At 47.9% G+C, this 144,179-nt stretch overlaps 1 long non-coding RNA gene and 1 other non-coding gene across 2 annotated transcripts; both read right to left on the minus strand.

The window, feature by feature from the left end:
• Nucleotides 1–9,134: 9,134 nt before the first annotated feature.
• LOC149128546 (uncharacterized) lies at nucleotides 9,135–79,468 on the minus strand. Its single transcript, XR_016213218.1, has 3 exons — nucleotides 79,263–79,468; nucleotides 21,273–21,383; nucleotides 9,135–9,220 (listed from the first exon to the last, which is right to left on the minus strand). It is a non-coding gene; the product is annotated as an uncharacterized LOC149128546 (long non-coding RNA).
• Nucleotides 79,469–109,184: 29,716 nt separating this feature from the next.
• Nucleotides 109,185–109,319, minus strand: LOC127485144 (small nucleolar RNA SNORA68). The gene has a single exon (XR_007912321.3). It is a non-coding gene; the product is annotated as a small nucleolar RNA SNORA68 (small nucleolar RNA).
• Between the last annotated feature and the right edge of the window lie 34,860 nt (nucleotides 109,320–144,179).

Here is a 144,179-nt window from a genome sequence, read left to right on the forward strand (position 1 = left end):
AACATTCTTCTGAGGCCGCTGTCTGACTAATAGGATCTATTGATGGGTTCCATGTGGTCCACAAATGCCCGGAAGTTAAATACTCGCCAAACTGTCTAGCTATGTATGGATGTGTATTTTGAGGGAAAGGATGGTCTGTGGCTTTTAATAGATTTTTTAAGAGGATTGGGACCCAATAGAGATTGAGATTTGAGAACCCCTGATATAAAGATACTGACTGACGTCTCCCCACCTCTGTGCAGTTGGGAACTAGAGTCTTTTGTTTACTGTAACTGAAGACTTAATCAGTCACTGCAAGATGAAGCATCAAAGTCATGCAGGAAAGATGTAAACTCTTGGTGTTTAGACTCAGGAATAGTCTGGAAGGAGGGGAGTGGTCTTAATGGCTTCTTGACCATTATTGCCAACCATTCTCCTAGGTCTCTGAGCTGCCCAAGTCCACAAAACTATGCTCAGTTTGGTGTAATCAGAGTCCTTCGGAGCACACTGTGAGACTCGCTCTTCAATTGCCGTATGTGCTGATCCCTAGAGATGGGCAAAGAGGAAGCTCTGCCTCCATCTTACATCTCTCCTTACTCTCTTTCCAACTTTCCATCCTGATGGCTAAAGGAGCCAGAGATTCTCAGATAGCCTCTTGCCCTCTCTGGGACCTCAGTGGCTTCCATCTTCGGACATGCTGGGAGAATCCTGCCCAGGAATGGGGAGGGCATCTAGAGGCTTAGGGACCAGGTGGCACCACATCGCTGCTTCTAACCCAGATACCTGCTGGACAGCTCCTCCAAGGGCAGAGCCCTCATGGATGGGACCAGGCCCTAATAAAATGGAGGGAGTGGGTTAGCCCCTTTTCCACCCCTTGTGAGGGCAGGGTGCTTGCCTTCTTAGGGACACATTAGCAAGACACTGTCATGGCAGGAGAGAGACCAGGTCCTCAATAGACAAACTGGCCAGGCCCTTGATCATGAGAAATCAGCTTCTCTTGTTTTTTAATGACCCAGTCAGTGGTATTTTGTGAGAGCAGCACAAGTGGATGGAGACAGGAGCTTAGATGATGACCTCAAATTGCAAGGAAATGAGGCGGTCATTTGTTCTTGAACTGCCTCTGAGAACCCCATCTCTCTCTTTCCCTAACAGGCTCCCAGGGTGGTTATTTTACAAACTCCCCATGTCAAGAGCCCAAGACCTTCCTCCCAGTGTCTAACCCAAGTCCCATTACATGGTGTTTATGTGAAGTAGGGCAAATGATCCCTCCTCTCCAGGCTCGGTCACTTCCAGCTCTACCTTTCTGGCATGCCTAGGTCCCCACTAACTACTCAGAGTGTCTCCTCTTCCTCTGGGATGTATATATCATATTCTGGGAAACTGCCAAGCATTTGGGGAGGCAGAGTGGGCAGAAATGACCACAAAGCTAGAGGGAATGCTTACAGACTCCAACAACTATTCAACACAGATTTATTGAACATCTGTCATGTTCCAGGAACCCTGCAGGGCACACAGGAGAGATAGGCTCTGGCTGGCGAGTCACTTCTGAGAGCATAGGAGCCACCCATAAATCAGTTCCACCAACTTTTCCTACCTTTGTGGGATTTATTCCAATCTATCTAATAGATAGCATGGCAATTTGTGTAAAGGACCTAGCTCCCTTCTGGACTGCAAATGCCTTAAGGGCAAGGAGGGTTCACACAAGTGTTCTGCTGCACTTGTTTGTTGAATTAACAACAGAGTTCACCCCCCCCCGCCCCGCCCCGCCCCGTTATTATTTCTTGAGGTTCTGGAGAGCAAAGCTGCATAGGAAGAGAGCACTGAATATACACAAAGCTCTTCAAGATTTCTCCTCTCTTAAGCACACACACACATTCAGGCACACACGTGCAAACACGTGCATATGCAGGCATGCACACACACACACACTCAGGAGACTCTCCGCTCCCTGCTGCTTCCTTGAAAAAGCAGGCTTCAAGAGACAATTAAATATTGATATCTTTACATCTTAGTATTTTCTTTTCAAATCTAAACAGCCCCAACAGGAGCCATTGCTGGTACTTATTTAACTCCTTAAAAACATCCTCCAGGGGTTTTATCATTTTAAAATTAAGTTGTTAAGAGCAGAGAAGATGCAACAGGCTGTGGGGTGGGAATGGCTAATTTCCCTGAAATAGGCCTGGGGGAAGCTCCAGTCACTCTCTCAGATTCCACCCAGGAGGGCTAGCTCAACCAACTCCCCCTAGATCCTGGATCTAGGGCCCAGCCTCCCAGACTGCTCCCCTCCATGGCCTGGAAGAACAAAGGATGTGCATTTGTCAGCTTTCCCCAAGAGGCTCTTGAGTGCCCTACGAAGCTATACAAATTGTCATTACATAATGGTATCATCGCTGAGGACATTAACCCAGTGGGGTTATGGGACGGAAGCAAGCAGGTGCTGGCTGCTGGGCCCTCAGCTCTGCCCCAGCACCAAGAGCAGGCACAGTGCTTCCGGATCGGGCTGCAAACAGCCTCTCACTACGCTAGACAACTTCCCACCCATACAGGTCTCTGTCACCCACACACTCTTGCCTCTTCTCCCACAGTGAGTTCCAAGGTCAGGGCTAGAAGGAAAAGGGACAAAACTCTTTCCCAGCAAAGGGTTTGAGCTACAAGCAAGTAAAGAAGCTTTCAAATGGCTAAACCTTAACCCCCACTCCATTATTAAAATACGCTTTCACATCTCACACCCCAAATGGGCAGGACTCATACCCTTGTGTTCTCCATCAGCCACAACCTAGGGCCTTTGACACAATCAATGTGGATGGAATTGAATTCCAAAATTATAGAACTGGGGCAGATGTTGTGGCACAGTATAGGCTATGGATGCCAGTCCATGTCCCGGCTGCTCCTCTTCCAATCCAGCTCTCAGCTTATGGCCTGGGAAAGCAGTAGAAGATGGCCCAAGTCCTTGGGCTCCTGCACCTTTGATTTGGCTTTGATTTGGCTCAGCTCCATTTGTTGCAGCCATTTGGAGAGTGAACCAGAGAATGGAAGACTTTTCTCTCCGTCTCTACCTCTCTCTGTCTATAGCTCTGCCTCTCAAATGAATAAATATTTACAAAAAACCCTTTGCAAAAAAAATATAGAACAGAAAAGCATTTTAAAGTCATTCGAGTACTCAGCAGATAAGTTCTGATGGTAGTTCCTGTGCTAGGCACTGGGTAAACTCTGCCAGGCGCTAAGTAAACTCTAGCCCAGCTGAGTTCCTAGAAATTATAAGTAAATTATATCTTTAGGTAGCTTTTTTATGGGAATAAGGTCCATAGCTTTCACCAGCTTCTTCACAGGGTCATGCTCTCCCTAAAAAAAAGTTAACTGCTAATTGAATGGGAAGAACAGACATGAAAACCAACAACCCACACAGTGTGATGTGCCTCGAACAGAGACAAGCTTAAGATGCCTTGAGGACATAGAGGAGGGTCCAACTTGCAGCAGGCAGAGCCCTGAAATTAGGATCGCTGCTTTCTAGGCCAGATGTTACCAGTCTCATTTCACTAATAAGGAAAATGCAGCCCAGAGAGGTGAGGCCACTTGCCCAAGGCCACACATCAGTAGAGCTAACCTTGAAATCTATGTCTCCAATCCCAAGCTTGGCGCTCTCTTGGCCCCTACCCACCTGCAGCTGCCTCGGCACTTGAGGGCCTGGCCTGTACACCCCACCTGTTCTCCCAGACAGGGGGACCCCTGCAATGGCCATCTGAATTCTGAACAGCGCTGGAGTGGGCTTTGCAGCGAGGCCTCCCTGTCCCTGGCGTGCACATCTTTGCGTGCTCAGCGGACTTTCTGGAGTCTATTTACCACATCTAAGACCAATTTCCTTCCCTTCAGTTGCTTTGAAGATAATTGAAGGTACTTGCATTGTGTGCCTGGGAATGTAAAAAGCCAGCTAATGCTGCAATCGATGCTTCCTGCTTAATGCTGCACCTCCGCCCGAGCCCGCCATGAGCAGCAGCTCACACAGCCTTCAAGGATGGCTTCGGCAGATCTTCTTGGCCAGCTGCTTTGTTAATCAAAAAGGGGCTGGGGGCTGCGGGGGCCCTCAGGATAATGGCAGGAGATTGAGTTGTTAAGCCTCAATGAAATATTTAGTAGCACCATTTCCAGGATTCGGTTGGTGCCTGGGGCTGGGGGAGGGGAGAGTACCTGCCTTGAGCTCCCCAGGCAGGGGCCCAGTTTAGCCTGTTCCAGCAGTCAGCACCCACCCCTGCTGAGAAAGTTGAGGTAGGGACTGCCAAGGGGTGGTCTCCTAACTGGAACTGTTTCCAGGGCAGGCCAGGACTGCCTCAGGAGTGCAGGAGGCCAAGCTCTGCAAAGCCTGCACTTGCAGCCTCGGAGAGGGCATGAAACAAGGGTGCCCACCACCGTGGAGAAAAGTCCCAGTGTGTCCATCCAGACACACCTCTCCCAGGCCCTTTGGATCTGCATTGGAGCGCAGCTTCTCATGGAAGTTTAACAAAGATTTGCAGGGATGTAAGAGAAGGGATGAAAGAGATGGCATTTTCCCTGTTCCTCCCTCTAAACGATTCTGAGAACAGAGCATCCAGGCCAGGGTACTTTATACCATACCATAGTGACTTCCTCGCTCTTAAAAAATCATGGAATCCCAGGCCGGCACCGCGGCTCACTAGGCTAATCCTCCACCTTGCGGCGCCAGCACACCAGGTTCTAGTCCCGGTCGGGGTGCCAGATTCTGTCCCGGTTGCCCCTCTTCCAGGCCAGCTCTCTGCTGTGGCCAGGGAGTGCAGTGGAGGATGGCCCAGGTCCTTGGGCCCTGCACCCCATGGGAGACCAGGAGAAGCACCTGGCTCCTGCCATCAGATCAGCGCTGTACGCCGGCCGCGACGGCCATTGGAGGGTGAACCAACGCAAAGGAAGATCTTTCTCTCTGTCTCTCTCACTGTCCACTCTGCCTGTCAAAAAAAAAAAAAAAAAAATCATGGAATCCCAGCACCTATGGGACACTGTAGACCACATGTTCACTAACATTGTTTGAACTCCTAAAACCTACTATGATCAAGTACGTAGCAGGTCTTTTGTTCCATTCCACATTCAGTGTTTCTATCTCCACCTTGATTGACCGATGTTTAAACGTCTTCATGGGTGAGGAATGCATTATTTCCGACAAGTGCCCAGCAGCCTTGGTTAGAGACACCTCCCTTTCATCAAGCCCAAATCTCTTCCTTTTAGTTTCTATTTATAACCTTGCCCCTGGCCCCTGTACTCCCTGTTGGGATATAGTTGGGACATCCTCCAAAGTCCCATGTATTGGGAGTTGGCCCCAAAGTCTTAGGTTAATAGCTAACTGATAGAAGCTGGAGCCTTGATCTAACTATGGCATCTGGGAGGTAGGTTCAGCAGGGGGTCTTTGGGTCATTAGGGGCTTGTCCTCAGAAGGCAGTTCCATGAGGGGGTTGGTTATGTAAGCTGCGTTGGGGCTAGCTTCTCCCTCTGCTTCCTGGCCCACCAAATGATCCTCTCTCCACACATGTTCTCCCATGCTCCGGCCTCATCTAATAGGTAAACCACAGGGGCCCACCCCATCTAGGACTATGAACCTTCAAGCCCAAATAAACCCTCTTCCTTCCTAAGAGACTTCTCTCAGATATTTCAGTTGAAGCAATGGAAGTTGACTGATACACGCATCATTGCCAAAGCCACAGTAGGGTCTTTCAGGTATCTGAAAAAGGCTTCCAGTTTCCTTCTAAGCCAGCAGAAAGACCAAAATGTAATTAGTAATCTGAGCAGCACGGCAACTGAGCACTGCTAAACCTTTCTGATGTGAAGTAACCTAATCTTTTCTTCACTCTGCTCCTTCATATTTATTTGATTCCTTTTCTCCTGAATCTCTAATGCAGAGCAGTGATCACCAAACTCCCTTATGAAAGCGGGCTACAAGATTTTCATTCTTGTCTCTGGGAAACTGATTCGTATCTCTCAGACAGATTCTCCTGCTAATAAAAACTTTTTTTTTTTTAAGTCTCAAAAATTATCATAAAGGTACCAAAGCAGCCAGGACTTGTGAGTCAAAAATCTCAAAAAAATGAGCTACCCTTGTGGCATAGTGGGTAAAGCTACCACCTGTGACTGGCATCCCACATGGGTGCTGGTTGGTATCCCAGCTGCTCTACTTATTTTTTTTTTAAGATTTTTATTTATTTATTTGAGAGGCAGAGTTAGACAGTGAAAATCAGAAGAAACAGAGAGAAAGGTCTTTCCTCTACCAGTTCACTCCCCAAATGGCCACAACTGCCAGTGCTGAGCCGATCTGAGGCCAGGAGCCAGGAGCTTCTTCCTGGTCTCCCACATGGGTGCAGGGGCCCAAGCACTTGGGCCATCTTCCACTACTTTCCCAGGCCATAGCAGAGAGCTCAATCAGAAGAGGAGCAGCCAGGACAAGAACTGATGCCCATATGGGGTGCTGGCACCACAGGCAGAGGATCAACCTACTGCATCACAGCACCAGTCCCCCCCACTGCTCTACTTCTGATCCAGCTCCTAGCTAGTGGCCTGGGAAAAGCAGCAGAAGATGGCCCAAGTCCTTGGGCCCCTGCATCCACATGAGAGACCCAGATGAAGCTCCCAGCTCCTGAGTTTAGCCTGATCAAGCCCTGGCTATTGTAGCCATCTGGGGGAGTAAACCAGTAGTTGGAAGATTTTCTCTCTCTTTCTCTCTCCCCCCCCACCCTCCATCTCTCTCTTTCTCTCTCTGCCCCCCTCCCTCCCACCCTCCATCTCTCTCTTTCTCTCTCTTCCACTCTCTCTGTAACTCTTTCAAATAAATAAATACATATTTTTAAAAATTTTCAAAATTTTTCAAAAAGAAGGGAAACTAAGAAAACACTCAACATTCCTGACTGTTTTTCCCTTGGATTACTCAGAGTCAAATGCAGCAGCTCAGAGGTTGAGAAGGCAAGCATGAGACAGTAGCTAAGGGGCCAATATTGCAGAGTAGTGGATAAAAGCTGCTGCCTGCAACTCTGGCATCCCGTGTGGACACAGGTTTGAGACCTGGCTGCTGCACTTCCAATACAGCTCCATGCTACTGTGCCTGGGAAAGCAGTGGAAGACGGCCCAAGTGCTTGGGCCCCTGACCCATGTGGGAGATCCAGAAGAAGCGCCTACTCCTGGCTTAAGTCTGGCCCAGACTCAGCCATCACAGCCATTTGGGGAGTGAACCAGTGGATAGGTTTTCCTTCCTTCCTTCCTTCCTTCCTTCCTTCCTTCCTTCCTTCCTTCCTTTCTCTCTCTCTCTCTCTCTCTCTCTTTTCCTCTCTCTGTGTAACTCTTTCAAATAAATAGATAAATCTTAAAAAAAAAAAAAAAGTAGCTAAGACACTATGAAGCTGAGTAGAGCTGTCCACAGTCCCATGAGGTTGAATGGACATGAAGAGGGGTTCAATACTTCCAAGGTATCCAGTGCATAGGGGTTGAAATCCTGGAGAGAAAAGGTCAAAGATGCGGACCCCATAATCAATGCCGATTTTTCTGAAAGCATTTGTGCTTTATAATCAGCAGCCAAGGACCCAAGAAGCCTAACTATAAGTTGGCATTGAGACTGAGGGGTTCAAAAAGAACACAGCAGTCTTACAGTGCTAGTGAGACAAAAATCAGAGACCTCCAAGAAGACCAATAAATATTTTAGGCTTTCATTTGGGACTCATGAAGCACTAAAGCCAAAAAGTAAACGAGAGTAGGGAATATACTCACTTCCACAGGCTGGAGTGTGGTTCCAAACCAGGTGACCTGCCTCCACCCTAATTGGCTAAATAAATCTTAACTAGAAAAATCATTCAGTGGGTACAACTTTTCATAACAAAATTACTAGGAACTAGGGACACAAAATCAAATCAGAACCAAAAATAAGGGCAGTTCCTAGAAGCAGATTAGAGCTGAACCAAACATTGGTGTTTGCAGATAGAGGCTTTAAAATAATTACACTGAATATCTTCAAGAAAATAGGTCAAGAGTGGGAAATTTCAGCAAAAAGAAACTCAACCTGGAATCCATAAAAAGAACCAAAATTTAGCTCTAGAACTAAAGATATATAATAACTAAGATCAGTCATTTCAGTTTAATAAGAAATTACATGCTGCAGAAGGGGAGGAAGAGGCTTGATGATAGGTTGACAGACAACAATCAGACTGAAAACGAGAGTATTTTTTAAAAGATGGAAATATAGAAAAGACTATATGAGACATATAGGACATGGTAACAACATGTAATATATGTGTAACCAGAGTCCCAGAAGAAAAGGAAAGGAAAATATGTGGCATAAAGAATATCTGAAGACAAAGTAGCTGAAAATCTTTAAAAGACATCAAGCCGTGGATCTTCAGACTATGAAGAAGAACAGGTGTATATCACAGCAAAACTATCGAAAATACAAAACCACTTAGAGTGGCCAGAGGAAAAAACCCACATTACTTTCCTTGAGTAACAATAAAACATTGATAATTTCTCAATAGAAACAGCAAAAGTGGTGAATGTTAATAATCTTCTATTTGTTATAATATATAGAAAATGCATGTTGCTGCTAAGAGACTGACCAAAGCCTATATAATTAACACAATAATAGAAACAATAAGACATACTTTATTGATTTAAGGAAAAGAAAGGACAAAAGGGGAATAAAGGAGAATTTAGTAAGAAATACACCATATAGAAACAGGAGTACAAATAGGAAATATAACATATATTCAAACACAAATATATCAGCATTACATAAAACATTAAATTCTACTGAAAATTATTAGACTATTGATAATTTTTGGATACCTATATTTATTTGTGTTATCCCTAAAATAAGCATAAGGTTTCTAACTTGGAGCAGACTTATTGTAACAATAACTGCATCCATTTGCCACACCCAGTTCTTCCCCTTAAGAGTGAGGCAATGACATCCACATGATTAGTCCTCTGCAAGAAAAACTTGTTTCTGGCAACACAGGAGAGGAATCCAAGAATTATGAGTCTGGATGCTTTTGTAAGAACTTCTATACAGCTGCCTTCTGTTATCTTTCTAATGCATACAAATTTTCTCAGGGAAGAGAAAGGAGAAAGTCCCCATACTCTGAAATGCAAGTATCTGGCTCTGGGCAAGGTAAGTTTACTTACCCTTTGAATGGGAGCAGATGGCTTCATTATGAAGGAGAAAGTGGTTTCAGGTCTATCATCTCAGGAATGTGAGCAGCAAATGTGTCTGGGTGAAAGACATTCTCCATTATTACAGCATGTCAATTTCCTGTGCTCAGAGAGCTCTAACCATGCAGAAACATGAAAATATTCATATTGCTTTCCAACAACTATGATGAAAGAAAACAACTATGTGCTGCTTAAAAGTGATGCATCTCGAATGTAAGACCACAGAAAGGGTTAGAGGAAAAAAAAAGATATACTGTGCAAACATTAACCAATGAAAGGTAGTGTGGCTACACTTATGTGGAAGTAGACTTCGAGGCAAGGAGAATCAGACAAAAAAGATGTTTTAGAATGACAAAAGAATCAGTCCACTGGGAAGATGTAAAAATTCTAAATTTGTATATACTTCATAACATGACCTCAAAATGCAAAAAACAAAATTTGAAACAAAGACAAACAAGTAATTTCACACATTTTCCTCAGTAACTGGTAGAAAGAGCACACAAAAATATAAAGAATATAAAAGATTTGAGGAAATATTTTAAAAACCTTAGCTAATTAAAATATGTTAAAACACCACACTTAATATCCATTTGGAGCCAACACAGAGTAACTGGTACCAGATATACCCTCCAATATAAAACAACCATTTTATGAAAATTTCATTTGCTTACTTATAAAATAATGGTCATTAAAACTGTACAACAGGCAACAGAGAACAATGACTCCCGAGAGATGGGAAATAAAAGGGAATGAGCTCTGTGATGGTTTATCACCTAAATGAAGTTTCCAGGCTGTGGTGCAAAGAGGAGAAACCCAGTGGTTTCCCTGAACTGAGAAGGTTGATCTAAGAGTCTGGGGAAGCCAATGTGCTTGGCATTCCCTCATACCCCAGTTCACTGTATCTTGCTTACTATTTTTTCAGTCTATTTTTATCTTTGTGGTTCATTTTGAATAGTTTCTACTGCAATGTCATCAGCACCACTAATCCTTTCTTGTACAATATCTATACATCCCATCCAGTGTATTTTTCATATCAAACATTGTAGTTTTCAACTCTGGAAATTTAAATGGCACCTTTTTCTACATCTTTTATGTCTCTACTTATACATAATACAGTTCAATCCTTTCCCAAGCTTTTTGAAAATGTGGATTACAATTATAACAAGTGTATTCAACTGTATAACTGTCCTTTTCTACTAATTCTACCATCTGGATCAGTTTTGATTGATTTTTCTCCTCATTATGGGTACAGTTGTATTGTTTTTTACATACTTGATGATGTTTTATGGAATGCCAATAATTATAAATTTTATCCTATTGAGAACTGGATATTTTTAAATTTCTATAAATATTCTTTGGCTTTGTTCTGGTGTGAAGAGTCAGACAGGTTGATAGGCAGTCAGGTTGGTTCCAATGGAAATACCGGGTGAAAAATGCTTTCTTCCCCCTTAAAGTTATCTTTGACAAGGTCAAAAGCCTCTGCCCCACTCCGTGGGAGCTTCCACTCTTATCTTGGGAATAGCAAGGGAGTGGTGACTCCACCCTACTGAGCTCCCAGTTTACTGTAAAACAAACTAGCTATTCCACCATCCGATGGCTCCTTTGTTTTATCATGAGCAAGCCAGACAGGGTAAAAGATTGCAAACCAGGTCTTTTGATGGATTTTGTCTCTGCCTTGTAACTGAATGTTAACCTGATTGCCAAGTTGTTTTCCTCCACAATTGTGCTTAAAAACCCCACTACCACCAGCCCCTTCAGGTTTTGCCTTTCTTAGAGCCTCCTTACATGCTACTTTGGCTGGAGGTCTCAGACTCAAACACATCTTGTTTTTAAATCTTGCTTGTCCACTTGGAAGTTCTTCTTCCATGTGAGACAAAAAACGGAGATAAAATTTTCTCTGCTGCCATTTCACTGTAACACTGGGATACAGTTACATCATTTGGAAACAAATTTTTCCTTCTGAAGCTTACTCTTTCTTTTTTTTTTTTTTTTTTTACAGGCAGAGTTAGAGAGAAAGATAGAGAGAAAGGCCTTCCTTCCGTTGGTTCACCCCCCAAATGGCCGCTATGGCCAGCGTGCTGCTAGGTAAAGGTAGGGCATCATTTTTACCAGAGTTAATATTTCTCACTAAGGCAAAAATCCACAGGGTTGTATCCTTGATAATTCCAGAATTATGGTTTATATTCTATATAATAGGCGAATTCTTAGTCATATATGAGTGCCAAAGATTGTTTCACATCTAATAAGTCAACAAAAGTAATAAAGTGGAATTATATAAAAATATTCCATGCAAATAATTGTAGTCATCTTAGGCAAGTCTAATACAACAATATGTTTTTAAAAAATGCATAATGACTAAGAATGCAAGGTTGGTTTAACATTCAAAAAAAAAATCAATGTAATTCACCAAATTAACAGATCAAAGAAGACAAGCCATTGAATCACTTCAATAGATGCAAAAAAGCATTTAGTAAAATTCAGTGTGCATTCCTTATAAAACTCCCAGAAAGCTAGGAATCACAAAAACATCAACATAAACTTGCATATAATATTAATCGAAAAAAATTCAAGGAGGTGGGCAATTCACCTAGCAATTAAGATGCTGGTTCAGGGGTCAGTACTGTGGCACAGAGGGTTAAAACCCCAGCCTGTAGTGCCGGCATCCCATATGGGTGCCGGTTTGAGTCATGGCTGTTCCACTTCCAATCCAGCTCATCACTAATGCATCTGAGAAAGTGGTGGAGGATGGCTCAATTCCTTGGGCCCCTGCATCCACATGGGAGACCCAGAGGAAGCTCCTGGCTCCTGGCTTCAGATTGGCTCAGCTCCAGCTGTTTGGGAGTGAACCTGAGGATGGAGAATCTCTCTCTCTTTCTGTGTCTACTTCTCTTTCTAACTAGGTCTTTCAAATAAACAAAATAAATCTTTAAAAACAACAACAACAAAAAGATGCTGATGCTGGTTCAGATGCTTGTGTCACATAACAGAGTTCCTGAGTTCCCTTCCAAGTTCTGGCTCCTAAATAAACCCAGAAGGCAGCCATTATGGCTTGAGTGATTCAGTTACTGCCACCCTTGTAGGAGATCTAGATTGAGTTCCTGGCTTCTAGCTTCAATTCCATCCAGTCCCAGTCTTTGCAGACATATGGGGAGTGAGCCAGTGGGTGGGAGCTCTGAACTGCCATTCTTATTCTCGCTGTGTTTGTGTATGTGTGTGTGTGTGTATCTACCTCCCAAGTTAATTAATTAATTAAAAACTCAGGTACAGATGGTTTCATCAGTAATTTCTTCTATAACTTTACAAACAAATAATACCAATCCTATACAAATTCTTCCAGAAAATTAAAAATAAAGATTATACTTCTGACCTTATTTATGAAGTCAATATAGTCTTGATGACAAAACCTGCTAAGGACGTTACATCAGAAAAACTACAGATCAATCTCTCTCACGGACATATATGCAAAAATCCTAAAAAAATTATTAGTAAATTGATTCCAGCAATACATAAAAATAATGTAACATAGTCAACTTGGACTTATTACAGAAAGGCAAAGGTTCGTTTACTATTTGAAAACAAATCAATGTAATTGATTACAGTTCATCGATTACTAGAATAAAGGAGAAAAATATATGATCATCTCAACAGAAGTAAAAACCATTTGTTAAAATTCAACACCTATTTGTATTTAAAATTAGAAAGAAAAGAAGTTTAACACATTAATGAGAGAACGAAATTTCCTTAATTTTATAAAGGGTAGCTACAAAACACTGGCAGCAAATACTATTCTCAATGACAAATGTTGAAAGACTACCCCTGTCCCAGGAATGAGTCAATGATGTCCCCATCACCTCCTTTATTCAACATTGTGTCACAGATTCCGTACAGTGCAAGAAGTGGGGGATACAATGGTTGAAAAAAAATCCAATCATTACTTCACAAAGGATGCGATTGTGTATCTGAAAATCCAAAAGAATGTGCAGATAGACCGACAGAATTAAGGAATCAGTTTAACCAAGTCAGGAAAGGTCACAACTCAACATGTGATTTAATCGTACCTCTATATACAACCAACAAATACAATTTTTTTCAATAGCATCAAAACATAAAATATAAATACTCAAGAACAAACTCAATAAAAATATACAAGAATTCTAGAAAAATCTATGTACATTATTAAGGTGAATAAAGTTGAAACAAGTGGAGTGATATGTTTATGGACTGGAAGAATGAACACTGTAAAGTTGTCAGTTCTTAGATTGACATAAAATCCAACACCATGCTGACCAAAATCTCAACTTGTTTTCTATTTTGTAGAAATTTATATATTGATCTTTTTTTAAAAAAAAGATTTATTTATTTATTTATTTGAAATTCAGAGTTACACAGAGAGAGGAGAGGCAGAGAGAGAGAGACAGAGGTCTTCCATCCGACGGTTCACTCCCCAGTTAGCTGCAACAGCTGGAGCTGCACTGATCCGAAGCCAGGAGCCAGGAGCTTCTTCAAGGTCTCCCATGTGGGTGCAGGTGCCCAAGGACTTGGGCCAATTTCTACTGCTTTCCCAGGCCATAGCAGAGAGCTGGATTGGAAGTGGAGCAGCCAGGTCTTGAACCTGCTCCCATATGGGATGCCGGCACTTTAGGCCAGGGCGTTAGCCCTCTGTACCATAGCGCCAGCCCTATAAATTGATCTTAAAACTTACATATAAATGCAAATATTGAAACAGTCAAGATAACCTTAAAGAAGAATAACAAATGTTGTGTCAGCATTGTGGTGCAGTGGGTTTGGCTACCACCTGCAATGCCATCATCCTATATGACCACCAGTCTGAGTCCCAGCTGCTCCACTCTGATCCACCTCCCTGCTAATGCAACTGGGAAAGCATGAGAAGATGGCCTGAGTACTGGTCCCCTGCAACCCACCTGGGAGACTCACATGGGGTTCCAGCCTCCTGCATTAGGCCTGGCCCAGCTTTGGCCATTGCAGCCATCTGGGGAGTGAACCAGGGGATGAGAGATCTTATCTCTGTGTCTCTCCCTCTCTACACAACTCTGCCTTTCAAATAAGTAAAATAAATCTTTTTTAAAATTAATTTATGTATTCGAAAGTCAGAGTTATACAGAGAAAGGAGAGACAGAGAGAGAGAGAGAGAGAGGTCTTCCATCTGATGGTTCACTCCCCAATTGGCCACAACAGCTAGAGCTGCACCGATCCGAAGCCAGGAGCCCTGAACCTCTTCCAGGTGTCCCATGTGGGTGCAGGGACCCAAGGATTTAGGCCATCTTCCACTGCTTTCCCAGGCCACAGCAGAGACCTGGATCGGAAGTAGAGCAGCCGGGTCATGAACCGGTGCCCATATGGGATGCCGGTGCTTCAGGTCAGGGCATTAACCTACTGCGCCACAGCACCAGTGCCTAAAATAAATCTTTTTGCAAAAAAGAAATTTGGAGGACTTAGTCTACTAGAGATTCTCATGTATTATATAGTTCCAGTGTGGAATTGGCGCAAAGTTAGTCAATGCAAAGAACTGAAATCACAAAACAGATCACATATGCTGTAATCTGACTTGTTCCAAAGGTGATATGGACAGAACAGTGGGGAATGGACACTCTTTTAGACAAATGGAGCTCAATCAATTGTATATCTGTATGGGGAAAAAAACTTTGTTTCCCCACCTCACACCACACACAAAAATCAATTTCAGATATACTGTAAACCAAAGGAATAAAAGATAAAACAATAAAGTTCTAGAACATAGGAGACTGTATTAATCTTGGAATAGGCAAATATTTCTTAAATAGGACACAAAATGCACTCATCTAAAGGAAAATATTGATAATGGGACTTTCTCAAAATTTAAAACTTCTGTTTATCAAATGATAACTTTAAAAAAATGAAAAGGTAGTCCACACAGTTATATAAGTTATTTACAATATAAATATTTAACAAAAACCTCATGCCCAGAAAAAAAAAAAGTATATATATATATAAAGGACTCCTACAACTGATAAGATAAAGCACAGAAAATCCAACAGAAAAACAGGGAAAAAAATGAATAAGTACTACACAGATGATATCCAAGTGTCCAATAAGCACATCAAAGGGCACTCAATTTCATTAGTCATTAGGAAAAAGCAAATTAAAACTACAATGAACTACCACTGTCTGCTCACCAGAGTAGAAAATATTTAAAACAGTGATAATAATTAAGTGTTGGAGGCGATGCAGAACAAATTAAACTTTTACAGATTGCCAGTACAAGATTAAGTTGGTAAAACCCTAAGTCTACTTCCAAGTAGAGTCATGTGCCACCTTACAACACTGTGGTCAACAGTGGACCACACATTCCTATGTGGCCCCATTAGACTACATCACCTAGTGACACTGTAGCCAGGATCTGCTGTACATACAATGCTCACACAATGAGGAAATCACCTAACAACACATTTCTCTCAACGTATCACCATTAAGTGACATATGACTTTTTTTTTTCTCTTTTTAAAGATTTATCAATTTATTTGAAAGTCAAAGCTACAGAGAAAAAAAGGAGAAACAGAGAAATCTTCCATCCGCTGGTTCACTCTCCAAATAGCCGCAACGACCAGGGCTGGGCCAGGCCAAAGCCAGGAGCCAGGAGCTTCTTCCAAGTCTTCTATGTGGGTGGCAGGGACTTGGGCCATCCTCCGCTGCTTTCCCAGGCACATAAGCAGGGAACTAAATTGGAAGTGGAGCAGCCAGCACTTAAATAAGCACCCATATGGGATGCCTGTGCTGCAGGCAGTGGCTTAACCTGCTGCACCACAGTGCCAGCCCCCATAACATATGACTTTATAACAGAACATGTCATGTAGAAATGCATATAGAAATGCATGTGTATATGAATCAGAAAACATGCCTCATGGCATCACACCAGGAGGGGGGAATAGGGATGCATTGATAGAAAAATAGATAAAGTGTGATGTTCCCATACAGTGGAACACTACACAACAAAGAAAATCAATGAACTGATGCTGCATACAACAATATAGATGTACCTTACAAGTACAACATGGAATAAAAGAAGTCACCAGAGGAAAGCATATTCTGTATGGTTCTTTTTACACATATGTCAGTTCTAAAGCAGGCAAACCTAATCTACAGTGACAGAAGTCAGAATCCTATCTATCGTTGCCAGGGGTAGTAAAAGAAAAGCATAAAAAAGGTTTTGGAGTTCAGATAATACTGTTTCTTTTTTAAATGTTTATTATTTATTTTAAAGTCAGAGCAAGAGAGAGAGACAGCCAGGATGTCCCCAAGTAGGTGGCTGGGACCCAAGTACTTGAGCTATCAACTGCTGTATCCCGGGATGGGCGTTATCAGGAAGTGGGATCACAAGCAGAGGTGGACCTCGATCTCAGGCATTCCGATAGGAGATACAGGGTGCCAAGTAGTCCTCCACCTGCTGCACCATCACACCCAGCCCTCAATACTGCTTCTTGGTCTGGACGATGGGTGATTACATGACAATGAAAAATCATTCATCTGTATACTTATGATTTATCCACTTCTGTATGCATTTTATACTTTAATTTTTAAAGTGCTCACAGAAATAATAAAACAAGATTACAAACATCTGTAGCATGATTTTATATATGTAAACTTGTATAAAGAATATATATTAAACATTACATGTAACTATATATGTCAAAACGCTAATGTTATTCTCTCTGAATATCGGTTTATGAGTAATTTTCACTTTCTTCTTTATACCTCTTTTGTATTGTCTGCATATTTCCAATGAGAAAGTATTGCTTTCATTAAAGCTAAAAATAATAAAGCTTTAAATAAAGATCTCATTTTTAGATGGTAAAATAGTATTGTGATTATGTTTAAAGAAGAAAAGAGTCCTTATCTCTTAGAAATACCTAACTGAACCATTTACAGATGAAATAATATGATGTCAAGCAGGAGGTAGAGAGAAGTAGAGAATATAGATTTTTTTTTAAATGACCGTATGTTGGTAATGGTTGAGCCTGAATACAGTCTATGGAATTCATGATACTCTTCCCTCCACCTATGTGTGTTTGAATAATAAGAAATACAAAAACAAACATTCTTTCATGAACACAGAACTTATGCATGGCAGATATTACCTATAGCAAAATCTATACATAATCTGTATTCAGCCAGAAAGGGGACCGCATTCTTAGGGAACATTTTATCGGTGCTGGAGTGAATGCAGCTGGACACCACCAAAGCCGCGTTACAAGTCCTGGGGATCCAAGCCTTGAGCAGCAGTCCAGCTCATAGAACCGAGGCCCCAAGGAAGGAAATGACTCACATACTCATGGGACCCCTACACCCGAGTCAACCTAGAGAGGCCACATGCCCAACAGAGAGTGCATCTGCTCAGAAGAGAGAACACCCACGCATGACCCTTCTCTGAGAGGAGACAAGGGGACAATGTCTTCCATGGGGAATCAGGACCTACTGTAGGAGCCCTAGAGTGATTTATCAGGGACAAGAATGTGTGCGGAGATGGGGGAGTGGGATCCTAGCTCTTACATGGAAAGGCCAATAGGCTAATCCTCCACCTGCGGTGCCGGCACACCGGGTTCTAGTCCCAGTTGGGGCGCCGGTTCTGTCCCGGTTGTCCCTCTTCCAGGCCAGCTCTCTGCTGTGGCCTGGGAAGGCAGTGGAGGATGGCTCAAGTCCTTGGGCCCTGCACCCCATGGGAGACCAGGAGAAGCACCTGGCTCCTGCCATCGGATCAGTGCGGTGAGCCAGCCGCAGCGGCCATTATGGGGTGAAACAATGGAAAAGGAAGACCTTTCTCCTGTCTCTCTCACTGTCCACTCTGCCTGTCAAAAAAAAAAAAAAAAAAAAAAAAAAAAAGGCAGTAGCTGCTGTGAGTTCTGGCCAGAGCCAGCGCCCTTTGAGCTGCTACAGCGGTCCTCAGATCCTAGCTCACACCTCATCTGCTCCTCGTCTAAGCCTGAGCAGCCTTCTTGATCAGAGTAAGACCATGCCTTCAACAGTCTTTTTGACCAAACTGGCCTCGGCACTCTCAGATCCTGTAGTCTTTTTTATAACTTCTTTTGACTAATGGATAAAACTGCCTCTAGCTGAATAATCAACAAAATTCAAATACAGGTCAAAGATACGAATTTCTTTTGAAGAGGGATGCTGGTAAGAGGAGTCAGTGAGAGAGCTGAGAGACCTTGCAAATAATGAAAGACACTGTGCTTCCTCACAACAATCAGAATCATTAGCCTGCTACCTAAAATGTATGTTTCACTTTGGTTTTTAATCTGAGGGCAACCTAGAACTTGAGATTGATCCAGGAAGATAAACTAAAGCATTCTCTAGAAATTATATTATATTATATTATTGAAATATAATGTAAGCCACAACTGTGGATCACAAATGTAATTTTAAATTTTCTGATAGTCATTTTTTAAAAGTGAAGTTGTGGGGCCACTGTTGTAGAGTAGCAGGTAAAGCTACCACCTGTGATGCCAGCGTCCCATATGGGTGCCAGTTTGTTGCCCCACTTCTAATCCAGCTCACTGCTAATGGTCTGGGAAAAACAACACAAGATGGTCTAAGTATTTGGGTCCCCGCCATCCACATGGGAGACCTGGAAGAGGCTCCTGGCTCCTGGCTTCTATCTGGCCCAGCCCTGGTCACTGTAGGCATCTGGAGAATGAACCAGCAGATAGAAAATCTCTCTTTCCTCTCCCTCTCCTTCTCCCTCTCCCTCTCTCTCTCCCTCTCTCTGTAACTCTGACTTTAAATAAATAAATAAATAAATCTTTTAAAAGACATTAGAGTTGTACTATATATAATTTAATGCAAAATATTATTTTAACATGTAATAAATATAAAAACATTGATAAGATATTTTACATCTTTTTGTACTGTATCTTCAAACCCAATGTATATTCTATGCTTAGGGCACATTTTAATTCAGAGTATACATATTTCAAGAACTCAACAGAGGCAAGCATTTGTGGCAGCAATGAAGTCACCACTTGGGATGCCCTCATCCCATATTGGGAATCTCTGGCTCGAGCCTCAGCTATTCCACTTCCAACATAGTTTCCTGCTAATGCACAGTTTTGGAGTCAGCTGGCGATAGCTCTAGCACTTCCGTCCCTGTCAACTACATGAGAGACCTGGATTGAATTCTGGGCTCCTGACTTTGACCTGGCCCAACCCTGGCTACTGCAGGCATTTGGGGAGTGAACCAGCAGATGGAAGATCTCTTTCCATCTATCATTCTGTCTGTCTCTCCTTTTCAAATAAAAATTAAAATAAATAAATCTTTAAAAATAGAAAGCTCAATAGCTACATGTACCTATCTTATTAGACAGGGGCAGATTTGGAAGCCAAGGATGAGATCGTCCCCTTCTGACTGCGGAACATTGCTACAGCTGAGGAACTGGCCTGCCCTGCATAAGCTGTCCTCCTAATGCCCTCAACGTTGCAGCCGTGTACTATCCCTGGAGAAATCATCACTGAGCGTGTCCTACTCAAGTCCTGAGATAAGACTGGATCTACATCAAGCAGTAACTCACAATGATTATGGAGCTGGAAGAAGAAAAAAACTTATCCAACTGTTCCCAAGATCTATTTTATTCATCCTGCATGATCATGCCTGGCTATTCCAATAAAGCTAAGTAATTTGTACATTTAAGGTACAACTGAAATATGCTAATATCTCTTAAAGGTCACTGGAAACCTGGTGATTCCAACCATATGACCCTCTGATGGTGACGCGCTAAGTGCTCAGAGGAAAATATAATCACACTCCCACATGCAGAACTCGCAGAGCTAATTCTGGAAAGTGAAAAGAGCTAAGTGAAATTCTGGAAAGATACATCTGGGGAAAAAATATAACATGATGCAAATTAATTGCAGTTTCAAAGTAAAGCGTAAGCAGCAGGATAGGGGACAAAGAAGCACTAGCTATGGAGCCCTGCTGTTGACCTTGAAATGTCTCCATTCTCTCATCTCTAAAATGGAAAGATGACCTCTGCTTGTCAGGTGCTGTCAGGTTTAAAAGTGATGAAGCATAACATCTAGCAGGGCCTTATCCAGATTAGGTACAAAAAATCATTATTTCATTGTTGTGGTCAATAAATATTTGTTCAATAGCCAATAGATAGTGGGCACTGAAAAGAATGAAAGCATACTAAGAGGTATTGGTGAACACGGAGCAGTGAACGTCACTCAGAGGGTCCCTCCACCCCAAGAAAGGCTTCCACTCAGCCCAGTGGTCCAAGACTTGGTGTTTGTTGTTTATGGAGTCTCCAGAGCCATGTTAGCCTCAGAAGCTCAGCCCTGTTCAACCTGCCCACCATTATTCTGGCTTTTGGCAGGCATTGATGGGAACATTTCTTGAAAATATAGAAGTCAGGGGCTTGCGCCATGGCACAACAGGTTAAGCTGCCAGCTGCAGCGCTGGCTCAAGTCCCTGCTGCTCCACTTTGATCCAGCTCCTTCTTAATGCTCTTAGGAAAGCAGCAGAAGATGGCCCAAGTCTCTGGACCCCTGCACCCATGTGGGAGACCCAGAAGAAGCTCCTGGCTCCTGGCTTTGGATCAGCCCAGCTCCAGCCATTGTGGCCATTTGGAGAGTGAACTAGCAGATGGAAGACCTCTCTCTCTCTGTCTGTCTCTCTCTCTAACTCTGACTTTCAAACAAATAAATAAATCTTTATTTAAAAAAAAAAAAACAGAAAGAAGGGAAACTATAGAGAGCAGATGAGGGCGTGTCCACATCACCCAGAGGTGCAGAGTCTAGGGAAGCACAGTACTACAGGGGTGAAAGGGTGGCTGGAGAAGGACAGCCACCCAAAATCTCTGTGACGTCTGGATCACCTCTCTGTCCCTCATCCCCTCCATCACTGCTTCCAAATGCCCACTGTTTTCCAGGCTATCCAGTGCTGAGCACAGGGCCACCATGCTGTGATGAGCCGGAGACAGGTGGAGAGCTACAGCTCAACATCTTCTCGCCTGCTGCATAGGTCTAAAGCAGGGGAGCATGTTCTCAGCCCACAGGTTTGAGCCTAGGAATTCGAGGCTTAAATGCTGCCTAGGAATGGTAATTATTGATGGGCATCTTACGTTTTGTTCTTGTTCCAGCCGCTCGGCATCACAGCAGGAGCTTCTGCCTGCTCCCGTCCCTTCCCTCTCCCAGCATCTGGATTTCTCCTCCGCAATCACCCTGTGACAGATCTGCAAAGAATAAACCATACTTAAGCTTTGGGTATGTCCCCCTTCCAACAAGTCATAAGTCAGCAACAGCTCGCACAAGGTCAGACCACCGGCTGGTCAGACCACCATCAAGGATGCAGTAAATACCAGGTCCCATGCTGGACACCAGGGATATCACTGTAAATGACCCTGAGTGGAGCACAACCAAGAGACAATGAGGGAGATGATGAGAAAACCGGGGCCCTAGGAAGTGGGGGGGGGCACTCCCTCTTTTTGAGTCCTATCAAATCTAAATATGGTGCCTTATAGGCACGGCCCAATTTAGCCTTCAGCACAATTGTGTGAGCTTTGTGAGAAATTACTATCCCCATTTCACAGATGAAAAAATGAACAAAACTCATAAAGTGAAAGTAATTGGTCAGAGTTCCTCTTGCCAGATTTGTTAGAGCTGATTTCATTTTTTTTTTTCACTACAGATAGACTCTGAAATGTATATAAACATTGCTATGACTTTTTCTAATACGATGAAATTTGATTTCCAATGTAAAGCTGTTGAGAGGTGGTGGGACCTTTATGATCCATCACTGAAAAGATCCAAACCTTTCTGGAGGGAGTGGATTCCTTCTGGTGATAGTGGTTGGTCTTCTGCACCTGCCCGCTTGCCTTCCACTTTCCACCTTGAGTTGAAGCAGCACGAGACTCCCCCAGAAGCTAAGCAGATGCCAGTGCTGTGCTCTTGGACTTCCCAACCTCTAGAACTGTGATCCCAAATAAACTGTTTCCTTCACAGATTACCCAGATTAAGTATTTTGTTATAGCAACAGAAAGTGGACTAAGATAAACATCTACCTGTTTTCCAGATCACAACAAGTGGATATACTGGAATAACTCGTACAGTTGTGTTGGAGGGTAGTTCTGGTAGAACGCTTTCATTCCTGATGGGAAACCTCACTCACTTAAATCCCTCATCGATGGTGATTCTGCACCTGGTATTCTGCCTCACACATGAGAAACCTTCATCCCCATGAGACTTTCACTCTGTGTCTGCCCAAGAACCCTTGGGATCTGCCGCCCCTTTCACATATGCAGCAGCCCCAGAGACAGTTGGAATGAGTCCCAGGATGGCCTGGAAGCGGAGCCTCCCCTGACCCAAGTCTCCTGGAATCTTAGCTGCTGACAACTGGAAACAGCCTTCAAGGTCATCTTCTCCAACTCTCCTCTCAACAAGCTCCCCAGACGTCGCTTGACAGCCCACAGCCAGTGGCCAGGAACTTTCCGCCTCCCCACGAGCTCAAGGCCACCCTTGGTCAGTTCCAGCTGGAGAGAGCTCTTCCTTGCCTGGAGTTCAAGAATTTCTTCTTTATGGCTTTTACACATGTCCTCTGTCTACCTTTTAGGGATGTACAGAACAAGTCTGTTCTCTCTTGTCCACAACAGCTCTTGGGAGGCAGTTATAACTCCCCTGTAGTCTTTTGGCCTCCAGACTGGAAACCTCCAACCATTTCTCACAAGACAAGGCATTTACCTCTCACTCTGTCCCAGTCCCTCCTCATTGAATGTGCTCCAGTTGCCAGGTCTCGCAGGCAGCACACTGTACAAGAGGACCATTAATTTTGCTGCAATCCTCTCCTCCCTCCCCTCTCTGTCTCTCTTTCTCCAAGGTTCATCAAGTGAAAGAGTTAGGTATGGCCCAGGAACCTCATCATTTGTCACTCCATAGGTTCCAGCAGCTGATTAGGAGTACATCTGGGTCCTCCCCCTCCAGGGAGAAGTCCCCACCCCCACCCCACAGAGACTTTGGCTTTCAATTCTTGCTAGAGGAGATGGGCACATACAAACTGAATAAGTTACACATCCAGAACTCAGCATGGGCTCAGAAAACCTTCATAACCTAGGGGGACAACCGGCCTCTTTGATCCGACACTGTCACCTTCATCCACACACGATGGAAGAGTCTAGAGCAAATAAGAACTTCCATGCCAACTGCCCCTGGTGCCAGGAATGGCATCATGTGTGGAGCGGCAGAAGTTGGGGCAGGTGATGAGGCAAAGTCCTGGACTACAAACTGGGATTCTGAGTCCCTGAGCACAGTCATCAGAGGACACATGTGGAAGCTATCCTCTGCCTAGAGTTCCAGGGTGGCAGGAAACCCCACCAAGCACACATCTTGGAAAAGCCCCTGTGACCTAGAGGGTACCTTCTGAAATCCAGCCTGAATCCACCACATGGGTCATTCCTAATTCCTGGTTACATGGTCAGCATGAGAGGCTGGGAAGTGCACAAAAGAGCAAACTTTGTTTTTCCCAGACCAGGCGATGTCACACCCAGTTCTAACTCTGCAGAGGAAACATGCAGGATACCACAGGGGCCTCTTAATGCCTGCCTTAGAATCAGTTAGGGGACCCATCATATCCCGGCTGGCAATGGAAAACTCAATGCCACAGCAGGAAGCAGACAGTGGAGTCTAAGAAAGGCTGGGGAAGGGAACCTGAAGAGTGAGCTATTCAAGGACAGAGAGGGAGTCCAGTCCGTCTCTGACACCCACACTTGCTCCAGGGATTCCTCCACTGATGGTGGCCCCAACTGGGCTGTAATGGCAAACACTGCCCTGGATGGTACCCTCAGGTCCAGACACCTACCTCCCCTGCACCTCCCACCCAGCTGGCTCGGTGGCCCAGGGAACATTGTAAAGTGAGCACCAGCCCTCTTCACCTGCCTCAGTCTCCCTCTACATACCTTTCTGTGTTCCCAGGCTTTCCTTTCTCTCTACTCTCCTGCTTGTCCCCACCTAGAAGCACCAGGAGAAGCTCATTCACACCTATGTGTTGCCTTTTAAAGAACATATGCATTCAACTAAAGGAATGACATTCAAATGGTGGGACCTTGGGCATGGAGACAGAGGTGGGGAGGTATTTCTGGTTCAGAAGTGGGAGGAGATGCTTCCAAGATCCTACGTCCCTCTGCAGGTGGCTGCCTCCTCAGATTCCTGGGAGGCTGTGGCTGCCTCCAGGACTGGAAATCTCACAGAATAACAGTAGAAGGAGACACTCTGTTCCCTTTTCCCTATTCCCAATGTGACTTGAGAGCAAGGATCCACACTCAAGCATGGGTAGATCCAGCCAGATCCCAGACCAGTAGAATCAGAGGTTCAGGGTGTGACCCTGGGAAGGCCTCTTCCCCACCTGGCCTGGTTTTCTCATCTGAAAGACAAGGGACTTGAATGGAATGGGCCCTAAACCCACTTCCTCTCTGGCATTCTGGTCCCATGAGTCTCTGTGCCGCAGCTGATACCACCTCTTGGTAGGAAAGGTGTCCTCACTTTTCCCACACCCTCTCTCCCAGGTGGCAAGAAAAGAAGACTGAGAAATATGCGCTGAAAGGAACCTCTTTGTTCCTGCCCATTCTGTGCAAGAACTCAGGAAATGCCTGAAGGGACAAGAAACTGGGACAGAATCTCTAACTTCACTAGTAGAGGACCCAGTTTTCGTCTCCTGGTATGGATGAGACAAGATGGGCAAGGATGTGCTAGAGGTTGGACCTGATGCCCCAACCCAGTTAGGTCCTACTCTAGACAGACTTCCAGTCCTGAGTCCACCCCCGAGCAGGACACACAGACAAAGAGAGGGTAATGTCATACCTCTTTCCTCATCAGAGGCTGTACCAGTCTCTGGTAAAGGCTGAAGATGGCCTAGCAGCAGGGTGTACAAAGGGATTAAAGCTTCAGACAGGGGAATGGGGTCACTGACCGCCAAGGCTCCTTCCAGTTTTGGCATCTGAGAAGCAATGCCCAAAGGAGGTAGCTGCAAAGCCCACCTTGACTGCCCTGCTCAGAGCCTTCTGTCAGCTGAGGACCCATTTCCAAGGCTGGATGCCCATATGGGTCGCCATCAGCACCACCACCACCCCCCGCCCCTCTGTGCACACACTTGCAGATTCCTCTTTATGGACGAAAAAGAGCTAAGCAGGTCAGGGAAACAGCCATTTCTATGCTAAGTGCCCACATGTGGCCCAAGGCTTGGAAAATGAACCTTGATACTGGTCAGAAATCAAGGGAGCCAGAGTCCCTGAACCCTGAAAGCTGAGAAGAGCCCAGCCCACCTAGGTTCTGACCTGGATTTGAGCTCTGGTCCTGGATGCTGAGGACCAATGTGGGGTGGGAGAGCAAAGGGCAGCTGGCCTGGAAACCAGCAACTCCACTTCGGGCACTGCTGTGCCCAAGTGTGGGAAAAGCACTTAACTCCATTAGCATACTCTCGGCCGCGCACAGCCAGCGGGCTCTTGCCATCTCCTAGCTAAACGATTGTCAATAAAGTGTAGGATGCCCAAAGGAAGAAGCACTATCAGGACTCCAAAAGCTATGCAACTGGATTTCCTAGATTATGCCTCTCTCTGGACTTCAATTTCACCACAAGGGGATTGGCTCCCATGACCCCAAAGGCTGTCTCAACTCAGCGTCCCACCTGGCAAACATCCGGGACACCCTGACAGCAGAGAACACATAAATGATAAGGCTGACGTACTTCTCCTAGCTCACTTACCTGGTAACATGGAGAGAAACCTCCACGAGACGCATGAAGGAACAGTGACAGAAGTTCAGATGAAAGATAACCAACCCAGCTGGTGTGCCCTAGATGTCCTCTGACAGGGGCAAAATGTTTGACCTAGAGTACAACACTTCAGCCTCACTATTTGGCTGATTCTCTCCCAAAGTAGGCAGGAAGAAGGAAGTGGTCATTAGCATAGGCCCCAACACTCTCGCGGACGCCCCCAGGAATGGACAAAGCCAGTGTCCTCAGACACCTTGCACTGTCCAGGAACATCAGCACTGCTGCCTGACGATCTACTGGGGGCAAAGGGATCAGCTCCTTCCATCCTGCCAATGCTCTGCCCTTTGAGGGTGGGGAGATGTCCTACAAGTCACATTTTGTAAACAAAGAACATTGGATTAGAATCAATACCAAGGTAGCATTCCAGGAAAGAAGTTTAAAAAACAGTGCATGCAACCCAGGAGGAGGAGTGGCTTAACTGGGGTGGGTGGGGGTGGAAACCCACACCTTTGCTTTAGTGGTGGAGGAAAAAGGAACACGGGCTAATTGTGTGTGGCATATGAACATTTGGTCTTTTTAGTACTTCTGGCTGAACCACCTGGTGGCTGTGCCCAGCACCTCGTAAACAGAACACAGACTTTCCCCTCGCCACCTCCTCCTTGCCTCATATAATAATGTCCAGCATTAATTATTGCATCTTACAATGATAGAGACCAAATCTCATCCATGTACATTATCTTGTTTAAATTTTGCTCCATTCTACTAACAAGAAAACTGAGGTTCACAACGATGGAGAGCTTTCACTAGGATCAGATATTCCGTAATTGAACTTGAACCCAGATCTCCAGGCTCTACCCCAGAACTCTTCCTCTTGTATCAAAGCCGCTGGGCTGTGATGAGGGGAGCCAGGCATTAGCCAACTCCCCTCACTGCGGCAGGAGGGCAGCAGGGCCAGCACTGATGGAGGCCCAGGAGCTCATGGCGTGGCGGGAGAGTTTCCTGCAAAATGGAGCAAGCCGCCAGCATGCTCATTACCCAACCTTATTCCATCTCATAATAAATGGAGCCCCCGGAGGGCCAGGCATGATGGGGTGGGGTGAGATGGGGAGCAAAGACTATTACGGGATTTTAACCTTCGTCTTCTCTTTCCGGGCCTCTGGAACAGCTGTTCGACAAAATGGATCTGTGCAGACAATCATTTTTGCTGCATTACTTAATATACAGTTGCTCTCGGCAAGAGATATAATTGACTTGCTTAACTAATCAATCTTTCTATAAGCATAGCTGCTTTTCCTCTCCCACTAGGGGAGGGAAGCAGGGGGAGAGGGAGGGAAAGAGAAATTGCAAGGAACAACCTTTGGCATGAGTTACAGCACTCTCACGCCCAGCTGAGGTTTCAGAGCTGGGGGCAAAACATTCCCATCAAGGTTCCACCTTGGACCAGATGTGGTCTGTGGTGGCCTGGGGTAGGAGTCATCTGGCATGAAATGGAGGCAAAAGCGTCAACAGGGGTGGGGCAAGCCATGGCCTGGGCAACCCCAAGATCTCTTTAGGTTGTCTCTGGAGTAGCTTTTGCTGTGTATTTAGCAGTAAGAACGTGTGCATGAGCAGAGGCTTCGCAACTCTCACATCAAGTAACGATGCCATGAGTGAAATCTCCCTAGGGTGGCGGGAGAAAACAGCCAGCTTCTCCCACGCCACCATCCCCCCACTCCCAACTCTGCAACTCCATCTTCCCGGGTCTCCTCTTTCAAGAAAGGAGCACATCAGCATCACCCAGCAAGCCCCTCCGAAGCACAGGCCTCTCTCTGGCGTGTTCCACATCCGATTCACCCCTGCTCCTGAGTCTAGAGAGGAAACATCAACAGTCGTCCTTCTCCTCGCCTCCCTCCCTCTAATCTCCATCAGCCTCCACATCTGCAAGCACACACACACAAACACACACACGTATGCATGTACAACACACACCTGGCCACTCTAAATGGAGGGGAATCACTCTAAACTAGGGGAAATGAAGTTGGAGAGTGAGTCACAAAGTGGAGAGGGTGACTGAGTTAAAGGGATTGAGTCAAATGATGGTTCGAAGACGACATCAAAAACCCCCACTCAGAGCCCACCCCCACTTCTCCTCAGCACTTCAACCCTGATAAATGCACTTTTTTCCTCTAAATCCTAAGGCAGGCATCCCTGAGACATGACCTCTCACGCACTAAGACTGACCACTTAATGCCATTCTTTCTCTCTATGTGCCCATCTCCCCAGTTCATTATAGAGCTTCATGAAAGCAGAGATTGGGACTTCAATACCAGTCAGCTTCCTCAGTGCCTAGCACTTTGCCTGAAGTATAGTTAGGCATTCAATGTAGGATTAACAAAGAATTACGAAGTCAGAAATTGTAACACTTCTATTTCAAGCAAATGGGTCCCCATTACCCAGTGGGAAATCTATCTCTAAAGAAGAGGCACAAGGACCCAGCTCCTGTTCTGGCTGATGATTTTATCAATGGCATGGCTGGAGCTTGAGAAACGATGGTTACCTAATCTATGGATGTCAAAGTTTGAGGAGATGAATTGCCTGGAGGACCCAGACTCTACCACAGCAGGCTAGAACACAAGCCAAACCACACAGATAATGTCTAGTGGTGTTCCAGGCAAAGTCCTACATTTAGGTCCAAAGCACTAGTCAGACAAGTGCAAGATAAAGGCTTGGCAGAGAGTACGAGAAAAAGATCATGGGGTTTGAATGAACCACAAGCTCAATACAGTGGTGCAGCTGCTAAGAAGAGAAAGAAATCACACAGCCCCTGTATAGTCCACCTTGGTTCAGTCCCTCTGGGCAACAGCACTACACTCTTCTTATCTCATTTTGAAAGGAACAGAGAGCAGTGACCAGGACACCTAGGAGTCTACAAACAGTGGCAAGGATTCTAGGAGTGTCTCACCCCCAACCACTGAGAACCAGTTTCAAACAAGGCTGCACGTTGGAGGAGAGGGAAGTCGAGATCTACCTGGCAGTTTACAGATTTAAAAAGCAGGCTCAGGAACCAAAACTACCTGGATTCAAATCCCAGTTCTGCCACATGGTAAATGGATGATGTAAGAGGAATTTCTAGGCTTCTCAGTGCCCCAGTTTCCCCATCTATTAAATGGGTTAAATGAGTTAGCACAGCAAAGCTGTCCACCCACAGAAAGCCACAAAGTCAATACCAAATGATGGCTCATGCTATGCCATGACTCCACAGGACAGAACAGGATGGAAGTGCAGAAATTACTAGAAGTTTTTATTTCAATGGCACAATCACTTCCTGCCAATGACAGGTGGGACAGCCAGGCCATAGAGAACTCCTGGATATTGCACATGGCACATGGAACTAGGCACTGGGAATGGGACCTCCACTCAAAGTCCCTTTCAACTGCAACACTCTTGGAGTTTCCAGGAAATCTCTCTACTGTCCTTATCCCTTCCAGGAGCTGGCCAAATTATCCCTCTTATGTGGGGAATAAAAGAATGGAGCCTCAGGGCTGCTGCTGTGGCTTAGCAGTAAAGCTGCTGCCTGCGGTGCTAGCATCCCATATGGCCGCTGGTTCAAGTCCCGGCTGCTCCACTTCAGATCCAGCTCTCTGCTATGGCCTGGGAAAGCAGCGGAAGATGACCCAAGTCCTTGGGCCCCTGCACTTACATTGGAGACTGGGAGGAAGCTCCTGGCTCTTGGGTTCGGATCAGTGCAACTCCAGTTGTTGCGGCCATCTGGGGAGTGAACCAGCTGATAGAAGACCTCTCTTTCTCACTCTCTCTGCTTCTGCTTCTCTGTAACTCTGCCTTTCAAATAAAATAAATAAATCTTAAAAAAAAAAAAAAAAAAAGAATGGAGCCTCACCAGGGTTACATACCCTGTAGAGCAGGACCATTAACCCCTACCCATAACCCATTGGAACAGGCAGACGACAGCTTACCCTGGCAGAGCCCCGAGTAAGAGTCTGGGTCAGTCCCTGTGCACTGAGCGCCCCTCAAGGAGGGAGGAGGCGCTCTCCTGGTGAGCACCTGAGCCCCACAGAGCGGGCTGTGGTCTTGGCTCCCAAGCAGTGAGCGAGCACCAACAAAGGCCAGGTGCCTGGGGAACTGCAAGGGGAAACAGAAACGAGATTTAATTACAAGAGCCACCAAGCTCCCTTGGGAGCAGAGGCTGCACAGCCAGGTCTGACAGTGACATTTCAGGAGGTCCAGGGAAAAGGGCTCGCTCTCCCCTCCTGCGTCTGCCTGGCAGAGGGCTGCCGGCGTTCTCAGGGAGAGGCGGCCTCGCTCTGGCTGAGGCCCCAGGAAAATGCACTCGCGGGAGGTGTTGACTGAATTACTGACCCAGAAAAGAGGGGCGGGAGGGACAGCGGGTGAGAGGACGGGGTCAGTTGTGAGGTTTTGTGCTAGGGAAATGCCACCTGGGAGCCCACTCGGCCTTGGTCTCCGGGTTGGAATTAATAACAGTGATTTTTACCACTGTCTCCCAGGATGACCTGGAAGGGGCCAAGTTGTTTCATGTCTTCCAGCCTCAGCTTCCATATCTACAAAAGGAGGGCCTGTGCTGGTTGCCCTCAAATGCCCCTTTCTGTTCAAACAGTTCACATCCTGGGTTATTTAGCTCTCCTGACAAGGCACTGAGGTTGGCAGGCCAAGGTCAAGAGTTTACAGAAAAGGGAAACGTATGTGACTAAACTCTCAGAGGCAGAAAGTGGGAGCAATGAGACCAAGACCCCAGTCCATAAGACTCCAACCAGTGCGGTGTTTTCCTGCACCCAGAGCCCCTCACACCACATGTCCTGTACAGTCCCCTCTGATAAGGGGGCCCTGGCAACACAGGGCAAGCAGGGCTGGGGCAAGAAAGGGGCCAGGGACTTAGAGACCTCCTCCTCAGCCAGAGGCTGGGAAGCGATCTTGGGCAACAGCTTCCTGGATCCAGCAAGACTGATCAGGGTCTGATGCTGAAAGCTCACAGCTTTGTGCTATGGGTTAACAGGAGCTTTTCTCTGCAAACGAGTGTGAACTTTATGGCATTGTTTATGGAGCTGAATATTCAGATTGATTGGCTATATTTTCTTTTAGCACTCTTTTGAGAAGGAATTAACCCACACACCCTGGTATGAGACACTGCTTCCTCGACCCCACCCCACAGACAGTACAGTGGCTCAGTTTGAACATCCTTGAGAGCACCCCCCACCAAAAACAAACAAATAAACAAACAAAAACAAAACAAAACAAAACAAAAACCACAAACAGGTGTCTTGGAATGCCAGGAGCCAAGTTCCAGAGCCCTGATGCCTCCCAAGCCTCAACCATTGACTCCCTTGAAACCTGGAAGCCTGTGACAAGGAAAAACAAGGCAAAACAAATACAACACAGCAAAGCAAACAGAAGAAAAGGCAGTCCCAAGCCCCTGAGTGCTGGCTCTGTCACTGGGGCCTCTGCTCTCCCAGCCCTCTGCTGAGCAGTTTATCTCCTGGTAATCTCGTAGCCCGCATCTCCCCATTAAATCAACAGTTCCTTACCCACTAACAACTCAGCAGGAGGCAACATGCCATCCCCAACACAACCCCAGTCCCCTCCCAAACCACTGATCTCCCTATCTGTGTGTGTGTGTGTGTGTGTGTGTGAGAGAGAGAGAGAGAGAGACAGAGACAGAGAGAGAGAGAGAGACAGAGAGAGAAAGAGAGAGAGCTGGTACCGCCTGCCACCAATAGCCAGTTAGATGCGTGCACTCTCTTCCATACCTTCACCCTCCTTTTATGCACAGCCAGGAAGGGTCTTGGAAGCCAGTGTTGCACATTCCTCCTCTCACAGGTTCCTGAAGCCTGTTACTATAAAAAAGGCAACCAAAGTCCTAGAGTGGAGCAAAATCTTTCACTATATTTAACCCAAGAGTCTCTAGATCCAATTATCCACAGGTTCCTTTCTCTCTAGAATAACTATGACAATTTTGGAGCTAGGGTTCCATGGAATACAATTTGGGAAGCTCTGGCTGATTCTCTGTAATCTAAACCTCTACAATATGACTAAACGTGGCCAAAGATACATACACAGCTTTTTCATTATTGAACTTTTCATTTTAGGGTAGTTTTAAGTCTACAAACCCAAATTTTTGAGATTGTACAGAGTTCCCAGGTACCCCTAACCCAGCCTGCCCTGTGTATACGCAGCCTCCGAGTCCCTGTGACATGCCTCTGGGTCCACCGTGCCATGGCTGTGTGGTGACAGAAGTTTCCTTCCTTGCCACCTACTAACAGCAGGAGAAAGGTGTCAAGGGCTACAGCCCTGAGTCTCAGTTCTACTGTCGACTCTCCTGCCCACTGCTCCTTCAGTGGCACGACAATCTTGGGCTTCTTCAGCTCCATTTCTGCCATGTATGCCTACAGGTTTGGACAAGTCACTGAGGTACTCGGAGCCTCTGGGTGCTGTGCAGGATTCTAAATCAGCACTAAGATCCCCACGCCAGGTTTCCATACCCTATACAACACCCTCCCCTTGAGAGAGGGGTGTCTGTCACGTGATTAGGTCAATAATCTGTTTACTCTCAGTCCATCAAATGGGAGGTGGAGGCAGGTGTTTGGCCTAGCAGTTAAAATGTCAGTGAGGGATGCCTGCATCCCATACTGGAGTAGATTCAACTCCTGTCTCTAGCTCTTGACTTCAGCTTTCTGCTAAGACAGATCCTGGCAGGCAGCAGTCATGGCTCAAGAAGTTGGATCCCTGCCACCAATGTGTAAGGCCAGGATTGAGTTCTTGGCTCCTGGCTTCAGCCCCCGTTGGAAGTTTTAGTGTGCATTTGGAGACAGAACCAGCGGATTCAATCTCTCTCATGTATGTGCACCCCCCTTCCCTAAAATTATTTAAATTTTTTAAAAAGTGGGAGACGATCTTTTTAGTGGACCTCACCTAAGGAGGCAAGTTCTTTCCAAAAAGATGCCAGGTCAGAGAATGCTCCCCTGTGCATCTCAGTCCAGAGGAATCAAACAGCCGTGTTGTGAACTGCCTGTGCATGGAGTCACTTGATGGAGTTGAGGGCCGCCTTTCATTGCTGTCTTAGTCTGTTTTGTGTTGCTGAGGCAGGGTGCCAAATAAAGAAAAGAGGTTTATTTTGGCTCACAGCTCTGGAGGCAGTGAAGTCCAAGAGCACGGTGCCTGCATCTGCTCGGCTTCTGGTGAGGGCCTCATGCTGCTTCATAACACAGGGGAGACGCCAACGGGGAAGCTGGCATGTGCAACACCAGCAAGTGTGCCAGAAAGACACGCAAGGGAGGCTGGCCTGCTTTGTAACAACCCACTCTCACGGTCCCGAGAAGCCTACTTCACTTCTGGGAGGCCTAATCCAGTGCCAGGGAACTAACCTAGTTATAACTAACCCCTTCCTGAGAAGGACACTCTATTCATGAATGTGCTTCTACCTTGACTTACTCACCTTCCTCTAGCTCCCCAACTCTTAAAGGTCCTACCACCTCTCAGTATCATTACATTAGTACAGTCCAGCACATAAACCACTGGGGACAAGCCATTTCCAGATCATAGAAGTTACTGAGAGTGACCTCCAGCCAATGGCCAGCAAAAGAACAGGACAACCAGCAGATAAGCTTGGAAGAAGACCCCAAGCCTCAGTGAGATCACAGCTTACTTTCATCCTGGGAAGACCCTTCCTTCTGAAGCCCAGCCTTCAGCTGTGAGGTAATAAAGGGTATTGTTCAAAGCCACTAAGTTGGAGGTAATATATTAGGTGGCAACAGGAAGCAAACACACTCAGTTCTATAAGATGGGATAATAATACCTTTCTCAAAGGTCTTGTCAGGATCCGATGGTAGCACTGAGCCTGCTATATATAAGATGTTCAACAAATTGTCATTTTAAAATGGAAATAGAAATAATACCTATTATGTGAGATTATCACAAGGTTTAAAGACAACAGTACATGCAAAGCTGCTCAAAAACAATCACGCCCACAAATATTACACGTTGACTGGAGCACAGGACAGACAGGCCACCAGAGACGACAGCAAAGTTATATGGGGCCCAAAGTGCCCTGAAACCCACCACCTTTTACCAATGCCTCTCGGGACCACAGGACTCTGTCTCATTAGCATGAGTCACTGCTGCTTGCTGCTGAGTTCAGCGTTCTAGGAGTCTGAGTACTGCTGCTGCCCTGCACATCTTTTTTCATACTCTTTTTTTTTTTTTTTTTTTGACAGGCAGAGTGGACAGTGAGAGAGAGAGAGAGAGAGAAAGGTTTTCCTTTGCCGTTGGTTCACCCTCCAATGGCCGCCGCGGCCGGTGCGCTGCGGCCGGCGCACCGCGCTGATCCAATGGCAGGAGCCAGGTGCTTCTCCTGGTCTCCCATGGGGTGCAGGGCCCAAGCACTTGGGCCATCCTCCACTGCACTCCCAGGCCACAGCAGAGAGCTGGCCTGGAAGAGGGGCAACCGGGACAGAATCCGGCGCCCTGACCGGGACTAGATCCCGGTGTGCTGGCGCCACAAGGCGGAGGATTAGCCTAGTGAGCCGCGGCGCCGGCCTCTCATACTCTTTCAAGACTGTGCTGGGTGTACTTTGGGATTAGGGTGGGTTGAATGGAGCCACCTATAAATCATGGGGAAACAAGAGTCTCTCAAGAGTGGCTTGATGGACTTCACCTGCCGGAAGTAAGAAGGTATTATCAGTGCTGTGTTTGAATATTCCCCTCCCAAAGTTCACATGTTGGAAACTTAGTCTCCAAGTCCATATGTTATTTGGAGGCAGGGCCCACGGCGGGTAATTAGGATTAGATGGGGTCACGAGATGGGACCCCCCATGATGACATTAGTGGCTTTACAAGAAGACAGACTCAAGCTGGCACGCTTGCTGTCTCACCATGTGACGCCCTCTGCCATGCTATGATGCACCAGAAGGCTCTGCTCAGAGGCAGAGTGGGTGCTGGCGCCATGCTCTTGGACTTCTCAGCTGCCAGAACCATGAACCAAACCACTTCTGTTCTCTATAAAGTACTGGGTCTCAGATATTTTATTTTAACAACAGAAAACCAATTGAGTCAGAAAATTGGTACCCAGAAGCAGGGTTGTTGCTATATAAATAATCTGAAAATGGGAAAGCATCATGGAAACGGGATAAAGGATGCATGCTGGAGCTGCTTTAAAGGGAATGCTGCAAAAAGCCTGGCTGGAATGAACAGAGTGTGAGAGGTGACTGGTAAGGGCTCAGAGGAAGAAAAGACTCAGGGAAGTCTGGAATTTCTCAGATTTCCTAAGCGGTCAAGAGCACAATATTCTTGGAAACATGGACAGGAAAGGCCTTTCTGATGAGGTCTCAGAGCTGAAGAGCAAGATGCTGGAAACTAAAGTAAAAATGCCCTTATTATAAAGTTACAAATAACTTGGGTACATTGTGTCCATGTCCTGGAACTTTATGGAATGCAGAACTTAAAGGCAATGGACTAGAATATTTGGTTGCAGCAGTAGAAAACAGTCAGACACCAAGCTTTCAAACTCCCTAGAATGTCAATAGACAGGTTCATTGATATTCAGTCATGACTTCATTCGATAGCAAGCATTCATTACGTATCAATCTGTGCTAGGTGCTGGGAATAAGACAGCATCCCTGAATCTGTGGAATGCCCAGTGTGCTAAGGATGGGAACAGATGGTGACATAGTGAGATTTCCACCTGGGACCCAGGCTCCAACTGGAATTCAGCCTATTTGGCTGCGAGTACCTGCAGAGAGACAATGACTATATCTTTCTTGGGGTGGCCCTAGGACGCCCAGCTGCAAGAGTTTCAAGCAGTCTATTACCAAGGTTGCCCCTAATTTTGAGTCAGTGATCACCCAAAACACTCTGAATAGAGACAAAGTGGCTGAGTTAGGAGTACCCACTAACGCACAGAAGAGAGTAGTCATTACAGAAGAAAGCATAGAGGGTAGTACTATGTATGAGCACTCACTGTCTCCTGCCACTCCTACACTTGGCCTCCCCCCAAAAAAATCAACAAAATTGAACAACTTACATAAAAATTCAGAGAGAGACATCCTGGCAAGTTGATTCAACAAGTGTAAAGTGCGTCCTGTGTTCCTGGACACTGTGCATTGCAGATGCAGGGAGGAATTGGGGGTGGATGGTTAGTGTGGTCTTACTGAGAAGGTGTTATTTGAGGAAAATAGGGAGTAGGAAGCCCCTCTGGAGGTTTCAGCACAATCACTCTGGTTGCTACAATAAGAACAGAGGGGAGGAGAAGAATCAGGGAGATCTGCCGAGGGGCCGCTGGAGTGACTCGGGTGTGAGATGAAGGTGGCTAACACCAATGCTTGAGCAGTGGAAGGGTGAGAACCGGTCAGACTGCATATATATTTCTAAAGCAGAGCTGTAGGTGGAGTATTTCCTGGCAATTTAGATGAGGTGGGCAAGAGAACAAAGAAGAGATGACAATGACTATACAGCTGGAAGTGTGGGCTGGAGTGGTCATCAGCTGAGACAGACAAAGCTTTACATGGAGAAGAGTTAGAATGGGTTGGGAGGGCATGGTTAGGAGGGATGGTCAGGAGATCTATTCAGGGCACATCATGGCTAAGAAGCTTTTCAGAACTCACACAAATGCAGAAAGGTTTTGCACATCCAAATAAGTCAGAGTAGGCTAATTGAGGCTATTGGTTGTCATCTCAGGTTCAGGAGAGAAGTCAACATTGATGACATCAACATAAAGTTCATATCAAGTCACAAGATTAGATGAGATCATATAGAGATGACTAAGGAATGAGTTTTGAGACTCCCACTAAGCCCAACATTAGGAGGCTTAGTAGAAGAAGTGAAGAAGTGAAGGAGGTAAGAAAGAGTCACCTGTGAGATAAGAAAACCAAGGGACCACCATATCTGAGAAGACCAGGGGATGGGTGTGACCTCCCGAATCAAAGCTTTGCTGATAGATCCAGCCAGATATAGTCTGAACACTCTCCACTGGAGTTAGCAACAGAGAGGTCACTGGTGACCTTGATAAGAGCAGTTCCAGCATACTGGTGAGTTGAAAGGCCTTACTGGGTAGTATCAACTCTTTTGAGGAGTTTTGCTGTAAGAGGAAGCAAAGATACAGGCAGTAGCTTCAAAGAGAAATGGGATTAAGAGAAGGATTTCCTCTACATAGAAAAATAATAGCACATTTAAACACAGGTGGGAATGGCCCATTATAGAGCTAAAAACTCTATATGAAGTACAAGAGAGGAAGAGAAGCTGAAGGCAAGAGGAGGGGGGATCTGGAGCACACACAAGTGGAAGAGTTGGCTACAGACAGAAGCATGGACACTCCATTCATTTGGCCACAAGGGAAGGCAGAACATGAATGGGCAGGTGCTGGTAGAAGCAGCAGAAGTTTCTGGAAGTCCTTTCTGATTGCTTGCACTTTCCCAATGAGGTAGGAAGCAAACAGAAAGTGAGGGTAGGGGAGGTGCCTTACGATAAAGCTTAGGTCACGTTGTCATATGACGGAGTGTTAAGATAAATGATACTGATGAAGGTGTATGATATTTATCGAGCGTCATGCCATACACTAAGCCACACTTTGATTCAGGTGATCTCACCCATCCCCTTGTCTTAATCCGGTATTACTGTCACTTTTTTGCTATCTCAAACATGTTTCTTTCTCACCTCCTTTGCTGATTCATCTCTTCTGCTAGGCTTCCTAATGCTGGGCTTACTGTGAGCCCCAGAACCCATCATCATCACAACAACCCCAGAAGTTAGTTAGTGTACACCCTGTAAAGATAAAAAAACATGGCTCAGAATTATTAAGTAAATGGCTTTTTGGCCACTTGGCTGGTAAGGAGAGAGTCAGGATTCAAACCCCAGCCCACCCAATACAAAAGTTGTGCTCTTACCTAGAGGTGGGAGTGCAAGGCAGAAGCAGGGAACCATATGCAAAGGGGCTAAGGATATTTTTCCTGCCTTAACACAGGGCTAGACGAAGAAGGGGAGGCTGGCTTGGCCTCCTCTTGAGCCACAAGCAAGTGAATTAATCAATGAGTTGCTCAGATGTTCCCCACACCTGCCAGGTCCCTTCTGGGGCTGTTACTATGTTTTGCACAATCTTAATTAAAGACAGTGCTTCTCATAGTCCATTAGAGGCTACAGTCGCATTTCTCAGGCTTCCTGGATTCCATCAACCAGTTCAGAACATCTGAGAAACATGGGTATTTCTGCACTACTTTCCTGCTGCAGCTGTAACAAATCATCATACACTTAGTGGTTGAAAGCACACATACACGTCTCACAGCTCTGGAGCTCAGAAGTCTGACATGAATCTTACTGGCCAATGTCAAGCAGTTTGTAGGGCTGTGCTCTCTTCTGGAGGCTGCAGGGAAGACTCTGTTTCCTTGGCCTTTTCCAGCTGCCAGAGGGCACCTGCACCCCTTGGCTCATGGCCCCTTCCTCCATCTTCAGAGCCAGTAATGCAATGAGTCTTTTTCACATGGAATCACTCTGACCTCTTCTGCCTCCATCTTGAACTTTTCATTACATTGGGCCCACTCAAATAATCCAGGACCCTCTTTCTATTTTAAGGTCAACCGATTAGCAACTTTAATTCCCCTTCATTATAATAACAGGCTCCAGAACGTGGGCATGGGAGCAGGGAGCAATATTCTTCCTGCCACAATGGCTCTAAATAGCTGGCTCACAGTCCACGCAAGTCACATCTCTGGATCACAAGCCTGCAGGCCCTTCCTGTCTCATTCATTCATTCATTAACTCATTTAGCATTCTGGGCTTTAGGAACCAGCCCTTGGCTGGGGGTCAGTCTCTTGCCACTCCTGCAATGCTTATTTTACTAGTAGACGTGTTATTCTGCCCAGAAATTCTGAAGAATGTCTGGAAATGAAAACAGCACCACACACTGCAGGAGGGTGTGGGGCAACGGGAGGGTGGGGAATAGAATGGGGGCAGAAGCCAGGTGAGTCCCCTTCATTTCCCCAGCACCTTCTCCATCCCTTCCTCGGCCTGGGTTTAACAGATGTATGGGGCGATCCCTGGTGGGCTGTGGGCTTTTCCTGACAAACTTTGTTAACAGGGCTATTTAAATCATCCTAATTACTCCAGAAACACCCCATTAAGTTTTCTAGTGAGGGCTGCCGAGGGAAAGGCGAGGAGAAATTGAGGAGAGGTTGTAAAAGAAAAACGGCTACAGACCTGCCATTTGGCGCCTGCAGCCTCCTGTGCAGTTTGCTTAGCATAAGGAGGCAGGGGAGGGAGCCAAGGGCAACAGAGAAAATAAACAGTGTCGGGTCCTGCCATTAGAAATGCAAAATTCATTAGAAAAACATTGATTGCAAAGAAATGATTTGGAAGTGATTTGATTGTCAGGCATACACTACATCCAAGGAAAAATTTTCATTATGATTCATGGTTTGTTAAAAATAAGGTAAGAAAGGAAGGAGGTGCAGGAAGGACATACTGTTGCAGCTGCCTCTTCTCGGAGACCCAAACCTGGTCTGGGAGCTGCCCCTGAGTACAACCAGACCAGACCATGTCGTGAAGGAGCTAGTGATGTGCCTGCCCCTCCCTGGGCCCTGCATGCTGTGTGCTCTGCAGAGGCAGTCCTGTGGGACATGACTCCAGCACACGGGCTGCCTGGCACACTGCCTCTGTTGCTGCCACCTCCCAGGGGCAGGTGGCCGCCTGAGCACTCCTCTACTGTCCCTCCCTCCTTTCTCCCTCTTCCCCTGCAGTGAGGTGGCACGCTGACACTGGGCCAGATAAAGAAGGCGGGCCTCAGGTTCCCACAGATGCCCAGCAGAACACTGCCCTGGTCCAGCGGCCCTTTGCTCAGAGGGCTTGGCTAAGTCCCCCAGCCCCGACCCACCCCCACCCAAGACCCTGCTCTCAGCCACACCTGTCCGGGGTCCTGGGGCCCTTCCCCTCTTCCAGCTCTTTCATTCTACTGCCACCTTCTCACTTCCTTAGGTCCCTGGGAGAGCTCGATCCTTTCCATCTGGGATCACGGTGTACACCTTTCAGCTTCTGGCCTTGAATTCACCTTACTGCCCCCTTGGATTCTCCAGGGAAATCTTGACTGGCTCCATCCCTTCCTTCCAGCCCGACAAAAGCTGGACTCTTCAGCCGACTCCAAGGCCAGCTTTGTATCCACTAGGCCACTTGCTCACATTCCATCAGATGACTGAGCTTTTTGTCCTCACAGGCTCTGTCCTCAGCCCCGCACATCAGGATGTGGCCTCTGCCTCCTTTCTTCCCTCCTACTCTGTTTCCTCTCTCCTCTCTTTGGGAAACACCAACCAGCAGCTTTCCTCAGCCCTGCCCCCCCCCCCAATTCCTGGACAGCTGGCCACATGTAGGATCTTCTCCACTGCCCACCTTTACAAGGTCTCTTGACCTCTTGCCCTAAGTCCTCCCCTGTAAAATGAGTGTGATGATAACAGCTTGCCCGCCTCCCTCAGAGGAGCAGGAATAACCACACCTGTGTCAGTGCCTTACCAAACGCAAGAGCTCCTCAAGTGTAAACTCTGTTTCATTCCTGCAGTTCAGGGTTGCACAAGAAAATGTGCATTTTGAAAATGATCCTCGCTGATCAGCATTACATACCTAAGAAACATTGTTGCACAGAGAATCTCAACCGTGGATGAAATTCAGTGATTCTACTGGCCTGGGTTGAGACTCAAGCAAAGTACTCTTTTTTTTTTTTTAAGATTTATTAATTTATTTTGGAAGTCCAAGTTACAGAGACAGAGAGATCTTTCATCTGCTTGGTTTGCTCCCACTCCCCAGCTGGGCCAAGTAGGAGCCAGGAGCCAGGAGTTTCTGCCATGTGGTGCAGGGGTTCAAACGCTTGGAGCATCTTCTGCTGCTTTCCCAGGCCATTAGCGGTGCCCATGTGGGATGCCAGAATCACAGGAGGCAACTTTACCTGCTGTGCCACAACGTGGCCCCTCAAGCAAATTATTCTTGAAAATCTAGGGGCTGGTGCTGTGGCTTAGCAGGTAAAGCCACCACCTGCAGTGCCAGCATCCCGTATGGGCGCCGGTTCATGTTCTGGCTGCTCCATTTCCGATTCAGCTCTCTGCTATGGCCTGGAAAAGCAGTGGAAGATGGCCCAAGTCCTTGGGTCCCTGCACCAGGGTGGGAGACCCGGAAGAAGCTCCTGACTCCTGGCTTCAGATTGGCACAGCCCCGGCCATTGCGGCCATCTGGGGAGTGAACCAGCAGATGGAAGAGTCTCTCTCTCTCTCTCTCTCTCTCTCTCTCTCTCTCTCTGCCCCTGCCTCTCTAACTCTGCCTTTTAAATAAATAAATCTTTAAAAAAAAAGAAAAAGAAAAAGAAAATCTCTCAGGTGATGCAAACTTGCAGCCAGGGTTGAGAACCAGTGATTTGTACCTGGCTTCTACATTTTCACAGAGCCAACACCTATCCATCCCTGTGTTCCAGAAGCTAACTCCCCTCCTCCACCTGCTTTCCTCCCACACTTCTTCCTCAGCTCCCCTGTCTGAGGTGTGTCTTTGGAAAGATATGTAGGAGGATCACAGAATGCTAGAATTTGGGGGACCTGAGAGAGGGTGGGGGATGATCACCCCCTGCCATGGGTTGTGTGTGTTGGGGGTAGGGATGGTTTCACTTCCTGGGAGGCACCACAGAGAAGCTCTCCTCCTCCCTTTGAAAGACACACAGCTACAGTCAGACAGAAGCCAAGTCCTTGTTTCCTGTTTCCTCTTACACACCTCACTGCATCACCCTGATCAGGCCCTGACTCTTCCTAACACCAAAATCTTATTTGTCATGCTTCGATGCCCCAGCCTGGACCTCCGCTAATGGGTGGCGGTAGCCTATTTCATCAAACTGAAGATGCCATGGTTTGTGAAACGCACCTTCACCTTTTGTTTCACTAAATACGAATGGCATGTTGTCAAATAAACCATGATACAGCATGCCTGGCAACATGCACTCCCATACCAGAGATGCTAACACGTGATCAAATGCAGACTTGATGAAACACACCAAGTTCCCCGATTGAGTCCACCTCTTGTCCCCCGTCACAGACCTGATGTTCTTCCCCGGCTGCTTCTCTGGGGCTGGCCCACCTCAGGCCTCTGGCTTCATCTCACTCTGTAATTCCAGACTCCCTCTATCTGTGAACTAAGAAGAGAAGAAGAAAAGCATTCCCACTGTCCAAGCCCTCAGCCTTCTTTGTGCTAAAGAGCCAATCTGGTGACAATCATGCAACCAGAAGGGGCCGAGGCAACAGAGAAAAGACCTTCAGACAAAGCCCATGGGAACAGCCTCTGCCCCTACCAGTATAAGCTGACAGGAGCCACAGGCATTGGAGCTGTGTTTCCAGGCATTTACACACTAGGTGCACAGTACTGAGCCACATGCTGAGGGTGCAGCCGTAACCAGGACTCGCTCTACAGCCTCAAGCATCCTAACTCAGTCTAGACAGCTGCCAACTCTGATGGCACATGATCTAAAAGCAGGTAGCTCCAAATTCTGGGGGAGGCTGGAGTAGGAGTCAGGGAAGACTTCACAGGCAAAATGATAATAAGCCAGGCAAGAAGGATAAAGAGGAAATTAGGGGCTGGTGCTGTGGCATAGCAGGTAAAGGCACCACCTGCAGTGCTGACATCCCATATGGGTGCTGGTTCCAATCCCGGCTGTCCCACTTCCAATCCAGGTCCCTGCTAATAGGCCTGGGAAAGCAGTAGAAGATGGCCCAAGTCCTTGGGCCCCTGCACCCATGTAGGAGACCCAGAAGAAGCTCCTGGCTCCTGGCTGTGGCCTGGCCCAGCCCGAGCCATTGTAGTCATTTGGGGAGTGAACCAGTGGATGGAAGATTCTCTCTGTCTCTCTCTCTTTCTCTCTCTCTCTCTCTTTCTCTCTCTCTCTAACTCTGCCTTTCAAATAAATAAAATAAATCTTTTCTAAAAAAGAGGAAATTAACAACCCAAGAAGGGAAGGGAAAGGTATTCTAGGTGGAGAAAGAAGCATAGACAAAGAAACCCAGGTATAAAAAAAGTCAAAACAGGGATGACTGTGGTGCCACATCCCATATCAAAAGGCCTGGATTTGGGTTCTCAACTCTAACTTCCTGCTAATGCATACTCTGGGAAGCAGCAAGCAGCAGACAGCTGGTAATGGTTCATGTAGCTGGGTCCTTGCCACCCACACAGGGGACCTGATGGAGTTCCTGGCTCCTGGCCCAGGCTGTTAGGGAGTGAACCTGAAGATGGGACATTTCTCTCTCAAACAAACAAATAAAAGAAAAACTACTAGAAAAATAAGCCAGAGTATATTGAGGAGCTACAGTGGTTCCACATGGGCTGTCACGCTGGGATGCTTTGGGGAAGTGGCAAAGGAGAAAGAGGAGTGTTGCTATGAAAACCCCAAGGGTCAGGATAAACAGTGAAGACTTTGGTCCCAGCAACAAGGAGTCATGGAAAGTGTTTAACCACAAGTGTAGCATGCTTTCCATGCACACGTGGAACATGCTTTGTAGCTTAGGACTTCTACTAAGTGAACAGATTTCAGTGATGTGCTGACACAGACTACCACACAGTTTCATAAGCTATGCTCCTGCCTTGGCTTTCAACACAGCTCAAATTCCAGGGATGGTGTAGATGCCAACTCAGAGGGCTTTAGCTTGGTGAAAAGCCTCCAAAGCATTGAACCAGAGAATGAGCCCTAACCCAGGATGCAGCTACAGACTCTACCCCTGCTGTAGCTCATGAGTCCAGGGGGAGGGAGTGGGTATGGAGAACTCACACCAGGACCATCTCAGAAGAGGAAGGAGTTGGGAAAGAGTTTGAGGAGAGAAAGTTGGCCAGGAGTTCATGGTCAACTAAGGTTACACTGATCAGTCTTCTAAGAAGCAAAGTCATTGTCCCCCCCCCCCCCCCACAAGGGGTGATGTGTGCCGGGAAAGCGGACTCCATCCACAATCTTAATTGGTGATTATTGGGCGTATTGAGTAAAAGCCACTGATCCCTCTGAAGAGGGAAATTTGCTCAAAGGACAGCCAGAATTGCTGTAATGAGCACAGTCATTAATTTTATTACACACGGCAGGAGCTGTCATCATGGAGACACAAGCATTTCTTCTGGGCTGGGCTGCTCCAGGTGACCAAGAGGAACCCTGGGATTCTAGACAAGGACAGTGAGAAGGGGTTTGGGAGGTTTTTCCTGCAGGTAATTTTCTGAAAAAGAAGCTGTGGGGCCAGCGTTATGGTATAAGATGGTTAAGCTACAGCTTGGGGTGCCTGTATCCCATCAGAGTGCAAGATCAAATCTCAGCTACTTTCCTTCTGAGTCAGCTTCTCGCTAATGCACACTGGGAGGCAGCAGATGATGGCTCAAGTGCTTGGGCTCCTGCCACCCATGTGGAGACCCAGATGAAGTTCCAAGCTCTTGGCTTTGCCACGGCCTAGTCCTGGCTCCTGCAGCCATTCAGGAATGAACTAGTATTCATTCATATTCATTCTCTCTCTCTCTCTCTCTCTTCCCCTCTCCCTCTTTCTCTCCCTCTCTCCTTTTGCCTTTCAAAAGAAATAACTCATTTATTTAACAATGAAGAAGAAGTATATTAATTAAGGTAATGTTAGCTGCTATAACAAATAAACATAAAACCAGTGGTTTAACCCAATGGAACTTTTATTTTTCTCTCTCATAGGGAAGTGAGTCATTCAAGCACCCAAAACTGATTTAGAAAAATAAAAAATAAAAAAAAAAACAACTTTGTTAGCAGGGTTGGAGTTGTGGTGTAGTGGGTAAAACCTGCAACGCCATTATCCCTTATGGGCACTGGTTCATGTCCCAGCTGCTCCACTTCCAATCCAGCTCCCTGCTAATGGCCTGGGAAAAGCAGTGGAAGATGGCCCAAGTATTTGGGCCCCTGTACCCATATGGGATACCTGGATGAAGCTCCTCGTTCCTGGCTTTGGCCTGGCCAAGGCCTGGCTGTTCTGGCTATCTGGTGACTGAACCAGCAGATGGAAGATCTGTGTGTGTGTGTGTGTGTGTGTGTGTATGTGTCCTTCTCTCTATATAGCTCTTTCAAATAAATCAATAAATCTTTAAAAAAAAAAAACACCTTTGTTAGTATTAACAAGTAGTTACCCTTGGCCACTCTAGGTGTTGACTTCCAGCCAGGAAAGGGGAAAGACTAAGAGAATATATTTCTGGGAGGGTCTTATGACCTGGAACTGGCATGTGTCAATCATCTCACTCACATTGTGAACATTTGGTGTTCAGTGGGCATTTGGACTAGCAGTTAAGATGCCTACACAGACTGGAGTGCCGACTCTGGCTCCTGACTCCAACTTCCTGGTAATGCAGACTGTGCAAGGCAGAACTAGTCAAGTACTTGAATCCTTGTCATCCATGTGGAAAACCTAGATTGAGTTCCTGGCTCCTGGCCTCAGCCTCAGCCTCAGTGTCAACCCAGTCCCATTAACTCTCTCATTCTCTCTCTCCCACCATCCCACCCCTGACTTCCCTTTCAAATAAAATGAAAAAAAAATTTTTAAAAATGCACTGTTGGGCCGGCGCCGCGGCTCAATAGGCTAATCCTCCGCCTTGTGGCGCCGGCACACCGTGTTCTAGTCCCGGTCAGGGTGCTGGATTCTGTCCCGGTTGCCCCTCTTCCAGGCCAGCTCTCTGCTGTGGCCAGGGAGTGCAGTGGAGGATGGCCCAAGTCCTTGGGCCCTGTACCCACGTGGGAGACCAGGAGAAGCACCTGGCTCCTGCCATCGGATCAGCGCAGTGCGCCGGCTGCAGCGGCCATTGGAGGGTGAACCAACGGCAAAGGAAGACCTTTCTCTCTGTCTCTCTCTCTCACTGTCCACTCTGCCTGTCCAAAAAAAAAAAAAAATACACTGTAGAAGAGAAACATTTATCTTTTGTGCATAGCTAATCATCTGGCCCAGAGAGCTTGATGTAAGTAAAGGAAAGAGCACTATACTGGGCGCCCAAGCATTGTGTCTACTGTCAAGCTCTTACACTATCAAAATGTATGTCTGGGGCAGGAAGAAGGGTTGGACTTGATGGTCTCCTGCAGGCTTTGACCGTAATGCTGAAGTTCACCTGTAATGAGCCCATAGAAAGTTCCTCCTGTGAGCTGCCTCCAAGCATAGACCCACACTGCTTTAGGAAGACTACACCAGGCCCACTTCCACTCTCCACCTGACGTCACACAAAGAGGACCCGGAGAGGCTGCAAATTGAACAGTCCCCACAGGAGAGGAAACAGGAAAAGTTAGCTGATTTGAGCCCACATGGGGGCTCAAGCAACCCTGGCCTGAGTGGAAAGACACAGATTGCTAGGAATGGCCAAAAAGGCAGATAGCTCCAGGAGCTGCACTGCCCCGAGGGACCTCAGGGATTCAGCAGAATGATTCATGCTGTCCGAGTCACAAAGGTGAGCACACTACATGCAGCCAAAAATGCTGGAGTTAAATCAGCATAGATGCCCACAGCCCCGCCGTGACCACAAACACACAGCGTTTACATAGTGGATACTCACGGTCGGGCGCACACATGGATATGCACACACGCATGGGTATGCATCGATGCTACACATCTGCCCAGGACAGGTAAGGGTGGGCTTATATACACACTTACCGTGATGGGCATTCACACTTAGGTACACACAGAAGGATATCTGGATATTACAGCAGGACCTACTCACGCTGGAAAAGCAGGTGTTTTTAGATGGCCGGACAAGCTCATTAACACAGAAAATCCATGCTGATTCTCGGAGTTCACAAGATTATCCACAGGTTCCCATAGGCAGAAATGTACTCAGGAACACACAAATGTAGCCACCAACACGTGACTAGTATCATGCCTGTAGCCACAGATGAACACAGCTGACTGTAAATCATATCATCTCAGAGATGCCCAGGCAATGGGGAGCCAGTCTCAAACACAGGACAGTATGTTGTCAAATCACTTTCTTCTCACTTCAGTGAGCCTCAGGGGCTGGACCAGGGACTCTCTACAGCTCCATTCTAAACTGACTGCCGAACATTACAATTATACCAGTACCTGTGGCCCTGTGCACGAGACAGGACATGCATTAATGAGTCTGAGAGGCGGGCAAGCACAGTGCAGAAGTGACAGGAAGGCACACAGGTAGCTGTCAAAGCACGAGTGACTGATGTTGGCATTGTACAGACAGGCAGGGTTTGAGGAGCTGAAAGGAAGGTGGCATCAGAGTTTCCTCTATGGTAGACCTGCCTTCCTCACCTGGACAACAAAGAGCTAAGCCAGATGGCCTGCCAGCCCCTCCAGGGGTGGCGCACGATGGCAGCCTGCCCAGAGCAGGGTCCAAGGGGGATTCAGGAAGAAGAGGGTGAATGGAGGCTTCCTCCTAAGCCTCAGGACCACAGGGGACAGGGGAAGTCCCAAAGGCTAGGACCACACTACAGAGCCCAGATTGGCAGCATGCTGTGAGCTGTAAGAAACAAGCCCCTAGCAACAGGCTACATGCTGGTCACAGTGCCGACTCAAAGCCCATGGCAGCCCTCCGGCTTAAGGAGCTCCATCAAGTGGCCTCAGAGTGGATCTGTGCATTCTGCCTTCCCTTGTCACTGGCTCCTAGCTCCCTGCAGGACAACACCGGCTGAGACCTAGGAGGTGAGTGTGCACACAGCACAGACTCCTGGTTACAAGTGCACCCACACATCGTGAAGAACAATGAGTCGCCATGTGCAGAAGTGTGCATGAGGCTGTACATGTGTGTTTACTGAGTCACCGTGCACATGCCTGCCATCTGCACCAATCAGGTGTAACTGCTGCCAAGTTCACCCATCTGAACCTGCTTGCATAATGCACATCTGAATACATGGATCTCATGTGGCTGTGAATGTGTCTGTGCTTTTACCCATTCACTGGCACTCAGATGTACCTGTCGAAAAGAAGACCCTATCCGCGTCTATGCCCTGATTCATACAAATCAGGAAGAAGTCCACAGTCCTGCTCCCCACCTACCTCCTTCCCCAGCTCTTTCCCTACCTAACTGGTAACGCTGGGACAAGGTTGGGTCACGGTGTCTGAATGGCCAGGGCTGGAGGTAGGATGCGTACAGTCTGCCCTCCTGCACAGCTAAGCCAGCCGCGGCCAGCTCCGCTGACAGCAGGGAAGCCTGCGGCTGGGTCTGGTCCCCGGATTGTGATGCTCTGCAACCTCCGAGCAGAGGGAAGGGCAGGACGCCCCTGGGAGCTCCAATTCTTCAACTCAACTCTTCAGGCAATAAAGCTGGGATGCTGACAAATCTAATTGGGGTATTTTGCAGTCCACAAGCTGTCTGTTGTAAACACACCCCAGTTCCAGAAACATGAAACTATGCGCGTCTTTGAAGCAAACGAATATATTGATCACTACCTGCCCCTTCTGTCTGTTTCTTATCTGATTCAGAAAGTGGTGGAAAGAGGAAGTCAAGTCACCATCCAGTCTCTAGACATTGGCACACACCTGTACCTGGGAGCGTGTCTGTGGGCCCAAGCATTTCAGTGGGGCCTGTGCTGTCTGTCCATCTGGGTTAGTGGTTTTGCACACTCATGACTGCAATCCTGCACACACAGGCATGAAGCACTGCACACTCACTGGCTGCATGCCTGGCGCTTGCTTCATGTAGGTGCAAACGATCCCGTGTGCTTGTCTGCTCGTGCTGCCTCCGTGTGGGAGTGTGAGCAGCAGCCCTGGCCCCAGACTCGCCTGCCGCCATCCTGAGAGGGCTGCCAGCTACAGGCCAGGAGAGAGGAGAGTGCTGCAGCCCTGTGGCTCAGGCCCCCTAGCTTCTCCCTCTGTAGGAGAAGTCACCCAGAGGCCCCTTGGGAGGCAGTCCCCGCTTTGCCTGTCTGAGAACAACAGGTGCAAAACAATCTAGTAATTAGGAAAAATCTTGTCTCCCTGACAAGCCATTATTTCACCAGGACAAAGAAGGAGCTGGGGGGTGGGGGAGGCAGGAACAAGAAGGATAGAGGAATTACTCCCTTCCTGTCTCCAGCTTTGGTGGGGTCCTTCAGAGCAGAGCAGGGACCCTCACTCTGTCAGGGCCTTAGGTCTCCCCAGCCACACCTACCACCCATCCTCCCCTGCCTTCTTCTCCTCCCAGACAGCCCTCACTTCCCAGCCGTTCATCAGGCACAGAGGAACCCAAATGCAGTCCAAGGCTGAGGGCAGGCAGGCAGGAATGGGATTTGGGAGGTTTTTCCTGCAGGTCATTTTCTGAAAAAGATGCTGTGGGGCCGGTATTGTGGTCCAAGATGGTTAAGCTGCAGCTTGGGATCAGAATGCAAGATGGGACCCAGCAGTCCTCAGCCCACGAACTAGGACTCAGCAGGACACCCCTCCTGTAGAGTTGGGTGAAAACGGAGCCACCGTAGACAACTCAGCCCAGATCTCACTGATGCCCCCCAAAGAATATTGAGTTCTTCCTCCCTCTCCCAATCATGGCAGGTTCTTGGGTACCAGGAGAGCTACACCAAGGGTCCTTTCCACTGAGGGGCTCACGCCCAACAAGAAGGAAAGGAAACAACCACAAGTGACAGCAGCGCAGAGCACAGAGAAAAAGTGCATGAGGGAAAGGCCAACAGGTGCCATGGGAAACGAAACCACTACCAAGCAGAGTAACTGGGAAATGTGTCCTGGAAGAGAACGCATTTGAACTGGACCACGAAGAACTGAGAACTATGCTGCTGGTGTTGTGGCACATTGCGTTAAGTCGCTGCCTGTGGCACCAGCATCCAATACTAGAGCACTAGTTCGACTCCCAGCTGTTCTACCTTGGACCCAGCTCCCTGCCAGTGCTCCTGGGAAGGCAGCAGAAGATGGTCCAAATGCTTAGGCCCCAGCCATCCATGTGGGAGACCTGGGTGGACTTCCAGGCTCTTCACTTCAGCCTGGCCCAGGCCTGGCTGTTGCAGCCATTTAGGGAGTGGACTGGCAGATGGAAGATCTCTCTTCCTCTCTTTGTCTTTCTCTCTTTCTGTCACTCTGCTTTTCAAACAAAATAAATCTTTTTTAAAAAAGAGATAGATAAAGGATTCAAAAGCAAAAGTTGGGCACAGGGGTATTTTGGGTCCAGAAAATCATGAAGAAGAAGATGAAGATGATGATAATGATGATGATTATGATGACGACCGCCATCGACGACAATAAGGACACTGAACATCTCCCCATCCCCTTGTAGCTTCTTCTCCTGGATCCTGACAGCCACTCTGCTCATTACTGCCTGACCAAGTCTGAGCCTTTGTACCTGTCCTGCTTCTGCTTCCTGGAATTTCTAAAACATAGAGGTGACCCCACCTGCCCTCTGCCGCAGTCATTGTGCTATGGTGAGAGGTAGGTCTTTGGTCCGAGCTCAATTACGGAGCAAGCTGAGAATAGATGAGAAGATAATAGAAGAAAGGGGAGGGAGGAGATAATACTATGCATCTGTATAATGCTTTATAGCTTTCAAAGCACTTTTATACACATTATGTCATGTTGACAAGAAAGGTAATATCGACCACATTGCAAAGATGATAACCAGAATCAGAGAGGTAGGGGCTGTCACTCCACGTGATGCCATGCCCATGTGCCTGGAAGGACACATGGAGCCCATGTTGAGCCCATCTGAGAGAGCTAGGTGTATACTCTGAGGATTACTCTCTGCACAGTGTGCCTTTCTACCATTTATCCAGAAGGACAACAGGAGCCGGATGTCCAGCAAAGCCCATGGCCCAAGAGCCATAGCTCCAAGCCCAAATCCTGTGTTTCATTCCTGCTAGAATCCCACTCCTCTCTATCAGCACACCTTCCAGGAACTGTTCGGAGCATGATGTCAAGCTGTGTACACACTAAAGACACAGCCACCCAGGAATGCCCCACAAAAACCAGAAGGGATTGGGCCTTTAGCCTAGTGGTTAAGGTGCCCACACATCAGAGTAGCTGGGTTCAATTCCCAGCTCTGGTTCCTGACTCCAGCTTCCTGACAATGCAAACCCTGGAAGGCAGAGGTGATGACTTAAGGAACTGGGTTCCTGCCACCCATGTGGGAGACTTCCTGGTTCCTGACTTCAAGCCCAGCCCAGCTGCTGTGTGTGGGCATTGGAAGAGTGAACCAGGTCAACCAGCAGATGGGGTTTCTCTCTCACTCTCTCTCTCTCTATCTCTCCACCCTTCAATTCAAATTAAATAGAACAAATTTTATAACTAACAAAGGATCTTAGTTGCCTACAAAGCAAAGTTGAGCCTTCCACAATCTTTATCAATCCAACTTCCCATGATCCCTCCCTGACCATCAGGTGCTAACCATTCATTCCCAAACTCACCTGTACTTCCCGCCTCTGTACCTTTGGTCTTTCAGTCCCCTCCATCTAGCACATTCCCCCTTGTCTCCCTGCCAACCTTCAGACTTCATCTGCTTCACATCAGAACCCATCTCTCTACCAGCACTTTCAACAAATGACAGAGTGATAAATAGATGCCCTCATCTGCCTCCCAACCCTGCACTATAACATGGGCTCCACTAGGCAGATCCCTTTACTTCTGAACCTCCCCTCCTCCCCCATCACCACCAGACACACACAGAGCAGGCACCTGATTCATCACAAAGTCACAATGTCTCTCACCAGAGTTATACTGAGCCTCGCATGGCAGGGCAAAGTCTCACAAGGATGGAGTAAAGCCAGACTGCTGGGGTGCTCACCTGGGCTGGACACGGGCCTTGCTGCCTGGGGGCACTGGATAGAGGAGAGTCCCAGACTCTCCAGGCTCGGGTTGCAGAACAAGCCACCTGGGAAACCCCCATTAGCTGCAGCCTCTCTCCGTCAGGGCCGCCCAGGGAAAGAAAGACACCAAGGACTGTTCAGTACCCAGAAATGTCAACACTCTGTGAAAGAGGTCTCTGCTGGCCTGCAAATCTCCAGGCTGCCTGCACTTGTGATAAGCACAATAAATAAAACAATGAGGCCCATTTGAAGGCACTTGTGAGACAGTAGAGCTTTGAGAACTTGACTTTGATGAGTTTGAAAGGCAGTGGAAAGAAAGAAGAATGAGTTTCCTCTTGGGCCCAGGTTTGTTTATCTTGCTTCTCAGAGCCCAAGCCTACAAGCCTGATGGTTTCAAAGGTCCCTGAATGTTTCTGGAATTCTAGTCCAGACTACCTGGGCCAGAAGGCACCTGTCTGCTCTGGGCCAGAAGAGGCACAGCCACAGTCGCTCCCTGCAGGGCTCCTGGTGGGACAGAGAAGCAGGTAGAAGGTGCGGGGTGTGGACCAGGCTTGAGCCTGGATACACAGAGGAGGTTGGGGGAGCTCTTAAGTGGGGAATCGCAGGGTACAGGCGGCTGTGAGATGCAGATAGAGGAGCCCCCAGGAGTCCAAGGAGAATCACTGAGAGACTGAAAACAAAGGGCTAGCCCAGGAGTTTGGAGCTAACTTGCCCATCCTGAGTCTCAGGCCTTCGTTGTCCCTTCTCGTCATGAAAAGTCCTCTCTGAGGTGCTTCTGACTCGTGTGTTGATTCCATTATTTAAGCAGTGGCTCTGCGCTGGGGCCCCAGGCTCCTTCCTGACCCTTCCCTTCCCCAGCTCTCCCCAAGCACAGAACATCAGAATCCCATCCTGCTCAGCTGTCAGCATCCAGGGCTCACTCCTCCAGGTAGAAACCTCACTGTGCTAACCTAAACGATAGAGGCCTAGGGACCACAATCCAACACCTGTCCACCGGCAGGGACCAGTATTTCCAGGGTCCTTACTGGGTGTCAGGCTGTGCACATGCAGTCCCTACTCTGTACAACCCTTCTAGCAGATGTGAGTGATATGGGGGAAAAGGCAAGAGGATTACATAGAAATAGTTGAGCTGAAAGATTTTTTTTCTTTCTGTCTATCTCTTTATTGTAACTCCACCTCCCTTAACCTTTCAATCCAGTACATACATTTTCCCAAGATGCATCCGTGTCTCATCCAGGATCAGGAAGAAGGAGATGCTATTATGGGCACAGGGAAATTAAGCTCCACATGGAGGCACTGTGAAACTCCCAGACAGGCTCATGCACACTAAACCACACCCAAACTCCACCCAGCTTGGATATTCAATTAAGGCACCAGCCCCTACCCCTTAAAGGGGGCTGTTACACATGCAAGTGGCCCTTTCTTGCCTTTTTGGCTTTTGGCCCTTGCTGGTTTTTCTCTGGCCTTCTCCCATGCTTGTGGGTAACTCTGGCCCACTCACGACAGGCAACTCTCTATGAGGGGTTGCCTACACTCACACATGAATGTAAATTCACTCTCACTTTTTTAAAAAAGATTTACTTTATTTATGTGAAAGGCAGAGTTACAGGAGAGTGGGAGAGAGAGGGAGGAAGATAGAGAGGGAGAGGGGGAGAGAGGGAGGGAGGGAGGGGGAGGGGAGGAGAGAGAAAGAGAGAGATCCTCCATCTGTTGGTTTACTTCACAAATGACCTCAGCAGTGGAGGCTGGGCCAGGCTGAAGCCAGAAGCCTGGAACGCCATCCTGGGTGCAGAGGTCCAAGCCCTTGGACCATCTTCCACTGCTTTCCCAGGCACGTTAACAGGGAGCTGGATCAGAAGTGGAGCATCTGGGACACGAATCAGTGCCCATATGGGATGCCAGCACTGCAGCTGGTGGCTTAACCCACTGCACCACAATGCCAACCCCAGCACTCTCACTTTTCAGTAAATCTGGCTGTTACTTGTGTACTGTACTTATGCCTTTATGTGAATCCTTACCTCTATGTGGACAAGAACTTGCAAAAAAAAAGTTAAGATACATATTCCCATAACAAGAGAAAAGGGAAGCTTGAAGAGCTGGAGGGATTGGCCCCATTCTGCTTTTGCCAATGGCCCTGGCAGCTGTCTCACCTTCATAACAAGCCTCCGGGTGAGCAGCCTGAAAGCCCCATTCTAGCAAAAAGGACACGGAGGCTGAGGACGGGGCAACAACTTGCCAAGAGCTCGGCCGAGGAGGAGCAGTGCTGGGGTTCAGGCTCAGCCCCTGCCCCTGCTTTCTGAGCTGCTCTTCACTCTCCTCCGGGCCAAAGCTGCTCCCAGGCTCATACCCATGCAGAAGGGGAGGGGCAGGCAAGGGAGTGGCCCCTGGGCATACTCACAGCCCTTCTCAGGCCATCCTCACACCCTCCCTGCCCCCCACCCCCGCCTGTCCCCAACCTGTGCCATAGTGAGACAGCCAGTGCTCCCCGCCTCCCTCTGAGTCCCTCCACAGAGTGCGGCCAGACACTAACTGGCTCTGAGAAGTGATGACTTCAGTGAAGTTCCCTCCAGACTCGGACTTCTTGGAAAACAATAAACAGTTCAGGCCCTGCCTCTCCCACTTCTGGAGAGCCAAGGGTCCCAGAGGCAGACTTTCTGCCTACCAGGAGGCAGAGCGACTGGGACAGATACAGGACACTGGCTTCCTCCTCACCCACCAGGTCCCCTCCATCCTAGTTTTCCACTGTAGGCATTTAAACTGGAAGGTGAAACAGCAGTCTAAACACTGAGGGGGGCCGGCGCTGCGGCTCACTTATTTAATCCTCTGCCTGTGGCACCAGTATCCTATGTGGGCACTGGGTTCTAGTCCCGGTTGCTCCTCTTCCAGCCCAGCTCTCTGCTGTGGCCCGGGAAGGCTATGGAGGATGGCCCAAGTGTTTGGGTGCCTGCACTCACATGGGAAACCAGGAAGAAGCACCTGGCTCCTGGCTTAGGATCAGCACGGTGTGCTGGCCATGGCGGCCATTTGGGGGGTGAACCAACGGAAGGAAGACCTTTCTCTCTGTCTCTCTCTCTCCCTCACTGTCTATAACTCTACTTGTCAAATAAAAAAAAAAAAAGACACTGAGGGACCACTGAGGTCATACATCCTCTTCAGAGACACATGGCAGATCTAGAACTGGAACTCTTCAGACTCCATGCAAATACACACCGCACTGGCCATATCACACTCACAGGCTCTCTCAGCTGGGACCTGAACCACACAGGGTGGTTCATGCTTCCAGGTGAGGCACAGGTAGAATGATTTGCTGCAGGGAGCTGTGAGATTCCATCCTACCCTCCTCCAGCAGGTGCATGCCCAACACCTACCATGTCCCAGACTCCTGCAGGACCTGGGAGTTCCAAGGCAAACAGGAGACTGCCCCACTCTCCTGAAGTTTACAGCCATGGAGGCACATTAGTCAACATTTTGTTACTATAATGAAATACCTGAGGGCAGGGTACTTTCTTGAGGAAAGAGATTTATTTTGGCTCATGCTTCTGCAGGGTCTCAGACCAAGCTCAACCGGATCCCACTGGTCTGCCCTCCTTGCTGGCAGAGTCCCGAGGTGACACAGGGCACACACATGTCTGTCTCTATTGTTCTCCCTATAGAGCCACCAGGCTCAATCATGGGGCTCCACCCCAATCCAATCATGTGTCAGAGGCCCCGCCTCTAAACACCATCATTAGGTTAAGTTTCCCTCCTCTTAGTACCACTAATGTAAGACTTTGGGGACTAAACTGTATAAGTCCAGGAGCCAAATCATACCCAAACCACAGCAGGCAGTGGTGATATCAGAATATGGGGTGCCATACCATATCACCGTGTGCTTATTAATAAATTCCCAATTTAATAAGCCTGTGTGGGTTCTTGCCTAATATTCAGAGAAGAATTCTGAATACCAGCATAAATGAATGAGGCGGCATGATACGTTTTAAGCTTATATCCAGCGAGAAAGATGCATAGGAGAGTGAGGGCCCTTTCTAAAGGAGAGAGGGAAATCTGGGTTCATACCGAGTACCGAATACCAGAAGCCAGCCACGTGGAGGAGCATCTAGGCCAGGAAGCATGGGGTGGGTGGCCCAAAGGCCACGCCCCCTGGAGGTGCAGGGTCCCACTCTGGCAAAAGGCCAAAAAGCCAAAAGAAGAGTGAGCACACGGTGTCCCAGACTTTTAATCCACTTTCAAAGGGGAGTGGTTAATTAACCTGATTGACGGTGGGCACACAGGTGTGGTCAGGTAGGGGCATGAGGTCACACGGGGCATGGTGAAGGAGTGGTCTTCTGGCTCACAAACCTGATCAGTTTTCATCTGTATGCCTGCCTACAACAGTGGCACTGCATACTTTTCAAGTATTCATAGTTTTCCTCCCCATCTCAGCGGCTTTCCAAGAGGAAGAGGCCACGGATGTTTGGGCAGCCTCTGAGCCTGTCTTCCCGTGGTACTGAAATCAGGTGCGTTCTCCAGAGCTCAAGAATCCCAACAAGCATGGGTCAGAGGTCACTGTTTCCAGCATGGGCACCTAGCAACTATGAGATTAAAAAGAATATGGGGGGGGGGGGTTGGGTGTTGTGGTACAGCACATTAAAATGATACTTGTGAAACTTGTATCCCACATCAGAGGGCCTGTGATCTAGTCTCACCTGTGCTTCTGATTCAACTGCCTGCTAATGTGCCTGGGAAGACAGCAGATGGTGGCATCAATGTGGGAGACCCAGATGGAGTTCCTGGCTCCTGGCTTCAGTCTGACCCAGTCCTGCCTATTGAGGGCATTTGGGGAGTGAACTGGCAGAAGGAAGATAATTCTCATTCCCACTTTCCCCACCTCCCTTTCTTTCTCTCCCCCCACCATGTGTGTGTGTTGTGTGTGTGTGACTCTGCCTTTCAAATAAATGGATAAATAAACCTGAATAAACAAAGAATAGTTGAGATAGTATCCAACAGTTAGAACTTAGATTCCTCAGTAAGATTCAGAGTCCTGTCTTCTCTAGATAATCCCAGGCCCCCAGGCCATCATTCATTCATGTGTTCATTTAACCATTGTGGGTGATCCTGTGCCTGGCTGGAAGACTACCTGCCTGGCCTATGCAGGAAGTCAAGAGGGTGTGGCACACCATGCCCCCCAGGGAAAAACCCTGGTCAAGGGCTCAGCATCATGAGACCCTCCACATACGATGTGACTGCTGGCAGGTAGCAGGGGCTCCAGGCACATTTCTCCCCACCCCCACGTCCTGTTGAAGGGCCTTGTAATTTTAACCTAGGTAAACAGCTCCCTGGTGTGTCCCAGACCCATAAAGACCACCTGGAAGGCTACATAGGCCACATGACCTTCAAGCTGATTGGAGATGCATAGAGGTGCCAGCATCAGCTTTATCCTGTAGAATTAGTGTTGCCCTGAACTAGCTACTCCTGTTTGCCTGCCCTATAAAAGCTTGTGCCCTAACTGCTAATAAATGGGCATGTTCACCAAAACTTGTCTCTGGTGCTTCTTGTCAAAGAACACTGTCGCCCCACCATCCCAGCAGTGTGGACCTCACAGGACAAGCCCACAAACCATGGGCCTGATCTCATTCCAAAAGCTGGATACCAAGATGGACAAGGCAACCAAGGGAGGCATCTCTTCAAGAAGCCCCCATATAGGGGCAACTCTGTCACAGTCTCGGCTACCTGTTTTCACCGAGATCACTTCTCTTGTTTATCATCTCTGTCCAGCTGCTTTGACTTCTTCCACTAGATGGGATGGTTAGAAAGGGCAAAGGGCTGAAGCAATGCAACAAAATGCTAACTTCTCTTTAATCTGTGGCAGGTGCCAGAGTGCCTATCCTATTATGTTCTGTCTTGGTATGAATACTTGAGTTTTTTTTTTTTTCCAAAAAAATTAAATGGAAAGATGAAGGTAAAGAGAGTTACTTGCAAGGCAAAGTCTAGAAGATTGAAGGAAGGAGTAAAAGAAATCATAGCAAGCAAAGGCTGTGTCCTTTGGTGTTTTCCTAGTGACTATATAAAGGATTTAAATTGTTTTTCAATGCTTTTTAAATGTTTACCTTCAGTTTCAGTTTCTTTAACACTGTAGGATGGGCCCGGGGAAGGCATATCAATGAAACCTAGCAGGTGCCACAGAGGGTACTGCACAGGTCCCAGGAAAGAGGCACCCTCCTGACCAGGAGTCAAAATAGGCCTCCAGGGAGGAATCCTTTAAATTAAAATGCGGATGAGAACATGTTAGGCCAATACAAGGTGGAAGGTGATGAGAGACGGGGCAAAGAATCCCCAGGCAGTGGGGATAGCTTGTGGTAGGCTGGGAGGGCAGACTCCAGGCTCTGGAAGTGATTTGGGATGGCAGGACAGTCAGCCTGCACAGTGAGGGTGTAAGGGGAGTCAGAGCTGAAAAGTGGGCGGGGCCCTGCCAGGCCTTATGAGCTCTGTGATGGCTCATAGATCACGTCCAGTATAGGCAACCAGGAACCACAGAGGGTTTTAGCCAGGGCAGGGATGTGTCAGTTTGCATTTTAAAATACTCCTTTGTCTGTTCTGTGGGGAAAAGATTGGGATGGGGTAAAAAAAAAAAAAAAAAAAAAAAAAGGTGGACAGACTAGGGGTTATTGGCACTGATCAGGCAAGAGACAATGGTGGCTTGGTCTGGGCTCCTGTCAAGGGAAATGGGGACTGGTGCTTGATTCCTAATGACTGCAAGGAGTGGAGAACAAAGTGAGCATCCAGTCCAGCACCATGGCCCTAGCACCTAGCACACTTCTTGATACTCAGCGTAAAGGAGTAATGAATATTTACTGAGTAAATCAATCAATAAATTAAAGACCTGATCAACAAACAAGGAGATACTTAAACCTCATTCCCCCAGTGAACAACGTTTAAAACAAACAGTTAGGGGGCCGGCGCCGTGGCTCACTTGGTTAATCATTCGCCTGCAGCACCAGCATCCCATATGGGCGCCAGGTTCTAGTCCCAGTTGCTCCTCTTCCAGGCCAGCTCTCTGCTGTGGCCTGGAAAGGCAGTGGAGGATGGCCCAGGTGCTTGGGCCCCTGTACCTGCATGGGAGACCAGGAAGAAGGACCTGGCTCCTGGTATCAGATCGGCGCGGCGCAGCCCACCCACCATAGCAGCCATTTGGGGGGTGAACCAACGAAAGGAAGGCCTTTCTCTCTGTCTCTCTCTCTCTCTCTCTCACTGTCTAACTCTACCTGCCAAATTAAAAAAAAAAAAAAACAGTTACCCATTTGAGAAGGCCTACCATGTCCCATCTCCACATCACCTCCAGGCCTCAAAAACTCCTGCAGCCCAAGTGCTCTTGCTCCCATTTCAAAGGCCAGAAAATAGAAAGGTTGAGCAACTTTCTCACATTCACCCAGGGAACAGGAAGCAGAGCTAAATAAATGCTTACTCTGGTATGTCTTCTGTACCTCATGGGTTCTCAGAACGTGCCCTTCCACACTGAACTGCCCAATGTCCGGTATCTCTAGCCATCCCCTCCAACTCTACTGTAGGTAAAAGGGCATGGCTACCAAATGAAATGAAAGTTCAAAAACATGAACCTGAAGTTCCTGGATATCTAGTTCTGATACTGCATTACCTTCATCATTATCAATGCGCATTTAGTGAGCACTTCTGTATACCACATGCTGTGCTGGACAATAAGGGTATAAAGAACTGTATATGTTCCCTGTATTTCAGGAACCCGTAGTCCAGTGTGGGAGGATTTGGGATTGGGGAAGGGTTGGGGGGGTTCTGTAAGAGCATATGCAAAGGTTAGAGTGGTGAACATGGCCAATTCACGCAGGAGACCAGAGGGTGGGGCCTGTGAGGGAGAGGGGGCCAGATGAGAACGGGAAGGTGGGTGGATGTGCACCTGAGCTGGAGCCAGACCAGAGGGGACAAAGGGAAGGCCATAGAGTTAAAGATGCTCCGTGATGGGCCAGGCAGGACGGTGACCACTTGGTTACGAGAATGAATGGGTGAACGCCTGCCTAGAATGTCAGAGACTCTGCTTATTTCCCTGAGAACAGCTGCCCAGCAGACTCCTGTCCCCCAGCTCCAGTGTGGCTGCTGGGACATTTTATTGTCCTTTGAGCCAAGAAATCCTCAGAAGTAAACCAAGGGACAAAGCAGGGACTCAAGCCTCTGCCCCAGCTCCCTAGACTGCAAAAGCTTCCTTCTCCCTTTGTTTCTCTCTTCACCTGTCAAAATTCACAAATCGCATCAACCCGCTTGCCCCTCCAACCAAATAACTCCATCTTTGGATAAATAAGAAGAGGAGATCGAGGATTTGAAGAGACACTTATTTATCTCTTTACCAGACAGGCTAATGAATAATTTCATGTTTGCAAAAGCTCATTTTGAAATTTGAAGACAAGAGATATATTGCCAAGGCAGCTCTAATACTGCGACATTAATTTTGCACTGAAAGATTTACTCAAAAATTAGATTTTACAATTTTAATGCCTCCATTCTTTTCTTTAAATAAGCTGTGAAATACAGTTAATTAGACTTAAACCCTGGAAGCTTAGACATTTGAGCTTTGGTGTAAGCTACAAAAGAAAGCAAGCTTTTTCACTTGCAAATTAAATCTAAATTCATTACACGCCTAAACCTATACCACTTGCATAAATCCTACTGGGCTGAGGAAGGGTCTTCTCCAGGCTCCATTTGTCTCCCTACAGAATTCTGGATGCAAAGAAGGATTGGAGAAAATGAAAGGAGAAACAGACTGGGATTGGAAAAGACGGAGAGCACCTGACAAAGTTGTTGTGGGCAGTGTTAGTGTATTCTTTGGAACAACAGCCCAGAGAATTGCTCTCTGGTGAAAGAAAAGAGTCTGTGCTCACAAAACACCAGAGAGATATTGCATATTAGGTTCCCACCACAGGGAGTCACGGGTTCAAAGAAGTAGAACAAACAAGCCAATCGACAAAAAACTGTTTAGCTTTGTCTCACCCAGAATCTCCTGAACATATTTGACAGGTGACACCCTTTTCGTATCAAAACACCTAATATTAGGATATTCTGTTTTGTGGAACACAGCCTGTTCCGGACCCCAACATCTCCATGGGAACTGGCCTTGGGGTCTCAGCCCAAAATGTTGTTCTCTTCCATGTTGATCGCGTCAGTGTGAGCTGTGAAACTATCATATACACAGCTGGCCACGAAGCACAAAATGGAATTCCTTACAGGTTGAAGAACCTGGGGTGCAGGACACATACAGCACAATACTGCACTCGTGAGCCTATCTGCTGGACGCAGCTCCGCATGCTAATCAGAGAAACAAACTGTTCCAAAATGTAAGGAAGCACTGGACTGTTCAGACCAACTGCCCACCCAAGGCCAGCATCCTTCCACAAAGCCTGGGACAGCTTCATTTAGTGCCTGAGCACTTACAACAGGGAACTCTGCCCCACAGACATCTACCTTGTCTCTGAACAGTGCCGCCTATAAGGCTACCTCTTTGTAAGAACCTGCACTGACCTGGAGAACAACTGGTGCTGGACCCTGCCACATGTACTCCACATTGCCTGTACATTCCTGTACAAGGGAAATACCTCCAGTATTTCCCCATCCTTGTCTATGCTTCTGGATCAAAGAGACCCTTTCTCTTGCTACCATTTTGTGCCAGATTCCATGGTGAAATCCCTTCCCTTCACCCCCTGTCTACTACTTCTTCAACAAACTATAGGTCCCATTGAGAAGTTACTGAGGCAAATTGGTCTTCTTCCTGGAAGTGTCCATTGTTAATTTTTTTTATTTATTTGTTTTCATTTTATTCAAAAGGTAGAGAGATTGTCCATCCTGATTGATTCCCCAAATGCCTATAAAGGCCAAGACTGGGTCAGGCCAGAACCGGGAGCCCAGAACTCAAAGAACTTGAGCCATCACCTGCTGCCTCCCAGGGTATAAAATAGCAGGAAGCTGAATCAGAAGCAGAGTAGCCAGGACTCAAACCAGGTACTCCAATATGGGATGCAGGTGAACCAAGCAATGACTCAACCCATTAAGTCACAATGGCCACCCCTGAAATTGTCCAATATTAGAAGCTTCTTTAATGCCTTGATGTTTGTCCACCAGCCCTACCTGTATGACCTGTTAGCAGAGGCCTTTTATCTAGCTGCAGGTATTAAATAAATCTTTTTTTTTTATTATTTTTTGACAGGCAGAGTGGACAGTGAGAGAGAGAGACAGAGAGAAAGGTCTTCCTTTGCCGTTGGTTCACCCTCCAATGGCCACTGCAGCCGGCGCACCGCGCTGATCCGATGGCAGGAGCCAGGTGCTTCTCCTGGTCTCCCATGGGGTGCAGGGCCCAAGCACTTGGGCCATCCTCCACTGCACTCCCGGGCCACAGCAGAGAGCTGGTCTGGAAGAGGGGCAACTGGGACAGAATCCAGCGCCCCGACCGGGACTAGAACCTGGTGTGCCGGCGCCGCAAGGCGGAGGATTAGCCTAGTGAGCTGCGGCGCCAGCTCGGTATTAAATAAATCTAACCAACCCAATCAACTGTAGGAAGTCAGCCACATGCCTAAGTAGACACCTTCGTCTGTGTCCATTATTATCCAGGACACATGCTGTAGCCACTGCCTATTATAATTATTCAGGACGCAATTCATCTTTAGAGAGTAGTAACAAAAACCATAACAATAACAACAATTCTACCTTACTCTTGCAGTCCACCGAGTGTTGGCATAAACTTTATCTAATGTGACTATCACCAAGGCCCAAATCATAAAATTTACATTTGCTTTTAATGATAGCTACAACAGAAACAGGTTCAAAAAGGTTGAGTGACTTTCACAGTAGCAGAGCCAAAAGCCAAGTTCCCAGAGTCCCCGTTCAGTATCCTTATAAAATGTCATGCTGTCTCCAAATTAAAAACTCCAAATTCCACATTTTCACTTACTCCCATGGCTCTTGGAGTCACAGAGGGGAGGCAAGGCTATCTTGCCTTTGAAACGACCAACAGATTATTCTGTAGATGACAGAATTAAAAAAAACAATGCTGTGAGTTCAATTCTGACTCCACCGTTTGCCCCTGTGTAATTGTGAGCAAGGCACTTCACCTTTGGAGTTAAGATCAGAGTTGGAGTTGTAGAGCTATTGGGAGGGGCAGATGAGATCACACACACAGCGTGCTTGGTGCATGGGATGCACTCAACAAATGTTAGACTGAAAAGGAATGTGGACCAGGGAAGCCAAAAGAAAAAAAAGTCTTCTTGGGAGAGGTAAGATTTAAATTGGGCTCAGGAAGTGGTTGTAGGTGTGGGGATGTGCAATATGGAAGGAAGCTTATGAAAGGTGTCCAGGCAGGGAGCTGGAAAGTACACTGGGGTGGGGGAGTTATAAACAAGACATAGTTTGGAGCAGCAGAGTTTATGCTGTGGAGAGCGGAGAGCAAGCAGGAAACCCAGCAGATTGGGGCTGTGGAGTTCAGACTTGTTTCTGAGGCGAGGGGACTCGCTGAATCAATGATAGTTATGACTGGTAACTGGAAGCAGGGAGACACTAAAGTGCACCGGCAGCTTTGGGGGGTCTTGTGGTGGCCCAGGTGACAGGAACATAAGCCAAACTCTTACCTTTTGCTTGGCCTTGTTTGCGATCTCCAAGTCTCCCTCTCCTCCTCACCTTGGGTGCACCAGGGAGAATCACTGGGTCTCTAGGATAGACTGTACTCCAAGACTCCTGTTCAGATGGAATCAGGCTATGTGGTACTGACCACAGCCTGCCAGTCAACAATTAACACAGCTCTAACTCCGGCTTGAGAGAGTTCTTGAGAGAGCTGCCTTCCTGGGGACTAAACCCCTGGCCTGGGGACCCAGCCATGCCCACTACAACTCGGCATGTGAAAACAGCAATATGACAGCAGATAGCCTTCAGGGAGCTTGCAGTCCAGCACAAAGGACAACAAGAAAGACTATAATACTAGGTCAAGTGTGATTCAAAGAGATTTTTAGCATAGCTCTGGATAAGCAACTATGGCTCTCCTAAAGAAAAATGACCAGAGAATCATCACAGGTCTCCATTTGTTTTCTAGCCAATATGACTATTTCCATCAGGTTCATGCCATCTGTCTATGAAGGAGTGGCATGGGAAATGGTCAACATCATTTGCTGACCTGGATCTAGAGCCCCTGCTTTTATCTCTATGCATGCTCCAGACACCAGCTCGTCTTTGACTGCAGTCATGGTTGCTACTCCACCAGCCATCAAGGCCTTTGCCCCTCTTTTAGGTCTCAAACATATCTACAACGGGATTGGAGGAGAAGCCTTTTCAAGGAAAACAAACAAACAAACAAAAAATACCAAGGACTATTCTGGTTGCAAATTGAGCAGCTTCTGCATGCCTGATGCATCTACACCTCACTCTTACTGATGTCCAGGCAGCCTTTGCAGCCAACACCATCTTTCCCTGGCTGACACATGCTGTTACCTTCCAAGATCAGAAGCAGATACCATGTCCCTTTTCACTATAAATTCCATTTCTCTTCCTAAATCCTAAATCCTTGGATGGGCAGGCAAGTTGCTCTGTCCAGAGCAACAAGTTGATGATAGTGAAGCCCTAAGCATCTCCCAGGCCTCAGGTCTTACCCTCTGTAGTCTGTATCCCATGGTTCCACAGGCAAATGCTTTTCACAGTGCACTTCTGTGACATTTCCCCAGCTTCAGCCTCCCTGCAACTCCCATTGTCCTTGCAGAAAATTCACAGCCTTCTTAGGCACAGCGACAGTGTCCTGTGTGAATCATTTCTCTCTGCCTTCCCAGCCTCATCCCTGGGCACTCCCATCACACACCTGCTCTCCACTCATTCAGGTTGGAGGTTTCCAGATGTGGCCTGCTCTCCACTGGTGCCTAGCCCACCCCATATACACAGAGAATGTCCCTTCATCCCCCGGCTCAAACACTGCCTCCCCCAGGAAACCCTCCTTGACCTGATAAACAGAAGCAGCCACAACTGTTCTCTGTGGATCCTGCAGTGCTGGATTTGGACTTGCATTATATTTGGACAGGATAATGCCACTTTGATAATTATGTATGTTCTCTCTCCACAAGACATAGAATTGTGGCAAGAGTTCAGACTCAGAGTCTAACAGAGCTTAGATCAAATTCCAGCTCATCATTGACTGGCTGGGTGCCCTTGAGCAAGAACAGACCTTAGTCTCGGCTTCCTCCTGTGTACAGTGGTAATGAGGAGAATGAGACACACCACATGAGGTTGTTGTGAGGATTAAATAAGTTAGTGCACATAAATCACACTGCCTGGTAGACAGTAAGCAGCCAAGCAACGTCGAGTTATTCTATTTTAGACCCTGGAACCCTAAGTTTCTACTACATGGGAATAATAGCTGCATTTGTTTAGCACTTGCTAGCTTTACTTGTACTGGCCCATTTGGTGTTCCTAATAAACTCGTGAAGACACTCTGTTGTTCTCTCCATTTTGCAGATGGGAAAATAGAGGCAAAGAACCCCATGAACTTGCCAAACGTATAGCCAGGAAGCAGCAGATCCTAAACTAGGAAGTCTGGCTCCAGAGCCCTTTGCCTCTTTAGATATTCATGAAACATTCATTGTATTAAAAAAAAAAATGAGCCAACCAACCCATTCAACTTTGTATCCTCACTGCCTAGCACGGATCCAACACATAATTGGTTCTCATCAATGGGCTCTCCCCCTTATCCGCTCTCCACGTCTCCTTGTGTTCATGTGACGCTTGACTCAGGGGCCCAAGCAGGAGCAGACTTCCACCATCCTAACAGTCTCACAATAAACAAATGCAGTAAACAGAGCAGGCTTCATGTTCACTATGGAAGGGGACAAAGACTTCTCCCCCGTACAGGCAGTCTCAGCCTCTCTGCTCTACCCCATACGTCCCGACACCTGCCATCAACTGCAGGGAGAGAACAGGAAAAGTGCAAGTCCCAGACAGCGAGAGATAGAGAGAGCAGTTGACTCATTAGCTGCATATTACATTCTGACGTTTGAACCTGACGGAATCCAAGTCAGGCTGGAGTAACGAGTTAATCCCAGGGGTGAAGACAGGCCTGCAGCTCCTCAGCTATTAGCAGCATGCCGCTAAAGGAGCCCTGCCGAGCCCACGTGTGCCACAGTTTGCTCCCCACCACTTGCAGTCCTTCTGGAACCTGCCTAGTCTGGCCCAGCCAAACCTCAGGGAGACGGGCACAAGACAGGGGTTCAATACACGTTGGCCCAGTTAGGAACTGATTAAAGAGTGGGTCCCACCACCCTGCTTCACCCAGGTAGAACCAAGCCTCCTAGGATTCTGTGCCCCAGCTAGCAGGTCACACATCTCCTAGGGGTCATCTTGTCCAGGCTCCTGCCTTTGGGTCCCTTTTCTAGAGTCATATTTCAAAGTAAATTCTCCTTTCAGTGAACCACAAAGAAAAATGATCATCAATGTCCCCAGATTTATATTCTCTCTCTCTCTCTCTCTCTGTCTCTCTCTGTGTGTCTTTCTCTTTCTGGGTAGTGCACATACAGACACACACAGACACACAGACACACACACACACACACTCCATGATTTATCAATCAAATAGTAATTTTGCAAACCACCAAACCTATCAGTCCCCTTCAGCCTGCACGGTTACCCATGGTTTAGTGGTGTTGGATCCAGAGCTAGTCAGAGGGTGGTGCTGGCACAAATCTACAAAAGACAAGACAAGAAGTAAGCAAGGGGGAGGCATCCCACCTACCGCCTCCTCCAGCTCTCTTCTCCAGGCAGGGCCGTGTCTAACCCCAGGCCACAGAATTCATCGCTCACTCTGATTCAGTGGGACAGTTATTTTATATTATTAAAATAAGAGATTATCATCACCACCAATCTCCATCTCCTTTCCAATCTCATCTGAAAAGCAGGCATTGCCTCCTGCTCCCGGACCCCTAATTCTCTCTGCCTCGGCTGTTAAATCATTTAACCTGGCAAAGTGTCGGGAGATGCATTTTACATGAGAGACACGAGGCAGGATAAATCTGGGCTGACTGCGGTGTCTGAAAAGAAATATCTGTGGTGCGACCGAGGGTCAAAGGAGGCCTGGGTGGGATGCAAAGTCAGGAAAGGTGGGGGCTCCCCCCCTCTTTCCTTCTGTTCAGGGAACGAGATAGCCGAAGCCTGATCCCTGTATGCAGAGAACTGAAACCCAAGTCAGAACACGGCTGTAAAGGGCCAGTGCACGTCATGCAAGCAGGCCTTCCCTCTGACCCCCGGACGGCTAAGATGGAACGAACATCATCACACATGGCCTTGTCAGGCACTGGGACCCTGCTGAGGTCCAGGATGCAGCTTCAATTTGATCCACTCAAAGTTGGGCTGCAGAGCTGGGGACTGACAGAGTTGCCTCAGAGTGTCTGGCTGTACAGATTGCCAAGCATGCTCCCTTGGTTTTTAGATGAAGAAACCAAAGTCCAGAGAGGGCATGGGACTTCAGCAATGAAAGAAGGTACTAGTGAAAACCAGAACTTGCACGAAGTTTGTACTGGGACCTTGGTCTAATAGGTTTAAGACTATGTTCACTGCTGTACACTTAACCCTTTGTGATCTGTAAGTGACAAGTCTGGCTACTCAGGAGCCTTGCTGAGAACACACAGAAGCTACACTAACTCACAAATTCATTTTATCAACTTACATCCAGGGTCTACCATGTGCCAGTCTTGAGCTGCAAGCTGGGAATGCAAAAGAACTGTGGCCCAGGCACAGCCCTGTCATCAAGGGCTCATGTTCAGACAAAGCCACAGGAATAAATGGAAGGTGCTGTGGGTACCCCAAGCTTGAGGCCAAGCAACCAACTGCTAAAAGCAATGCCAGGCATGTGGCTTTGGGAGTGTAGGTTAAGAACAAAAAGTCCCCATGATTTATCAGCAAGACAAGGATTTTGCAAAGCACTATGCAAAAGCCCCACAAATTCCTAAGTGCCCTAGAGTTAGAGTTCAAGGTTGCTCATTTCTTGTTTGACCTAAAAGAGGGACCCTTCAAGTTGCTCTAGGACATCTGGCATGAAGACAGTAGGTCCAGGGCCCACAGCCAGGAGTCCTATGTCAGCTGTGATGTCTGTTCAGCCTTCTACACTTAGACTATGAATGGACTTCATAAAGTTTATGGAAAACACAATTAAAAGAAGCTTATTTTGATGTAAATGTTTTAAATTCCATGCATAGTTTTTTAATAATATGTATTTGCCATGAACTCTTTGAAGACCCCTCATGTGCAGGGATTTCAAAAGCTTTTTGGCACCAACATAAACTTGCCTTTCAATTCCATTTTCCATGAACTTTTCGTGGTATCCTTGTATAGCAAGCACTGCAAATGGGGGTGGGAGTGCAGGGTTGCCAGATCTAGCAAATAAAAATAAGGCTGCCCAGTTAGATTTGAATTTCAGATAAAGAACAAATACAATAATTTTGTAATATAAGCATGTCTCCAAAGTTGCATGAGACATATTCTCACTAAAAAATTATTCCTTGTCTGAAATTGAAATTTAATCGTAAATTTGTATCTTAACTGGAGCTGGGATAGCGAACCACTCAGAAATCGGATGCACTTGACTTGGATGAGAGAAAGCTGGGCTTGGGGACCATGGAAGGTTCTAGGAACCCATTAGGTGACCTTCAACTCCCAGGGGAAGCTGAGCCTTCCCTCCAGTACCGCCCCTCCCAACCCAACAGCAACTTGAATGTCCTCGTGCAGCTGTGCTAACTAGGATGCTCTTCCCCAAACAACAGATTAATTGATTTAAAACTTTTAATGCCAGATGCTTGGTGGAAGCATTTTAATAATCCTCAAGTCAGAATTAATCATGTCTCCTGATCTTTAAGGAGGGCAGTTATTAAATCCTGCAGAGGCAGGGGATGGGGCAAGAAGGAGAAAAAAGCTGCTCTAATGAGAGCCCTGAGGCCCAGCTGCAGGGGTTCAGGTGGGGGCAGAGGCAGGGACAGCTCTGTGTGGAGTCTGTCCAAATGGAGAGTCAGGATGTGTTTGGTAAACTAACCCTGGCCCTGGATCCTCATAGCCCAAGGCCAAGATGGAGGAAAGGGGAGCACCAGCCCAGAGGTTCTCCCACAGATCAGGCCAGAGGACCAGCTGATTTGTGAATGATGGATCCAGGGTGTGTGTGCTCAGCCCTGAGAGGACTGATCCCCGGGATGAGGTACTTGCTGCTGAGTCCTCTCACTCACTCCCTTTCCTCTAAAATTGTATTTATTGATTTTTATTTATTTGAAAAGCAGAGAGAGATCTTCTGTCTGCTGATTCACAACCCAAATGTCCATTAATAGCCAGAACTGGGCCAGGCCAAAGCCAGGAGGCAAGAACTGCATCCAGGTCTCCCACATGGGTAGCAGAGACACAAGTACTTGAGTTATCACCTGCCGCCTCCCAAGGTGTATATTAGCAGGAAGCCAGATTAGAAGTGAAGGTGGAACTCAATGACAGGCACTCCAGATACTAGACAAGCTGCTGCATAGTCCACCAAGCCACAGTGCCAACCCCACTCACTCCCTTTTCATTTCCAAAGAATTTTAGATTAACCCACTTCTCTGAATTGTGGGATGGGGAAAAGGAAAAAAGTCTCCTTCTGTGAAGCCAGGGCTTCTCTCCGGCCCTCCACTCTGCAAAGCACCCAGCACCCTCCTGCTCACCATTCCCTCCTTCCCACTGCCCTCCATGACCTCCAGCGTTCTCCTTCTCTTTCTCTTGCTAGGGTTTGGAAGTAGTTTTCCCTTCAAAACTCAGGCTGAAATTTGGTCTCCATTGTGACAGTGGTAGGAGACAGTGGGCCTTGGGCGGGGGAGGTATTTGGGTCATGAGGACAGAGCCCTCAGGGATAGAGTGCTGCTGCTCTCACGGGAATGGATCAGCTATCACAGGCATATGACCCCTGTTTCTTCCTCACTTGTCCACTCACCCTCCCACTTTCTGCCGTACTTGAAGCAGCATGAGGCCCTGACCAGAAGCCAAGCATATGCCGGCACCATGCTCGCGGACTTCCCAGCCTCCAGAACCAGGAGCCAAATCGATGTCCTTCCTTTATAGACTACCTGTCCTCAGGCAGTGTCTCCTCTCACTCCAGCCTGTGCTGTCTAGTTCCCAAACTCCTTTCCCCATCTCTACCTGGAATCCACACAAATTCTTCCATTGTGTCTCCAAACCCTTCTCTCCTTACCCACCCAGCTGCCAGTTCTCTGTCCCAGACTCCCCAGCCTCCTACACTGAGAACATACCAAGCACTTCACCAGTATATGTTCTAATCTTTTTAACTCTCCCATGCAGCTATCAACTTTTGTTTACAGAGAAGTAAACTGAGGCTTAGTTACATTCTGTGACAGCCACAGAGCCTTGAGCCACCAGCTTCAAGCCCCACCCCCACCCTGAAGACTTCCTGGCCTCACTGTGTCCTCTTGACCTTGGCAAGACATCCGCAGGGAGCTAATTTTGTACATGATAAAACCAAGTGTCCTGCCCCACTCAAAGCTCCAAAAGTCAGGGCCCACGATGTGTCCTCCTCTCCAGTTCTAACACCCTACAGCACAGGGAGGGGTATCTGAGCACCTGCGAATAGTCAAATGGCAACAGAAGCTCATGGCTGGGGTGAAGCCCTCTAGGCACTTAAGCTCCCCTGGGAATTCCATTTCTCGTGAGAGTCATTCCAACTACTGGGGGTGGGAGCACTCCCACTGTGCCCCAGATACCCTCAGCCCAGTTACACAAGCTCTGAAAGTAGGCAGGAGCCTGTCAGTGGTCTCCACCTCATATGGGGTTCAACTCAAAAGTGACACCAGAACAGGACAGCCTTGAAGGTGTCACACTCTGCCCCCTATTAATGCTGAACACCCTAGGCTCCCATGGTCCCCAGATGCCCTACTGTCAAAGCTAAATCGATATTCCCTTTTTTCTCTGCAAGAACATCTCAGTAATCCTAATTGGTCACTATGGCAACCCCAGCTGCAGCTACTCATGGCCTCAATGAAGAGACAGAAGGATGAGAGGGGGTGAGATGGAGGTTAAGCCTACTTATTGTATAATGCTCTGCCTTTGATATCACCTAGATCCACATGCTAAGTACCTGGAAAGAAACAAAATCCCGTGTAAATTAGAATGATACCATCCAATCCCCTGCTTACACCCTCACTAGCAGCGGCCGATAAGGCTATTGTCTGCAGCCTTTGGGGCTGACCTCCCTGTCTTGGAGGCTGATGGAGTTTCAGTGGTGGGTCACGTTCATCAGGGAGAAAGGGCTGGGGCTGTGCAGAGGTTGCTGCTGGAAATACCCCCAGCCAGGGAATGGGGCAGCAAGACACACATGGCAGGCAGCTTTGCCCATGTCTCCTCCTTGCCAGAATCTAGGGCTGGCACTCTAAGCCCTCGCCAGATGGACCACCCCCACTCGGATGGATCCACTCATAGTCTGTTTGCTGCTGCTATGCTAGAACATCTCAGGCTGGGTACAGAAGTGCATTCGCTCATGGTCTGAAGGCTGGGCAGTGCAAGGCAGAGGGGCTGCACCTGGCAACTGCCTTCCTGCCACACAGTAATGGGCCAGAGGGCAAGTAAGCACAGGTCAGCCAGACAGGGAGACATGGGTTGAGCTCATCTTTTACCCCAGGAACCCACTTCATGGTAACTAACCCATTCCCTTGAAAATGGCATTAATCTGTTCAGAAGGGCCATGTTCCCACAATGTAATCACCCTTAAAGGCCCCACCTCTTAATGACATTACGATGGCAATTAAGCTTCAACATAAGTTGGGAGGAGACATGCAAACCATGACCATGACAGGAACTCTCAATGCCCCCCATTTGGGCAGTGGACTCAGGGATGAAGTTCATTCATTCTCTCTCTCTCTCTCTCTCTCTCACACACACACACACACACAACACTTCCTGGATGTAAATTCACCTTCCCATACAGAAAAATCTCTGCTATCTTTATTTTTCAAAGACTTATCTTGGTGAATTGACTCACATGGTTGTGGAACCTGAGAAGTCCCTCCATCTGCCATCAGCAAGAGGGTGGCCTTGTTCCAGACTAAACCCAAAGGCCCAAGAACCAGCTAGATGACAGTGTCTTCCTCTGCCTCTTTGTTGTTCAAGCCCTCATTGGATTGTATACCATCTACCCACCTGGGTGAGGGTGGTCTACGTTACTGAGTGTACTCATTGAAATGTTAATTTCTTCCAGAAACACCCTCATAAACACACCCAGAAATGATCCTTTGCCAGCTATCTGGGCATGCTTTAGCCCAATAAACCTGACATATGAACTTAACCCTCACCATTCCCTGCACCCCTTTCCCCCAGCACTGCTGGCTACATGGGCTTCGCCTTCACACTGCAACTCCATGATCCTCCCATTGCCGAGGTGATGTTGCCTCTCCCTGTGGCCTCAGGCTCCTCCAGCTGTGCCCTGTATACTGTATTCTCAGAGCCAGGCTTCCTCCCCATCCCAGGAGAGTGGGTCCAAATTTTCTCTCCCAATGCACTGCCCTGGTTTAAGCTCAACGGTGCCCCACGTGGAACTCCTGACCTGTTTCTCACTTGGTACAACAGAAGAGCCCAGGTTCCTATCCTGCCCTTGCTGGGGTTAGAGGCTAACAAATCTTTCTGTAAAGCTTAGCATCCAGCACAGCCTCTTTGCTTGGCTCAGCTGCCCAAGTGCATTTGCAAGGAACTTTTGATCCTGCCTTCAAAGACACCACTTTCCTGGGAGCCTCTCTAAGTCTCCATGACCTGTTTGGGACCATTCTCCCTGGAGGAGGGCCTATGTTTTATATTTCTGAGTGTTCGATGTGAGAAAGCCTTATTTATTCTGGCTCCCTCTGTGTCCCCCTTTCACACGGTCATCCTTCAGCACACACAGCAGCACACAGTGGTCAACCACCGTCTCTGAACTCTGCTCAACACCCACAGCTTTTCCTGCTTCCTGCCAAGTCCCTCTCACAATGTTCCATCTTACACCCATTTACAGGACACTTAGTCATGTACCAGTCACAGGTAGGGATATGAATAATCAGAGACATGTTCCTCTTTTATAGTCCAAAGAGGACCAGAGAGCACACACCTGCCTACTGTCTAGTCTAGAGAAGATAAGGCCTTTCTCTTAGATATGTCTGAAAATACAGAGGCAGAATGCAGGAGTACGGGTGAGAGGGAATACAACTTTGGAGCTCCACATATCTTGGTCTGAAAGCTTGGACAAACTGTTCAACATCTCTGAGCCTCAGCTTCATGGAGATCACAAGGCCTAGCTTGACCATTGAAAGGAATAAACATGATACAATATTGCCTGAAAGAAGGCTTTGATGGTGACAAAATGTGATACAAATATCTGAAGATGGCATGACCACAGCAGGGACACGGGACAGAAGTCTTTTGGCCTTGGTTGGTGATCCTGTTTCTCACCTCATGGATGCTATGGATGCAGTTCCGGGAGAGGAGGAATCACTTGCCCCTGTCGGGCTATGACCCTGTGCATTGTCACCTTCTCCCACCCAGGTAGGTCCAAGTAGGTTGTCCTGGCATGAGAACATAAAGGGCGACTCCTTCTGTCACCTCCTGCCCATAGACAGAGGACAGATGTGAGCCTTGGATGTAATGATGGCCCTTTTACTTCTGTGTCCCAGTTGTACCTGCCTGGGGACACGATCCTGCTGGCCCTCATTAGGTAGTTTTTCATCAGGAAGGTAGGAGTAGGTGCACTTCAGATATCTCATTTGAGACCCAACCTCTCCTGGGACAGAGTTAAAGAAGGCAATGTGCTTACGCTCATCATACCAATGAGGAAACTGAGGTAAGAGAGGTAAAGCGACTTTTCCAAAGCCCTGGAGCCAGCAAGTTGCAGATCCGAGTATTCCAACTCCCAAGTGCAAAGCCTATGCTCCCGAGCTCTGCACTGCAGCTGCCTGCCCCCCAGAAGCCTGCTCCCCACGCCCCACTCATCTGCTGATCTGGCGGGGTAAACACTGGAAGAAGGCCCTTTGCTCCCAGGGCATGTCGAGTGGAATAGCAGGTCAGGGTTCAGCTGCATTGCTGGCGGCAGAGGCTGCAGAGATCACAGGAGCCCTTCGGTGCTCAGTGGGGCTGGATGGGAGCAAGTGGATGTCTGGAGGAGATTGCAAGCAGTTATGAATATTGCTTGTCATGCTACCATCAGCAGACGCCTTTTTCAATTGACTAGTCGCTTGTATTTCCAGAATAGGGAGTGCCAGACGTATTTACTGCAGTGGAAGAGAATGCCAAAGGCCCTTGGAAAGACATCCAGCTGTCGAGTATCCAAGGAGGCCAGGGCAGTTTAACCCCTCATGGCCTAGAAATCAGAATTTCTGGGGCGCTGAGGATGAACAAACAAGGCAGTCTACATCTAAAATGAACTGAGACTTCAGAGTCTTTTCTAAGTTGCTTGTATGGAATTTAAGATCCACTTTCCTGTGTAAACAATGCTAACAGAACTAACATTATTGAGTCCTGCTATGTACTAGATGGAATTAAGACACACTATCTGTATTTTTCCCTATTACAACCTCACCTATAGGTGGCTTGCTGTCCACCAAATTAGTAATGCTCTACTCTTACATACGCAATCATCCTCAGTCTTCCTTATACTGGGTACAGCCATGTGACTCTAGAATGTAGACAGAAATCCTGTCACCACCTCCTAATCTGGCCCATAAAATTCCTCCTGCTCAATCCTTCAGGCCTCCACTGCTCCTCCATCTGCCTGTCTGATGCAAAGTACCCAGTGGAGGACTCCAAACTTGGCAAAGTTACATCCAATACAATAGAAGGATCCAGGTTCCCTAAAAATTGCATAAAGCCAAATCCCTCTACAGACGTACAGTGAACTGTGACATGACAAAGAATAAAACTTGATTGTATTAAGCCACTGATATCTGGTAAGCTTTGTTACTGAAGGCCACCCATGCTGGTGTATACATTGCCATCTGCCCTGTAACCTGTACCCTCACTCGGACTGAGATACCAGATAGCTAAGACAGGCATTTGGGTACAAAAAAGTATTTGAAGAATTAATTCATTTCCAAAGAGGGACATAAAACTGCCTGTTTCATGTTTGACCAAGAAATCCAATTTAATTCCTAGATTTTTTGTATAGGAAGTTCTCTACCCAGTGTATAATGCACTTTACAACATCTGCATGAAGAATCATCCAGCCTAGTGGTGAGCATGAGCTTAGCAGTTAAGAAGCCCATGTCTCACTGCAGGGTACCTGGATTAAATTCCTAGCTCCGACTACTGATTCCAGCTCCCTGACAATGCAGACCCTGAGAGGCAGCGGCAATGGGACAAACAACTGAATGGCTACCACACATGTGGTAAACTCACATTACATTCTCACCTCCTTGCTTTGGCCCTAGCCATGCAGGAATTTGGGGAATGAACCACCAGATGAAAGTGTTTCTCTCTTCCTCTCTTTCTTGCTCTCTCTACCCACCTCTCTCCATCTCTTAAATAAATAAATTCTTTTTTAAAAAGCCTTATTTTATTTATTTGAAAGACAGAGTTACAGATAGAGGTAGAGACAAAGAGAAAGAAAGGGGTCTTCCATCTGCTGGTTCACTCCCCAAATGGCTGCAATGGCTGGAGCTGAGCTGATCAGAAGCCAGGAGCCAGAAGCTTCTTCCAGGTCTGTGATGTGGGTGCAGAGGGCCAAGGACTTGGGCCATCCTCTGGTGCTTTCCCAGGCCATACTAGAGAGCAGGATCGGAAGTAGTGCAGCCGGGACTCAAACTAGCATCCGTATGGGATGCCGGCACTACAGGCTGTGCCACATCACTGGCCACTATTAAATGAATTATTAAATAATTATCTTCCAGCCTGCAGTTACACCCTCCAGTCAAAGGAAACCCAGCTATGGTGCAGCCTAGTTCAACTTTGGACAGCTCTGACTCAAAGAAAGCTTTTCTTTACCTTCCCTAACCCCCAGACTAGGTCGATTTCCCAGTTGTCAGCTTCCCATAACTATATGCTCTTCCTTCAGAGCATATGTTATAGATTACAATTTAAAAGTTATTTGTGCAGTAATTTGTTCCACGTCTGTCTCCCCACTACACTGTAAACATCAGAGGGCAGAGAGTGCATCTCTCTTCTTCCCAGCTACCTCTTCAGCACATGGAAGACCACTGCTAGGCATCCAATAAATACATGGACTACAGAGATGAACTTTTTTAAAATTTTACTTCATAATCGTACTAGTACTAATACAACAGAGATTAAGCCCCTTAATAATAAATGAACTATCCTAACTAGTTCATTAACAGTGTGTATCAGTTGCCTCATTTTACAAATGATGAAATTGAGGCTCAGAGAGGCACACGAGGGTGCCCAGCAAATAAGCAGCTGAGCCAAGATTCAGACTCAGGCACGGCAGACTCCAAAGCAAGTAATTTTTCCATCTAATTCCCACAATTGGTGGCCACATTCCTAATCCAGTCTATCTTGGGGCTGGCGCCGCAGCTCAATAGGCTAATCCTCCACCTAGCAGAACCGGCACACCAGGTTCTAGTCCCGGTCGGGGTGCCGGATTCTGTCCCGGTTGGCCCTCTTCCAGGCCAGCTCTCTGCTGTGGCCAGGGAGTGCAGTGGAGGATGGCCCAAGTGCTTGGGCCCTGCACCCCATGGGAGACCAGGAGAAGCACCTGGCTCCTGCCTTCGGATCAGCGCGGTGTGCCCGGCCGCAGCGTGCCAGCCATGGCAGCTATTGGAGGATGAACCAACGGCAAAGGAAGACCTTTCTCTCTGTCTCTCTCTCTCACTATCCACTCTGCCTGTCAAAAAAAAAAAAAAGTCTATCTTGGGACCGGCGCTGTGGCATGGTAGGTAAAGCTGGCTGCTCCACTTCCGATCCAGCTCTCTGCTATGGCCTGGGAAAGCAGTAGAAGATGGCCCAAGTCCTCGGGCCCCTGCACCCACGTGGGAGACCCAGAAGAAGCTTCTGACTCATTGCTTCGGATCGGCACAGCTCCAGCCATTGTGGCCAATTAGGGAGTAAACCAGTGGATGGAAGACCTCTCTCTCTGCCTCTCCTTCTCTCTCTGTGTAACTCTGACTTTCAAATAAATAAATAAATCTTTTTTTTAAAAAAAAGTCTATCTTGCCAACAAATTCCCCAATGCATTTTTTAGCTGCATTTAACCATTGCTCAAAGAGTTTCTGTAGGACAATGATTGAAGTTCTAAACCTGACTCTGAAGTTCTACCACCTTCCCACCCCCAACAGTTTTGGACCACACTTCTGTATCTAAGTAAAAGAAGATGTGTCTGTAGATGGAAAGGCTTCCTGTTCATGGGCTCTCTAAGCACTCTGCATAAGGATAAGGGCAGGGTAGGAGGGAGGAAGGAAGAGCCACTCAGATTTCCCCTATGTTCTCCATGTCGCCCTTGCTACCACAAATTGTGGGTAGGTTGGCAGTTTGTTTGTGGCCTAAGACAAGCAAGCTCAGTTCTGTCTCATAGCATATTCTTATACCAATCTTAGAAGCACAGTGACCGATTTTCCTAAGCCTGAAATTCAAACGCATGGTCTGACTCGTTGAATGTAGTGAAGTGGGAAAGAATACTTAAAGTTGCCAGTGACCTGGAATCCTAGGAAGGGCTGCATCAAAGGAAACTTCTTAATAGGACTCAGCCAGAGGAAACAAATCAACTCTCGAGCATGTCCTGAGTGTGTGTCATGTGGGAGGCAGGAAGGAGAAGGAAGCACCATGCCTGCACTCAAAAGTTTGAGAGGTAACTAGGGAAACCCAGTGCAAACACAGAGAAAATTCTGGAAGCTCTCCACCACCACACCCTGGGAAGAAGTCCTCTAGTCAGGCAGTGTTCATATGTGGAACACAGAACTCAGTGTCTCTTTCAGCTGCCCCTACCAAGCTCCCAAATAAATCCAGTTGCACTTAGGTTAATGGTGTGGGAGTCACTTCTTGCTCTCTTTTCTCTAAGTCCCCTCTCTTCCTTGTCCCCACTGGAGACCCCTCATCCTGACTACCTATATACTCCCTGGGAGTTTCCCACTCTTAGTCCAACTCAGCCTCCACATCTTTTGTTGTTGCTTTATTGGGCAAAACAATGTGGCTCTTACGCTGGCTTCAGCAGCACATATACTAAAACAATGTGGCTTTTTACCAGATCTTGTCTTCAAGTGTTCACATCCCAAGCTGCCCAGCCAATACAATCTCCACGCCCACACTATCAAGTCCTTAGCAAAAAACAAAAATTAAAAAATATGTCTTCTGGTTATCAAAACTTATTATAGAGGAAGGGGTGGGTATGTTATAAATAACTCACTCAAAAGCATTTCTGATTTCCTGTACATGGAGGTTCACCCTGTAGCATCTTACTCAAGACACTGCAGACCACAGAATCTGCTGTCCATGGTGCTGAGCTGGGAGGAAGTTGCAGATCATTATTTTTCCACTCACCATTCAGCCAGGGTTGTGGATCACCTTGCTCTACTCTGAGCCTCACCCATCTCTAACATAGGATTATCAATAGTACTTATCTTATGCGAAGCACTTTGCATTACATTTGGCACAAAGAACTCAGAAAATGGTAGAATTAATTATTATGCTATTATTCTACAGGACCCCTAGAACTGCCCCCATCTCCTCTGTATTCCCTGCCACTTCCCAGACACATTCTTTTCCTCTAAATCAACTGCTAGGGGCCAGCACTGTGACACAGTGGGTAAAGCTGCCACCTGCACTGCCAGCATCCCATATGGGTGCTGGTTTGAGTCCCAGCTGCTCTACTTCTGAACTAGCTCTCTGCTATTGCCTGGGAAAGTAGTAGAAGATAGCCCAAGTCCTTAGGCCCCTGCACCCACGTGGGAGACCCAAAAGAAGCTCCTGGTTCCTGGCTTCAGATAGGCACAGCTCCAACCATTGCGGCCAATTGGGGAGTGAACCAGAGGATGGAAGACCTCCCTCTCTCTCTCAGCCTCTCCTTATCTCTCTGTATAGCTCTGATTTTCAAATAAATAAATAAATCTTCAAAAAAATCAACTGCTAAATAGTATTTGGATAAGTGACACCACCCTCATCTTCTTCCATATGCTCTCCTTTAAAATGATACAAGGACAGACTTTTGGCCTAGTTGCTAAAACACCACTGGTGTCTGCATCCCATATCAGTGTACCTGAGTTTGAATCCTGGCTCTGTTCCTGACTCCAGCTTCCTGCTCATGTGCACCTGTGATGCAGCAGATGATAGTTCAAGTACTTAGGTTTCTGCCACCCATGCACAAGACCTAGATAGAGTTACTGGCTCCTGGCTTCAGTCTGGCCCAGCCCCAGCTATTGTGAGCATTTGGGGAATGAATGAGCAGACCGAAGTACTCACCCCCTCTCTCCCTCTCTCTCTTTCTCTCTCTCTCTCTCTCTGGCTTTCTTTGAAATTAATTAAATAGGTAAACATTTTAAAATAAATAAATAAAATCAATGCGAGTGTCCTCAGATATTTTGTTGTAAGAGTAAAAAGACACAGGACTTAACAAAACGACTAACCAGGGCTGTTGTCAATCATAAACAAGCTTAAATGTCTGTCATAACTAGTTCCACTGATTGAAATAAAAATGGAGCTTACCCCAGATACTTTCAGCCTTGATGTTCTTTCTTCATTGATTCATCTGGTGGCTCCTTCTCTGGTTCTTGAAAGAATATGCTCTCAAGTACTACCTGTGCTTCCTTCTCAGTGGCAAATCTCGTGCTCTGCTGAAATGGCCACTTATGAAAATTCTACTGTTTTCCTTTGTTTCCTCAACACCTTGCTGCACACCAGGCTCATGCTTTGGGTCTAAGCAAAATAAATTAAGGAACAAAAGAGCAAATTGAACATGATGAACACTTTTGCCCCAGTCTTTCACCCATCCCTGTATCCACACACCCTCTTCCATGTGTCTCAGAGTCTGCCCCACTAACGGAGTCTATTTTCCAAGCCCTTGACTTCGGGGTTATATAGGTGAGTTTCTTTGGACTCACAATGAAGCAGATGTGACTGTGAACCAGTTCAAAGCCTAAACCTTTAGAGGTCTTTCACCTTGGACTTCATTATATCAAAAGTGTGCCTATGGCCCCAAGAGGAGGAAGAGAGCCCTGAGCATCCAAACTACTAGAACTGCCACAGCCTGAAGCAGAGCCAGCCCAGCTACTCTAGCATCTGCAGTGAGAAGTAAAGCCAGCCAAACAAGCCTACTCTAGGTGAGCCACATTGCAACTGTCCTACAGAACCATTAGTAATAATAATAAATGATTAATGTTTTAAGCTACCATATCTGAGAATTTACATGCTACCCAGTATTATTTTGGCAATGGCTGGCTAACCAACATATCGAGGAAAACACACACACTGGATTTTTTATTTTAATCATAAGACTAGTTTTTGAAGTCTCTGTCTCACCCTCTTCAAGCCTTAAATCCTCCTTCACAAAGTCTGAATAATATCTGGCCAATCTAATTCACAAAGGTCATAGTTAGCCTCCAATGAGCTGAAGATAGGAGAGCACAGCAGTGAATTAGCAACACAAAGATAAAGGGGTGTTATTATTAGCAGTTGGCATTCATAAGTCTCTCCAACATCCTGGCACATCCAGTCTCCTGCTCTGGGATCCTGTACCCTCACTTGGTACTAAGAGATATCTGAGAGCACAGAAGTACTGGAAGAGTTCATTTGAAACTGCCTTTTTTCATCTTTGACTTGGAAATCCAACTGAATTCCTTGATTTTTGGTATAGGAAGCTCTCTCTCTACCCAGTACTCAATGTATGCTTTACAACATTCCCACCACAAATCACCCAGAGCATTTGTCCTGGTGGTTAAGAAGTCCGTGTTCCACATCAGAGCACCTGTATTCAGTTTCTGTATCCAGACGACTCCCAGTTCCTGACACTAGCTTCCTGCTAATGCACACTTGAGAGGCAGCAGTGATGGGTCAAGTAAACAAGTTCCTGCCACCCACATGAGAGATATAGATTATATTCCCAGCTCCCTGCTTTGGTACTAGCTGTAACAAGCATTTGGGGAATGAACCATGGAATGGGATTGCTTTCTTCTCCCCTCTTTCTTCCCCTTCTCAAATAAATACATAATATTTAAAAATAATCTTCCAGGGGCCAGCATTATGGTTTAACAGGTTAGGCCACAACATGCAATGCCTGCGTTCAACATGGGTGCCAGTTGGAGTCCTGGCTGCTCCTCTTCTTATCCAGCTCTTTGCTTATGGCCTGGAAAGCAGCAGAAGATGGCCCAAGTGCTTGGGCCCCTGCATCCATGTAGGAGACCCAGAAGAAGTTCCTGGCTCCTGGCTTTGTTCTAGACCAGCACCTGCTGTTGTAGCCATTTAGGCAGTGAACAAGCAGATGGAAGATCTATCTGTTCCCCCCAAGCCCCATAAGTCTGACTTTTAAATAAGTAAAAATAAATCTTTAAAAAAAATAATAACCTGGGTGCCAGCGCTGAGGCATAGCAGGTAAGGCTGCCACGTGCAGTGCCGGCATCCCATATGGGTGACGGTTTGAGTCCCAGATGCTCCACTTCCCATCCAGCTCCCTGCTGTGGACTGGAAGCGCAGCAAAGGATGGCCCAAGGGCTTGGGACCCTGCACCCACATGGGAAGACCTGCAGGAGGCTCCTGGCTCCTGGCTTCAGATCGGTGCAGCTCTGGCCTTTCCAGCCAATTGGGGAGTGCAACAGTGGATGGAAGACCTCTCTCTGCCTCTCCTCTCTCTATGTAACTCTTTCAAATAAATAAATAAATCTTTAAAAATCATAATAATAATAACCTTTCAGCCTGCAAAGTCAAAGGAAACCCAGCTATGGTGCAGCCTAGTTCAACTTTGGACAGCTCTGACTCAAAGAAAGCTTTTCTTTACCTTCCCTAACCCCCAGACTAGGTCGATTTCCCAGTTGTCAGCTTCCCATAACTATATGCTCTTCCTTCAGAGCATACGTTATAGATTACAATTTAAAAGTTATTTGTGCAGTAATTTGTTCCACGTCTGTCTCCCCACTACACTGTAAACATCAGAGGGCAGAGAGTGCATCTCTCTTCTTCCCAGCTACCTCTTCAGCACCTAGAAGACCACTGCTAGGCATCCAATAAATACATGGACTACAGAGATGAGCTTTTTTTTAATTTTACTTCATAATCTTACTAGAACTTACTTAAGAGAGAATAACTCCCATATGACAAGTGAATGAACAGAGGACGGTATATGTCTTCCTGAACTTCCTCACTTCAAAATGGCACTAATTCTTTCTCTTGGGGGTCCAGCAGAAGATGTTTCTTCTCTATACCATCTCTGTATATTCCATAGCAGTAGAGGGCTAGCCTATGGAGGATTTCTGATTAGAGGAAATAATGGATGGAGAGTGAAGAATTTATAATCCATATAACCATGATGTATTGAGCACCAAGTATGTATTATACACATTTTTTTTATTTGACAGGTAGAGTTACAGACAGTGAGAGAGAGAGACAGAGAGAAAGGTCTTCCTTCTGTTGGTTCACTCCCCAAATCGCCACCACAGCCGTTGTTGCGCCAATCTGAAGCCAGGAGCCACATGCCTCTTCCTGGTCTCCCATGCAGGTGCAGGGCCCAAGCACTTGAGCCATCCTCCACTGCACTCCTGGGCCACAGCAGAGAGCTGGACTGGAAGAGGAGCAACCGGGACTAGAACTGGTGCCCATATGGGATGCTGGCACTGCAGGCGGAGGATTAACCAAGTGAGGCACAGCGCCGGCCCCTATACACATTTTTAAGTATCAGGGATACAGTAGTCAGTATAAGAGGTACCTGAAAGGGTCCTTCCCCCATGGAGTTCAGGCTCCAAAGGGAGGAGAGAAACAATAAACAAAGAAGTAAAATATTCAGTGGGTCAGATGGTGATAAGTTCCATGGGGAAAAATAAAGTGAGAAAGCAGAATCAGGACCTTGGAGGGAAGGTTGCCATTTCAAGTGGGGTGATAGGGGAGGTCTTCTAAGATGACATTTTAGCATAAATCTGACACTGGCGATGAGCCATACAGATACGTGTGTGCATGTGGTTGGGGAGTGTTGGGAGTGCTCCAGGAAGAAAAACACAGCTACCAATCCTGAGTTGGCAGCACACCTGGCAGGAAGAGGGAAAGGCAATGTATCTGTCAGGGTGGGCAAGGGAGGCCCCAGTTGGGAAAGGAAGGTAGGTGGGTTGGAGAAGCCTAATAGTCATCGTAAGAATCTTGATTCTTACTCTGACTGAAATTCACACAGGATTTTAATCAGAGCACAGAGATACAACCTGATTACCCTGGCTGGTGGGTTGAGTATAGACTGTAGAAGAGCAAGGACAGAAGTAGATCAGTTAGAAGGATGTCGCTCCCTCACTCGCGGAGGAACGACACTGGACGCTGTTTTCTTTCCCCGGGGTCCTTCCCAGATTTGCTGCTGCTCCCCCGCCTCCGCGGAGGAGCGGCACCACGAGCTCTCCGACCGACTCTCTCAGGGGGCCTCGCATGTCGTCTCTCTCCCCCTTTTATAGTCCTCTCCCACCAATCCGTGCTCCGCTGCCCGCGTGCTGAGCACACCGCTTTCTTCCAATTAGAGGTTGGGTCAGGAATCTGCTAATTGACGAAGCAGCTGTGTAAGATTTGTTTACTCCCTCTCAGCGCCATATGGTGGGAGATCAGACGCATAGAGTTAGTTTCAGTCCACAGTCTCAGTACTTATTTGTCTCCCGGGCGCCCCGCCATGTTGCGGGAGAGGGACCCTGCTCCCCACAAAGGATATGACAATAATCTGAGAGACGATGGTGCTTGGCCTATGGTGAGATTTATTCTGCTCTGTGTCTCCAGAATCTAGCACACAAAGGACATCGAAGAAAATATTGCATGAATGGATGTGTGGATAGATGGGTGACAGAAAATGCTCCAGTCCTAGAATCAAAATAACTGGATCTGGGCTGAGAATTCCACCGTTAAGTCATTCCTATGTTCCTTGGCTGTATTTTCCCTAGATCCTGCCTTCAGTCTAAGAACAAGAACAAGTTATGAAAGCGTGTGTACAGGTGGCCAGCTCAACTGAACACAGGACATCACATCTCGTATGATTCCGTCTACATTTCCTGCACTCCTGCAGATGGAAGAGGCAAATTCATAGAGACAGGAAGTGGACTCAGGTCACCAAGGATTGAGGAGAGAGAGGAATGGGAAATGACTGCCAGTGGGTACAGGGTTTTGCTTGGGGTGATGAACACGTTACAGGAATAGACAGCAGAGTTATCTGTACAACTTTGTGACTCCATTAAAAACCACACACAGTTTGAAAAGGTGAATTTTATAATATCTGAACTATATCTTGGCCGGCGCCATGGCTCAATAGGCTAATCCTCCGCCTGTGGTGCTGGCACACCGGGTTCTAGTCCCGGTCGGGGCACCAGATTCTGTCCCGGTTGCTCCTCTTCCAGGCCAGCTCTCTGCTGTGGCCCAGGAGTTCAGTGGAGGATGGCCCAAGTCCAGCAGAGGCACCTGGCTCCTGGCTTTGGATCAGCGCAGTGCACCGGCCGCAGCAGCCATTGGGGGGGTGAACCACTGTCCACTCTGCCTGTCAAAAAAAAATCTGAACTGTATCTTAATTTTTTAAAAAGAAAAAAATCATTATTGACAAACTCACAGCCAAAAGGAGGCTAAGGGCCCATGACAATTAAATACCTGGTGGTGCCCTGGATGGGACCCTGGGTATAACACAGATATTGAAAAAAAAAAAAAAAAAAAAACACAAGGGAAATCTGAATACAGTGTGAGGTTCAGCATTTGTTCATTAACTATGACAAATGTGCCATACTCATGCAGGAGCTTAGTAGGAGAAACTAGGTATGGGAGGATCCAGGAATTTTCTGTACTATGTTCTTCATACATAATTGTTTTTCTAACTAAAGCTATTCTAGAACAAAAATCTTATTTAAAGATTTTTTTAAAGTGACCAATCAGGCCTGAGAAATAGAAGAAAGAAGTCAATGTTTTATCAACCAGGAGACTTGGGGTACTCCCCCCACCTGCAGAACAGGTCTCCCCATCTCCCACCAACCCCCCCACTGGGACCCAGGCCTTCCTTGTAGTTAGCCCTGCCTTGGCCATTCCTCCTGAAGCCATTCTGAGAGCTGCTCTTTTCCACATGTGCCCTGGGCCATAAACTGATTGTTGAAAATAATCATAATAATAAGGTAAGAAAAGCAGGATACAAAAAAATATTTCTAAATGACTTTAACTAATGTCCTCTGGGCTTCTGGGTGGGTAATCTGGACCCTTCTGTGTACAGGCAAATGTGATTACAGTGGGGCTTGTATTGGCCAGTCTCTGAGCTCAGAGCCCCCAGGCCACAGCCTGCCCTAACCACATTAGCAGCTCGAGAGCCATCTATCAGACTAATAGGGGGCCTGGGATTGGCCCTGGCCCTGCTGCAAGCAGCTGGGCCCCAGCAGCAGGAGAGGTCTGGCTCCTACTTCTCACAAACACAACATCTAGGATGTGGCTGTGGAAGTGACCCTTCTCATCTTACCCCCTCCTCCCATGGATATCACCCAACCCCCTGCGTCCTCAGAGCTGCTTAGTTGGAGATGGGGAGGGAGCTCTTGGTTTCTGTGGACAGAACGGATCTGGCTGGGGCGACAGGCCATGTTTCGAGTCACCATCTGCCTCCCAGCTCCAATTCTGCAGGAACCCTCTCTTCTGCCCCCACTATCAACCCTCCCAGTCTCCCTGGCCCAAGCCTGTCAAAAATAGAAATCATTGGCAGCAGGAGCAGGAGAGTAGAAGGGGCAGGGGGTCTTGTTTACCTAGCACAGTGCTAGTTGCTACAAAGGTCAAGGCCCATCTGCCAGGCAGCAGGTGCCAGGAAACCAGCTGCCTTCATGGCAAGGGCACCAAACACTAGTGAGGGGCAAGTGGACCAATCAAGAAACCACCGCCTGGTGCTCCGGCCTGCTACACAGACACACACACGCACACACACACACATATACTGTAGGCCCAGAAGTGACAAAGTGACAGCACAGGCCATACTTGACTCAGTCATTGCCATGACCCCATGCTAAGTGTTGAGTCCCATGTGGCTTTTCCTGCCATTTATCATGCCCACAAACCATCATCCTTGCTTCCAGCACGAGTTCAGAGAATCTACTTATTTTCTAAATAGGTACTTATTATTTATTATGATGTATTTATTATTTACTTGAAAAGCAGAGCAATGGTGTTGGGGGAGAGAGAGAGAAAATACCATCCATCCACCTGCTGGTTCTTTCCTTAAATGGCCACAACAGTCAGGGCTTGACCAAGGCCGAAGCCAGGAACCTGAAGCTTCATCTGGGTCTCCCCATGGGTGGCCTAAATACTTGGCCCATCATCCACTGCCTCCCAGGTGCATTAGCAGGAAGCTGGATCAGAAGCAGAGCAACTGGGACTCAACCATTGCTCCAATACAGGATGCCGGCATCAGCTTAACACACTGCTCCACAATGCTAGCCCCAGGGAACCTATTTAAATCTTTGACTAAATTCAAAGTAATCGAGAAGCCTGGCTGGCTATTGTTTGGGGAGAAAATAAGCAACAACACTCTTATCATTTTAAAACTGGGCAGAAATAGCTTGGAAACACTTTGGCTTTGGAGATTAGCCTCAGGCCATTGCTCCTCCTGGAACCCCTGCGTTCTAATTCCCAACTCTGTCCCCTTGCCTTCTGTGGTCCTGCTGGGGAAGGTCTGCTGAGACAGATGAGATGAGCTGGGCAAGAATGGAGCCACAACAAAGCTGACCCTGAAGCATCCTGAAGGCAGATGACAGTGAGAGAGCCAAGCACTGGGGGCCTGTACTGGCCTCCAAGTCTCCATCACAGAAGCAAGGAAGCTGCCCCAGCCTGACCCTCAGAGGAAGTGTGGGCTTCAAAGAAGTGAAGGTCTCCCTTGAAGCTCCCATTTCTGGGTTCTCACCTGCAGGCTCAGGGAAGCCAGGAGGAGGACTGGCGTCCAAGTAGAGAGAAGCCCCTTCCTCAGGTGTACTCCACAGGCAAGAAGGCAGAGTTGTAGAGTATGTAACCTGGGGAGCCAGGTCCTGTGCTGATGGCAAGGCTAGGCGCCACTCAACAGAACACACGGTGGGGCTTGCAGCTCTAAAGAGCCTCAAGGGGGTTCTGAGAGATGCAGAGTCCCCAGTGTGTCCAGAAACACTAGGGCTCCACAGGGCTTACACCAGCCATATTCCTTCTTGGATGCTCTTTTCAGTCTATCAGCTGGCAGACTGTAAACCTGAGTTTCAGCCTTCACTGAACCTCAGAATCATTCAGTGCTATAGTTTGAATATGATTTTGCCCCTGAATTCATGCAGACATTTAAAATCCAGAGTCATAAGTTAGGGGTACTAGTACTAATAAGGGTACTAGGAGCATGGAAACTTCATCCAATTATGGCATCTGAGAGGTGCGCCAGGTGGGAGGGCCTTAGATCATGGGGGCGTGTCCTCAAGAGGTAGTTCCCATCAGAGAGTTGGCTATAAAAACCTGAGTGGAGCCCCAACCACTCTCTGTGCTTCCTGGCTCACCGTGGGAACCTTCCTCAGTAAACGCTCTGCCATTGCATCCAGCATCCTCTGCAGATGCCCAACCAGTGGAGCTGCCTGATCTTGAACTGGAACCTCCAAAACTGTGAGCCAAATAAACCTTTCCCTTCATGAGTTGCCTCAGCTATTTGGTTGTAGTAATGAGAAGCTGACTAATATACTCAAAAAGCTTTTTTAAAGTATACTTAACCAGGGGCAAGTATTGTGGCACAACAGGTTACGCTACCACTTGGAACACCCACAGCCCATATCAGAGTGCCATTTCAGGTCTCAGCTCCTCTGCTTCTGATCCAGCTTTCTGCTGATGCATTCCGGGACATTACAGGGCTTGGATCCCTGCCAACCATGTGGGAGACCAGGATTGAGTTCTGGGCTCTTGGCTTCAGTCTGGCCCAGCCCTAGTTGTTGTAGGCATTCAGAAAGTGAACTAACAGAAGGAAGACCTCTCCCAAACCCATTCATTTCTCAGACTTTCTAGTAGATAAACAAAATAAATTTTTTAAAATGTATACTTGTGAGTCCAACACTGTGGAGTAGTAGGTAAGTTCACCACCTGCAGTGCCAGCATCCCATATGGGCGCCAGTTCATGTTCTGGCTGTTCCACTTCTGATCCAGCTCTCTGCTATGGCCTGGGAAAGCAGTGGAAGATGGCCCAAGTCCTTGGGCCCTGCACTTGCGTAGGAGACCTGGAAGATGCTCCTGGCTTTAGATGGGCACAGCTCTGGCCTTTGCGGCTAATTGGGGACTGAACCAGTGGATGAAAGACCTCTCTTTCTGCCTCTCCTTCTCTCTCTGTATAACTCTGACTTTCAAATAAATAAATAAATCTTTAAAATATATATGTGTATATATATATAGATATACACACACACACACACACACCTGCCCAAGCAAGCCCAGAGATCCTCACTTAACTGGTGGTAGGTGGGGTCATCAGTATTTTTTTTTTATTTTTTATAACTCATGAGGTGATTCTAAATTTTAGCAAGACCTGGAAAACTCTAGTTCATTGTTTTTAAGAACCACTAAGCTTGGCTGGTGCCGTGGCTCAATAGGCTAATCCTCCACCTAGCGGCTCCAGCATACAGTGTTCTAGTCCCGGTCAGGGCACTGGATTCTGTCCCAGTTGCCTCTCTTCCAGGCCAGCTCTCTGCTGTGGCCAGGGAGTGCAGTGGAGGATGGCCCAAGTGCTTGGGCCCTGCACCCCATGGGAGACCAGGAGAAGCACCTGGCTCCTGCCTTCGGATCAGCGCGGTGCGCCAGCCACAGCGCACCAGCCATGGCGGCCATTGGAGGGTGAACCAATGGCAAAAAGGAAGACCTTTCTCTCTGTCTCTCTCTCTCACTATCCACTCTGCCTGTCAAAGAAAAAAAAAAAAAAAAAAAAGAACCACTTAGCTTATGTCAGAACCACCTGGAGGCCTTAAAGCAGACTTCAGGCTCCTAGACCAATGCTCCTCAAAGCATGGGCATCAACAGCACCACCTGGAAGTGTGTTGGAAATGCAAATTAAGGTGCCTATCACAGTCTTTAAGATACATTTTTGCAGCCAGCGCCCCGGCTCACTAGGCTAATCCTCCGCCTTGCAGCGCCGGCACACCGGGTTCTAGTCCCAGTCGGGGCGCCGGATTCTGTCTTGGTTGCCCCTCTTCCAGGCCAGCTCTCTGCTGTGGCCAGGGAGTGCAGTGGAGGATGGCCCAAATGCTTGGGCCCTGCACCCCATGGGAGACCAGGAAAGCTCCTGGTTCCTGGCTTTGGATCAGCACGCCGGCTGCAGTGGCCATTGAACCAACATGAACCAACAGAAGGAAGACCTTTCTCTCTGTCTCTCTCTCTCGGTGATGGGAAGGAGCTGAAGTGAGGTGAAAGGGAGCTCAACTGAGAGAAGGGAGATGTCAGAGATACCACTGAATTGGTTTGTGGTGGATATGGGTAGGTGGGGGAGGCTGTTGGGCTTAAGCACAGCTACTCCTCTTTGAAATATCTTAATTCCATTTCCCACCACCTTCATAAGGCACACTCATGTTACCAATGGACAAGAATATGATTTGCATGACTGCCTGGAGCCTTCAGAATGAGGGTTTTATTCCCCTTAGATCTTGGGGTCCATGTTCCATACAGAAGCTGCAGCCATGTCCCATCAGCAAGGATAGGCTGCAGCTGAGCAGGGTGTGTAAGCCCTCGCCCCATGTGCTCTAGGCTTGGAAAACCAAACCCCATCCTGGGCCTGCTGTCTGATTTCTAGCCAAAGCATCCCCTCAAAGCCTAAGCTGCATGATGCTGTGAGGCATTAATAAGGGAGAAGGTAGCACAGCCAGTTGGAAGGTAAGAACCTGAGTGCTGCCTTTGGCTCAACTCCAGCTTCTTTTGACGCTAGCCCAGCCACCTCCTACCCTTCTCTGGGTCTTAATTTCTCTGTGTGTAAAATAGGAAAAAGAACCCTTGTTCATTTCCTTGTGATGGGGTTACAGCAATATTTGTCCATTTTTTTGTTACTATGATGAATTATCTGAGACAGGCTAACTTTATAAAGAAAAAAAGTTGGGGTCGGCGCTGTGGTGTAGCGGGTAAAGCCACTTCCTGCAGTGCCAGCATCCTATATGGGCACCAGTTCATATCCCAGCTGCTCCACTTCTGATCCAGCTCTCTGCTATGGCCTTGGAAAGCAGTAGAAGACGGCCCAAGTCCTTGCACCCAGGTGGGAGACCCGGAAGAAGCTCCTGGCTCCTGGCTTCGGATCAGTGCAGCTCCGGCCGTTGCAGCCATCTGGGGAGTAAACCATCAGATGGAAGACCTCTCTCTCTCTCTCTGTCTCTCCTCCTCTTTGTGTGTAACTCTGACTTTCAAATAAATAAATAAATCTTAAAAAAAAAAAAAAAAGAAAAGAAAAGAGGTTTACTCAGCTCACAGTTCTCGAGGTTCAAAGTCCAGAACGGACTGGGTCCCATTGTTTCAGCAGATGGTACCACAACTGCAGGGGTACACGGGTGCTCAAGAGATCACTTTTTGAAAGAGGCAGCCAGAGAGTGAGTGATTCAGGGGTCAGGCTTGCTCTTACAACAACTCAGTCTTGTGAGAGCTATCTTCATCCTTTCCAATGTCAAATTCCCCTAAGTGATCTAAGGACTTTCCCCCCAGGCCTTACCTCTTACAAGTCCACACCAGCTCCCACCATTGCCACACTAATGCCTGAGCCTTGGGAGGACACACCATCTAAACCATAGCACACACATGTATTAGACTGCCTTCTATGTGAGGTTCTTGCCTTCTGTCACTACTGGGTCTTCTGTGCTTGAGGCCTGTGAGCAAGGAGTAGACACGCTGTGTGTCCTTTGTAGACACGTTGCATGGTGCTCTGGAGTCCATGCCTAGCTGCTTCACTCTGTGGGATAAAGCTTGGCCATGTGACTAACCATGACATAACACACAAACACCAAGGCGAAGAGCTTATTCCAGAAAGGATCCAGTACTTCCCTCCCATCACTCAGCTCCCAATCTGCAAACTGCCAGGTGAACCTGTTGCACATGACTTTAAATAGCATGCATGGTACAAAGCTTAAACCTGGGAGGATGGATTTGATAGCTGGAAACATCCCAAAGCTATCCAGAGCCAAGAATTGTGAATAGAGTGAGATGAGGGCTGGGAAATACCATTTTTAGCCTAAAACAAGGTATAACTATAATTAACTCAATATGGGTTGGTCGGATTGGTCTCTAATATCTCCTACAGCTCCAACATGCCATGATTTTCTTGTATAAATAAAAAATGGATTTGGAAGGCAAAGGAAAAACATTCCACAGGTGTTTTAAATGAAGTAACTTCAAAGGAATCTACACAGAATTATTCCTTGCAAGGTGACTACTTTAAAAGGTAATCCTCTCCTCAGATACATACCTTATTTCACAGATTCAGAGGCACATTTTTTTTGCATTTTATCTCTGAAATCAGGATGCAGATAAAGATTGATGGAGGATCATAGTTTAATGACCACATTTCTTCTTTTTCCGTGGTATATAAAATAATGGTGTCCCTTTCAATTGATGACATGTTAGATTTGATGAATTATGCTAAATCGCACACTGCTTTTTATTTCACCTTTAAATACCAGTTGCTTTAGAAATATGCTTCTTATACTTTTTCCCTTCTCAGTTTAGTCTTGATTCTCAACTTTGGTGGTATATCCCAGAATTTCTTGGGGGATAGGATTCAGACATTAGTCATTTTAAAGCCATCCAGGCATGGACTTGCAATACCATAAGATAATTACAGCTATCCTGTAACTCTACAAGAATCCAGACTTCTGGGGAAGCCAACAGTATGGCTTGGCTGGTGAATCAGAGAGAAGGTATTAGGAATAATGTTGAGCTCCTGGATTGGGCCATGCCTGAAACCTTCTATTGCCTCTGGACTTCACAGTGTTGTAAGCAATACAATTTCTTCATTGTTTAAATTGGTTCATCTTGAGTTTTATGTTACTTGCAACACACATAAGATATGTTACCAGTAGTAATGTGTTATATGCAATTGACTGGGCTTAGAAGCTAAAAGAGCCGGCGCCGTGGCTCACTAGGCTAATCCTCCACCTGCAGCGCCTGCACCCCGGGTTCTAGTCCCAGTTGGGGTGCTGGTTCTGTCCCGGTTGCTCCTCTTCCAGTCCAGCTCTCTGCCGTGGCCCGGGAAGGCAGTGGAGGATGGCCCAGGTGCTTGGGCCTTGCAACCGCATGGGAGACCAGGAAGAAGCACCTGGCTCCTGGCTTCAGATTGGTGGCAGCACGCCAGCTGTAGCGGCCATTTGGCGGGGGTAAACCAACGGAAAGAAGACCTTTCTCCCTGTCTCTCTCTCTCACTAATTCTGCCTATCAAAAAAAAAAAAAAAAAAAAAAAAAAAAAAAAAAAAAAAGAAGAAGAAGAAGAAGCTAAAAGACAAGAGTAATAGACTAATGAATGCTAGACTATCCTGGAGGTTGGAAATCCTGGTTTTGAGTTAGCAAAACAACTGGTTAAACTTGACCGTTTTTAATCTTCAGACTTGTACCACATAGTTGCCAAGGTTTCAACATCCCAGACTGTCAGTAAAAACTGACGTCATTAGATGGTGAAAGATGCCTGCTGAGGGCTTGACTCACCTGAAAACAACTAGAGAAGAAAACACACAGGTACTAAGAGGGCCCCTTTTAGTTTACGGTCTACAATATAATCACTAGGAGTCTGGCAATGAATCCTATTCCCCCTGGAGATTCTGGGATGTATCACCAAGGTTGAGAATCAAGACTAATCTGAGAAGGGAAAAAAGTATAAGAAGCATAATTCTTGCAGAGTTGGAAAAGGCACACTCATTACTTCAAGCTCAATTTCCTACAAGTAGGGGCAGGAAATAGGAAACTGAGCAGAAGATAGATTGGGACCCAGGAACAGCTTGATCCCCAGGTAATTCCCAAGCATACCTGTTAAGAGTTGCCTACTTAAGACAAGGATGTCTCACTACACTAACTAAAATGTAGCTGGAAAAAAGAAGACTTAACCCAGCCTGCAAGTCCCACTTGTCCCAAGGCATATCCCACTGAATACAAGAGGAAAAGTAGTGCATTGAGGCCAGGTCAGCTTGCTCGGATGCAGAAGTGCCCAGACCCTGTTCTAGCCTCAAAGACAAATTCTGTATGGTCAGTAGTCCATAACCTGAAGCAAATAGACCCATGGGCTACACAATCTATTAGGACTGAGTTTGGTTGCCTGACTACAGCAACTTCTCCAAAATATGTGTGTGTGCTTTTCCTACCTCTCTCCAAAATAAAAGACATATTGCTGGCATAAAGGAAATATCTAGCATATGATGAATAAATGAGTGACTGGCACTACCTCCAAGCACTATCAATATTATACACAATACATATCTCCCAACAAAACAAAGGGCTAGGTGAGGACAGTTTCTCAGTTTGGGTTGGGGAAGGGGAATCTGGATGGACACTGGAGCCTTAACTCCTCAGCTTGGAGCCTATTCTCCAGCTCTCAGCTGGGTCTCCACTTTGCCAGGCAACAAACACAACACAGAGGATCTTCAGACCTTCCCTGGAGGTTCACACTGAAGACCAGAATAGATTCCTGTTTCTTGGGAAACTTTGATGTGTTAGATGATGGACAAGAGGAACACCTATAAAATCACTGTGTATGGGTGACAGACAAAAGAACATACTTAATTCATTTGGAAATCATTCAGATCATTCTTGAAAAAAATAACATAGTTGGAAAACTGACACTGATTTTAAAACTTAATGACATGGTAGTAATCAAGATAGTGCAGTGCAGGTACAGAGACAGACATATAGATATATGGGACAGAACTGAGAGTCCAAAAATAAACTTTACATCTCCACCCAATTGATTTTGGCAAAGATGCCAAGACAAGCCAATGAGGGAAAGAAAATCTCTTAGACAAAGGCTCCTGAACAACTAGACCTCCATGGATAAAGGGATGCGTCTCTGCCTCTAACTCACACAATACATCAATCGTAGCTCTTCATGTAAAAACTCAAACTATAAAACTCCTAGAAGAATACTAGGAGTAAATCTTTGTGATGTAGAGTTAGGCAATGATTTCTTAGGACAGCAAAAGCATAAATGGTAAAAGTAAAACTGATAAATTGGACTTCATCAAAATCAAAAGCTTTTGGTCTTCAAATGTCACCAAGAAAATGAAAATGCAAGCTATGTATTTGGAAAAAATGTATTCATATAGTTACAAAGCATGTATATGCCAAGGGACTTGTGTTCGTGTGTGGTACGTAGTATCTGAGTCTCCCAAAAGTGTCCAAGTCCTAATCCCCAGGACCTGTGTACTTGTGGCAGACAGAACTTCACAGATGTTACTAAGGTCAACTGAGGACCTTCGGTCAGGGAAATTATCTTCAGTTATCCAAGTGCTCCCATCTGATCACATGAGTTCTTAAAAGTCAGAGGTTCTTTCAAGATTTTGATCAGAAAAAGATGTGATGACAGAGGAAGGGTCACAGAGAGGCTACATTGCTGGTTTTGAAGACAGAGGAAGGGGACCAGAAGCTGAGGAATGCAGCAGACACCCAGAAACTAAAAAAGGTAAGGAAATAAACTTTCCCCAAGGACCTGCCAACACTTTGATTTTAGCTCAGTGAGGCCTGTCTCAAACATCTGAACTACAGAACAATAAATCTGTGTAAGTTGCTAAATATGTGGTAATTTGTTACAGCAGAAATACACAACTAATGTACAGAATACATAAATAATATTTATAACTCAATAATAAAACAAATAATCTGATATAAACATGGGCTAAAAGTCTGAATAGCCATTTCCTCAAGAAACACAAATAGCCAATAAGTGCCCCAAACATCTCAACATCAATATCCATTAGAGAAATGCAAATCAAAGCCATAATTGATACCACTTGTAAAAAGAATACTATGTATTTATTTATTTGAGAGACAGGGAGAGAGCTTCTATCCACTGGTTCACTCCCTAGATATCTGCCATTGTCCCAGGCTGGGGCAAAGCCAAAGCCAGGAGCTGGGAACTCAATCCAGGTCTCCCTATGTGGGCAGCAGGAACCCAGTTTACTTGAGATGTCACGGCTCCCTCCAAAGATCTTCATTAGCAGGAAGCTGGAGTCAGCAGCTAGAGCAGGGAATTGGGCCCAGGCACTCCAATATCGGATGTGGACCAAACTCCTACCCCAAGGGGTACTACATCAAACCCACTAGGATGACTAGAACAAAAAAAGATACACAGTAACAGCTGTTGGTAAGGATGTGCAGACACTGGAAAGCTCACACTTGTGTGATGGAAATTTAAACAGTGCAGCCTCTTCGGAAAATACGAGAGTACTTCAGAATGCCATGGAAATGGAATTAGAAGAGAAGTTAATTTTTTGCTGCAAAGGAATTTTAAAATCCATGCACAGTTTTTTACCATATGCATTTTCCATGAATTTTTTGACAACTCCTTGTAGCTTGGAACATTCTTAAAAATGTAAATATAGAGTATATAATAAATGTAAATCTAGAGTCTATAAATATATGACCCAGCAATTCCACTCCTAGGCATCCACTCATGAGAAATGAAAGCTGTGTCCACACACAGGCTTGTATGTGATTACTTACAGAAGTACTATTCATAATAGCCAAAAAATAGAAATAAATCACATTTTCATCAACTGGTGAATGGATAAACAAAATAATCAGTAATACTATATGAATAATAATAAGGAGCCAAGTACTGATATGTGCTACAACATGGATGAACCTCAAAAACAGCAGTTATGCTAAGTGGGACAGCACAGTCACAGAGGACCACACACTATGTGACTCCATTTAAACAAAACGTCCAGACTAGGCTACTCTGTGGAGGCAGAAAGTGGATCCATGGGTACCTAGAGCTGGGGGAAGGAGGCAGCTGGAAGGCCGATGGCTCAGTGTGCAGTGCTTCTCCTGTGGGGTAACAAAGCCGTTCCAATGTTAGACTGTGCTTCCGGCTAATGTGCCTGGAAGGCAGCAGGTGATGGATGGGTCCCTGCCGCCCACATGGGAGACTGGGATAGAGTTCTTGACTTCTGGCTTTGGCCTGGCCCAGCTCTGGCAGGCACTCCGGGGAGTGAATCAGTGAATGGAAGATCTGTCTCCCTCCCTCTCTCTCTGCTCCTCTGCCTTCCAAACAAATAAATAAATGTGCAAAGAAAATAAAGTTAAGACTGTGGTGACAGCTGCAGAACTCCGTACATATACTAACAGTCATTGAATGGTATGCTCAGAACAAGCGTAAATTGAATGGTGTGTAAGACCTCAATAAAGCTAAGGCAGAGGAGAAGAGCAGAACTCTGCACTGAGAGTTCACTGCCAAGTGAAGGCTCCCTGGAGGCTGGCGTGAATCTTCAACCTCAGGGGCCTGTGCAGAACCAGTCACGTTCTTCGTTGAACCTGGTTACATAGAGCATTTGATTTTGTTTCTGCAGCCCATAGCACTGAGCTATGAGTCTCCCAGCAAAAGGAGAGGGATCGCTAAGGCAGAGATTGGGGAGTGAATTTGACAAGAAAAGGGACTATGGCTACAGGATCCATGATTTCCAATCAGAAAATAGGGCACTGGCCAGAGGGGTACAATTATGCAAAGGAACCTCAAAAAGTTAGTGGAAGGCCCCAGCAGAGGGTGCAGAGAGTTAAGCCTCTGCAGGTGACACTGCATCCTATCTGGGCACTGGTTTGAGTCCCAGGTGCTCCACTTCCACCTGGGAAGGCAGTGAAAGATGACCCAAGTAGCTGGGCCCATGCCACCCACGTGGGAGACCCAGATGGAGTTCCTGGCTTCTGGTTTCTGCCTGTCCCAGCCCCAGCCTTTGCAGCCATCTGGGGAGTGAATCAGCAGATGGAAGATCTCTCTCTGTAACTCTGCCTTTCAAATACATCTTTAATGAAAAAAAAAGGTCATGGAAAATGCACATTAGCCTCTGTCTGCAGTCTGTCCTCCCAGGGTTCAAAGAATAAAAGCCAGACTTCATAGCTCAGCTGGTTCTCCGCGGGCTTGGCTCCCAGGCCGGTACGTGAGGTTGCAGGCATTCGTAATGAATAGTACCATCCATACAGGCAGGGAATGCACGTGGGATTTGCCTCTCCTAAAAGCAAGGACCTGGGCTGCCTGCGTTCTGAGCACAGAAACTCATCCTCATCCATCTATCTTCTCACCTGAGAGAGAGAAGGTGCTGTAACAAGCATCGTGATATATACCCGTCTGCAATCTGGTTATGAGGTTATCAAGCAAGAAAGACGCCCCGAGGGAATGCAAGTGCTTTTTTCATAGAGGAAACTGTGAGTAAATAGCTGGAATTTATCTTGAGGGAGATAATAGAAGCACTTTTTTAAAATGTGGAAAAAACAATATTTTTCTCTAGAGCATTAAAGCCTTTCCAGGTTTAGATCATGTTTCTCATTAATGGGCTTGCTGGCCAGATTCATCTTAAATCCATGAGACAAGACAGGAAGTGGATCTGCCTGGTCCGATGTTTTGATACAAGCCACAATGAAGGAGGAGGGCAGGGGGACTCAGCCACCCTACACCAGGCCTCCCTTCCTGCCCAACCTCAAAGCTTCTAGGAGGATGGTCCAAGGATATACTCTGTTCATGATCTCAGGAATACTAGAAAATTCTGGAAGAAGCTACCATTTCTTTATTTCTTTTTTTAAAGTTTATTATTTGGAACACAGAGAGATGGAAAGACAGAGATCAAGGCATGCTTCCGAGGCCTCTCTGCCCAAATACCCACCACAGCCTGGGCTGGCCAGGCAGAAACCAGGAGCCTGGAACTCTATGCAGGTCATCCACATGGGTGGCAGAGACCCAAGCACTTGGCCATCATCTGCTGCTTTCCTGGGCACATTAGCAGGGAGCTAGATCAGAAGTAGAGCAGCCCTGGCTTCAGATTGGTGCAGCTCTGGCCACTGTGGTCATCTGGGGAGTGAACCAGTGGATGGAAAACCTCTCTCTCTCTCTTCCTCTCTGCCTCTGCCTCTCTGTAGCTCTGCCTTTCAAATAAAATAATTAAATATTAAAAAACAAAAAAGAAAGAAAAAGAAAAAGTGGAGCAGCCAGGACTCACATCGGCACTCATACGGGATATTGTTGTTGCAGTCAGCAGCTTAACCTACTGTGCCACAATGCCAGCTCCTGGAAGCTACCACTTGTAGGTCTATCTACTGGGATCTCTCCATGTGATCACCGCCTTGGGGAGGGACACCGGCCTCTTTGCCTGCATAAATGCAAACACTAAATGTATTTACTGGCCTGTTTGTGCAGGAACAAGCTTCTGGGACTGAGATGACGCATGTGGAGGCCTTTGTGAACTGAGAAACACTGGAGATAGAGGGTCAGTTGTAGGGGAGGTAGCAGAGCAAGCTTTTATAGAAAACACTCAAAGGCCATGCACTTTCCTTTAGGTCATTTCATTAAATTCTTAAAAAAAAAAAAAAATAAAATAAAATAAAAAAAACATGAATTAGGCATTTCTTCTCACCTAGGAGAAACTGACGTCCAGAGATCACATGGTGTGCTTGGCCCTGAATGTAAATGGCAGTGCAGGATTTGAACCTCAGATCTGTCTGATTCAGACAGATTCATGGCTGGTTCTGAAGACTAGGAATGAATACAATTAGACTGCAAATGCCCTGTGGCCAGAGCTGGGGCTGGGCACGTTATTCAGAACTTCAGGTAAGCCACAGTGCTGCCTGGTACACACAAATGCCCTGTACACCCTGTGTCACCACCACAGCAGATCTGGGGTAACCAATGCCATTTTTCAGGAATCCTATTGTCTGGGGCTGGTACTGTGGCATAGTAGGTAAAGCCATGCCTGCAGTGCCGGCACCCCATATGGGCATTGGTTTAAGTCCCAGCTTCTCCACTTCCAATCCTACTCCCTGCTAATGTGCCCAGGAAAGCAGCAGAAGATGGCCCAAATCCTTGGGCCCCTGATCCCATGTGGGAGACCCAGAAGCAGCTCCTGAATGTTGGCTTTGGATTGGCTCAGCTCCAGCTGTTGTGGCCATTTGGGGAGTGAACCAGCAGATGGAAGATCTCTCTCTCTCTCTCTCTCTCTCTCTCTCTCTTTCTCTGCAATTCCCCCCCCCCAATTCTGCCTTTCAAATAAATAAATAAATATTTTTTAAAATAAAATAATTCCTGTTGACCTCTTCCTCCACTGTTTCAGTGAGAGGGTCCCTAACCCAATGCTCGCCAACAGACTCTTCTCCTGGTCAGGGTGGGAGGTCCTGTCCTTTCTTAGACACACTCTACCCTGGTTCAGCATTTCAGCTCTCTGAGCTGTGATCTTCAGAAGATGAAATAGGACTGCATTGTTATTTTTCAAATTTATGTCACCATGACTCACAGTAAGATATGTATTCTCTCTTATAACGCAGTTCACATGTAGGTACATTTTTCCCACTACACGCAATGCCTCTCTATTGTTTTTCTATCTTATTTTATTTCTTTGGTTTGTTTGTTGTTTGTTTCAATGCTGGTCACTGCCCACTGATTGATTTCCCTACCCTACTGGATCATGACCCATGGTTTGAAAGCCTCCTTCTAGAAGCTCTCTACTGGCCACTCCGGGTGTGACCTTAATGGGTCTTTACCCAGACCTCTCCCTCTCCAGACGGCCTCTCTGAGCTGATGAGCTCCTGCCATGCCTGCCACTGCTCTGCCCTTCCCAACCCCTGGTCTGTTCCTCTGAGCTGCCTGTCTCATGTGTGCACATCTACCTTCATGAATTCCCCACAGTTAAATGTCTTACTCAAGGTCACACCAATAGCAGCAGAAGCAAAGACGTTAGCCCACACAAGCTGGCTGCCAGTCCAGAGCCTTCCACACTACCATCTTCCTGAGAGATGGCGGTCAGTAGTATTCTCCTGGGATGGATGCCCTCTGCCCCCATTGGCTTCCAGGCTGTTGGGTTTCCAACAAGCTTGCACAGCTTTCCTTCTTGCTCTTCTGTACCCAGCTCTCCTCACCTCTGTGCTAGCTTTCAACATACACTCTCAACCCTGCCTCTGATGTCTGTTTGGACATATCTGTGTGTTTGGGCAAAGGAGGCAGGCAAATCTATTTAGTTTGATCTGTCTTGTCCAGGGGCAGCCTTCTGAATCCTTATTCCTTTGGGAGCAGACATTCTACCTCCTGCAGGTTCTAAGTGGACAAACTGAGAGTGTGTGTGTGTGTGTGTGTGTGTGTGATTAATGCTATATCTCTCTTCTAGTCCTGAGAGTAGAACACTGGCTCTTCCTGTCAAAGATGTCCCTGACTCTGTGATGTGGTTGGTAGCCAGGGGTCAACCCATGGGTGAGGCCGGGATGCTGGAGGGGAGACCTCCTTAGCTGTGAATACATAGGAACCCCGCATGGATAGTGACACTCAACAGTCATGGTGGCAGAAAGGAGGCTGTCATCCCAGAGGGATATCCGTAAGCCACGCTCTGGCTTGAGATTTCTAATGGCTATTAATTACTATATGTGATCCTGGGTAGAGAGTAAAGGTGGAGAATGATAGCTAGATGGTGGCTGATGGATGTTAAATAATAGAGAGTATCTGGTGGATGGTAAGCAACTATAGATAGTAGAGAATAAAAAGTAGCTCATAGATTGTAGCACATAACAGATAATAGATAGTAGCTGATAGGAGATCACAGATAACAAATGGAAGATACTGGATAATGGTTGAAGATAATAGACACTGATAGTAGATAATAGTAGATAGTTGATAAGAGTAACTAATAATGGATAATAGGAGCTAGATGATAATAGTAGCTAATGGTGGCTAATAGTTGGTAAGTGATAATAGTTGCTAATAGAGGGCAGTGCTAATAGCAGATAATAGTGGCTGGCTGTAGATCATAGCTGATAGCTCATAGGTAGTGGTCTAAAAGGCCACTAAATAGAGAACATCTCCTAGTTCCATCTATTATTCTAAATGGCTTTGGAAAACCCTATGTAAGCCTGTCCTGAAGGCTCTGGGTCACAAGGTGGAGGGGGTGGGGAATACGCAGTCCACTCTTCACAAACCCTTTTCCCATTTTACTCCCTCATTTACAGCGACAGGATCTTGGGCTCCTAATGTGACCATAGGATTCCTCATCTCTAGGAAAGAGGATGAGTTGGAATCTTTACCCATCACAGAGGGCAAAATCAGAACCTGTGGTAGGGGCAAGCATACTGCCAGCTTTGACAGTGCTCCCATGACTTCTATCTGTTCCTCAAACAAGCCAAGCTCATTCCCACAGGGCCCTTGTACTTGACCGTCCCTCCTCCTGGGATGTGCTCCTTATACACACCTCTGGACTGTGGGCATGGCTGCTTCTGGCCACTGTCACCTCTACAGAGAAACCTTCCCCACCCTGAGTCACATCACTCTACCATTTAACTCTGATTTATTTCCACTGTAGCATTTAATCTTTATTTCAAAGACTCTTCTTTGTTTACTTGTTAAGTTATTCAGTGTCACTCTACCCAATTCAAACATAACACCCTGAAGTCAGGGCCTTGCCCAAACCACTGAAGTTTGTCCAGCACTCAGAACAATTCCTGACACACAGTAGCCTCTCAGTGAATATTCATTGAATGATTAAATTAATGATAGAACAAACCAAAAAAAAAAAAAGTCATTGTATCTGCAGTGGGTGGCAGCCATGGGGCCTAGCAGGTTGCCTGGCAGTGACATGGGACAAATTATTTGCCCTCTCTTAGTAGCTTCAGTCTGTTCAACTACAAACATCAGGATGATATCAACAATGCTGATCTTGACCTGAGCCCTGTGCTCTCAAAGGTTGAGAAATCCCCCACTGTTTGTGTTCCCAAACGGCTAATCTTGAAGGACCAACCTGCTCTCCCAGGTAAGACCCACTGCTACTGTTCCTTGTGCCTTCCAGAAGACTCACTGAGGGTTCCCTTGTTTACCTGCCCCTAGAAAACCCAAGTCCCCTTCCCTGCCTTTTCTTTGATGTGTTCCCCGCTGCAAATAGTCTTAATAAAATTATCTCCTTAATTCATCAGCATTTTCTGTCTTTCACAATATTTTTCCCCTTGCAGATTTAATGAGAGAACCAAGAGAAATAACATGCGTGAAAGCTGTATTGCAAGCACCTGCAGCGTGATTTTCCCTCAATAGCATTTGATTGATCTCCAAAGAGTCTGTAGATTGAGACAGAGTATGGGTCCTCCCACAGGCCACAGGAGGAAACAACCAGGGCTCCAACCCTCCATTGCCTCTGGCTCCACGAAAACAAGAAGAGAAAAATACCTACCTATTTTAACTACATTTATATGCATATCTATATGAATATATATATATCCATGCACACATGAGAATACTCCAAAAAGTTCATGAAAGATGCAATAAAAACATTTATTTTGGTGCAAAAAATTTTGAAATTCATGCATACAGAGAATCTTCAAAAAGTTCATGAAAAAACCATGCATGGGTTTCCAAATCTTTTTGTTCCAAAATACTTATCTTTTAATTTCATTTCTCATGAACTTTTTGATTTGCCCATATACACATTTCCATGTGTTTTCATATGTATATACATATGATATGCATTAATATGCAAAGACAGTACAGAGTACATACTACGACATTAACATCCATTTTGGTGTCTGCTATGTAACATGTGAGAAGCACAGTGTACTAATTATGTATTATTCCCAGTCTTAGAGAAAATGATTTGTTTGTCCAAGGTCACACAACCAATCAGCGACAAAACTGGAATCTGAACGCAGGTCTAACTGACCCCGGAGCTTGTGTACTTTTCCTCTCCTCAACTGTCCTGCTAAATACTACTCACTTAACAAGCACTTAAGTGCTTGCTCTGGACCAGTCATAAAGACGATATAAGGGATGATTTACACAGAAAACTCCCGGTCTAGGGAGCAGTGGAGAGACCCCGCCAGAGAAAGTCAGCAAGGTCTCCAGGGAGAGGCTTGGGAAAGGGCAAAATCAATATGCGCCAAGGAGGCAGGGTGCACTGCTTTACGCGTGTGCTCAGTAAGCAGACTGGGGAAACAAGAGATGTCATTAAAGTTTAAGGAGGGCCACTTAATCTGGTCTTCTTTTTAAGATTTGTTTATTTGAAAGTTAGAGTTACACAGAGAGAGGAGAGACAGAGAGAGAGGTCTTCTATCCACTGGTTCACTCACTCCCCAATTGGCCACAACAGCTGGAGCTGCACCCATCTGAAGCCAGGAGCCAGGAGCTCCTTCCAGGTCTCCCATGTGGGTTCAGGGGCCCAAGGACTTGGACCATCTTCTGCTGCTTTCCCAGGCCATAGCAGAGAGCTGGATCGGAAGTGGAGCAGCCGGGTCTTTAACCGGCGCCCATGTGGGATGCTGGTCCTTCAGGCCAGGGCGTTAACCCGCTGCGCCACAGCTCCGGCCCCTATTTAATCTGGTCTTAATGATGATTCCCCTCAACTTCTCTGGCCCTTTCCTAGGGTTAAGGATGGGAGGGAAGAGAGTCGTTTTGACTTCAGTGGATTTCCCCCACCACTCCCTAAAGGGCTGGACTTGCCTTCCTGGGTTAAAGACCCTTGACTAAGAACCCCAATCCTTTTACATGAGTCATTGTTTCTTTAAATTCACCACATGACTACCTCCCAAGGCTCCCTAAGAGCTGAAGATGTTTAAGTTATGGAAATTAAGGAGCAGGCCTGTTCCTCAATTCCCTGTGTGGCATGATGGTGATTAACCAATTAATGGCTGGGCAGGTGCCAGCCAGTACCAGGGTAATTATTAGATTGTAATTGCTATATTATTAGAAGGTAAATATAGGGTCGGACTGTCATCCACCCTGTGGAGGACATTTCATTCCTATTAGGCATAATTATTCCCCATTCTCTGGGAGCCTGTGATTTCCAATATAATTATATACTGTTTGCCAACTCCATCCACATGGGATGGGGTTCAGAATCAGACAATGAGGGGAGGTATGGGGCAGGAGCTTAAAACTCACAGAAGCATCAGGGTTTAGAAGCTAAACCAGCCAAGCATATCCTAAGACAAAAGGGCCAACTAAGGCTGCGGAAGAAAGAAGGAAGCTTAACAGAATCCTCTGCTCATAGCATCTGGGAAACAACCCATCCCAGTCTTCATCGTCTTAGGCTTCCCACAGACAGTAGGGTTCACGCATTCATTCCACCCGAAGCGGCTGGGTGGGCACGACTGAGTGCCAGGCATTATGCACAGCACTAGAGAGAGACAGAAAAATAAAACAGGGCACCTGCTCCTGAAAGTCCAAGTTGTGGACTTCCCTACCTTTTACAGGTAAGGAAGCCCAGGTTCCCTCATTGGCTAGCCTTGCCCAAGTCTCTCCAAGAAACAGAGCTAATAATTCAAAAACCAGAAGGTCATCTATGAGGCTAAGAGGTGCCTTCTCACTTGCAAATAAAGAACTTTTAATGCTTGACAGGAGCATGCAGGTGTGACAACTGAGACATAAAGTTGATAAAGAACCGTGAGAGCGGCCGGGTGAGAGCACAGGAAAGCAATGTTTCCAGCCACACAGCTCTGATCAGGTGCAATCTGAAAAATCCAGAGACACGACTTTTCATACTAACGTGTAATAATACCATTTATCACCTATAACAAGAACTTGGTTCTAACAAACATTTACACCAAAACTGTTTCTCATAAATCAAGTAACAAACCCCTGGCCCATCTGAGATGTGTTTTGTATCTGGGAGTCTCACTATTAACTCATCTGTTATAATTTGCTTCAGAAATGTTTGGCCAAAAGATTAAAATAGACAACACGCATTGCAAGTCAACCTCATGGGCTGGTGGGAAGCCCTTTTGGTTCTTCCTCTATTACTCAAGCCTTCTTTTGAGTTCTTAATGGCTGCCCTGTAGTTCTCTCAGACTTGAGGGCACTAGATTGGAAGGGTTGGACTGCTGGTTCAACTAGAAGAGGCAGAGGACTAACCGGATCAGAGAAGTTTAATTATCTACCAGTAATGTAACAGTAAAAATAAGGGCACAGGTGCACAGCAATGAAGACACTGTTTGAGATTCCCAAACTCTGAGTGCCTGGCGAGTCCCGACTCTACCCTCTAGTCCAGCTCCCTGCCAGTATGCACCCTGGGAAGCAGCAAGTGACAACTCAAGTACTTGCATCCCCACCACCCACACGGGACACTGTATTGGGTTCCAGACTGACTGATTCAGGCATTTGAGGAGTGAACCAATGGATGGAAGATCTTTGTCTGGCTGTTTCTCTCTCTCTGTGTCTCTGCCTTTTAATTAATGTAATGTCATATAAATATATATGTATAATAGAAACTATTATAATAGAATTAAATTGGAAATTGAGACAGGGGCTCTGCCTTCATGAAATGTATAAGAAACTTTATATCCAGTGTCACATTTAATCCTCACAACCTGACAGATGAGCCTCATTTTCTTGCTGGCACTAAGTGACCTACTCAGCGTTCCACAGATAGAAAGATCAGAGTAGGTTTTCCAGCGCTGATCTGCCTGGTTACAAGTCCATGCTCTCTCTACCCCCTCCATATCCTTCCCATCCACAAGAAAGCCTGGCTCTCAGAACACTGAAGATCCTCCACCTCAGTTCCCAGGTGGCCCTGCAAGTGTGATGTGTTGTCTCCTGTCCACCCGGCCTGCCACTAACCACTGTTCAATTGAGTGTTTATTATCTTGTGGTACACAGTTACCGTAGCAATAAAATTTATACTCAACGATACAGAACTGCCATGATTTCAGCTACTAATGGAATTACTATTTTTGTTTGTTTTAAAGTCATAGCAATAAAATAGGCTCCCAACAATACTCAGGCAGTTTTTTATGTCTTTAAAATTTACTGGAAGTGAGAATCATAACAACACAATGCCTGTAAACATACAAACTGTCTTCCTGGAAAGAGGGGCTTTGGTTTCTCTCATGGTGAGGTCTGCAGAGTGAGAGATTGATGGCAGTTTAGGAGGGAAAGGCTGATAAACACTGCAACCTTAGACTCCCAAGGCGTCTGGGCCACATGAGTCAACATTGGATGAGCTCAGGCATAAAGAGCCATCCTTTCTCCCCTCCAGGAGCATCCAAGAGAGTCACCAACAAGGAGAAGAGAAGAGAAGGAACACCTGGATGTACCAGGAGTCCTGGTGGCTCTGTGTCACACTCCTTCTACAGGAAGAGGTGTGAACAAAGTGTGTCACACCCCTTGTTGTCGCTGTATGTCACAACCCGGTTTCTAGTCCAAAGTTCAGGGACAAACTATAAGGTAAAGGCAGACAAAAGAAGAAACCAACAGCACCCAGATGGTAGGCCTAATCTTGAACTCTCTCTGAGATTAAGACCATCTGAAGCACAAGGATTTTCAGAAGATGTCCTTCCCAGGAACCTCAATCTATGGCTTTGAGTTTGCCTGCAATTCTCACCATTCCATTGGGGTGAGACACAACTCCAGAAGGGCCTGCCAGATTATGAGTATGTCACCATTCCCATTCTAGCTTATCAATCCAGCTATCTTCAAAAGCAGCACTCTCAAGGGAGAAGACCCCCGATAAAGAAAATCTGATGGAGAGCAGGGGTGGGATAACATAGAAAAACGTTCCAAGTGTAGAAGAAAGAGAATGGTCTGGCTGGGCCACTAATGAGAGAAAGAAGCTTAGGCAAACAGCCAGTGGGCGAACACAAAAGAGGGCAAGTTTGAAAAGGTAGCGATGGGAGGGAGAGCAAAAAAGGGAAATTTCTCTCCTCAGAGACAAAGGCTACAAATTCAGGCATCAGAGAGGAAGCGGAGGCAGGGCCCACTGGACTGGTTCTGGATCAGGGGCCACAGGGGGCCATACTGCTTGACTGGAGAGCCTAGCATGGAAAATAGGAGACCATCAAAAGACAAGGTGTCAACGAGACGCCCACAGAAGAGAATCAGAGGGAAAACAACGCTTTGAAAGAGAATTTGTCCAGCAGCCATACAGGCATGAAGACTAAGTAGCCCAAATTCAGGGCCTAAGGAATCAGACAGTCACCCTGCTCAGTGTGGTCATCTGAGTCACCCTGAATGAAGGGGCCACATTGTGATTATGGAATGCCATAATGCCCAGAATGCCCTTACACACAAATGATGGACCTGGCTTGGAATGAATGCATGAGGTCCTACCAGGAGATAAGACAAAGGATCATGTCAGGGAGGAAAAGTCACTCTGTGGGAATCCTGAATTACTTCAACACCCAACGTGGCATGGAAGTGGGGTACAAGGAAGGAGCTGAAGGCCTAGAGATCCACATTCCATCTACTTACCCTAAACAAGCACGCCTCTGATGTATGCATCTACCCCCTCAGCTACCCACAGCTAGCCCATGTGATCTTCACCCTCACGTTGCTTGGTCCTGACAGTGCACAAACCTGCCCTCATTTTACCAGACACAATCAAGTCTGACTGCTCATCCCCACCCTGGGGCTTTGGATGACAGGGAAGAAGCCAAGTCCGAAGCCTGCTCTGTGGGCACTTGGAAGTCTGGCTTAGCTGGACAAGGACCTGGCAGCATACGTGCCACCTCCTCTGATCCCAGCATTGGAGGGTGTCAGTCTGATCAAGCTGAGGCTGACCTTTGAAGAGTGAGAGAGCGAGCTTGGAAGCCACTGGATTGGCTGTTTCATAGGACAGAAGCTGACACAGCAAGAGCTGAGCAACACTCAAAAGTGATTTAGTGCCCACTCTGCTGCAAAATTCTAAAAGGAAGAAGGCAACTGTGCGGCAACCCGGCGCTGCAGGGGCACGTAGCTATCCGCCTCTGCTACTGCACTGAGTCCTGTGACCAACGGCCAACTCTCAGCAGCACTGAGCGGAAAATAACCCAGGCCAAGTTTTAACAGCACTTCATCTCCTCCACCATTCAGTATATTTCTAGGCCTCTGTCCAGATGGTCCAAGTGCCCACCGGGATTGCCCACCTACCTGCACTGCCTCTTCACATCCTACCCCTTCTTTAAAGAGAACCCAAATCTTGACCCATTCCCCCCCTCCCCAGGAAGGCTTCTCTAAAGACCCCAGCCCAGGGAGAGCAGCCCCTGATGATCTTTCAGAACTCATGTTGCCTGTTTCCATGCATGGCTTTATCATAGTCTCCCCTGTCCGTAGTGCATAGAGACTGTGTAGAGAAGAACCTTGTTCTGCAACAAGAGTGGGCGTCATCCAATCTATTGAGGGTGCAAATAGAACAAAAAGGTAGAGGAAAAGCAAGTTTGTTCTCTATCCTTGGGTCACAACATCTTCTTCCTCCTGCACTTGGACTTTGGTGTCCAAGTATGTGTGTGTGTGTCTGTATCTGCAAACACACACACACATACACATACACACACACACACACTATCGGTTCTATTTCTCTGGAGAATGTTAACTAATACAACACTCAAAAAAAAAAAAAGTTCCTTATGGGGTAGGCACTTAGCCTAAGGGTTAAGTTGCCACATTCACATTGGAATACCCACGTACAGTCGCTGGCTCTGGCTCCTAATTTCAGCTTCCTGTCAATGCAGATCCTAGCAAGCAGCAGTGACGGCTTGTGAGAGATCTGAACTCCAGGCTCTCAACTTCAGCCTGGCCCAGTACCAGCTATTGTGAGCACTTAAGAAGTGAACAAGCAGATAAAAGCTCTTCGTCTGTCTGACTCTCTCTCTGTGTGTCTCTCTGACTCCCAAATGAATAAATAAATAAATTTTTAAAACTTTCTTTATGAGTCAGTAACAATATGAGTGAGGAACAGGTGTTGCGGCACAGCAGGTTAAGCGGCCACTTGTAATATCCCACATCGGAGTCCCGCTGCTCTGCTTCTGACCCGGCACCCTGCTAATGTGTCTGGGAAGCCAGTCAACATGGGGGACCCAGATGGAGTTCCTGGGTCCTGGTTTTGGCCTGGCTCAGTCTCAGCTATTTCAGCCATTTGGGGAGTAAATCAGTAGATGCAAGATATCTCTCTCTCTTTCTCTGTCACTCTGCCTGTCACTGTCTGGACAGTGAGAGAGAGAGACAGAGAGAAAGGTCTTCCTTTGCCATTGGTTCACCCTCCAATGGCTGCTGCGGCCGGTGCACTGTGGCCAGCACATCGCGCTGATCCAATGGCAGGAGCCAGGTACTTCTCCTGGTCTCCCATGCAGGTGCAGGGCCCAAGCAGTTGGGCCATCCTCCACTGCACTCCCTGGCCACAGCAGAGAGCTGGCCTGGAAGAGGGGCAAGCAGGACAGAATCCGGCGCCCCGACTGGGACTAGAACCCGGTGTGCCAAATAAATCCTTTTTTAAAAATAAGAAGAGTGATCTCTCACAAGTTCTTTTATTTACTATTTCTGTCTTCAGGGCAGGGCACGAAGGCTCTGTGGGGCCCCAGGGATCCCAGCAGCCTCCTCCACAGGGGTGAAGGGCCTCCAGATTCACTTCCGGGGGCATAGCCACATCCCCCAAAGGCAATGAGATCTGCTTGTTGTGTGCGCCTGTGTTTAAACAGCTGCGATGGCTACAGTGATCTCACAGGTTCTTACAGAGCAAGTGCTGATAATAGCTCAAGTTCTAGCTCTTTTCTGCTAATTGAACTTAGGTGATTTAGTTAGCTTCTCGATGCCACAGGCACCATGAAGAAATCGAGTCCTACCTCATGGTGTGTAGAGTCCAGGGACCTCATGAGGGTTAATGGATTCACACAAATGGACACACTATAGATGTTCCAGTAGTGCCAGCCTGACTCCACCCATCACCACATCATTCAATCAGTGCTTATTACTTAAGAAAACTCTTTCCTGAGGAGGGCACTGTGGTGCAGTGGGTTAAGCCACTGCCTAGGATGCCCACCTTCCATACTGAAGTGCCTGCGATTGAATCCCACCTCCACTTATGATCCGGTTCCCTGTCAATGCATCCTGGGAGGCAGCAGATAATAATTCATGAGTCCCTATCACCCACGTGGGAGAACCGTATGGAGTTCCAGGCTACTGGCTTTGGCCTGGCCCAGCCCAGCTGTTGCGGGCATTTGGGGAATGAACAAGCAGATGGGAAACATTCTCTCTCTCTCTCTCTCTCTCTCTCTCCCCCTCCCTCATTTCCCCCACCATCCTGTGTCACTCTACCTTTCAAAATAAATAGAAATAAACTTCTAAAACCACCTCTTTCCTAAACATCATTCTGCATGACCCTCACAACAACCCCCAAGAGATATCCTATTACAATGAAATCAAAATCGAAAGAGTTTATGTAACTCTAACTCAGGAAGACACCACTAGTGAACCCTAGAAACACCATTCAGTGAGGCTGATCTGATTTCAGGCTGCCTGGCCAGGACCACACAGCATTGAGGTGGTGCCTAAGGACGGTACTCCTCACCAGAGGTGCTAGGTTAGTAGCCAGCCAACACCTGAGTTAGAGGCAGGCAGGGACTCAGGGGCTGAGAGGCGTTGCTCCACTGGGCAGGAACATCCTTCTCACACTGCTCACTGCCCTGGGCAGTAAGGGCCGGGGCTAACACCCTGGCATGGCTGGCATCCTGCATGAGGGCACACTGTTGCTTTGGCCTGACTCAGGACGCTGAGGAATCCCACCTGCAGTTGCCATGGCAATGCTAATGGCACAGGCACTACCCAGGGAGTGCTTGCTGGCCCTGCCCTTCTTCTGGGGACAGAGAAACAGGACCCCCAAATTCCAGCCCAACTACCCCCTGCAGAGTCTAAGTGCCCCTTACAACAGCACCATCATGAGACTATGAGAGAAATTCAGGGGAACCAAGAAAGTTTCCATTGCCCTAAACGTCTCCCCAACCTTCAGATATTTGTGCTAAGACTTCAAGGAGATGTGGGAGGGAAAGGGCATGGAAGGAAACTCGATGAGCTGCAGCCATGTGTCAAGCATCTGCCACCTTCTTCAGGCCAGTTATCTCCTCTGACCCACACACGTCCCTAAGGAGAAAGGTGTCAATACCCTCCTTGTACAGATAAGGACGACAGAGAAAATGCAGAGCAGTGCTTAGCTAAACCAGACTTTGAGCCCAGGCCTATCTGAAATCTATGACTCTGAAGGGGCAGCAACACCGTCACTCGATCATCTCAGCCCACAGGGACTGGGGCTGGTGATGGCTAGTTGAGAGGAAGGCTGGGGAAATGGAATACAAGTCAGGGCAGTGCAAGGTCAAAGGTAAAAGATGCAGGCATTATTAGGGGAAAGACTAAAGCCCAAATTCATCTAAGGGAGTCCGACACGACTCAGCCTGTCCTCCTCCTGCGGCCCTGACACCCCTTTTCTGGGGAAGAAGGCAGGTCGGAGAAGGAAGGCGAGGAGTGGAGTCTATAACAACTCAGGTGGACATGCTCAGCACCCACTAGGAGAGGGCAGGCAGGGTAAGAAGGGGAACAGCAGCCCTCTGGCTCCTTGTGGGCCTGTGCTCCCCTGCCACAGTCAGGGAGAGACCAGGATGCCACCCTCCTGCAGACTTGCATTAAGAAGAATCAAGGAAATAATTACAGGATGGAGAGGATTTATTAAATTGGATAAGTCCTAGCTACAGCCTTCTTTTTAGGCTTCGAGTGGTTTGTGTATTTTTTTCATTAAGGCTGCATAATAAAATAATTGCATAATTAGTGAGGAATTTGTTACCTTTCAAGGAAGAGTCTAATTCCCCTGAAGAAGGCCTCCCCTCCCCCAGGCTCCATCTCTAGCTCTCATGAGGATGAACTAAGTGGAGAAGAGAGGGCCACCCTAACCATCAGCAACTCCCAGAGGTGGGAAATCAAGTCCCTACCCCATCCTGCTTCCAACCAGGCCCAACTCTCCCCACCAAATGGAAAGAACCATCAGCTGCTCTGACTGGCTCAGCATCCTGAGGATCATTCTCTCCATCTTCCTCTCGACTCTACCAGTGTGACTGCGTGATGGGCGGTGTTGAATTCTACCTGTGCCCTGTACTCTCGACAGCGGTGGAGGTTAAGAAATCTCTGCACCCTCTGGGATCCCGAAAACAGCTCATTACACAAAGACAGACATCCTTTCCTGTGTAACTTAAAGCAGACTCACAGATGCGCCCTGTGTTAACCTGTAACAAGGTCAGGCACAGACTGTCCAAAGTTCCATTCTTCGCCTCATGAATGATTCATGGAGCTACTTGTCCCCACTGATCGACTGGAACGAAATACTTGGCAACCAAACCTGGGTTCAGCCTCTCTCCTTCTCCCAGGACCCTGAGCTTTGGCCCATCCCAGCCTGTGCCAGCAGACAAAGCAGCCCTCAGGTGAGACACCCTCTGACCTACCATCTGACCCGCCTCTCTCACACCTGTTCTTCCTAGCTTGCTGTCTGCCCTCTGGGGACAGAAATGCCCTGCCTCACTCCTGGGAGGCTGGCAGATCTTGGAGCTACTTGCAGAGCCGTCTTCCCGTTGCCAGGCTCGCTTTTCCTCCTTGCAATAATACTTCTGAATAAAATCCTCCTTACTAAGCCCAGATTTGATTTTTATTTGACAATGACCGCTGGCAAGTCATCTTACTACATTTACTTCATCTGTAAAGTCAGAAAAACATATCACAACATTATACAATCAAGAAATCGGAGACACCTAGGTGGTCTTTAAGTGCAGGCTCAAGTCTTCAGGATTGGATTCCCCTCCCCAAATGGATGCCAGCATCTGCCCCTGCGGCCCATTCTCTGCCTCCAAACTCCAGACCAGCCCAGGATCTTGCCCAGGCTTCCAGGGCCAGAAAGCCACCACTCCCTCCCCCAGGCACATCCATCCCTCATTCATCACTGTCACATTCCACAGAAGACTTTTATTTAACAACCAATTTATTTCCAATTTAACTAATCTGAGGATGGGCCATCTCTCCCTCTCTTTCTCCCTCTCTCACGCAAACCAACCAATGAGGCCTGGGTGTAAATAGACTTACAAACCAGCATGCTAAATAATATAAACTCTCATCATAGCACCATCAGGAGATACGGAGAATGGGGAAAGGGGTGGTGAGATTGCAAGGAGATAAAATATGCAAGCCCCCAAGATAAACAATGCCTGCAGCCCTCCCTCCAGGCCCTTGCACTCAGCATGGCTTGGAATTATTTATTTATTTGTCGCTGATTCCTTGGCTCACCTTGAGCCCCAGACAAATGCTTCATAAACAATGTATGAGATGCTAACTAGCCTGGGACGGGTGGGAGCAGGCAGGTGATAAGGAGGTGTGCATTATCTGGCCCAGGCCAGGTTCTGCTGCCCAGCTGCTTGGGCTAAAGCTTGGAAAAGCCCACCTGCTTGCACTTGGGCAGAGCAGTGGCCCCGGTACAGGGAAATCCTCCTTGTTGAGAGGGACAGCTGATCAGTAGTCTGCTAGGCCCCATTCTGCCCCAGGAACACACATGGACCCTCCAGGGATATCCAGGGGCAGGAGGGCTTTGTTTATAAGCAAACAGGGCAAGGTGGAAGCTCAAGGCACCAGCCAGGCTGGGCAGGCTGAAGGGTGTCCCAATAGGCCTGGTGGCTGCGTGGCGTCTCTTGCTCCCCAGCCCCCCTTCCTCCAGATTCTGGGGCTATGTACACATCCCAAGAGTCCCCCCCAGGCTGCACCCCTCTATGGAGAAGATGCATCAGGTGAGGAAATCAAATTTTACATGGAAGGGAGCAGCTTAATGGCTGGGTGGCTTTCAGTAAGCGCACTCACCTCACCTGGCACTCAGCGCCCTTTCTTGAAAAGGAAGGCCTTGAACTAGCCAATCTCTGAGCCTCTCCCTGCTTCAGCCTCTTTAGGTGGAGCCACAGAGACGGTGACACAGCTGCTGAGAGATTATCTGGTCCCCAGCCCACACTGAGACCTGCCAACATGTCTTAAATCACACCTGCTAAACTCTGCCTCACTCTGCGCTTTCTCAGCTGCCTTGGAGAGCAGAGCAAGTTTATGTTAAACAAACACCGCCTGCTTATTAGAAACATATTGATAGTGTCTGTGCGGTTCAGGGAATGGAGACATTCCCCAGCGGGGCTCCAGCAAGCACCACACCACTGAGCAGCTCTCTGCAGCCCCAGGACCAGGATGGGGCCACTCCAGCCCAGATCAATCCTACCCTTGTTTCTTGTCTGCAGCTACCGTAATCCCATGGCTATATCACACTCGTACTGGGGGGACCCAGCCCGCAGGCCTGCTGATTCCATTTAAGAAGGATGATGTATTTGGGCATGGTTCTTAGTCGGAGAAGAAACTGGAGCCCAAGCCAATTAGAAGAGGGTGTGTTCATTGAGAACAAAGGTATCTCTCCTGCAGGGCTGAGTTCAGAATTACAGCTTACAGTATAAAAGGGGGTTGTAGGTGGGAACCCTGCATCTTAAGAGTAGGGAAAGGCCCGGGAATAAGAGAGGAGGGGGAGAGGGCCCTCCCTGCGGAGGCCCGATTCTCTAAGGAAGAAGCTGAGGAGAGAGAAGAGAAGGAGAAAGCAGCAGTAAGCTCTTGGCCCCTCCCCCACATCCCACTGCAACATGGCTGGATTCCTCTAGTGGCCAGAAATATTTAATCGAATACTTTTGTTTGGATCTTGCATCCCTGGTAACCTAGACATGTTACCATGGCAATCCCTGAGTAATACATCTCGATTATTTATGGCCTTGCAAATGGGGTGGGGAACTGCTCCAGGCCCCGCAAAAACAGCGGGAAGGTGGGAGCCTCATTTCCTCCTCTCACTGTTCCCAGCAGCCCCAGAGGAGTGGGAGAAGGAAGATGCTATGTGGTTGGCTGGAAATAGTTCAAAGCCTTTTAGAATGGAGGCTCTCTGCTCCCTGTTCTGCTTTTATGTCTCTTAGAGCTCCCTTGCTTCCCCTTCCTCCCAGCCTGGGCTTGCCCACCTCTCCCAGGTTACCCCTCACTCTGCAGGGAGTAGGCCCATGAGGGACAGAGGGAGTCAGGAGCAGCTAGAGGCTTGGGCACCCAGTCCTATCACAAGCTGGGTCAGAAGTCCCTTCATGCCACCTGTGGCATCTGTGACCTCAGACACATGACATCTTCTCCCAGCGGCTTGGTTTCTTCAAGTGCCAAGTGAAGACAAGAAGTGATACCTGATACTTCACGGAGTTGCTGTGAGGGAGAAATGCAACAATGCACACAGAGCTCTTAGCATCGTGCCTGGGACAGAGAAATCATGATTCATCTTTATTACATTATCCACCTGCCAGCACACCTTTGCCTGTGGACGGAAGTCGGGATAAGGGGCGGAGCAGTGAGGGGCAAGAGGACAGAGCTGGAGATGGGCAAGGTGTGTGCGCAGTAAGAAGGGGTTTCCAGTGTTCTTGTCCAGTACTCCTGAGACACAAGAGCAATGGACACCTTCAACCCAGGCCCTCAGTCGGCCCCTCTTGCCTCGCCACCCCTGCTCCTAAGTCTGCGACCATGTCCTTATTTGGAAACCGTTAAGCTGACATCACACTGGGTTAGAGTACTCCCGTCTTAATGCAATGACCAGGACCCTTGTAACAAGAGGCAGATTTTGGCCACAGACACACACATTCACCACCAAGCAGCAGGGCGTGCAGGTGCTCGGCGGAGGTAGGAGACAGGCATAAAATGGGTTCTCAGCACCCTAGAAAGAGCTAACCCTGCTAGAACTGAGACTCCAACCCCCAGAACCACGAGGGAATGAATTCCCACTGGGTGAAGCCACCCAGCTGAGGGACATTTGTTACAACAGCCCAAGGGGACTAATACAGGCTCCAAGACTGACTCCTGGCTACGTGTGCCCCCTCAGGCCTCAGAAGCAGCCCGTCTCCCATTATTCTGACAGTTTTCTCTCTGCACTCACTAGCTGTGTTCTTGCAAGGCAAGAACGCCTTGCCTCTCTGAACCGTATCTGTGAAATGGGAGCACTGGTGCCTGTCTAGTCTGCTTCTCGGACTTGCAGAGAGACTGGCATTCAGCCTGTCTCAGTCATCTTGAAGGCAGCCCGTGCTGTGGCCAGTGGTGTTTCACAGGACAGCTTGAGTTTCCCAATTCCCTCATGCTTAAGTCGGGGTCCTGGAGCTGGCACTGGGGCCTCATGGGTTGAACCACAGCCCACAATGCTGGCATTCCATATGGGCACTGGTTCGTGTCCCAGCTGCTCCACTTCGATCAAGCTCCCTACTAATGGCCTAGGAAAAGCTGTGGAAGGTGGCCCACATGCTTGGGCCCCTGCCACCCACATGGGAGACCCAGATGACACTCCAAGCTCCTGGCTTTTGCTTGGCCCAGACCTTTGGAGAGTTAACCAAGATGGAAGATATCTGTGTGTGTGTCTGTGTGTGTGTCTATGTGTGTGTGTCCCTCTTCCTATAACTCTGCATTCCAAATACATAAATAAATCTAAATAAATAAATAAATTAGTTAGGGCCCCATCCCTGGTGAAGGGCAGGAGAAGGACTGGCTCACAGCCTGTTGGCATCCTGGGCCCAGCCCTAAAACCCATGCCCTAGCGAAAGTGTGGCCCAGGGCATAGATACTTTTCGAGTAGGCTCACTTAGAGCACCAGCCAAGAACTACCACCAGTGAAACCACCGGAATTGTGGGTAATGAGGAAGGCTCAGAGGACAACAAAGGGGATGAACCCAGGGCAAAAAATCGCATGAAAAATCTCTGCAAACCCACTTACACTACAGCTTGGTCTCCAAGGAATTTCTGCCCTCTGCCCCTGATGACATGGGCACTCACCCAGAGCCCCAGGGTCCCTCCTCTGTTCCTTGGTGGCACCAGGCTCTTCACTTCCTATGATTCAGCTTGACTCACCTTGCCTTTACTACCTGAGTGTGCCATCCACCCTTCCAGCCAGGCCACCTGGGCCATTGCCCTGTGTGTCTATGCTGCTCTATCCAGGGTAGGGGAGGGCTCTCTCCCAGTGGTGGAACCACTGCTGGGTCTCAGAAAACGATAGCCCAAAATATGCCTCTGTGGGCTTCATGCAGGGCACCTGGAGGGCAGCAGGAGGGGCTCTCCCTGTAGGCCTCCCATCTCCCTAAGACTGGGTGCTCCGGGAGGTGTTCCATGGCAGGAATCCCTTCCCCAGGTACCCCATCTTCCTGGGGAAGCTGAGTGTATCACAGAATGGCAGGTGAGCATTGGCACGACACCCACAGCCCAGATGGACTTTTTCCCAGCCTGTCGCCCAATCATGTCCTTTGAAGACCATTTACTCTTCCTCCAGAACTCCCTGCATCCCCCACTTCCCTGTCCCCTAAGAAGACAGCACACAAGCTTCTGCATCTCATTGGGTTACTGAATACTCACTTTCCAGTGGTGCCCCACGCATGTAAATGTAACATACGTGTATGCTTGTCCTGGAAATCCGTGTATTGTCACTTTATTGCTCAGACTCAAATATCAAGCTTCCAGAGGGGAGAGAAAGTCCTCTCACCCCTATCCATCGGAAGATGGACTCTACCTACAGCTCTCAGTGTCTTGCAAGCTCGGCCTCTAACTGGAAAGACTCCTGCAGTTTTTCATAGCCTTTCCTCCCTCGGAATATGACAGTGAATCCTTGTGGGGATGGACAGGAGGGGTGATGTGTACTTGCACTGACACCAAACAAACACTCCTCTGCCAACCCTAACCCATGCCCAGGCCCCTGCTGGCACTGCCCCTCACCCTGCCTCCCTCCCTGCCCCCAACTCAGACACCAAGTCAGCCCAGGATCTCAGCCCAGGCACTGCTCCTTGCACAAGTCCCCAGTGCCTCCCACCTCAGACTCCCCAGCCTTGCACACTCCTTCCCTTCCCTGCAAAGAACTCCTACTCATCCAGGAAGTCTTCCCTAGACAGTCTCTAGGCTATTAAGAGCTGCAGCCTGTGTGCCCCCAGCGTCTGGACTTCTCTACAAAGCATCCACAGCACTTAGTAAATGTTCGATCTTTCAATCTGGCTGTGAGCTCCATGAGAGCAGAGACTTTAATCTCCCTTGTTTATAATAAATCCTCAGCGCCTGAAAATTGCCTAGCACATAGTAGATGCTGAATAAATGTATTTGGAGTGAATGAATGGTACTTAAGGACTCCTTGTCAGGACACTAAGAACAGCTGTTCTCTGTACATCCATGGGGATGGCAAGACTGAATGACACGCTGTTGGAAGAGAGGACAGCGCTGGGGGAGGGTGTGTGTATGTGCGCAGGGAGTGCACTGGAGCAGATGTCACAGTGTCCGCTCTGGCCCTGGAGGTGGCAGTGGCTGGGGACACCCCCTCTCTCCAAGGGAAAGGTGCCTGGACAGGTCTCAGAGATGTGAAGGCCTGGGCAGAGCAGATAAGGAGGGTCTGGAAGATCCAGACCTGTGGTCCCAATCTTCCGTCCCCAGACCCCTACGGGCTCCCCCAGGTAGTAACAGGGCTCACAAGCTATTTTAATGTTTGTGTATGCCTTGCAGAAATGACATATTTCCCAAAGATAAGACTGCACGACTACTAACTGAGACATCATTTCTCTGCTTTTGGCTGGAATTATATCGACTCAGTGTGATAACACTACTAATCTCATGCTGATCTGAGCCCCTGATTGGCAGTTGTACATGGCTTTGATTAATAAAAAATAGGAAAACAAATTATTACTTGATAAATGCAGTTTGTTTGGTCGACAAAAATCTTTTAAAATATGGGGCTCACAGCGCAAAGGAGGGAGAGATTATACTGTTAAGAGCACAGCCTTTAGAACCAGGCTCTCATTCAAACCCTGGCTCAGCCACCTCCTCACAACAGGTTCCACTGGTCTCTTAACTCTAAGCCTCAGTTTCTTCATACATAAAATGGGAGTCACAAAAATATCCACCTCGTGAGGTCACTGGGAGGATCAAGTGGGTGACAGAATGCACCGAGCTTATGGGTGGCACATGGGAATTGTCATTCAGTGTCAGCTCTTATTATCATGTCACCATCACCATCCAGATCACCACCAGATCTTTCGTGAGGTTCAAGGCATGCCAGTTATCCCTGTTCTTGCAAAGAGGAGGGGCACTTAGTAGGCCTGCTCCTCACTGACAGGGAAGCAGGTTTTATCTGCCAGGGGGGCTAAAAATTAAGAATGGTTTGGGGCTGGTGCTGTGGCACAGCGTGTTAAAAGCCTGGGCCTGCATCACCAGCATCCCATGTGGACGCTGATTTGAGTTCCAGCTTCCAATCCAGCTCTCTGCTTTGGCCTAGGAAAGCAGTAGAGGATGTCGGAAGTTCTTGGGCCCCTACACCCACAAGAGAGACCCAGAAGAAGCTCCTGGCTCCTGGCTTTGGATCAGCTCAGCTCCAGCAGTTGCAGCTATTTGGGGAGTGAACCAGTGGATGAAAGACCTCTCTCCCTCTCTCTCTACCTCTCTCTGTAATTCTTTCAAATAAATAAAATAAATCTTAAAAAAAAAGAAGAATGGATTCTCCACCAGATGACCAGATGTTAGACTTAATGTATGAGTCTTCTATTGCAACACAACAAACTGCTACAAATTTCATGGCTTTCAGCAAAGGTACTTGTTCAAAGTGTGCAGGTCAGAAGCTGGGTAGGTTTAAATGAATTCCCTGTTTAGGATCTCAGAAGACCTCTGCCTGCTTGCAGAGGTCTTGGAGAATTGGCTTCCAAGATGATTCAAGTTATTGTCAGAGCCCAGGCCTTGTGGCTGCAGGACTGAGGTCCCGATGCCCTTGCCGGCTCTCACAGGGCTGCTCTCCTGCAGGCTGCCCACACTCCTTGCCAGCTGGGCCCCTCCATCTGCAGGCCAGCAACAACTCGCTGAATCCTCCTCCTGCTTCACTCTCATGTCCCCTTCTGCCACCAGCCAGAGAAAACCCTGCTGCTAAGGGGCTCATTTACTTAAGAGCAGGCCCACCCCACTGATCTCCCTCTCTCAGGGTCAGAGGTGCCACAACAGGTTTACAAGGGATACCAGATGCCTAGGTTCTGCTCCACTCAAAAGAAAAAGGATGAAGGTCATCAGGGGTCATTCTAGGATTCTGCCCATTCAGGAAGAACATGAGGGGACCCAATCCCCCATCCTGCGGATTTGCCCCTTGCAGGATTGCAAGGGTGGTTTTTTTTTTTTTTCCAATTAAAACGAGGGAGGGGCAGCGTCATCATGAAGAGATATCATTCCTCACATAGGAGACCCCCACCACCCCTACCAATTCCATCATCAGGGTCCTCCAGAGCTGTTGGCAACTCAGGGTTTCCAGGAATTTGTGACCCAGAACTGCAGGCCAGCGAAGCAGAAGCTCATTGGCCTCTGGCTCCGCCCTCCCTCCCTTCCTCTGCCCTCCTCCCTTCCTCTGCCCTCCTCCCTTCCTCTGCCCTCCTCCCTCAGCAAAGCCTGGAAGCCAGCTCTCCTCCTTTTGTTATTTAGCCGCCACCTTCCTCTCTCCTCTGTTGGTTTCTGTTCAAAGCCTCCATGATTCCTGGGTGGCCATGGCCCCAGCTCTGTCAGGCATCTCTCCAGCTTCCTTGGTCCATAGAGCAAGCCTCATTTAACCCTAGGTGGATTCCAGACACCATGGTCTTTTACTGGTTAATACTGGTTAATACCAAGGTACTTCAAAAAGCTCATAGGAAATGGAATTAAAAGATTAGTTTATTTTGGTGCAAAAACCTTTTTAAATTCAAGCATACAAGGGGTCTTCAAAGAGTTCATGAAAAATGCATAATATGAAAAACTATGCATGAATTTCAAAAAAGTTTTACACTAAAATAAATTTACCTTGAATTCCACTTTTCTGAAAACTTTTTGAAGTCCCCTCATACAGTTCTAGGCACAGTGCACAGCTGCCACCCCACTGCATCTTGTGGGGGCAGCCAAGGCTCGCACACACCCCAATCAGCCCCTCCAGGTCGGCCTTCCAATCAGGAGCTTCTGGACCCCCGCACGCTGCCCCCAGCCCTGGCTGGGTGCTCTCCGAGAGATCATCATCCTGCTGCACAGCTCTTGGCCAGCTCCCCAGAACCCGCTCTCTGCCCTCGGCTCCTCCTTTGAGATGACCTGCTCTGCCACACATCCAGTAGCTCACCTGACTTCCCTAGCCTTGGAGTCCACATCTGGAACAGGGGGGCAAGGACGAGGCTAGATCAGCAGACTCCGTGTTTCAGGGGCGTCACCTAGGAACTCTTCGATACAGATCCTGGGTGTCACCCCCCACAAGTGACTTGAAGTTCCAAGATGGCACCCAGGCCCTGTGCTGTTAGCGAGTCCCACAGGCAAACGGTGCCAGCAGCTCAGGAGGCCGGACCTCTCCATCCAGATGGAAACTCCCATCCTGCTGACGACCTCTGAGCCCCAGCGAGCCAGCTGACTCCCAGTGCTCTCTGTCTGGGAGACTCCAGCTGGACACAGACAGCTCTCGAAGAAGAGGCTTGGGCTGGGGCTGCACTCTGCATCAGGCTCTCAGAGTGTTCCCAGACGTTCCCAGTGCCTGTTCTGTCTTGGCAGCAGGACTGTATAGCAGGATTAGCCGAGTATGGCAGCCCCATCTTGTTCTCTGGGGTAAAGAAAAGTGTCCTTCCCCAGAGGACAGGTAGAGGGGCTGGGGCCACTCCACTGGAGCTGTCCACCAGGACACCAGGATGTGCTGTTCTCCTTCCCCCGGTTAGCTGGGAATCTGCTCCTGGCTGAGCAGCTGCAGATGGAAGGGATCCCATACACAGCCAGGGAAACCTCTCAGCTCACCTGCAAAAGAGCAGGCGACACGTGCCGTGGCCAAGAGAGAACAGAGACTCCCTGTCACTCTGCCCCCATTAGCGCCTGTATGATGAGCTCTGCCCACCAGCTGTGCTCATGGCTCACACAGGCACAGCGCTCACTGGTCACCATGCCAGCCAGCCCAGGGTCATCTCCCTGGGCAGCCTTGACCCCACCCCACCCCCATCACAGTAAGTCTGAGGCTGCCCTATAACCCTCTCCCAAGCCCCAGTTCCATGAAAAGGCAGGGAGACAAAACCTTCCTTAAGACCGGGGGTTGGTCCCCTCCTGTGGAAATGGGTAGAGCCACAAGAGCCCTGATGCTCACAGCTCCTCACTGCACCTGGGCCGGTCAAGTAGGGGCTAAGACACCTACTGTGTCTGGGTTTAGGGGAAAGTGGGAGCTGACCAAGATTTGCTGTCTCTGAGCTTCACAGTCACACAAGGCTCAGCAACCCCACACACAGGATTTGAGGAAGGGGACATGGGGACTTCAAAAGTTCATGGAGAAACGGAATCAGAAGTTTGTTTTGGTAGGTGTAAAAAAAATTTGAAATCCACACATAATTTTTCACAACATGCATTTTTGTGAACTTTTTGAAGGCCCCTAATATACCTGGATTCCAAAAATTTTTTGTGCCAAAATAAACATTGATTTATTTGTGAGGCAGAAAGACAGAGTTCCCACCTGCCATATCACTCCTCAAATGCCTGCAGTGAAGCTGGGAGCTGGGAATGCAATCCAAGTCTCCCACAAGGGCAGCAGGGACCCAGCTACCTGAGTCATCACCATTGCCTCCCAGGGTGCATATTAACAGGCAGCTGGAGCCAGGAGCCAGACCAGAAATGGAACCCAGGCACTCCCACGAGAAGACAGATGTCCTAACCTTTGGCTTAATACCAGGCCAAACACTCTCCCCTTTCCATTTTCTAAACACTTTTGGAAGTCCACTTGAAGTATCAAATTGTCAGGGTGGGCCAAGAGCTGGATGGAAGCTGCAGGGAGGAGTGGAGAGTGGCACTAGGCTTTAGGGGAGAGACAGGACCTGGCTACCAGGTGCTAGGTGCTGCCAGTGGAGCCTTGAGGAGCAACCAAAAGGTGCCTGTCCCAGATGGGAGGGCCTACCTGTCCACCAGTGTCATCTCCCTTAACCAGCTCCTGGCCCCATTTGAAAGAAGCCAGGGAAGGGAAACAAGGTTGTCCCTGGGATGGGGAGCTCTAAGTTCTTGGAGCACTGGGGTTTTCTACAAACTTAGGGGTTTCTGGCCAGCCCCTTCCCATAGGAAGGATGTCAGTGGGGACAGTTCCTAGGCTCTGGGTGTGGGGCAGCAGCCATGTCCTCTACTGGTCCGTCTTCAGGCTTGGCCAGGGATGAGGAAGAGGGAGAGAGAGGCTGGGAAGGCCCCGGCTCCCTCACAGTGATGCAGTGGGGTTCCCAGTGGCTCCTAGAGCTTTGGAGTCTCCTGGAAGAGAAGGCTCCTCAGCTCCCACACATGGATATCCCCACAGGCCTCCCCAGGAGCCTACAGGTTGCAAGTCAAAACACAACTATCAGTTCTCTAATTGTTTTCCTCTTTCTCCCCAGGACATAGTAAACTCTCCCCGCTCCTACTCTCTTCATTGCTGCCTGCAGCTAAGGAGGCTCAGCCCTCCAAGGGAAAGCTCAGGAGAGCCCAGGCCTGGCAGGGGTCAGGGGATTGGAGGGCCACAGCGAAGGCGGACTCCTCCCAGCAGTGGCTGGAAACGGGCTTCCTGCCTCTCCCTGGGCTCCTATCCCTCTGTGACTGGTTGGAGGACTTGCTAAAGACCCCCCAAAATGGGTCTGCTCCCCCAACCCACAGCAAGCCAATCACTATCCCAGGATGGTGAAAGAAATTGGGCATTTATGGCAAAGCACAGGACAAGGAGCAGGCAGCTGTCGCCTGCTTCCTGGCCTCTTTGAAGGGTTCAGGGTGAAGGTTCTTAGAGACTGAAGCTGGAGCTAAGACATGCATGATCAGCACATGTCCAGGTCCCTGGTTGGCTGGTGACACTCATGGCCTTGCTCTGATTGGCCAGCAACACGGTGCTCTTCAGGGAATTCTGATGATGGTAAAGTGGGCTCCAGTCTGGGGACTGCCTGACAGAGGTAGCTGCTTTTTGCTCAAGAGCTGGCGTTCCTAGAAAAGAAATCCACAAGACAAAACATGATCCGTAGGGGATCATGATAGAAGTCTCATGAGTCTGGCGAGCAGGGACTGTTGGGCCAGTTGCACCATGCCCTCCACCCAGTCAGTTAATTTCAGTGAAAGCAGAGCAAGGGAACTGTTAAGCTAAGGCAGGGAGACCCTGAGAGGCTAGGACCTGGTGGTCTCCAACATCTGCAGTTAAGGCACTGTACAGGGGCCCCCCAGGCCAGACTGGACCCATGAAGGTGGAGCCCAAGCAGGTGAGGATTGTCCAGCTGGACCAGATGTGGATGTAGGGCAGGAGGGAGAGGGAGAAAGACAACCTGGGAGAACCAGAAGCAGGGGTTTGGAAGAAATCTCAGCGGTTTCTGAACGTTAAATGAGGTAGTGCTCAAATGAGATGCAAATGACATGCAAATGATTTTCCAGTAGTTTTGAAAAGAGGCACCAGTGATTTGGCTAACAGAAGAGCAGTTAATCTCTCTGCCACCAGAGACAGCCAGAGTGACCTCTCCTCAGGGACACTACCATATTTAGGAGCTGCCCAGCCACTTAAAATCAGGCCCCCACCCACCAGGGCCCAGGTGCACCCCAGCACCACTTGCTCCCCATGGAGCACCTGCCCAGTGGCTTTCTTTGTTCTCCACGAGACATTTGGTAAGGAGCAAAGGTGCACCTCCAGATGTAGCATTCACAGCAGGACAGAAGTCTAGTGAAAGGGGATGCTGGTGTCACCATGTCCCCCAGTTTACACATGACAGGACCCGACTGAGGAGAATACAAAGCAGTTTTTGGTCAGAACCAAGCCTAGAACTCAGGGCTCTGAGACTCCATATTCCTGCCGCTGCAGTTCACAGTCTCCTCCTGCTCTCACTGCTGTTCTTTGGTGAAAGCAAGATTTCCCCTTGGAGGCCACTCAGGAGGTGGGTTCTTACAGCCACGCACCCCCGAAGACCCCATGTGGTTCGGGAAGTTTCTCAGGGCTCCCACCCACAAGACTCCTGCTTGCCCCATCCTTTCCCAAGCCAGACCCTGCGCAGACATGCCCGGATCAGAGCCTTCACCCCGCTGGGAATCCCCAGCTTGGGTCTGGGAGTGTCGGGGGAAGAACGTTAGGAGCTGTCAGAGGGCAGTGGCACAAGCAGAATCCACATTTCCTAGAGCTTCCAGGGACTTGAGATGCCAGAAAAAACCTCCAGAGGGCAAAGGGGAGCTGGCTGAGACTCCTCTACAGGCAGAGGCTTGGGGAGAGGAGAGGCAGGTGGGGAAGGGCATGGGGCAGTGTGGAGCAAGAGGGACCACAGTCTGCTGCTGCTGCTCCTCTGGAGGGGGCCCCCAACTATGAAGTACCGGGTGTCCAGAAGAAGAGCCTCCATTCATGTCCCCCAGGGAGGTTTTACAGCCCGCCTCCCTGCTCCTGTTAGCACCCCAGGACCCAGGTCCCCCACGATCGGATGGGCAGGGGATAAATCAGCACTGAACATGGCATTCAACACTCAGAGCCCTCTCAGACAGGTGCCCTTGAATTCTAGGCTGGATACCCATTATGCTCAGTGAAAACTTAATAAGTGAATACAGTAATTGATTGGCTAATTCATTAATTATTGCTGGAGACCTCCCAGCAAGTGAGTTGTCACCCCTCCCTAGGCCCTGTAGTCTCCCCGCAGAGCCACTGAGTCTGACCACACAGGTGGCCTCCAAGCCAGCTGAGTGGAGGGGGGTGTGAGGACTATGCAGACACAGTTTCTGAATTCGGCAGGGCCTGCCAAACCATAAGCGCCAACCAAACCCCAGCTCCCTGCAGGGTCTGAAACGTGAGCAGCAGATGGTACCCTCTCGATCATCCAACATCTGATTCTCCAGTCCAGCGCGGCACATCTTATTTAAGCCTCCGCCTGGGGACAGCGGGAGGCTGGTTACAGAGGGCACAGGTAAAAAGCCACCAAATTTCAGTTGTCTCATCTTCAGACGCAGAGAGAGCTTGGACCCTCAAGCAGAGTGATTTCCCAGCTCTTCTAAGGCATGCCCACCCCGAGGATGGCCAGCCCACAGGAGAAGGCCAGAGAAAGGGGAAGCAGAGCTGGACAGCACTGGGATTTTCCTACCTCTTCCACCCTCACAGACCGCACTGGGTCCTATTCCCCAGCAGACAGGTACAGGGCTGGGAAACCCAGAAGCCTCTTGGTGGACAGACACTGGCCAAGGGTCATCAAAGAATTTACCCTCCTTACTGGGGCTCTTTTGAGAGTGAAAGATGGGTATATTAATAACAAGCCTTGCAATCTACAGAAGTGAAATTGACACTTTGAGAAGCAATGACTTTGAACAGCTCTTTTCTCAAATCTGTTGAGGAACAGTTTTTTTTTTTTTTTCATGCTATCTGTTGAACTCTTTACTTAACATAGTTAATCATAGGTGTATAAAGTTAATTGAAAATAGATCTTAGTTAAAAAAAAATAAGAATGGGAATAGGAGAGGGAGGAGGAAGAGGGGTGGAAGAGTGGGTGAGAGGATGGGTAAGGTAGGAAGAATTGCCGTATTCCTAAAGTTGTAATTATGAAATGTATGAAGTTTGTATTCCTTAAATAAAAGGCTTCTGGGGAAAAATAAATAAATAATATGTCCTGAGCTCTCTCATAGGCATCTGATGGTGGCCACAGAGGGATGAGCAGGTCAGCAAGTGAGCTGAGACCAAGAACCCTGCCTAGCAAAAGGTAACATACAAGTGTATATTGGATGGAGAGAATTGAAGCGTTGGATGGCTATTCACATACAATTTGCATTTCTGCATTCACTAATGCAATATTTCCATAATGTCAAATATTGGCGTAACATTGACAAATGATATAGAGAATCCATCCTCACAGAGCTGATAGACCACTAGAATACAGAACATTAATTTAAGACCAAATCATGTTCTCAACAGGGAAACACTAGTGATACAGAAACATTCAGAAAACACAGTGGGCTGGCATTGTAGCATAGCAGGTAAAGCTGCTGCCTGTGGTGCTGGCATCCATATGGGCACTGGTTCAAATCCCAGCTGTTCTACTTCTGACCCAACTCCCTGCTAATGTGCCTGGGAAATCAGCAGAAAGTGGCCCAAGAGTTTTGGCCCCTGCACCCACATGGGAGACCCAGAGGAGGCTCCTGGCTCTTGGCTTCAGATGCGTCCAGCCATTGTGGCCATTTGGGGAGTGAACCAGCAAATAGAAGATCTCTCTCTGTTTCTCTTTCTCTTCTCTCTCTCTCTCTCTCTCTCTCTCTGTGTGTGTGTGTGTGTGTGTGTGTAACTCTGACTCTGACTTTAAAATAAACAAACAAATCTTAACAAAAAAAAAAAAACTCAAGGGTCTTGTTTAAGGAAATTTTGATTTGTTCCATTTTTTATTTTTTTTAAGATTTATTTATTTATTTGAAAGGCAGAGTTAGAGAGAGGCAGAGGCAGAGAGAGAAAGAGAATTCTTCCATCTTCTGGTCACTTCCCAAATGGCTGCAACAGCCAGACCTGGGCCAATCCGAAGCTAGGAGCCAGGAGCTTCCTCTGGATCTCCCATGCAAGTGCAGGGGTCCAGGACTCGGGCCATCCTCTACTGCTTTCTCAGGCCATTAGCAGAGAGCTGGATCAGAAGTGGAGCAGCCAGGACTAGAACCTGTGCCCATATGGGACACTGACACTGTAGGCAACAGCTTTTACCTGCTACGCCACAGCCAGCACCGACCTCATAATTTTTTTTAAGTTTATTTTTTGTTTATTTGAAAGGCAGAGCAAGAGAGAGAGAGAGAGAGAGAGAACTTCTCTCCCCTGATTCTCTCCCCAAATGCCCACAAGAGCCAGGACAGGGTCAGGCCAAAGCCAAGAGCTAGGAACTACATCCAGATCTCCCATCCAAGGATCAGGTACTTCCTCCATCACCTGCTGCCTCCCAGGGTGCACATTAGCAGGAAGCTGGAATCAGTAGTAGAGCTGGGATTGAGCCAAGGACTTTGATATGGAATGAGGATATTCCAAGTAGTGCCTTAAATACAATGCTAAATGCCTTTGTTCCAATTTTAATTCAAATCAATGTGATATGGAGATAACCACTTAGAAGCTACGTGACTTTGTGCAATTTATTTAACCTCTCAATTTCTTAATGCCTCAACTTCCTAATGCATAAAGGGAGGATGATATCTACCTTCATGGAGTTAAGCTGAAAATGAAATAATAAATGCCTGAAATGCTTTGCAAAGTGTCTGAGACAAGGCAGGTGCTCAACAGACACCAGTTCCCTTTCATTTCCAAACTGGTTTATCTTTGTGTGAGTACCTGTTTTTCTCCTAGCAAAGTATTTTGTATTTTTTCTTCCCATTTCCTACCTGGGAAATTCCTATTCATCTTTCGATACCCAAAAAGCACAGTGAAAACTGCCAGGGCGTAGTAGTTAAGAGGACAAGCTTTGGGGAATGGGCTTTTTAAGACCTGGATTGAGTTCTAGAATCCTGGCTTCAGCCTGGCCCAGCTATTGTGGGCATTTGGAGAGTGAACCAGCAGATGGGAGAGATTCCCTCTCCCTCTCCCTCTCCCCCTCTCTCTTTCTCTCTCTCTCTCTCTCTCCAACTCAAACAAATAAACAAACAAAAATTTAAAAGAATAGAAGCTATGAACAATTGCTGCTGGGTTTGAATTCTGATTCTGCCAATAACTGTCTGACCTTGAACCAATGACTTACTCTGTGCCTCAATATCTTCTTGTTTCATTGGTGAGGACAGAATGAGTCAACAAGCTTAATATGCTTAGACTGATATCTGCTTCACAGTAGGTGCTATGTAAATTTCTAAAGCAAAAACAAAAGCAGCCCAGGCTTTTTTTTTTTTTTTTTTTTTTTTTTTTTTTTTTTTTTTTACAGCTTTAAAAATCTGAAATTCTGCTGATTTAAGCTGAGCTTGTGGTGCTGCCTTGAGCAGTAAATGAGCCTAGCATTGAACTTGCCTCCCATTGTCAGGGTGGAATTGCAGATGGGCTTTGAACCAGGAGGAGGAGCCAGGACCTGGCCTTTAAAGGAGAAAGACCTCACTTCCAGCCAATTCAGGGACCAGGAGCCCAGTACCCAGTCCAAACCCCAGGCCTCACTACCACCCATCACTTCTACATTTCATAGTTTGGGATCAAACACCAGATAGATTCTCCTCTGAAATGGTTCAGTCACTGTCCTTTGAGAGAGAGCTTCTCAAGGTCATGGCAAACCCAGGATCTGATTGCCCTTCCCTACAGCCTCTGCTTCCCACCCCGGAAGCACAGTCACACCAAGGCCCCGCCTCTAACTTCAAGACGTGTCCACTTCACTTCCAGATCCCCTCTCGCCCACCGCCAGCCCCTCTATCCCCTGGAGCTAGGCAGCAGCCACTGTCACAAGATCCTATCTGTCCCTGGCTTGACATTTCAACAGCCTAAAACCCAGAGATAAAAGTTGTCACTGAACAAAGTTCCTGTCTCCTCTCCCTCCCCTGCTTCCTTCCTGGAGACTGGAGGATCAGAGTGGGCACCGCGGAGACAGCCTCCTCTGTTGCCACAGCTGCTGCTGCTGGAATTCCTGCTTTGGGGCTGGGGCTGGGGAATGGGGGTTCCACACTGATGGTTACGCAGAAGCAGTTTATCACCTGTGCTTTTATGATTGCAGCAACTAAGGGGGAAAGATGTCCTTTCAGATAAGCATCTGAAGGAGGGGGAGGAAGATTTTCAAAGCTTCCTTTGTTCTCAGGGAGAGCCATGCCATGGAGTCTGGCAGGCAGCCCAGGAGAAAGGAGGATTTTAAAATATACTCTGAGCAGGCTTCCAAAGTGCTGCACCATCCCTGTCATCAATTAGGGATGTTACTTAACAAGGGGTTTGGGCCATTGTCTCGTCCAGCCTGCTTTCTCTAATTGGATGTGGAGCACTGATGAATTCTTCTGCAAAGGGCTCCACACTGCAGAGGTCGTCACCTCAGCCCCTGACACTCAAGACCAACTTGGGCTGGGCTGTTGCAGGCCTCTGGGGCACACTGCTGGCAGGGAGATAAGAGAGGACCTTTCGGAGGCCCCTCGGGAAGGCGGAGAGCACAGACCCAGGGCTCAGGGGAGGACAGGCTCTCAGGCCCTGCTGGGAACCGAAGGTGCATAGCCAGGGAGAGATGGCAGGTTGATGCTGCAGCCCCTGCCAACCGCAGCGCTGTTCAGCAGCAGCCTCACACCCTCCCACTGTAGACCAAACTCTGGTCTGCCAGGTTCTGAGAATGGGTCTCATGCGGCGCACACAGCACACAGAGCTGCAGGGTCTCAGGCCACAAAGCGGTGGGTCTGAAATCAGGCTGAACTGCCATCAGCTCCATGCATATTGTGCCCAAGAAGCTGGTGTACACTGCATCACAGCCTCAATACCACCAAAGGTCAGGAAATGGACATCTTCCTCTGCAAAACAAACCCGGTCTTCCACCGTTTGCAAAGGAGAGAAGCCCCGTGGAGAACGGGAAGCTGGACCTCCTGGTGCCCTGCATCATCCTGACCTCTGGAAGTGACTGAAGCCCAGGGTTCAGGATGCTCCCCACTTCCCCGTGCTGTGCCCAGGCGGGGCGTGGACCACTTACGTTCTTCTCGGTGGGAGAGATGCAGTCAAACTGGAGTACTTAGATCAAGCTTAACTAAATACTATGCAGAAGCAAAGGGGAAAACACAGGGGAATATAAAACTAGACTACTGGATGTAAGACACAACTCACTGGCGTTCAACAGGAACTCTTCAAGGTTGCTTCCTGATCAGGGTGGCCTGCTGGCTGACCTCTCTTGCTGGAGGCAGCTTTTCCTACCACATCGGAAGTCCAGAGCCGAGTGAGATAGATGGGCATGACCACTTTACCTAAGACATTCCTTCCAAATGTGAGGTTCAGTCCTAGACGACTTCCATGCTAAATGATTAGGACAGAGAAAATCCACCAGACATCTTCAGGAGCGATCATGTGACTGTGCAGACCTCCAAATCACGAATCTATCAGCTTGCAACCCCATAGCCTCACATATGTGTGAGAAATGCACATGTTCAAAGGGCCCCTTTTCTAGTTCAAGTGGGCCTAGCCAACTTATAGACTTGGTCGTTAGCCTAGGTTTCCAGCTCATCACTCCAGTGCCCTTTGGCAACAGAACCCTGCCCTGTTTGGCTACAGCCCTAATGCATCCCTGCCTTGCTCTTGCCAACTTCCTGCTAACAGTGTCCACAGTATCCAATAGTCTGGCTGCTGTGCCTTGAACTCCTGTGTGCTGGCAGGGTCCCTACAGTGGCCATATGGACCATCCTAGTTCACAGTGCAAACACCCACCCAACTTCCTGTACTAACAACTTCCAACTCCACCCTCCTGCTACGCCCCGCCCCAGCTCACTGTAGCTACTGACACCAACATGAATAAAGCTAACATCATCCCAAGTCTTGTTGGAACCCACTGCTAGAGTCCCTAGTGGTCCTCCCCAGGAGCCAGCTGAGTCAGCCAGATGGTAATAACGAGGCAACCAGATGGGGAGCTCTTCATCCTCAGAACTCTCTTCAGAATGAAGATCCGATGAGTTTCTATAGAAGATGAGTCCCCCAAGAGTTCTGGAGTTGAACAGAACTATTCCACATAAGGAAAAGGTCAGAGTTTGCCTGTCTGATATTCTGTAGAAGGAAGAGAAGAGAGATAAAGAACTGGCAGATGGGGGCCGGCGCTGAGGCACAGTGCACCATTATCCCACACAGGTGCTAGTTCAAGTCCCAGCTGCTCCTCTTCTGATCCAGCTCTCTGCTATGGCCTGGGAAAACAGTGGAAGATGGCCCAAGTCCTTGGGCCCCTGAACCTGTATGGAGGACTCAGAGTTTTGGCCCCTGCACCCACATGGGAGACCCAGAGGAAGCTCCTGGCTCCTGGCTTCAGATCAACCCAAGTCCAGCCGTTGTGGTCATTTGGGGAGTAAACCAGTGGATACACACGAAAACTGAGTGAAGGAGCTCAAGAAATCACAGGGAGACATCTCAGAACTTCACAGAATCAAGGTTCCAGGCAAGAGGTCCAATTTCATATCTTTTTTTTTTTTTAAGATTTATTTGTATATTTGAAAGGCAGAGTAACAGAGAGGGAAAGAGAAAAATCCTCCACCCACTGGTTCGCCCCTCAAATGGCCACAACAGCCAGGGCTGGGCCAAGACAAATCAGGAACCAGGAATTCCATCCAGGTCTCCCACATTGGTGGCAGGAGTCCAAATACTTGGGCCATCTTCCATTGGTGTTCCAGAGCAGGAAGCTGGTCAGAAGCCGGGCAGCCTGGACTCGAACTGGCATTTAATACGGAACGCTGCTGTCACAGCGTCAGTTTAGCCCACAGAGTCACAATACCGGCCTCTACTCAAACCTTAAAGTATAAGCAGTATAGCCACCATCTTACTGAGCAACTCCTAGGTGGCAAACTTTGTATACTTTGATTTTTTTATCCACACAGCAACCCTGAGAGGTAGGTATTATACCCAACTTACTGATGAAGAAACTGAGGTTCTCAGTAACTAAGCAACTTCCTCCAAGATCACCACTATTACACGGCAGAGCTCAGCTTGAAACCCTGGCTGAGTGACTTCAAAATTCACATTATTTCTATTATGATGTGTTGACCTCCAGACACCTCGATTCCTATCCATCCTTTTTCCCTTTTTCCCTCACTGTGCCCCTGACAGCCCAGCAGGAGCTGGGATCCAGGCTGATATTACCCGAGACAGGTCACAGTCAGCCAGTTCTTAGCCAACACTTTTAAAATGTTATCACGGCCGGCACCATAGCTCACTAGGCTAATCCTCCGCCTTGCGGCGCCGGCACACCGGGTTCTAGTCCCAGTCAGGGCGCTGGATTCTGTCCCGGTTGCCCCTCTTCCAGGCCAGCTCTCTGCTGTGGCCCTGGAGTGCAGTGGAGGATGGCCCAAGTCCTTGGGCCCTGCACCCCATGGGAGACCAGGAGAAGCACCTGGCTCCTGCCTTTGGATCAGTGCGGTGCAGCGGCCGCAGCGCGCCGGCCGGGGCAGCCATTGGAGGGTGAACCAACGGCAAAGGAAGACCTTTCCTTCTGTCTCTCTCTCACTGTCCACTCTGCCTGTCAAAAAAAAAAAAAAAAAAATACATGACCAAGTGCTGGGTGTCACGAAGACAAGCGGAACTATGGGACAGCACAAGGGAGAACCCAGTTCTGCCTGGGGGCAAGCAGCAGAGAATATGGCATTAAGAATGCAGGGATATTCTTTAGCCAAAACAGATCACACCCTCAACCTATTCTTGGCTCCCTCTCTAAAACTATGGCTGACCGTAGCCTTCATTTCCCACAGCACAGAACCCACCCAGCCTGCAATGGCCTTCCAACCTGTGATGCTTAGCAGCTGGGCCCAGAGACACCCAAGGAACACAGCTACCCTTTTCTTTTTTTCACTTTACGCTAATCAAGAAAGCAGAGAGTATAAAGTCCCTAATACCCTTAACCTTACAACAAGGGGGAAAAAACCAAAGCTGACACTTCCTGAGACTCTCTTGTGTCAGGCACCCCTCACAATCCCAATTTGCAGGAGTTAACAGGTTGGGTGAGCAACTTGGCACAGAGCTGGAATGCAAACCCCAGCACACCTACTCCAAAGCCCACGAAGGGGTGATCTCTGCACTACCTGACCACCCGCTGCTTTACCACCATGGGCAAGACGCTGTGGGACATTCACCCCACTCAACGTGATGTTTAAACTGCAGGCAGAGCAGGCAGCAAGTGCTGCAGGGGACCAGGCCAATCATGCTGTTGCTAAGACCCTCCCCAAGTCAAAGGACATTAAATAATGAAATATATGAGGGCTTGAGGTCCATGCTTGTCCACTCTCTTCAGCCTCTCCTGTGCCCGAAAACCCTCCCCGTAGGCTGCCCTGATTCCCTTTCTCTCCACCTCCCCTTCTCAGCCAAGAAGTCTGAGCACCAGCCTCAGGAAAATGTCAGCCAGACCTGGCCAAGCATATGCCTGTGTCATTGGCACCGCAGGGAGCTCCAACAGTCAGGAGGTGGAAGAAGCTGGTGCCAGGGGCGGGGCAGATGGCATCTCATCAGCTCTGTCACTGCTCTGAGAACCCTCAACCTACTCTTGGCTTCCTCTCTGAAACCAGCGCTGCCCATGAGCCTTCATCTCCCATACCATGGAACTCACCCAGCCCGTGATGGCATGCCAACCCGTGAGCTGGCAGAGACACGAGCACGGCTCGACTTCCTCTGCCACCTGCCTGTTGTCACTCCTCATTGAGCATCATTGGCCTTCCACAGGGCTGCGCTCCCAGGCTCCGGGCTTCCAATCTGCTCTCCGGGAGGCTGGGGGAGGCCTCCCTGCCTCGTTCCCACCAGCTCCTTGCCCAGGGCCTGGATGTTGGAACAAGTACTAGGAACCCAGATGGTAATTGCTGCCATCTAATTATGCGTGCATATGATATTAGCCAAAAGCATTTGACTGTCTCCTGCGGTCTCAGGCAGATCAAATGGAGAGGCCGTGCGGGTTCGAGGATTACTCCAGCAAGATAATGGCTGACAAGACTGCCTGCTGCCACTCAGGCAGTCTCGGACGAGCTCTCTTGCCCCCCACCCCAACCCCCCTACCCAGCTCTCCTCTTCACCTGAGGGAAGAAGAAAAGCCAGGAGCTTAGTCCCTCTGGGGGCCAGCAGGAGCGGGACTCCTCCAAGGGTCAGGGATCTTGACCTTTCCCTAACAAAATCCCCACTGGTCACAAGACCAAGGACCTTGAGTTTCGCCAAGAGAAAAGAAAAGCTTATGGTTTCCAAAAATGGCATTTATTGCTCGTGGAGAATTCTGTTCATGTCTTCATTCACTAAGATATCCATGTGTTTCTGAGACTATTATCTCAAGCTCCCAACTGAAAACCCCTCATCTAGAGAGAAACATCTACCTATGCGGCCCATTTGCAATGAATTAGGAGCACCCACTGTTGCCCCTTCCTGGCCCAGCATTCTGAAAGACAGACACCTTATTTGGTTTTATATTCTTTCTGGAAATGAAGATACTTAGCACAGTACTTGAAACACATTGGGAGAACAAGAAGTGTTTACCGAGCTGTTTCACAATGCTAGTCGGTGACCTTCTGGTGGACTGCTATGTAACAGGCACTAAGCGAGACACCAGGGACATGCACATGCAGAAAGCTTGGGTCCTGCTCTAGAGAAACACACCACCTGACCGGCCAGCATTTAATCTTGGGTGACCAGAGGGAAGGGAAGAAGACTCATCAAGAAAGGCAGCAGCTAAAGGTGGAGGGTAGACTGGGTGGTTTAAGAGGAGTTTAGATGAGACCACTGCAAGGACTTTCTGAGGATGTCAGCATCTGCACTGTCAGTGGGTGCTGGTTGTACTCGGTATGGATGTAGCAGGGATTCAGTTTTATGGCCAGGCCTTCCTACAATCATTCCTGAAGATGTAGAATGGCGCAAAGGAAGCCCTGTCCACTGCAGTGGTCAGAAGGCCTTGTGGGCTCTCAGGACTCAGCAGAGCAAGTCCCTGTGAGCTGTTTGGGGAGGCTGGAAGCTCTGGGGTGGGGTGAGCTAGATGCTGCAGAAGCTGACCCAGTTAAGGCAAGGAGAACAGAGGCTCAGCCTGGGAAAACAAGCAGGTACCGGGGCCAGCAGGGATACAGCTGTCTCCAGTCTCAGTACAGAGTTCCGAGAATATGTAGACAAAATGAATCTTGGAAGGCTTCAGTTTGAGGACACAGAAACAGTCCCTAGAATGGCAATGGGTAGAACCAAGGGACAAGACTCAAAGCCCACCACCAGAACAGGAAATGAAGCACAGAACCAGGAGGATTGGGACTGGCACATGGCATCAAGGTGGGGCCAGCACAGAACATACAGTAGTCCTTCTCTAGATCCCTTTAGAGGAGCTCACCTCATTGGCTGAGGCTGAGCCCAGGGAGGGTCTTCATGGAGTGGTGGGACTTCAGTTGAGCTCTAAAGGAAGCATCCAGAGGGAGAGCATGGAGTGAGAAAAGATACAGAGGACAGGTTATTGAATGGTGTACTTCTGGTGGAGTATAATCTTTACTTTTTTAAAAAATATTTATTTATTTATTTGAAAGTCAAAGTTACACAGAGAGAGAAGGAGAGGCAGAGAGGAAGGGAGGGAGGGAGAGAGAGAGGGAGAGGGAGAGAGAGAAAGAGAAAGAGAGAGAGAGAGTCTTCCATCTGCTGGTTCACTTCCCAACTGGCCATAACAGCCAGAGCTGCGCCAATCCGAAGCCAGGAGCTTCTTTCAGGTCTCCCACGTGGTTGCAGGGACTCAAGGACATGGGCTGTCTTCTACTGCTTTCCCAGGCCATAGCACAGAGCTGAATCAGAAGTGGAGCAGCTGGGACTCAAATGGGCACCATATGAGATGCTGCCACTGCAGGCAGCAGCTTTACCTGCTATGCCACAGCACCAGCCCCAGAGTATAATGTTTAAAGACTACCACTTACTATGCTTGGGGATTTGGCTTGGGGCTAGATTGTTCCAGGAACTGAGCATCAAACTAAAGCATTGGAGAATCCTGGAGGAACTCTAGAGCCAATGCATATAGGCAAGGCGGAGGTAGAGGACTGGTTACAGATCAGGTATCCACTTGGGATCTCATATCATCTAAGCCAAGTCGTAGGAGAGAATAGCAACACTCCCCCATCCCCTCCATGTGTTGCTACCCTCAAGGGGAAGTGTTCCAGATAGGAAGGAAGGAGATTCATCCAGGCAGGCAACAGTGTGTATGTAGGACAAGTGGCAGCAGAAGCAGAGTAACACTTATGTTATACTTGCTAGGTTCTCCCCAAACCTGACTCTGGGGCAGGGGTTCAGCTCTGGAGACTAAACAGGGGATGGGAATTTGGCACTGTGATTAGGTTGCCATTTGGAATACCCACATCCTATCAGGGTGCCTGGTTGAAGTCCCAGCCCCTCCACTTCCCATCCAGCTTCCTACTAATGCATACCAGGAGGCAGAGGTGATAATTCAAATATTTGGGTCCCTACCATCTACACGGGAGACCTGGATTGAATTTCAGGTTCCTGGCTGAAGCATTTGGGGAATGAATCAGAGGATGCAAGTGCTCTTTCTCTCTTTCTCTCAAATAAACAAAGTAAATACATAAAAAATTTTAAACCTTTCCCTCCAGCAGCCTTCTTCTCTTTTTCCTGCTTTCCTTATCTCTGTCCTCAGGATGCTGCCTCCCCTGCTTCCCTATCCCCCAGCCCCTGCAGCCTGACTGCCTTGCAGCCACGGGGAAGTGGGTGTGTCCCAATACAGATCACAGCAGGTAAAGAGTTGACACCTCGTGGGTAATGAAGAGACAAAAAGCATCAAGGGTGTTTAGGGGAGATGACAGCTGATCACAGAGGCCGCCTCCTTCCCCAGATGTATTTTGTCAACTGATCACTCACAGCAGACCTGAGAGGGAGCTCAGCCCCACCCCCTGGGCCTCTGGAGAGAAGAGGGTGCTTTTGATCCCAGGCGTGTGGAAGCCTGATTTTAGCCATGCTTCTGTCGTTCCCTGGTGGGGTGAAGTGAGGGGAGGACAGGCTCCCTTTGAAGTTTGTCCTGGGACAGGCTCTGCTTCCTTTCTCTGAAGAACGCTGTGATATGCTCAGGGAAGCAAAGCCCTGCAGAGCGACATGGCAAGGAGGCGCTTGCCAAGGGCACTGTGGCTTTCTGCATAGCCCTAACTTCCCAGGACTCCACCAGTCTGCATAGAAGACACTGTAGCCACGTGACCTTGAGTAACCATCGAGTCTCAACTGCCAACTTCATTATCTGCAAAACAGGGATAATTCTGTATTTCATTAAACCTTAGATGTCATTTATTGGAAGATCCTTGATTTTGATTCTTTAATTTCTCACTAAGAAAGAAAATAAGGGCTGTCTATGAAGCTATGACACGTCGTCACAGTAAGACCTACTCCGATGTCAGAGATGTTAGAAGGAGAAACAAATGTTGTTGGGAGAATTTATGAAAGATAATACTAAGAATTCATACTGCCCAAGGTTTTGGGAGGATCGAGTGAGATAAAGAGAGGCAAGGTGCCTTGTCAACTTTGAAGCACTGGGAAATGTGGGCTCTGCTTATTATCAGAACATCAGTGATGGTAAAGATGTCGGAGGAGAGAGTAGCAACTTACTAGGCAGTGAGCTTCAGGAGGAAGCCTGGAGATACCTTCACCACTGCATCCCCGTGCCTGGAACAGGGAACACATAATAGGCTCCCAATAAAATGCTCTGATTAAGTGAATGAGGAGAAAGCCGTGAAGCTCCAAACTAACAGCCTCCCCATGATAGGTACATCCCATGTGGTCAGGACACGGGGTGGTGTTAATCCCAGGGTTGGTCTCAGGCCTCTGCTGTCCTCCTTCCTGACCCCCTGGGTGTGTAGGAGGTGAGAGCTTGGCCAGACTCAAGGCAGGACTCCCTGTGACCAGCAGGGTACCTCCTGCCACAGCATGGCTTTGGTTTCACCAAATGAGGCTAGAACGCTGTCCCAGATGGGAACCGACCCCCTCTGAACAATAGAAAAAACTGGAACATTTATTAAGTGACAACTGTATGACCAACCAGGGGCTGAGTGCATATAAATACGCACTTCTTTCCTCTGGAATATATAGTTGATTGTGAAGAGAAACATGAGAACAATTAAAGTGACACGAGACGCACACACTATCGTGGAGGGCTGCTCCTTGTGCACTTGCTAGGATTGCCATAATAAAATACTACAGACCAGATGCCTTAAACCAGCAGAAATGTTTTTCTCACAATTGTGGAAGCTGAAAGTCCAAGCTAAAGTTGTCAGCAGGGTTAATGTCTTCAGAGGCCTCTCTCCTTGCTTTGTAATTGGCCATCTTCTCCCTGTCTTTGCCTGGTCTTTTCTCTGTGTGTGTCTGTGTCCTGATCTCTTCTTATAAGGACACTGCCCTAATGACTTCATTTAACCTTGAAGACTTCTCCAAAGGCCCTGACTCCAAGTACAGTCACATTCTGGAGTACAGGGGTTAGCATTCCAACATAAATTTGGAAGGAATGTAATTCAGTCCCTAACAGTTGGTTAATTCAACAAGCGTTTAATGATCACCTACTGTATACCAAGCACTGCACTAAGTTATGGGAACATATAGATAAATAAGATTGCCTCCCTGGGGCCAGCATTGTGGCATAGCAGGTAAAGCTGCTGCCTGCAATACTGGACCCCATAAGAGCACTGGTTCATGTTCCAGCTACTCTACTTCCAACCAAGCTCCTTACTTACAGCCTGGGAAAAGCAGTGGAAGGTGGCCAAAGTGTTTGGGCCCCTGCAGCCTATGTGGGAAACCCAGATGAAGCTCCTGGCTCCTGGCTTCCGTCTGGCCCAGCACCAGCAGTTGCAGCCACCTGGGGAGTGAAACAGCAGGTGAAAGATCTCTCTCTATCTCCACACCCCGCTCCCGGCTCCCTGTTATTCTGACTTTCAAAATAAACAGGGGCTGGTGCTGTGGCACAGCAGGTTAAGCCGCCATCTGCAGTGCCAGCATCTCATATGGGTGCCAGTTCAATTCCCAGCTGCTCCACTTCCAATCCAGCACCCTGCTAATGCACCTGGGAAAAGCAGCAAAAGATGGTCCCAGTCCTCAGGCCCCTGTACCCACGTGGGAGACTTGAAAGACGCTCCTGGCTCCTGGCTTTGGCCTGGTCCAGCCTAGGGCATTGAGGCCATCTGGGGAGTGAATCAGCAGATGGAAGATCGAGTTCTCTCTCTCTCTCTCTCTCTCTCTAACTCTGCCCTTCAAATAAATAAATAAAATATTTAAAATGAATAACCTTAAAAAAAGCAGACTGCCCCCAAGAGGATCTCAATCTCGTTAGAGAAACAGATGCTGCACCCCTCTGCAGTACAGCAATGACAGGCACACATAATACGTAAGAGTACTAAGGACTAAGTACCTGCCCTAGCCTAAGGGGGAGGGGAGGCTCAGGAAAAGCTCCCTGGAGAAGGAGACATCTTAGCTGACCATCATGGCAAGCAAGAACCAAACTGAAGTTGGGAAAAAGAAAGAAGGTACTCCGAGAGCAGAAACGAGGGCCAGCTTGTGGAGAAGCGCCGTGGCGCTGGCAGGGCCAGGGTGAGGCAGAGAGGTGCTGCCCTGAATCCACAGGATGCTGAGACCTGGGTGCCACCTTAGATGTTGTGCCCTGGGGACTTCCGCTGCCTCCCCCTCTGCCAGCCCTGCCAACCGCTCCTGAGGAGCCACACACGGTTCAACACTGCTGAAGCAGCAGACACGGGCAAGGAGGATAGGGCAGGAAGGCAGACATGAGGGTGGGGGAGAGGGCTGTGTGCCAGGCCAGGAAGATGGGTTGCTGTCCTCAAGTGATGGCGAGCAGAGATCTGAGACAGACTCCAGCTGTGTGGCCCGGGGAACAGCATTTCCTGACACCTCTAATGGGGTAGGCCGTGCCCCACTGGGTGATTGTGAGGCTGACCAGTGAAACACAAGGCCCACTGCCTGGCTGGCAGCTCACTGGAGCATCACTGCCACTGTCGCTGTCGCTATTCTACCCAGGATGATTCCTTATCCGTGGAGGAGGGATAATAAAACCACCTCACACAGTGGTTACCAGGATTAAATGAGACAACCTATGCAACCAATCTCTCTGAACTGAAGCTTCATTATCTGCAAGACAAGGATAATTTTGTATTTGATTCAATCCAAGATACCACTGATTATAAGACTCATTATTCTTTTATTTACCATGAAGAAAGAAATGAAGATTAGATGAGATAACCCATGTAACGTGTCCCACACTGTGCTTGAAGCATAGTAGAGGAGCCAAGAAGGGAGTGAGAAGCAGCCGCCTTGCTTGGCTTCAACTCTGCCCAGGCTGGAAACCTGGTCACCCTTGACTTTTCCTCTCTCTCACTTCCTCGTGTAGGTAGTCACCAATTTCTGGGCTTACTACCTCCTTAATAGTCAGAATCTGTGCACTTCTCTTTCTCCCTAGTGCCTCCCTCTTGGTCTCTTGATGCAAGCCCCCAGCATTTCTAGGCCGTCATATGGTTATTACAGATGGTATTATTTCAGATGAGGTCATACCAGGGTAAGGTCGACTCCTTATCCAGTATGACTGGTATCCTTATCAGGGGAGAGGGATGTGGATACAGGCACTCAGGGGAGAAGACAGTGTGAAGAGGCAAATTCCCAGGATGAAGGCCATGTGACGACAGAGGCAGAGTGGAGTGATGCTGCTACAAGCCAAGGACCGTCAGCCACCACCAGAAGCCTTAGAGGGAACACGGCTCTGCCAGCACCTTGATTTTGGACTTCTGGACTCCCAAGCTGTGAGAGAATGCGTTTCTGTGGTTTTAAGCTGCCTGGTTTGTGGCATGTTGTAATGGCAGCTCCAGGAAGCTAATATATGTACCAGCTCTTACAACACAGTAGCAACCAAGTGGAGATTTTGTCAACATTTGTAGAGGTGGGGGTGGGAAGGAGGGCGAGGGAGAGCAAAGGAAGAAAAGAAGGAAAGGGGGAGGGAGGGAGGAAATCGAAGTGTGTTTTGCACTACTTCTAGACAGTTACCAGGGTTTTTATAGGCCCTGGGTGTGAGAAGAAGGGAAGATTTCTTCCATATTATGTTATAAACATGTATTTGGTGCATTCTTCTGAAAAAGGAAGTGAGTGAAGCTGCAGAAATGTTTTTCCTGCAGATAGCCAGTTGACAAAATAGTAATAAGAGGTTATAAAGCTGGGGAATCCCTATGGACTTATAAATTGGAGATTAAATGAAGCGCTTTTTAAAAAGAAATTGGGAAAGGCAGCGTTGTGTAATTTCTCTTAAGTATCTCTGGGCATCAACAGTCTATAAATAGGGTTGGTGTTGTGGCACAGTGGGTAAAGCCTCTGCCTGCAGGGCCAGCATCCCATATGAGCACCACTTCAATTCCTGGCTATTCCACTTCCAGTCCAACTCCCTGCTAATGCATCTGAGAAGGCAACAGAAAATGGCCCAAGTGTGTGGGCCCCTGCCATGCAAACAGGAGACCCAGACAGTTCCAGGCTCCTCTGCCTTTGGCCTGGCCCAGCCCTGGCTTTTACAGCCATCTAGAGGGTGAACCTGCAGATGGAAGATCCACCTCTCTCCCTCTTTCTCTGTAACACTCTCTTTAAATAAATAAAACAAAACTTTTTTAAAAATAGCCTGCAAATGGTGCATATGCATGGTGAGGGGAGGGTAAGAAGAAGGTGGTGCTCACAGACAAGTCCCAGAGATTGGATGAGTCCAGATGAGTCCAGACGGTGGGGTGAGGGTGGGGCCAAGTGGAGGGGGTGAAGGCTGCACTGAGAGCCCTGAGAGGGAAGCTGCTGGGGTGTGAAGGCCAAGATGGAAGGTAGGCTTGCTGACCTAGGTAGATCACCATCTCATCTACCTAGGGTGGTGGCCAGAAGTTGATGACCAGTGCCAGGAGAGGGGATCAGGGATTGGATTAGTTTCTTATGACTGCTGTGCCAAATTACCACACATTCAGTGGCTTCAAAGAGCACAGATTTCTTACTTTACAGTTTGGAGACCACAAGTTCAACATGGGTTCTGCATGAAAGCCAAGGTCGCCGGCGCCGCGGCTCAACAGGCTAATCCTCTGCCTAGTGGCGCCAGCACACCGGGTTCTAGTCCCGGTCGGGGCACCGGATTCTGTCCCGGTTGCCCCTCTTCCAGGCCAGCTCTCTGCTATGGCCAGGGAGTGCAATGGAGGATGGCCCAAGTGCTTGGGCCCTGCACCCCATGGGAGACCAGGAGAAGTACCTGGCTCCTGCCATCGGATCAGCGCGGTGCGCCAGCCGCAGCACACCAGCCACGGCGGCCATTGGAGGGTGAACCAACGGCAAATGGAAGACCTTTCTCTCTGTCTCTCTCTCTCACTGTCCACTCTGCCTGTCAAAAAAAAAAAAAGAGAGAGAGAGAGAGAAAGTCAAGGCCAAGGCCAAGGCAAAGTCTGTCCCTTGACCTTTGCAGCTCCTAGAGGCTCTGCTCTCCTTGGCTCCACCATCATCAAAGCCATCAGCATTCAGCAGAGTCCTACTCACCCTGCCATTTCTCATTCTTCCCTTGGCAGCCTCCTTCTGCTACCTATAGGGCCCTTGTGATTACATCATTCTCACCTGAAGAACCCAGGATACTCTCCCAAGGTTAAAACCAGCTGATTAGCAGCCTTAATTCCATGTGCAACCTTAACCCCCTTTGCCATGTAAAGTAGCACAGACCTTAGGGATTACAATGTGGATATCTTTGGGGGAAGCATTATTCTGCCTACCAATATGCCCTCTATTCCCCAAAGATAAATGGGCATCCTACAACCGAAGTGTAAATATGTCCACCCCACTCTGGTATCACAATCTGTAGATGCAAAGATATTAGGAGATGTACATTAAGGGAGTGTTTTTTTTTTTTTAAGATTTGTTTCATTTAATTGAAAGGCAGTGACAAAAAGAAAGGGAAAGACAAGAGAGAGAAAGAGATCTTCCAGACATAGCTGGTTCACTTACCAAATGGTCACAATAGCAGGGCTGGACGGAAGCCAGCAGTCTGGAACTCCTTCTGGGTCTCCCACATAGGTGACAGGGGCCCAAGTACTTGGGCTATTATCTGCTGTCTCCCAGGTTGCACATTAGCGGGAAGCTGGATTGGAAATGCAGCATTCAGGACTCGAACTAGTGCTCCAATATGATATGCCTGTGTGGCAGGTGCTGGCTTAACCCCTTGTGCCACAAAGGCAGCCCCAAGGGATTTATTGCAAGACCTTGGATTATACAATTACCAGCACTGCCTATGCCAGTCTGAAATCCACAGGACAGACGATGAAGAAGGGCAAACCAGGGCTCTTAAGCACAGGTGAAAGCTGTAGTGCATAAGTAGAATTTCTTCCTTCAAGGAAGCTTCAGCCCACCTTTAATAAGGCTTTTCAAGGGATTGAATCAGACTTTCCCAGTTTATCTAAAATCACTTCTTTAATTTAAAGCCACCCAATTAAGGATTTTAACCACATCTACTCAGAAACAGTTAGATTAGTGTTTAATTGAATAACTAAGGACTGCAGCCTAGGCAAGTTGACACATCAAAGAGACCATCACAGGGGTGAAGGTGGCTCACTAAGGACTCAGTCCTCTACCCAGCCTGCTAATCACAAACACCCACAAACCTCAGACTGGAGAGCAAGTACTGAGGATGGTCCTTTATATGAAGTCCATGGTGGGTGGCTGTTTAACTTCAAGTTAAGATGCCTGCATCTGTATCATCCACCCCAATTCCAGCTTCCCGCTGATGCACCTGGGGGAGGCAGCAGGTGATGGCTCAAGTTGTTGAATTTCTGCCACCCACATGGGAGACCTGGATTGAGTTCCCAGCTCCCAAGCACAGCCATTACATGCATTTGGGGCGGGGGTGATCCAGTAGATGGGATTGATCTCTCCCTCTCCTTTCCCCCCTCCCCCCTCCCCTCCCCCCTCCTTCCCCCCCCTTCTCCCCCTCCCCCCT

Source organism: Oryctolagus cuniculus, chromosome 1, assembly GCF_051225735.1.
Source record: "Oryctolagus cuniculus isolate XC-2025 breed Fujian yellow rabbit chromosome 1, ASM5122573v1, whole genome shotgun sequence".
Taxonomy (NCBI): Eukaryota; Metazoa; Chordata; class Mammalia; order Lagomorpha; family Leporidae; genus Oryctolagus; species Oryctolagus cuniculus.